Source organism: Zingiber officinale, chromosome 8B, assembly GCF_018446385.1.
Source record: "Zingiber officinale cultivar Zhangliang chromosome 8B, Zo_v1.1, whole genome shotgun sequence".
NCBI lineage: Eukaryota > Viridiplantae > Streptophyta > Magnoliopsida > Zingiberales > Zingiberaceae > Zingiber > Zingiber officinale.
The window spans coordinates 23,182,771-23,326,949 of NC_056001.1; the positions used below are offsets into that span (position 1 = coordinate 23,182,771).

A 144,179-nucleotide genomic window follows, 5' to 3' on the forward strand; every position below is an offset into this window, starting at 1 on the left:
TTTATCCGTTTACTCAATAAATCCATAGGTGTGGATTACTTTGATAAACTGGATGTTCCAAGACCTTGAAGCTTTGTATCAATCCATAGACTGATTGAGCTTGCACACAAGATGCTCTTAGCACTTTGCAATGAACCCTTCTGGTTGCTTTATATGGATGCTTTCTTCAAGACTTCTATTAAGGAATGCTGTCTTGACATCCACTCGCCAAATAGATAAAAGAATCCGGATAGACTTAAGCATGGCTACCAATGGAAAAGGTTTCCTTTTCATCAAGCCTTCTTTGAAGGTTTCTACCTTCCGTCTATCCCTCTTTTCTATTATAGACCTTTACACCCAAAGGCTTTTACACCACTTGGTGGTTCTACAAGCTTCCAGATTTTATTAGAATACATATATTCTAATTCTATTATTCATTACTCTTTGCCAAGATGCTTCATATTTATCTTGGAGTGCTTCGTCATATGTCCGGAGATCAGGTTCATGTCCTTCAGGGATCGAGTTCAAAAACTCTCCCAAAACATGAATCTTTTAAGGTTGCTTAACAACCCTCCCACTACGACAAGGCATTTTCTGCAATTGTGTATTTTTTGTGATACGTGTTGCAGTTTTCTTGTGGTATCTCATCTTGTACAGTTGGTACTAGATTAGACATGTCTTTTATTATTTTCTTAAGAACAAATTTACTTATGAGCACGCGGTTCATTATATAGTCCTTTTCTAAAAATCAGTCATTGATGTTATCAATGACCTTCTGATTTTTTAGACTATAAACCTACTTTTGTTTATCTAGGATAACTTACAAACAAGTGAACTCCTATCCAACTTATCATTATCTCTCTTTAACATATATGTTGGATTACCTGAATCCGAATATGCTTCAAAATAGGCTTACACCTATTCAGCAATTCTATATGAGTAGAGAGTTATGACTTGGAAGACACTATGTTCACTTTCATTTTCAGAGTTTATCCTTAAAACAAATTTGATAATTTTCTGAATAACTCATCATCTATCTAATTATTCCATAAGAGTTCTTTACCTTCTTTCTACTACACCATTCTGTTGGGGTGTACCAGATGCAGTTAGTTGGGATTGAAATCAACTTCTGATAAGTGACTCCTAAAATCTCTCAAGAGGTACTTGCCACTACGATCTTCCATAGTGACTTTTTACTTTATTCCTCCACATCAACCTTGTACTCTTTGAACTAATCAAAGTACTTAGTCTTGCGGTACATTAAGTAAATTTATTTGTATCTTGAATAGTTGTCTATAAATTAGACAAAATATTCAATACTACCTCTTGTCTGGATAGTCATAGGATCACACAAATCAGAATGAACCTATTTCAACATATCTTTGACTCCATACCCCTTGGACTTAAAAGCTTCTTGGTTATTTTTCTTCCAAGTAAGACTCGCAGGTTGGAAAGATTTCCACTACCAATGAACCCAAAAGTTCATCAACTACCAATGAATCCTACTCAAGTATAACCTAGCTTTATATGCCAAAGATATAATTGGTTCATTTCGAAGGTTGCTTTCTCTTAAAATTAGAAGATGTGTTACTAATTTCCATTTGTTGCATCGTGGGAGTTATTGGATTATAAATTGTCAACCATCATACCAGAATAGATAACTTTCCTATTTTTCTTGATAACAACTTTGTTATCAAAATAGACACAATATCTATAATAGTTTAGAAACTGAAATCAGGTTCTTTCTAAACTTGGTACGTAAAGACAATTACTTAAAATCCATATTTTATTCTTATCAAAGGATAAACATCTCCCATTGCAACAGCTACCACTTTTACAGTAGTGCCCATGTGGACGGTGATTTACCTTTCATTTAGTTGTCGGGTTTCCTGGAACCCTGCAATGAATTGCAGACATGATTAATGACATCTTGTATCTACACTCCAGGTTCTGGTAGATAACACCACTGGACATGTTTCAACTAATGAATTAAATACATCTAAATTGTTCTTAGTTCTAAGAAGACAGTCTACCTTAATGTCCAAGTCCTATTTCCAATCATTACAATTGGGACTAATAAGTCTTTTTCTATAGTATGACTACTAGGGATTGACAAACATCCTAAGAATCACAAAAATATTTGGTCAAGATCAACTCCTTAAAATCTCCATGAATTTTGTGTATACAAAATCGAAGAGGAGATTTTATTCATTAATTTTATTATCTCGTCAACTTTACTTTATGACGAATAAAATTAATAGTTGATCTGTCTTTGATCAAATATTTGGTCAAAACTCTTAAAATAAAATATTGATTCCTCAAACAATATTATTTAAATTCACCAACACCTCAAACACCGTGAATTTTGCATGCCACGTTAGTGTGGACGTATACAAATTCAACATTTGTAAAAGGAGGGTTTTACCCATTAACTATCTTGTCAACGTATCTTTATGACAAATAAAATTATCTCAAATACCGTTAATTTTGTATGCCACGTTAGTGTGGACGTATACAAAATCAATCATTTGTAAGAGGGGTTTTAACCCTTTAATTTTATTATCTTGTCAACCTAGTTTTATGACAAATTAGTTGGTTTCATTTGGTCACACAAATAATAGCAGTGACTCCGATGGGGAGGATACTATTAGATGTGTCTAAGTGTATACCATTACTTGACACTAAGTCCATTAATAAGATTATGCCCCTTCCGTTGGGGAAGATCACACGCTCTTAATTAACTTCCTATAGTCATCCAAAAATGGAAGTCTGTTCTAGTGATCCACAAACAAGCTCATCCGTTATGGAGGAAGGCACTCAGAGCCAACGCGCAAGCTTGTTTGCATCACTTACAAACCAGTAATGGAGACCATGGGATTTATTTAAAAATCCCTCTCCCACTTAGTTATTTATAAACGAGGAATTTTAACTATGCTAGCCTACTAGTCATGTATACTAACATGCACACACAGCACAATATAAAAGCAATAAATAGAAAATCTAATTTTCAACTATTATGGCTTTTATCTCTAGTTATCCTCGGTGTGTTGTCATCCCAAGCTGCTGCCATATTTGGCCACCGCCACCGGGTCTAGCTGTCGCATCCATCTTGCTCCTAGTTCCGCTGCGCCTCTGGTCCTTTGAAGGTTCCACGCTTTGCAAGATTCGATCCGCGACATAAATAGAATTTTACATTTTTGATCCTATATTCCATAAAAGGAATGTACATGTATCTAGATCAAAAATAAAATCCTAATAAAACTAAATACGCCTCCTGTATTTTATAATACAATCATGCACACACATATAAATGCCCTTGACATGTCCAAGGGTCCAATCACACACATAATAACTAAAAGCCATAATAGTTGGATCCTGCATCCACAAAGTTAGCACATCCTACTATTATCCTGCATAAATTATGTATGACATGTGCATAATTAAACTAATACCAAATACACAGAGGCAAAACCCTAGCTCTGATACCAATTGTTGGTTGCTACTCGGAAAGCCTATAGGTTCCACTGTACAAAAAATTTTGTACAAAGATCTGAACCTTTTCCTAGCTACCATGTGTTCTTTTAAATTAAATTTTGGATCTCCTGCGGAACTTAACACGTTTGATCCAAAACTTAATCTATTTGTTCTTTTAGGTTTTGACTTGGATCTCCTGCGGAACTTAACACGTTCGACCCAAGTCTCCTTAAGTTATTAATTTCATTAAATATTAATTTCCATAAAAGGTTCCCAGTACTGACGTGGCGAGGCACATGGCCTTCTTGGATATGGGAGCAACCACCACCGACTAGACAAAACCTTTAATAGAAAGCTAATATTTAATTTCCTAAAATAACTTTAGGTTAACCAAAGAGAACAATCAAATCACAAGGAAAAGAAAGAAACAAAAGAACACAACTTCGAAAAAACATATTCGAAATACTAGAACGTAAGCCTCTTGTATTTGGTATTATTTCCATAAATAACTAGCATGATGCGGAAATAGAAATTACTAGTTATACCTTGTAGAAAAACCTCTTGATCTTCTACCGTATTCCTCTTCTAACCTCGGACGTTGTGTGGGCAACGATCTACCAAGATGAGAAACCACCAACCACCTTCTTCTCCTCCAAGCAAGGTTCGGCCACAAAGGAAGAACTTTACCAAAGAAGAAAATCAAAATACTAACCAAGCTCCAAGAGATGCTAGCTTTCTCTCCTTCTTCTTCTTCTTCTCCGAGTAGTATCCGGCCACCACAAGAACTCCAAGGGAGAGGGAGAGGTTCGGCCACCACAAGAGGAAGAGAGGAAGAGGATGGCCGACCACACCAAGGAACAAAAGAGGGAGAGAAAACAATAGAGGTTATCTCTTGTGAAGGCACCCTCACCCTTCTTTTATATTCCTTGGCCTAGGCAAATTAGGAAATTTAATTACAATAAAATTTCCTTAATTTCCTTGACATGATTTAATTGAGAAAAATTAAATAAAATTTCCCAATTTAATCTCTAATGGCGGCCACTTCTAGAGGAAATAAATTAGACAAGTTTTAATCAACAAATTAAAACTTCCTAATTTGTTTCCGGAAATTTTAAAATAAAATTTCTCTTTAAAAATCTCTTCATGGTTGATAAAGGAAATTTCTATAATTTTAATTTTATCAACATGTGGATAATTTTAAAGAGAAAATAAAATAACTCATCAATCTACAAATAAGGAAAGAGATCTAATCTCTTTCTTTAATCTTTGTAGATCTTTTACAAGAGAGATATTTTAATTTTAATTCTCTTTAAAAATTATTTCTTCCACATAATAAAAACTAAAATTAAAATCCCTTTTTAATTTATTTTGGCAGGCCCCACTAGCTTGGGTTCAAGCCGGCCACCCAATAATATACCTAGGCCGGCCCTAGCTTAGTTCCCAAGCTAGCTTGGCCGGCCCCTTATTAGTGGGTATAGAAGGTGGGTATAGGTGGGTATAAAACTTCTACAAATAAGAGGCTACGATAGGGACCGAGAGGAGGAATTGGTTTTGGTCTCCCGATAAAATTAAGCATCCCGTGTTCGCCCCGAACACACAACTTTAATTTTATCAATGATAATTCATTCCACTAGAGAATTATCATTGAACTACCGCACCAATCCCAAATTACATTTTTGGGCTCCTTCTTATTATGAGTGTGTTAGTCTCCCTGTGTTTAAGATATCAAATGTCCACTAATTAAGTGGGTTACTGACAACTCATTTAATTAATATCTAAGACCAAGAGTAGTACCACTCAACCTTATTATCATGTCGGACTAAGTCCACCTGCAGGGTTTAACATGACAATCTTTATGAGCTCCTCTTGAGGACATTATCAACCTAGTATCTCTAGGACACAGTTTCCTTCTATAATCAACAACACACACTATAAGTGATACCATTTCCCAACTTATCGGGTTTATTGATTCAACGAACTAAATCTCACCCATTGATAAATTAAAGAAATAAATATCAAATATATGTGCTTGTTATTACATTAGGATTAAGAGCACACACTTCCATAATAACCGAGGTCTTTGTTTCTTTATAAAGTCAGTATAAAAGAAACGACCTCAAATGGTCCTACTCAATACACTCTGAGTGTACTAGTGTAATTATATAGTCAAGATAAACTAATACCTAATTACACTACGACCTTCCAATGGTTTGTTCCTTTCCATCATGGTCGTGAGCTACTGTTTATAATTTATAAGCTACTGATAACATGATCTTCTGTGTGTGACACCACACACCATGTCATCTACAATATAAATTAATTGAACAACTACATTTATCATAAATGTAGACATTCGACCAATGTGATTCTTATTTCTAGATAAATGTTTATACCAAAAGCTAGGCTTTTAGTATACACTCCAACACTAACTGGATGTTAGGCATTTGGAAAGTCCTGGTGAGGAGCCAGGCAACGGAAAAGTCCTAGTGAGGAGCTAGGCAGGAGAAAGTCCTGGTGAGGAGCCAGACAGTTGGAAAGTCCAAGTGTGATCTTGGCAAAGGAGAAAGTCCTGGTGAGGAGCCAGACAACGAGAAAGTCTTAGTGAGGAGCTAGGCAGGAGAGAAAGTCCTGGTGAGGGGCTAGGCAGTTGGAAAGTCCTGGTGAGGAGCCAGCCAATTGGAAAGTCCAAGCATGTGGTCTTGACAGGGTAAGTCCTGGTATGACTTGGCAAGGAAGGCCCAACAACTAGGATGAGGCCGAAAGAAGCTCTTGAAGGCAAGGCGTGAAGGATGGGGAGATATCCGAGGGATGCAAGGCTGATGGAGGAGGCTAGAAGGCTAGTTCGAGGTTGGTCGGGTGTGGCCAAATGCTAGGCATTGAGACCCAACAGGTCACGACTGACCGGAAGTTGGGTTTGGGACTTTGGACTTGAGTTTGAGTCAAGTTCAGAGTGTTCAATCGATCGGGCGATCGATTGAACAGGGTCCAAATCGATCAGTCGATCGATTTGGACTGTGCTGCGATTGTGGGAAGGTCCAATCGATCAGTTGATCGATTGGGATATGAAATTGCGAGCACAGAGACTTTCCCGATCAATTGGGAGCTGCCAATCGATCGGTCGATCGATTGGGCAGCAGAAGCTCTCACGCGGGCGCGAGAGCACAAAAAGATACTGAATCGATTGAGCGATCGATTCAGGCAGTCCTAATCGATCGGTCGATCGATTGGGAAGTGACCGTTGCACAGGATGCAGATGATGGATGGCTGCGATGGAGCAGTGCTGACATGACAATCGATTGAGGTTGATTTCAATCGATTGGAGGCATTATATATAGCCTGAGCGGAGCATTTTCTTCGCCAGATCTTTGCGATTTCTTCCTGCGATTTTTCAGCGATCTTCACAGCGATTTCTCCAACACTCACACCAGTTCTTGAAAGCACTTGAGGAGCATCTTCAAGGTTCAATAGGCAACAACAAGTAGCAAGAAGAAAGATGTATTCACTTGTATTCTTAGAGTTTCTTCTTGTATTTGTGTTTGTGTTGTGTGTGAGTTTGTACAAGGCTTCTCCGCCTCCGGCTGCGACCGAGAAGAAGGTTTTCACTAGTGGAGATAGCGTGTCGTGTGTGGATCCTTGGATTAGTCACCTCTTCTTGAGGTGGATACCAAGTAAATCTACTTGTTAGCGTTGTGTGAGTCTTGTATTTTATTTCCGCTGCATATCATCATCAAGATGCAACCGACGAGCGTGCGACGAGCATGCGACGAGCCGCTATTCACCCCCTCTAGCGGGCACATCGGTCCCAACACTATGCAATAGATTCTATTAGTTTTGGATGTTATATTTTTTGTGTATGGATTGTATTGTTTATGTTGATATAGATGTTTTTTAATGTGATTTTGTGTTGTGAGCTTGTTGATATTAATTGTATTGTGAGTTTGTTGTGAAAATCATTGTTTGTGATGATTATATTTGGATGTAAACATGGAAAATGGACCAAAATAGGGAGTTTTTTTTAATGAAGATTAGTGACGAATTTTAATATCCATCGCTAATATATCGACATGTTCTGTTTATCAAATTAGCGACGAATATTACATCTCCATCGCTAATTAGCGACGAATAATAACTTATCATCGCTAATTAGTGATGGATTTATATAAATTCATTGCTAATTTGTTTCCAGAATCTAAATTCCATTTAAGATATTAGCAACGAATAATAACTTATAATCGCTAATTAGCGATGGATTTATTTTAAACTGTCGCTAATTAACTTACAGAATTTAGCGACGAAATATATAAATCTATCGCTATTTTTAGCGACGACATATATATTCCGTCGCTAATCAGCGACGACATTGTATATTCTGTCATAAAAAAATGTCAGTGACAAAATATATTTCGTTATTGATCCGTCACTAATTGCATATAGTGGCAGATTAGCGACGGAATAAATCTAAATGCTAAAATTTTTTTAGCATTACCCTTAAATGATTAATTTTGAATATTGATTTTTATGGAAATTATTAGCGTGTTTAATTTATAAAAAAAATCAAAATCAAAATATAATTTTATTCATATTTCATTTAAATTTAATTTCAAATTATCTCTTTAAATAAATGATACAACTCTCGATAAAGAGATATGTTCCTGTAGATATATACTCTTTCTCTAATAGTTCGCTTTGGACATAACTTTTATTGTTAACACCGTGAGATTAGGGAGATGAGATCTTCTGTCCCGAAAATACTGTGTCCCCGTGTGTCAGCACCGATCAGACGGCTATGATATTTTCATGATGTACACTGCATCATTGAGATATGATTTAGTTCGTTCGATCGGCGCTAGGACATGGGGACACAACATTTTTGGGACAGAGGATCTCATCTTGAGATTAGGGGTGTTAAAAAAAAAGAATCTGACATGATGATCCAATTCGAGTTGACTTGAAAAAAATTAGGTTCAGATTGAGCATTTTCATATTCAGGTTAGGTTCAGGTTGGAGGATTTTTGGGTTGAAAATTTTTGGGTCGGATTCAGATTAAACTACCCGAATTTTGGGTTCAGTAGATTTTTTAGGATTAAATTAAATTTTATTTTAAAAATTAAGATATTTTATGTATATTAATATCAATGTAAGTATAATAATGATGGAATATTGAGATAAAAATGAAGAATTATAGGAAAAATAGCCAAAAAAATCATTTTGAATTAGGTTTTTAGGTTATTCGGGTTGGTCGGGTTCAGATTTAGGAGTTTTGGGTTTAATTTAAGTCCAGGTCGGATTCGGGTAGGGTTTTTTAAAAAAATGTCTAACCCGATCCGATCCACCTGAATTGATACCCTTACGTGAGATAACCCTTCTAGTCCTTTTTCCCCCTCTATTCTCTTGTATTTTTCAAGTCTATTCATTTTTTTTATATCGCATAAAAATAAAAGGTCATATGATAAACTTCCATACCAACATATTGATATCAACTATAGTCTGCAATCATACCAACATTAATGTACCGTATTCCATTAAATTTTAAAAATTAAGCTTACTTAGGCGAGAATAGTACTAGGATGGGTGACCCTGGGAAGTTCTCGTGTAACACATCTTTTTCAAGTCTCCTCCTATATAAAGGACCACTGCGTTAGGACAAATGCCCTTGTGAGTTACCCATTCCAGATTGTGTGGAGGCATCCTAGAGGGACCGCTAAGGTGACGACATCACCTTTTGTCCCAACTATAATAACCTTTACCTACCCCCGGGGCAATGGTGCAATAGTAAGATGTCTCCTCAGTTTCCAGGTATCTATGGATCGAGTCTTAACTTCGACGAATTAACAGATGAATTTCTCTTACTATGTGGTTGATCTAAGAACGCTGGGATGATATATTGCCCGCTGTGAGCACTTCCCGATTTACCCCAGTGGTCGGTGGAAAACTTCCATAGGGTCGAACTAGTCACCCCTAAGATGAGTCGGCGTAAGCTGAATACCTAGTACTAACTAAAAGAACTATAATCTTTACCTTGCCCTCTGGGCTATCGTGCAATGGTAGGACACTCATGTAGTCTTCCAAGAATCCATAATTTGATTCCCAGCTATAGTGCACTGTAGGATATTTTCCTCCTATTCTCAACTATGGTGCACTGTAGGATATTTTTCTCCAATTTGATGACAAACTTGGGATGTTGGCTGCTGGGTCATCCGTTGCGAGCACTTCTAGATTTACTATGATGGTTAGTAGAAAACTTTCTTGGGCTGGACCAGTTATTCCCAAGATTAATCGTCTCAAAGGTGGGATAATATATGCTCTCTCTCTCTCTCTCTCTCTCTATATATATATATCCCTACCGCGTACACCTTATGCAAACCTCAAATATTTTTTCGATTTGAAATTTTTTATGTGCTTAATACTATAACCCAACCTCTAAAAACTAAAGACAAAATTTGATTTGAGATTTTGTGTGTGCTTAATACTATAACTCAACCTCTAAAAACTAAAGACAAAATTTGATTGCCATCAGGGACGGATCCAGGAATTAGAGTTGGGGGGGGGGGGGGGGCTTGAACTTAATATAATAAATTATATATTATTATTAAAAATATATAATAAATTATATAGATATATAACAAAAAAAAATTATTACATTATATTGTTCAACAAAGTTGTGCCCTACGAGATTTTGAAACATAAAATTCATCTATAATAGAATCTATATCTATATCTTTAGCTAAATCTCGTTCAATATAGAGTGTCAAACAATCTTCAAGAAAATCATCCTCCATTTTATTGCGAAGTGCCGTCTTCACATGCTTCATTGCTGAAAAGGCTCGCTCAGTAGTGGCAGTAGAAACAGGTAATGTCAAAACGAGATGAATCAATCTAGTTAACATAATGTAAACCTTTGACCGCCCACTCTCAATCAATTGCTGACACAACTCAACAAGTGTAGAAGCCTTCAAATTTTGCATCACATCAAGTTTATAATGTACCAATTCATATTCCAAAGCAACGATGTCTTGATTTGTGAAATCTTCAGGATAAAACTTCTTTGCAAGTTTGCAAATATCATCACTGTTAATTGAATCAAATGAATTTTTCGGATCTAAAGCTGTACTAAGAGAAAGAAGTTCCACTGATGACTCATTGAACCGAGTATTTAACTCCATCAAAATGAAATCTATTGCTACATTAAAAACATCAAAGTGATAATGATGCTCAATTGTAGTTTGCTGACGAGAACGACCAATCTTATATAGGCAATCAAGGTCAGGCACATCAATATCATTTCTCGAACAAAAAACTTTCACTTCTTGAAGAAATTCTTCCCACCCACATTCTCTAAGTTCTTGAAGGATGGTTTTGGTAGTAGAGACAAATGTAATAGCAGTCAAAATGTCTTGAGATTTTCTTTGAAGAATTTGACAAAGAATATCTGTTGTTCTCATAATTTTATGCATCAAGTGCAAAATGAACACAAATTCAAAGCTTGCCATGTTTCTGTAAATTCCCCGAACTTCAGCCTTAGCTCTTCCATTTGGAGAATAGTCACTAAGAACTTCAAAAACTTTGCAAGTTGCAGCGTACATACCTATCAAGCTTTTTACTGAGTCATAGTGAGAACTCCAACGAGTAGCTCCTGCCCGCTGCAAATTACCAATCTGATTGGCCCCACTTCCAGAATCACGTTCTCCGATTGCCAACATATGTTCAATTTCATTTCTTTGTGCAGTATGTAACTCAGCAATGCGCTTAGTAGAAGAAGTAACAACATTGACAATATTATCCAAATGAGAAAAGAATTCCCAAATAACACTGACATCCTTAGCGGCAGAGACCAATGTTAATTGTAGTCGATGAGCAAAACAGTGAACATAGTATGCATAAGGACAATCTCTGAGAAATAATGCCTGGAGTCCATTCCACGCGCCACGCATATTGCTAGCACCATCATATCCTTGGCCTCTGAGTTTCTTAACTTGTAGATCATGATGAACAAGAACATTTGATATTTCTTTTTTCAAATTCAATGAGGTAGTATCACTAACACTTTTGCTAGCAAAAAATCTTTCTGTCAAAATCCCATGATTGTTCACAAACCTCAAGATAATGGCCATTTGCTCCCGTTTAGATATATCTCGTGTTTCATCAACAAGAATACAGAAGAATTTATCTCCAACTTCTTTACGAACCATCTGTCGTACTCTATTGGCCATAATATCTAAAATATCTTTCTGAATTTCTGGAACAATATATTGGGCATTTTTTGGAGCATTCTCAAGTACAACTTCATTAATTTCCGTACTCATTTTTGCAAAAGCCTTCACCAATTCAAGGAAATTCCCACGATTAGATGAAGATAGAGATTCATCATTACCTCTAAAGGCACAACCTTGAAGTGCTAGCCATCGAACAGTGACAATTGAGGTCTTCAAACATAAACGATTTTTCTCCTTTTCTTCTTTAGCTTGAACATACATCACATTATCAATATGCTGAGAGGGTCTCATCAAATTTTCAGCCCTTCTCTCAGACATAGTATGAGGCGAAGAAGCTACAGAACCAATATGGGCAAGAAATGCACATGTTTTTCCTTGGTTTACCCTTTTCCAATTGTCAAATCCTTCACTGACTAGTGCCGAGATATTAGATGAATTAATATCATTCAGAAAAAGAAAACAATAAAAACAATATGCCTTATTTGTTGAAGGCGAATACTTTAACCAATGAAATTTCTGAAACCATTTTTTCTGAAACCGACGATTTTGATTTCCAAATTTTGTAGCCGGATACTCCAACATATCTGGTTGATAAGGCCCCATCTTTAGATATGAACGTCTTATCTCATCTCGTGTATTAACATGATATTCACATATTGGTTTTCTTTTTCCCGGATCTCGTTCAATACAAGCAGATGATGATTGATGGTCTTTGCTAGGAGAAGAAATTGAAGAAATTTGGACACTAGGAATGAGAAGACCTTCACTAGATTGATTTTCCATTGTAGTAGGAATTGAAGTACTTTCACTAGTTTCACGATCTCTCTTTTTAAAGAAAGATGATATTAATGTCTTTCCTTTCTTTGTAGCAGATTGATGTTCCATCTTGAAATAGTTAAAATTAAATCCCTAAATAAACAAGTAATAGGTTACTAATGGCTTAAAGTATAATGAATTAGGAAGGGAAATAGTTATATAACTTGAGATAAAATATAAATTATTATCTTATTCTAAAATAAAATACTGAAAGCTAAAGTCAATTAAAAATATTGATAAAATCAATTGTTAGAAAGATGTTTAAATTTCAAGGTGATATGATAAATCATAATAGAACTCCATAAGACCATACTGATCAAAGTTTTTCAAGCTTGGATGCCCTTGCAATCCGAGCTTGAAAATCCATAAAAAAAACAAGCCACGACCATAAAAAAACAAATCACAATATCAGATTTAAATATTGGTGCCGTGTTGATTAGTTAGTCATCAAAGATTTTTGTGATGACAATCCATTAAACAGCAATCTGACTTCTAATGACTAATGATAATCCATAAAAAAACAAATTTTAAATCAACACGGCACCAATTTTAAATCAACACGACTTCTAATGACTTCTATGAAACAGAAGCGGTGAAGCGGTGAAGCCGGCTTTAGCAAAATGGCAAAACCAACACGGCAAGTCGGCAACGCGACCAACGCCATTAGAATGTGCAATGCTTTGACAGCGAAGTCGGCAGCAAGCCACAACATGCTCTCGCTGTTTAATGGTGGCCACGACAATGAAGTCGGAGGCGATTGCAAACATACAGTAGAAAGGAGGAGAAGAAAATATTAGGGATTTTGTCATTTAGGGTTACCTGTCCTCGGTCCTCCTGTGTCCAGAGTCTGGATGCTCATATGCTGCGTGCGAGGGTCGGTGTGGTAGTACCGATGCAGTGGAGTTGTTCCGATGTTAGACGGTGCCGGTGCCGTGGTGCGCCTTCACTGTGTCGCCGGTTGTCGGACGAAGCACGCCGCATGTGTTGGAGATGGGAGCGGCTGAGCAAGTCAAAATCAAATATTATATTATACCTATTTTTTTTTTTGGGCTGATAGGGCTGGGCTATAGCCCTTGAATAAATCCGTCTCTGATTGGCATAAATGGGAGCTTATAAATAATAATATTTTTTTTAAAAAAAAACACGGGCATGGATGAAGTCTGTACAGTAATGTTCGCAACACACACACACACACACACATATAACCTGCCTTTACCTGTTGTACTTTTAAACCCAACTTAGTTCTAAATAAACATGATAACCGAATGAGAAAAAATAAATTGATTGTTACCTCTAGTCATTGATATTTGAAGAACGCTTGAACACTACTTTTATTGCTTAATACTTTAGAGCCTTCTAAACACTCCAAACCTCTTTTATATATGGTGTTATTATTTTTAAAAGGTATGTATATTTAGGAACCCTAAAGGATACTATTTATAGAGACTCATTACCATTATTGAGTTAATCTTTAATATTGTGGCAAATCATGATGTGATAATTATACCATATTAAAAGATATGATACACATATTAAGATAATATTTTAATTAATTATGCACATTAAAATCTTACAATATATGACCTCTTAATTAAGATAAAAGATTGTGCATAAATAAAATCTTAACAAATCTGTGTCACTTAATAAGGAAAGATTTGTAATCAAAATAAAATATTTCCAACATCTCCCACTTGACACATATATATCTCATCTTTCTCTAAATGAGTATCCACGATACATGAATTATAATGATAGATCATCTAAACGCGAGTATTATCTTCTATGTATTACATTATATTATGTTTTTCAACCAATATATATTAATAAATAAACCTTATGTTTATTCAAGGTCCAACTTCAGTGTTGTTTCTCAAATTAATTAATATATACACAAATATGAGAAAATATCATAATTGAATTTCATTGATAACCAAATTATTCTAACAACAAAAATTACATAAGGGAACCAAGTCTCATCCTCTCTACTTGATCACTAAATTTCAATGGTAGCATGCCTTTAGTCAAGGATCAACAATCATCAATTCAATGCTAATGTGTTCAATAACTACTGTCTTATCTCTAATACATTCTTTTATGGCTAAATACTTAATATCAATATGCTTAGTTCGACTACCACTTTTATTGCTCTTATCCATCAAGATAGTAGTTGAATTGTTATAATATTTTCTTAATGGATTGGAAATAGAATCTATAATTCTAAGCCCCAAAATGAAACTCTTCATCCAAACACCATGCGAGACCGCCTTAAAACAAGATACGAACTTAGCCTCCATAGTGGAAGTGGCAATCAATGTATGCTTTGCACTTCTCCAAGCCATAGCTCCACTGGCTAGCATAAAAATATATCCAGAAGTTGATTTTCATGAATCAATATAGCCGACATAGTTTGAATCAGAGTAGTCAATTACTTCTAAATTCTCAGCTTGTCTAAATACAAGCATGTAGTTTTTAGTCCTTTGAAGGTATCTTATCACCTTCTTTGTAACTTTCCAGTGGTCTATACTCGCATTACTATGATATCTTCCCAGCATACCAACAACAAATGTAATGCCAGGTCTAGTGTAGATCTGAGCATACATCAAGGTTCTGACAGCAGAAGCATAAGAAATGTTTTTCATTTGTTCTCTTTCAAAGTTATTTTTCGGACATTGATCCATATTGAATTTGTCACCTTTCACAATGGGAGCTATATTTGGTGAACAATTTTTCATCCGAAATCTCTCTAAAATTTTGTTGATATAGGTTTCCTGAGACAAGCCTAAGATTCCTTAAAATATGTCTCTGTGTATCTTAATACCAATGACATAAGATGTATCACCCATATCTTTCATATCAAAGTTCTTAGAGAAAAATTGTTTTTACCTCATATAGTAAACTCTTATCATTGGTTGTAAGTAAAATATCATCCACATAGAGAATAAGGATATAAATCTTGCTTCCACTGACCTTCTAGTATATACATTGATCCATGACATTCTTCAAGAAATCAAATGAAGTGATGACATCATGAAATTTCAAATACATTGACAAGAAGTTTGTTTCAATCCATATATGAATTTCTTAAGCTTGCATACCAAGTGCTCACCATTACTAGAGAAAAAACCTTCTGATTATTTCATAAAAACTTCTTCCTCTAGATCTCCATTAAGAAATACAGTTTTCACATCCATTTGTTGCAATTCGAAATCAAAATATGCAACCAGTGTCATAATAATGTGAAAAGAATCTTTCTTAGAGACAAGAAACATGTCTCTTTGTAGTTGATTCCTTCCTTTTGAGTGAATCTTTAGTCACAAGTCTTGCTTTATATCTCTCAATATTGCCCAATGAGTCCTTTGTTTTGAAGACCCATTTACATCCTATGATTTTTGCATTATTGGGCAACTCGGCAAGATCCTAGATTCCATTCGATGCCATAGAATTCAATTCTTTTTTCATAGCATCATACCAAAATTTTGATTCACTACAACTTATGGCTTGTGAAAATATTTTAGGGTCATTTTCGGCTCTAACATTAAATTCCGATTCTTGTAGATACACAACATAGTCACTAGGTGTTGTTGATTTCCTTATTATAGTTGATCTTCTTAAGTTATCCTCTTAAGAAACTTGTTGTTCAATCAGTTGAATAATTCCTTGTTGTTTTCCATTAACAATTTGTTTGACTAGATTTTCATCAATATTTTGTGGAATCTTCACAATTGGTTGTCTAACATCCATTTGTACTTGAGGGGTGTAAATGATAGCCCATCCATAACTTGAATAAGGTAGTTGATCATTAATGTGATCTTTCTCAAAAGCTATGTCTTGAGAATGATCACTCTCACTGGTCCAGTCATTCTCAAGAAATTTTGCATTTCTTGATTCCACAATTCTAGTGTTATGAGATGGATAATAAAATCTATATCCTTTGGACTTTTCCGCATATCTAATGAAATACCCACTTATAGTCCTTGGGTCAAGTTTCTTTTCTTGTGGGTTATAAACTCTTACTTCAGATAAACATCCCCAAATGCATATATGTAGCAAACTTGGTTTCCAACTTTTCCACAACTCAAATGGCATTTTTAAAATAACCTTAGTTGGAACTCGGTTTAATATATACACTTCCATTTTAAGAGCTTCAGTCCACAAGGATTTAGGAAGTTTAGAGTTGTTGCACATACTCCTAACCATGCCCATCAAAGTTTGGTTTCTTCTCTCAGCCACACCATTCTGGTCTGGTGAATCAGGCATGGTGTACTAGGCAACAATCCTATTTTCTTAAAGAAACTTTGCAAATAGACCGTGTTTGTCTACTCTCTGTGTATCTACCATAGTATTTGCCACATCTATCTGCTCTCATGATCTTAATTTATTGTTCACATTGTTTTTCTGCCCCCTCCTTAAATATCTTAAAGGCGCTTAATACTTCACTCTAATTATGAAGCGGGTAGATATACATATATCGTGAGTAATCATCAATGAAAGAGATGTAGTATTTCAAATCATGCATATCCATGTCTGGACAACATATATATATATATATATATATATATATATATATATATATATATATATATATATATATATATATATATATATATATATATATATATATATATATTAATGTATGATCTCTTATATTTCAGTACTCCTCTTGGTACCCTTTTTAGATTTGTTAGTTTGCTTTTCTTTAATACAGTCCACACTAGTGTCAAAATTAGCAAAATCTAAAGTATCAAATACTCCATCATTTACTAATTTTTTTTCCCTCTGTATGGAGATATGTCTCAATCTCTGGTGCTACAAAGTAGAGGAATCCTCATTTATAACACATCCTTTAATACCAGCTTGAACATGCATAGTGATATCGCTATTATTTTGCAAAGATATAGAATAAAGGTCATCAATCATCGTACTATTTCCAACAAGATTGGATTTATAAAATAAATTCACCGAGTTATTTAAAAATTTAAAAGAGTATCCAAATGGTACAAGCTTTAAAATAGAAATTAAATTTCTTGCTAAGTTAGGAACATAAAATATTTTTTCTAACTTTAAAACAAAATCAATATCTAAAATTAAAATGCATGTTCCCATTGCCTCCACATGTGAGCACATCTTGTTTCCAAAATAGATGCTCCGCTCACTTCCTACTGACTTCCTCAGGCTTTGCATATCCTGCAAGGTATTTGTGACATGGATTGTAGAACCAAAATCAATCCACCAAGTGTTATACATGGTACTAACTATATTAGATTCATAACAAACAAATGAGATAGGAATGTCTTTCTTTCAAATCAATCCTTAAATTTGGTGCAATCCTCTTCATGTGCCCCTTCTTTTTACAGAAGAAACATTGGATTCCTTCTTGATTTCAAGTTGAGGTGGAATCTTCCCTTTCCCTTGTCCCTTGTCCCTTGACTATGACATATTTTTATGGCTTCCCTTGTGCAGTCATAAGAACATTATCACTTATTTCTATCAACAACCTTCCTTCCTCTTGTACACACATGGTCATTAACTCATTGATTGACCACTTATCCTTATGTGTATTGTAGGAGATTTTGAAAGGACCATATTGATGAGGAAGAGTGCATAAGATGTAGTGCACAAGGAAAGTTTCAGATATTTCCAACTCAAGTATCTTTAATCGAGAGTTATATCCCTTATCTTCATGATGTGCTATCGCACACCTTTCACATTGGTGAGCCTTAATGATGAGAATTCCATTATTATAGTGCTAGCAAGGCCCTTGTCTGAAGTTGTAAATTATTCACCAATTGCCTTAAGTAGGTCCTTGACTTTTCCATGCTCCTAAATCAAACCATGAATCCTAATAGAGATTTTGGTCTTTATGAACATTACACAGAGACGATTAGATTACTCTCATTTTTCATAAAGGTCAATCTCAGCAAGAATACTAATTTATTAATAGCAAGTGATTCATCTTTTCTTATGGCATAGTCAGCGTCCAACCACCCCAAATGAAGGAGAACGCTTTTCTTTCAAATTTTATAGTTATCACCCTTGAGTTCAGGTATATCACAATGTATATTAGAGAAATTTAAAGATTGTGCTACATAAATTAAATACAAGCTTATTAAAAAAAATTAAGGAAAATGTCATGTTTACCAATATAAATCATGTTTAAAGAAAAAAAAAATCTAGTGATATAAAACTTGCCTATGAGCTAAAGTTTAGTTCAATTAGATTTTACTATAATTTTATAATAAAGCTATATAATTATATTTCCTTTAACTCCTATGGGTAAATTAAGCAAATATAATTTGATATTTTATTCTAGTTAATCATATAAATATAAAAAAGATCTTGTGAGGTAAAATTTGTTATGATTATATAATTAATTACAATTTATGTTTGTTATGCGATCCTAATCCACTTAATATAAATTTTATATAATTAAGAGTGTTGTGACTAAACCTCAATAATTATTTAAAAATATACCGTTCATTGGACATTTTTTTTCTTAATCTTTATATAGCAATTATTTAGTAACACAATTAGCATTATCCAAAAGTGCTCACAGGAAAGATTGGTAGAGCAAGGTCTCTTTAATTAAAAAACTATAATACCCTGGTTCTGAGATTCTGGTTAAGTATGGCTTAAAAGGTTAGATAGTACTATCCATATCAACAAGGTGCACCTTCCTTTTCGGGAGCCCAAACTTAAGAACTCTAAAGTTAAGCGTGCTTGGCTTGGAGAAATCTGAGGATGAGTGACCTCTTGGGAAGTTTTTCAGGGTGCGTGCGAGTGAGACAAAGCACGTTGAAAGGACCTTCGGTGGTCTGTGGAGCTAGTCGTCAACCCGATGAGCAATTCTGGTGGCGTTCCCAGTTCAGTCCGGGTGGAGCCCGCCCGGGCCGAGGCGTTACAGATGGTATCAGAGCAACCTTGCGACCGTGAATGCGCCTGTGGCAGGAGCACCCAGGGCACCACCTAGCGAGGGAGATTTTGGGATTTATATGTGGTGTAATTTGTGGTTACACAACGAGGGAGTTGTGTCTTTAAGTGGGGGTGATTGTAATACCCCGGTTCTGAGATTCTGGTTAAGTATGACTTAAAAGGTTAGATGATACTATCCATATCAGCAAGCTGCACCTTCCTTTTTGGAAGCCCAAACTTAAGAACTCTAAAGTTAAACGTACTTGGCTTGGAGAAATCTGAGGATGAGTGACCTTCTGGGAAGTTTTCCAGGGTGCGTGCGAGTGAGGGCAAAGCACACTGAAAGGACCTCCAGTGGTCTATGGAGTTAGTCGTCAACCCGATGAGCAATTCTGATGACGTTCCCGGTTTAGTCCGGGTGGAGCCCGCTCGGGCCGGGGTGTTACAAAAACAGCCTCCTTAGACAAACCAACATTACCAAGCAGACTATTAGCCCAAGTGTTAGCCCAAGGTGAAAGCATCAACAAGACTAGTCTATGAATAACTCCCTTGAATCATGTTTTCTTATGTCACATTATAATTTCTATTTAAACTTAATTATTCAAATAATGAATCTTCATTAGCTAAATTTTTTTGACTTAATTTACATGTAAAATTTTCAAGTGTAACATCAAATCACATGTATAACATGAAAAATTTATAATAATTGATATATCATATGTAAATTTATTCCAAAAAAAATCAATATTTATAATTTTGGAAAGATAATTTTTCTAATTTTCAAATTTCAAATTTCATACATGCAAATCATATATGTATATCAAGAAATAATCCACAATCATTGATCCATCATATATAAATTTATTCCAAGAAAATTAATATTCATAATTTTAGAAAGATAATTTTTTTTTCAAAAATCCAAATTCTATACATGCAACTTTTTTAAATTCTAAATTTCATTTTTAATTTTTTTTTGAAAATTATAAAATTACATAAAATAAAAAAATGCTTGATTGAAAATTATATCAAGTTAAAAGTAAAAGTTGCTCTGATACCAACTATTAGACTTTTAAATCAAGCTTAATTTTAAATAAACATAATAATTGAATACGGAAAAATAAATCGATTGTTATATCCTGTCATTGATATTTGAAGAACGTTTGAACATCATTTTTGCTACTTAATATTTTAGAGCCTTCTAAACACTTCAAACATTTTCTATAAATAATATTGTTATTCTTTAAAAGTGTGTATGTTTAGGGACCCTAAAGACTACTATTTATAGGGACTCATTACTCATGAAGTCAATTATCCTTAATATTATGACAAATTATTACGAGATAATCATACCATATTAAAAGATATGATATACATATTAAGATAAGATTTCAATTAATTATGCACATTTAAATCTTACATATATGACCTTTTAATTAAGATAAAAAATTATGAATAAATAAAATCTTAACAAATATGTGTCACTTAATAAGGAAAGATTTAATCAAAATAAAATATTTCCAACATTACCTTATCTCATAATCCTTTTCTCCAACATGTTCTAAAATTTTATAGATTTTACTTGTTACTACCATTTAGTTTAATAAGAGCAGGCCAAGTGCAAATTTTGTCCTTAATTATTTAGTAGAACCAAAATATGTTATAAGCAAACAACACCATCCATAAAGATTGACTGTTAATAATTTAATTAGTAAGTCAACCATGGCCTTTGGCCAACAGTAAACGAGATTGTAATATATTTTTTTCTTAATTTAAAATGATCTACGCATGCAACTAGAATAATGACTATTAATTCAGGTTCCACCATGTATCTCTCTACTTCAAAGAAAATGATTATATTCATCCATTATTGATTCACTATTGACCGGGAATCATTTGATTCATACAAGTAAATTCCCCTGGAGCAGAAAGAGCAAGAAGGATTAGGTAGATTATGCATTAAAGACAAGGAGTTCTGCTTAAGATACTGATGAACTACCCCAAATCCACCTCCATCAGGCAACTATTGATTCATTTTAATTTTTTTTTAATGTTTTTCTGACAAGGATGGATTTCACCATGGCCATCCAATTCTGATAGGACAAGTAGCTTGCCAACCAACTTGAAAAATTTTAGTCATACTTGTTTTTTTTTTAAAAAATAATTCTTACAATTTTTTGTTTATTTGAGGGTGTGGTTGTGCCAAACAATCCTCTGCAAGGAGAGAGAGAGAGAGAGAGATGGGGACCTGCTTCTCTTCTGCTGGCTCAGAGGAGGAGGAGCAAGCAGGCGATGAAGCAGTAGTAGTTTATGTGGGGCGGGGTGATGAATTGAGCCCTGACGCGAAGGGGAGAAGGATTCTTTCTGTGTGTTCTCGGAAAGGGAAAAAGGGCCTGAACCAGGACGCTGCTATCCTCTGGGAGGTATGTGGGAATTCCTGTAAAGAAAGAGAAAAATTCTTGAATTGATAAAATTGCTGTCGATCCACTGATCTAATAATATACTTCTTCATAGAATGTTTCTTCTCATGAATTTAGACTCTTTGACAGTACTAAACTGATCTATGATATCGATTGAAGGGTTATGGAGGTGAAGAAGATGGACTGTTCTGTGGGGTCTTCGATGGCCATGGGAGAAATGGTCATATCATCAGCAAGCTCGTCCGAGACCAACTACCTCCCTTGATACTCGGCGAACGCAGAGAGTTGGGAAAACAGAAGCCGGTCTCATCGGCAGAGATACTCGATGAGTGGAACGAGACTTGCGCCAGTGCTTTCAGGGCCATGGACCAAGAGCTCATGCTCAAGCCAGATTTAGATTGCACGTACAGTGGAACTACATCGGTGTCCATCATGAAGCAGGTGTATATGCAGCAACAACAACAACAACAATTCCTTTACATTTATGAACTTCGAAACATTCTAATTCGTATATATCCAAAATATTTACAGGGGGAAGATCTAATTATCGCTAACCTTGGGGATTCGAGAGCAGTAATGGCGGCCGTATCCGAAGATGGCCGTCTCGAGGCAATCCAGTTAACTACCGACTTGAAGCCTAGCGTACCTCGTAAGACCTGAAGTCGCAAATCAAGATTCAATGAGAGCGAAAGCTTAATTAATCGCATGATCAGTTAGTTATTTCTGGATCTGCAGAAGAAGCGGAGAGAATAAGGAAGAGCAATGGGCGTGTGTTTGCGCTCAAGTGCGAACCCCACATTCAGCGTGTTTGGCTGCCCAACGAGAATTTCCCTGGGCTCGCCATGGCCAGAGCTTTCGGGGACTTCCACCTCAAGAATTACGGCGTCATCTCCATCCCTGACGTCTCGCATTACCACCTCACGGACAGAGATCTCTTCCTAGTTCTCGCAACCGACGGGGTGAGAATTGAGTGAATGTTGCTTATTTCACGAATGAATTCTCTCAATTAATTTTGCCGTTGAAGGTTTGGGACGTGCTTTCGAACGAAGAGGCTGTATCCGCCGTTTGGTCAGGCAGCAGCAGCAGCAACGAGGACCCCTCGAGAAAACTGGTGGAAGCGGCGCGGAGAGCGTGGAGATCCAAATTCCCTTCGGCAAAAGTGGACGATTGCACTGCTGCTTGCTTGTTCTTCCAAGAGAGAAGAGAGGGCATTTCACTTCCAAGAAACAACAAGAAGAGATGATCGATGTGTTTGATGATGCCGATATAATTAATTGCATATTGTACCAATAACAAAACAAGGTTTTAAACTCCTCTCAACAATGTCATTATATGGATTGTGCTTGATCAGCTTGAGCCTGCCTATGCAAGCTTTCAAGAAGATGTGAATCAGATAGCATAATGTTCATTGATAAATGATAACCATGTTGTATTTGTGCAGTATGTTACTACTTGTACAACGCAGATACTGACCGAATTCACCGTGTTTTAGATCATTCAGAATCTCTGGTTTAGCTTGGACAAGAACCAAGTGGACAGACCAGCATGTTTAATTGATAGGTTTGAAATATTCAATGAAGAACAGTTCAGCGAGATACATACAAGAGTTTTCAAATAATGGATCGGATCGCAACGGATCAAAAGTAGTTTTGTCATATTTGTTGAACACGCACGGCTGAGCTATTCTGACTCAGCAATATTCTTTCGGCTGAAATATAATAAACGGTTATGAATGAATCATATTCAATGAATGTGACTTTCGTTTCAATGAATGTGATTATTCATTTTATGATTTTCGTTCAAAATGTATTTAGCATTAATGTGTATATACCATCTTACCCTATAAACGAACAAAGGGTTGTATTGTATCTAAGATCATTCCAAAAAATGTATTTAGAATTTCCTTCTTTCTCTCTGATCCCTTCTTACTATCATATTTCATAATACGTAAATACATTATCAGCACGAAGCTCTCATTGCCCGAGGAAACTAAGTTGTTTGAGGTAGTCTATAGTAATTTCAAAACTTTCAATCATTTTAATTCCGGCACTTATCTTTTTTTTTTTTTTTATAGTTATCATGTCAAATCTCATAAGATTGGAGTTCATAGCTCTTGATATCACCGGAAAAACTATCTCTCGTGGACACTAGATGTTAAAATTCACCTTGTTGCAAATGATTTTAGAGATACCATTAAAGACAAAAACATGGCATCCGACCAAAATAAGGCAAAAGTGATGATCTTCCTTTGTCGTCATCTTTATGAGGCTTTAAAAATTTAATATCTCCCTATGAAGGATCCACTTGTTCTTTGGAACAATTTGAAAGAGAGGTATGATCATCTAAAGACAATCATCCTTCCAAAGGCTTAGCTTGATTAGTTGCACCTATGCTTGCAACATTTTAAATCTGTGAGAATATAATTCGACATTATTTCGAATAACTTCTCAATTGAAATTATGTGGAGAAATTGTTACTGACGGAGATATGCTAGAAAATATATTCTCCACTTTTCATGCATCAAATGTGCTTCTATAGCAATATCGTGTAAAGGGTTTTGAGAAGTATTCTAAACTAATTTAGTGCCTCCTATTAGCCGAACAAAACAATGAGCTTTAGATGGAAAATCATGAGGCCCGTGATCTACTCCATTCCCTAAAGTGAACGCGACAACATATAACTTTGGAAGCCACGCCCGTGGTCGTGGTTATGGTCGTGGACGAGGACGTGGTTGTGGTCGATAATATTTTCGTGATGATCGCCCTCGTCATATGGAAAAGAGAGAGAGTACTATAGTGGCACATGAAGCCAAAAAGGGTCAATACAATAAAACTGTGAAGAATCCATGTTGCCATTGTGACATAAAAGGTCATTATTGGGATCGAAGGAAGTCCACATATCTCCACAATAGTATGATATTGTCTACTTTGGGCCGAGACCCTCATGACTCTTGGGCTTTTCCCAAAAGGCCTCATGCCAATGGAGATATCATGCATCCTTTTAACCCCATGATCTTTATCAAATCTTTCCAATGTGGGACTTTAATTGAACCCTAACAATCCTTCCCTCAAACGAAGGACCACAATTACTCTCATGGTTCGGGCCTCCCCACGAGCATTTGGTCACACTGACCTGCTCTAAGCCTCCCCGCAAGCATCCGCACCTGATCATCTTTACCTACTCCTGGCCTCCCCGCGAACATTCAGTCACCTTGACCTGCTTCGGGCCTCCCTACGAGCATCCGGTCACCCTGACCTACTCACCTCCCCACGAGCATCTGGTTACCCTGACCTGCTCCAGGCCTCCCCGCAAGCATCCAGTCATCCTGACATGCTTCGGCCCTCCCCGTGAGTATCCGGTCACCCTAACATGTTTTTGGGGCTTTTCCCATAAGCATCCGGTCATCCTAACCTGGTCCGGACCTCCCCGTAAGCAGTTTGATCTGGTCAATCTTGACCTGCTTCGAGCCTATCCGTGAATATCCGGTCACCTTGACTTGCTTCGGGTCTCCCTGTGAGCATCCGATCACCCTGACCTACTCGTCTCCTGTAAGTATTGGTCACCCTGACCTGGTCCAGGTCTCTCTATAAACATCCAGTTATCCTCACCTACTCCAGGCCTCCCCATAAGTATCCTGTCACTCTTAACCTACTCCGGACCTCCCTGCCAACATCCAGTCACCCTGACCTACTTGCCTCCCCGCAAGTATCCGATCACCTTGACCTGCTCCAGGCCTCCCCTCAAGCATCTGGTCACCTTGACCTACTCCGGGCTCCCCGTGAACATCTGGTCATCCTGACCTACTTCGAGCCTCCCCACGAGCATTCAGTCACCCTGACCTGCTCCGGGCCTCCTCGCAAATATCCGGTCACCCTGACCTACTCTGGGCCCACCCTCAACTTCATTCAAGGTCACCCCACATTGCATCTGGTCTATACCATTGCTCTGATACCATTTGTTGGGATCGAAGGAAGTCCACATATCTCCACAATGACATGATATTGTCCACTTTGTGCCTAGACCCTCATGACTTTACTCTTGAGCTCTCCCCAAAAGGCCTCATGCCAATGGAGATATCATGCATCCTTTTAACCTCATGATCTTTATCAAATCTTTCCAATGTGAGACTTTGATTGAACCCTAACAGTCATTGGTCACGTACCTATCGTACGTCGAAACATCTCATTGCTCACTATCAAGAATCAGTGAAAAACAAAGGACAGAAGGTCATTGAGATAAATTTTGTCTCTAATGATGACAAAGTTGATTATGATTTTGATAATATCTCTCAATTTGATATGACAAATATTTTTGTTGAGCCTGAGAATAATGCTGATCACACTGTTCAATGATCATAAGTTAATATTTTTCTTTTTTCCCACTTAAGAATAATGTTGATCATAATATTCAGTGATCATGAATTAATATTTTTCTTTTCCACGGTAATCATGAATAATAATTTTTCATTTACTTATTTTATCGTATATCTTCTTTAAATATATTAATTCTATTATTTTTACATGAAGAAATGGAAAACTCTCAAATCGGATTCTCGATCAACGACAATGATGATTACCTTGCAGATAGCGCATCAACTCATACTGTTTTTCAAAGCAAGAAATTATCCCCAAGGCATAGTGCAGACGGTGGGTGTATGACATCTCTGGTGTAATGGCTAGAGGTTGATTCTTAGGAATTGACAACCTAAGGCTTACCCCACCATGTGCCTAACGCCTATGTACCTGTATTTACTTCCCTCCATATTTGTGGGGTCGACACTAGGGGGGCCGTTAAGATAGCGGATCTACCTTTTTTTAAAAGCAAGAAATTATTTACATCGTTGATAATGAATAATATAAATGTGAACACTACATGCAAGAGCATAGCAATAATTGAAGGCTCTGGAAGAGCTAACATCCTTTTTACCCAAAGGAATAAAAATCTTTATCAATGACTCTTTATATTCCCCTGAGTCTGAGAAATATATTAAGTTTTAAAGATATCCGCCGAAATGGATATCACATTGAGACTATGGATGAAGACAATAGAGAATATTTATACATTACAAATATTAGCTTGGGTAAGCAAATTATGTTAGAAAAACTAATCGTAGTATCATCTGAATTATATTATACAAATATTCGTATCATTGAAGTATATGTCATTGCAAACTAGAAGTTTGTTGAGCAAAATAATTTTATCACATGACATGATCGATTGGGCATCCTGACTCTATAATGATGTGGTGAATCATTAAAAATTCATGTGAACATTCATTGAAAAACCAGAAGATTTTTCTTCCTAATAAAATTCGTGCACTGCTTGCTCATAAGGGAAGTTAATAATAAGACCATCAATAACTAAGGTTAAGGCAAAACGTACTTAATGTTTTTGGAACGAATTCGAGGTGATATATGCGGGCCTATACACCCGCCTTGTGGATCATTCAAATATTTTATGGTATTAATAGATGCATCAACAAGATGGTCACAAGTGTGTTTATTATCAACTCATAATCAAGCATTTGTGAGGTTTCTTACACAAATTATTCGATTACGAGCTTATTTCCCGAATTATCCAATTAAAGTCATTCGTTTAGATAATGCCGGAGAATTTATTTCCCATCCTTTAATGATTCTTGCATGTCCATTAGAATAAATATTGAACATCCTGTAACATATGATCACATACAAAATTGACTCATAGAGTCATTGATTAAATGTCTTCAATTAATTATAAGACTTTTGCTTATGAAGGCAAAACTCTCAATTTCTACTGGGGGGGGGGGGGTGCTATTTTACATGTTATGGCACTAATTCGCATCAGACCTATGAATTATCATGAGGTTGTAAGTACCTCGGGTGAGTTTTGATGTGATCAATCAGGTTAAGTTAGACTCTACATTTTTGATGCATTGTGTCTAAGTGTGCAGGGGCTTAGGAACACAAGAAGTAGAGTGGAAGATGCAACGAATAAGAAGGATGGTACGGGAAGCGAGTCAGCCGACTCAATGCATTCGAGGGACGAGAAACTGCAAAAGAGTACACCGGTGGAGCGATAAGGACGCGCACGATGCTTCCGAGAGATGAGAAGCTAGAGCAGAAGACTATTCGATGAGAAAAGGTCAAAGTCAGGTTCGGCTAAGTTCAACTCTTGATGGTTAGAGAATCACCCAAACGACCGGAGTAGCAGGCTGACAAGTCAATTCTATGTTGACTTGTCTAGGAGCCCTAACAAGGTCTGAGCGCCCAAATTCTAAGCGCCCAGATAGGGTTCGAGTGCCCGGACCACCTTGGTACAGCAAGGGCCCCTCGGCAAGCCATTATTACAAGGATGACAGTGAAGTCCACGTCAACAACACTCTATGCGCCCGGACCGGTCTAGGTGCCTGGGCGAGGATAAAATTTTATCTTGAAGTCATTGAAGAGCCATTGTGAAGAAGATAGAATGCACTAGTGGATGCACCTGGACCCACTCCAAGCGTCCAGAGCTACCATGCCAGCTAATATATATATTTGACCAGTAGACTATAAATAGAGCTCTGATCCTCTTCATTTAAACAACATTCATTTCTATTGTTTACTGCTTTCCTAATCTTTTTTGTACTTAATTGTTGTAAGAGGCTACTCCACTAGAAGAAGATGTTTAGTGGAACTTTCAAAGTCTTGTACTAACAACTTTCTCGGTTGTAAACAAGTAAATCATTCTTTTCTCTTACTATTATTTTATGCTTTTATTTTTGATTAATTAACGCGTTTTTCTTTACTAAATTCGAAAAGAAAAAGAAAGTATTGATTTTATTTTTAGGACAATTCCCCCCCCCCCCCCCCCCCCTTACTGGCAGCACTTGGACGAACAAAGGTCTACCCTTTACAATGGGTTCATGATCAAGAATCGAATATTTTCCATCTTAAAATTTTTGGATATGCGGTATACCTGCCAATTGCTCTACCAGAACACACTAAGATGGGTCTCCAAAGAAGATTGGAATTTATATTGGATATGAATCTCCATCTATTATTAAATATCTAGAATCATTGATAGAAAATTTATTTACAACATGTTTTGCCAATCGTTAATTTGATGAAATGACATTTTCAACATTAAAAGGAGAAAATAAGCAGTTGGAAAAAGAAATTATCTAGCATGAGTTATCATTATCTCATTTTGATTCTCGAACAAAGAAAAGTGAACTGAAAGTTCAAAAGATTATTCACTTGCAAAACTTAGCCAATCAAGTACCAGATGCATTTACTGATCCAAAGAAAGTGACAAAAACATGTATTTCGACTGCTAATGCTCCAATCAGAATCAATATCCCCAAAGGGCAATCTAAGTTTGTCAATGAGCCTAAACTGCAAGTGACACGTGGTAGATCTATTGGTTCCAAAGATAAAAATCCTCAAAAAAATAAAGGAAATAAAGGCTCAAAACAAGGAAGTAATAACTCCGGAGGAGTCTCCAGCCATTAATAATTTGATTCTAGAATAATCCCAGGTACTTGAAAATCAAGAGATCTTTATAAATTATGTTATGACTAGAAAAAGATGGAACTGAAATGAAATCGACATCAGTGATATTTTTGTGTATCATATTGTATGCAATGTTATAAAAGATGACGAGGATTTTGAACCAAAGTATGTTAATGAATGCATACAAAAAAATGATTGGCCTAAGTGGAAAGATACAATTGATGCAGAATTAAAATCACTCGCAAAGCATAAAATTTTTGGACATATTGTTCCTACACCTGAGGACATAAAACTGATCAGATATAAATAGGTGTTTATCTGTAAACGAAATGAGAAAAATAAAATTGTCAAATATAAAGCACAACATGTTGCTCGGGTTTCTCTTAGAGACCAAGAATTGATTATGAGGAGACATATTCTCCTATAGTGAATGCAACGACATTTCAATATTTGTTAAGTTTGACAATTCATTAAAGATTAGATATGTCATTAATGGATGACATTACAACCTATTTGTATGACTCACTTGAAAATGACATATACATGAAATTCCTTGAATGATTCAAACTACTAGAGGCATATGATTCAGGTTACCGAGAATTATACTCGATTAAGTTATGTAGATCTTTATATGGATTGAAATAATCTGGACGCATATGGTATAAATGTCTCAGTGAATATCTGTTGGAAAGAGGATATCTAAATGATCTCATATGTTCATGTACATTAATTAATAGATCTAGATCCAAATTTGTTATAATCGCAGTTGTCACACCCCAGGGGTATAGTTCCCGGTACCCCACTCGGTGACGATAAAATATAAGAAACCCTAGGAACTGTCAAAACAGAATAACCAAGAAATATATCAAATATATATATATATATATATATATATATATATATATATATATATATATATATATATATATATATATATATATATATATATATATATATATATATCATAGTTTTCGTAGACTATAATTACTATACAGATAAATGACATCTGAAATAAAATTACAAAATGTAAATACAACGAAAAAAAAAGTAAAACAAACCAGAAAATCAACACGTCGAGATCTCTGAGCAACTCTATGGAAGTCCAAAATCAACTACAATATCAAAAGGATCTCTGTGTCTGCAAAACTAAAAGCCAAGGAATTTAGAAAGTTAGCCAAATGGCTAAGTGGGTAATCATGAAAGATGTGCATGAATCTAATCTTGTTTAAGAAATCAAAGAGATATCATTTATTATTTCAACTTTTATTTCTTCTTTGAGTTCTCAGATAATATACATAATTGTATATTTATGATCATCTAACATTTATTTGTTAGAATTAAAATTCGTCTTCATATATTATCATCAATTAAGATTAATTCTCAAATCTTATTTATTTAATCAACAGTCGCACATGTCATCTATGGTATAATATCAACATGGGTAAATCTGATAGATCAACTAAAAAGTGAATCATTGGAGCCAATATCATCAGAGTGTAATGTCATATGTATAGGTTAAAAGCCTCTTCAGAGTATAAGACTGTCGCACACGTCATCTGACGTATGGGCTATCAGCCCTCACCAGTGGAAGACATAATAAACACTGACCGAGGGCTACATCACGCCACCACGCCTCGGGTCTACGGTCAGGTACTCTGGACTGCGGCCGCCGCGCTACCACAATAACATGTGGGTGGTCCAGTACTCTAATATAAAGCTCTGGTATAAAACTAGGCTCATAGTCTTCACTTTTTAATTCTTCATTACCATCTTTATTATTTCACTTTAAGGATTCCATTTTATCCATTTATCATAATTATTCTCTTTTCACAATAAATGGTCAATCAAGTTAACATTTTTTTATATCAAGTCTGTTAATTTATCATCCTAGGGTTCACAAATAAAAACTATAAGTATCAATAGGTAGATCATTAAAAGCATAGAGCATGAAAGGTCAAGCAAGTTAAAAAGACAGGTATCAACAGAAGAGTAATTCAGAATATTTATTTAATTTTTAAAACAACCATTTCCATATTAATCCCAGTATGTGTTGGAATGTCTACTGAAAGCCTAAGCTTTGTAAACATTCATTATGAATAAAGAATCACATTTGGTCTAATTATCTATATTTGTTTGTAGTTGTTCATTTAATTTATATTGTAGATAACATAGTATGTGGTGTCACATACAGAAGATGATGTTATCAGTACCTTATAAATTATAAACAGTAGCTCACGACCAGAATGGAAAGGAACAAACCATTAGAAGGTCGTAGTGTGATTAGGTATTAGTTTATCTTGACTATATAATTACACTAGTACACTCAGAGTGTATTGAGTAGGACCATTTGAGGTCGTTCCTTTTATACTGACTTTATAAAGGAACAAAGACCTCAGTTATTATGGAAGTGTGTGTTCTTAATCCTAATATAATAACAAACACATATGTTTGATATTTATTTCTTTAATTTATCAATGGGTGAGATTTAGTTCGATGAATCAATAAACCCGATAAATTGGGAAATGGTATCACTCATAGTGTGTGTTGTTGATTATAGAAGGAAACTGTGTCCTAGTGATACTAGGTTGATAATGTCCTCAAGAGGAGCTCATAAAGATTGTCATGTTAAACCCTGTAGGTGGACTTAGTCCGACATGATAATAAGGTTGAGTGGTACTACTCTTGGACTTAGATATTAATTAAATGAGTTGTCAGTAACTCACTTAATTAGTGGACATTCGATATCTTAAACACAGGGAGACTAACACACTCATAATAAGAAGGAGCCCAAAAATGTAATTTGGGATTGGTGCGGTAGTTCAATGATAGTTCTCTAGTGGAATGAATTATCATTGATAAAATTAAGTTGTGTGTTGGCGAACATGGGATGCTTAATTTTATCGGAGACCAAAACCAATTCCTCCTCTCGGTCCCTATCGTAGCCTTTTATTTATAGAGTACTATACCCACATATACCCACCTAAAGGGGGCCGGCCAAGCTAGCTTGGGAACCAAGCTAGGGTTTAAGGTGGCCGGCCCTAGCTTGAACCCAAGCTAGTAGGGCCGGCCATAATTAATTAAAAAGAAAATTTAATTTTAATGTTTATTATTATGTGGAAGATTTAATTTAAAAGAGAATTAAAATTAAAATATCTCTCTTGTAAAAATTTACAAAAGATTAAAGAAAGAGATTAGATTTCTTTCCTTATTTGTAGATTGGAGAGTTGTTTTATTTTCTCTTTAAAATTATTCACATGTTAATAAAATTAAAATTATAGATATTTCCTTTTATTAACCATGAAGAGATTTTAAAGAGAAATTTTATTTTTTAAAATTTCCGGAAACAAATAAGGAAAGTTTTAATTGTTGATTGAAACTTGTCCAATTTGCTTCCTATTGTTTTGGCCGGCCATCATTGTTTAATTGGGGAAATATTATTTTATTTTTCTCAATTAAATCATGTCAAGGAAATTAAGGAAAATTTATTGTAATTAAATTTCCTAATTTACCTAGGCCAAGGAATATAAAAGAAGGGGTGAGGGTGCCTTCATTAGACACAACATCTATTATTCCTCTCCCACTTTTGTTTCTTGGTGTGGCCGGCCATCATCTCCTTCTCTTCCTCTTGTGGTGGCCGAACCTCTCCCTCTCCCTTGGAGTTCTTGTGGTGGCCGGATACTACTCGGAGAAGAAGAAGAAGAAGGAGAGAAAGCTAGCATCTCTTGGAGCTTGGTTAGTATTTTGATTTTCTTCTTTGGTAAAGTTCTTCCTTTGTGGCCGAACCTTGCTTGGAGAAGAAGAAGGTGGTTGGTGGTTTCTCATCTTGGTAGATCGTTGTCCACACAACGTCCGAGGTTAGAAGAGGAATACGATAGAAGATCAAGAGGTTTTTCTACAAGGTATAACTAGTAATTTCTATTTCCGCATCATGCTAGTTATTTATGGAAATAATACCAAATACAAGAGGCTTACGTTCTAGTATTTCGAATATATTTTTTTTAGAAGTTGTGTTCTTTTGTTTCTTTCTTTTCCTTGTGATTTGATTGTTCTCTTTGGTTAACCTAAAGTTATTTTAGGAAATTAAATATTAGCTTTCTATTAAAGGTTTTGTCTAGTCGGTGGTGGTTGCTCCCATATCCAAGAAGGCCATGTGCCTCGCCACGTCAGTACTGGGTGTTAGGACCAAAAGTAGCTAGAGGGGGGGGTGAATAGCTCGTCGCGTTCGCTCGGTGCGCTTCGTTGCTTGGCGTTGCTTGTTGCTTCTTGGATGTGCAGCGGAAAATAAAGAAACAAATACAACCACGCTAACACTAGGATTTTACTTGGTATCCACCTCCAAAGGAGGTGACTAGTCCAAGGATCCACACCACGCACGCACCCTCCACTATGAAACACTCCTTTTCGGTAACTACCGAGGGCGGAGAAGCCCTACAAGACTCTCAGTACAAGAAGAAGAAAGGGTAGTAAAGATTAAGTACAAGCTTACAAGAAATGCAGTGAAAACCCTAACCCTAACTTCTTCCTCTTGCAATGGATCCGCCTCTTGACTTGGAAAGCCTCCAAGAACCTTCAAGAATTGGCGATCACGTGCTTGTAGAGAGCTGTGGAGGAGCTGGAATGAATCTGAGAAGAGCTTGTGAAGTGATGCCGAAGACCACGCTCGCCTGCGGCTTCAACGCCGACGGTCGGATCCCGATCGATTCGAATGTTCGAATCGATCGGGAGGCTTGGATCGATCCACGGATCGATCCAGCGCCTAGCTCCAAACCTGCTGGATCGATCTACGGATCGATCCGGCCATTCCCAAGCAGCATCGTCCCGATCGATCGGCCGATCGATCGGGACCTCGATCGATCCACGGATCGATCCGTGGATCGCTGGGAAGAATTTGGATCGATCCACCGATCGATCACATCTGAATCGATCCACGGATCGATCCGACTTGGTTTTTGCCCAAAACCAAGTCCCAAACCTCCTAACCAACATCCGGTCAACCTCGACTGTTGGTACATCATGCCTCGCATCCGGTCACTCGACTGCTAGGACTCCCCACCAAGTGTCCGGCCAATCCTTTGACCCACTTGGACTTTTACTCGTCGTGCAGTATCCGGTCACTCGTTTGACCTACTTGGACTTCCACTAGATGTCTAGTCAACCTCGACCCATCTGGACTTCCTTCCTCGCCAAGTATCCATCAATCCTTGACCTACTTGACTTCCCAACACCGGATGTCCGACCATCCTCGATCCATCCGGATTTCCTTGCCTGGCTTCACTCACCGGGACTTTCACCTAGCTTCACTCACTAGGTTTTTCCATCCGCCTAGCTTCACTCACTAGGACTTTCACCGGCTTCACTCACCAGATTTTCTTCCGCCTAGCTTCACTCACTAGGACTTTCACCGGCTTCACTCACCAGATTTCCTTACGCCTAGCTTCACTCACTGGGACTTCCATCCGCCTAACTTTCCATTAGGACTTCCCGATCAAGTATCCGAACAACCTCGACCTACTTGACTCTTCTTCAATCAATATCTTATCAAACATCTAAACCCCAACCAAGACTCGACTTGGTTAACTGTGTCACCTTGACCAAGGATATGCACCAACAATCTCCCTTGATGTTCGACAATACCACAACACTTACAATCCCACATGTAAGTTAGGCTAATTCTATAGCCTCCTTCTTCATGCCACTAGGTAATGAACCCATAAATTAAGCTTTTCATTCTCCCCCTAAGAGGGCAAACTCCCTCTAGGTAATGAAAACCTAACTTACTTCCTTTCATTCTCCCCCTATTGGCACACATCAACCCACCAAAAAAAACACATCAACCCGTCTTTGGACACACATCAACCTATGCTCCAATTTGGGCACACTTCAACAACTCCATTTGTTGAAGACTCTCCCCCTGAAGAGTTGCTCATCGTGATCACAATTTCACTCATTGTGATCAACTCAATATTGAAGGTCCCATACCCTTCATTATCTTTAACTTCTCCCTCAATGTTGACAAATACCCAACCTTGAGCATTTTCAACCACTTGAGTTGCCACTTGAAATGATGAGGATATCCACTCCCCATTTATCCCCATTTCAAGTTTAAATGCTCAACCTTGAGCAAGTTCACAACAGAAGGTTAACCACCTTCCAAGGTTCATGAAAAATAATTTTCATGTCTTTAAAGAGTCCCTCCCCCTAAAGACATGGTGGTAACTTCTGTCATTGCACCAACAATGACTTGGAATCCCTAAACCTTTAGGAAACCCAGATTTAGAAGTTTTGAGGTTCAAATGTTCAAAATTTGAAACAAACCTCAACCTAAACTTCAACTTAGCCTTCCTTTACCATTCCATCCTTGTTTTCAACACGAAAACACCCTTTTTATGGAAATTAATATTTAATGGAATTAATAACTTAAGGAGACTTGGGTCGAACGTGTTAAGTTCCGCAGGAGATCCAAGTCAAAACCTAAAAGAACAAATAGATTAAGTTTTGGATCAAACGCGTTAAGTTCCGCAGGAGATCCAAAATTTAATTTAAAAGAACACATGGTAGCTAGGAAAAGGTTCAGATCTTTGTACAAAATTTTTGTACAGTGGAACCTATAGGCTTTCCGAGTAGCAACCAACAGTATGAACCCATATGTGAGAAAGAAATAATATCAATTATTTGTCCTCCATGATTTTTATTATTTTAACTCATTCCGCTAATTGTAATATCATTCTAATTCCCTTTGAAAACAATTAGACAAATATATATAATTTTATTATTTATTTATTCATGCACAAGGATAAATATATGAGTTAAGAGAGATGTACCCACTTTATGTACAGCAAAATCTTCGAGTGTCGGCAGGTCACCGTGCTCCACTCGAGCTCGTGTCTACAAATATAATACAACATAATTCAAATAGTCAAAATACTATCTAATAAGAACCATGGCATGAACATCTAAATTTATATCTATAACTCGAAGTCGAAGGATCATTTTTTGATCTCGCTTTCTCGTACCACTTCACATTCCTAAAAGACACCTCCATTATTATCTAATTATTTACCCATCTTAACCACAATTCGATTAGCATAAAATATATAAAATATACCTTCTATGGATTACTGTAGTTGCTGGAAAAAGAGGGCAACAACTAGGGTTGTTTTCCCTTTGTCGTTGGCCGCCTCAGCTAGCTTCGGCGAGCTCCGGCGATGCTGCCAAGAAAAGGACAGCAGTTAGGGCTGCTGTCGGAGAAAACGAAAGGTAACTATGATAGTTAGGGAAGGTTGAAAACAAAGAAGGTTGCTAGGATAGTGAAGGGGCAAGGAAAATTTGCTCCCATTTTTATTCTGGCACTGCAATCTTCTGAAGTAACACGAATGGTCTCTGGTGTTCTGCCTTAATTTGCTAGCAAACTAGACACCGAGCTACAAAATCTGCAATATCTCTTTTCATACCTTTCCACCAATATAATCGCTTCAAGTCTCGATACATCCGTGTACTACCAAGATGTAAATCTCGATCAGTGGGCCTCTCGAAGGAGATCCTCCTTAACAGGATGTACCTCAGGAACACACAATCTGCCTCGGAACCGAAGAGATCCATCCATATCACGTGAGAATTCTGACTTGAGGACGAACTCCAACTCACTAGCTATCGATTTGAGATATTGATCTTCCATTTGGCTTTCTTTGATCCGCTCAACCAATGGGGATTGTGCGATCAAGGAGACCATTATACCACACTGTGTTTGCCCTATTTCAATTAAATCTAATTCTGAAAACTGTCTGACTAGATCAGTAACTGCCACCCTGTGAATTACCAATACTCCTCTAGACTTCCTACTCAATGCATCAGCTACTATATTAGCCTTTCCAGGGTGGTAGTTGATAGTGCAGTTATAGTCTTTTAGGAACTCCATCCACCTTATCTGTCAAAGGTTTAACTCTTTCTGCGTGAAAAGATATTTCAGACTCTTGTGATCGGTGAATATCTCAAAGGTAATACCGTAGAGATAATGTCTCCAAATCTTAAGGGCAAAAATAATGGTTGCTAATTCTAAATCATGTACGGGATAATTCTTCTCATGATCTTTCAGCTGACGAGAAGCATAAGCTACTACTCTATAATGTTGCATCAAAATTGCCCCTAATCCTTGAATAGAAACATCCGTGTAAAGAATGAATCCATCATCTCCAGAGGGAATAACTAACACTGGAGCACTCACCAATCTCTTCTTGAGCTCTTAGAAGCTTGCTTCACAAGCCTTGGACCAAGTAAACTTGACCCCTTTTCTAGTCAACTGGGTCAAAGGTGCAACAATACCAGAAAAACCCTCAACAAATCTCCGATAGCCTGGCTAATCCAAGGAAGCTGCAAATATCTTTGTACTAACTTTGGTTGTTCCCATCGGTCAACTGCTTCAATCTTCTGGGGGTCTACTAAAATCCCTTTGCTAGAGATTATATGCCCTAGAAATCCCACAGAACTAAGCCAAAAAGCACATTTACTGAACTTCGCATATAAGCGTTCCTTCCGTAAAGTTTCTAGAACCATTTTGAGATATTGTTCATGCTCCTCCTCTGACCGGGAATATTCCGGAATGTCATCAATAGAGACAATAACAAATCGGTCTAAATATTCCAAGAATACCATGTTCATCAGATCCATAAAAGTTGTAGGAGCATTGGTAAGCCCAAATGGCATTACCAAGAACTCATAATGTCCATACTGACTACAGAATGCAGTCTTCTGAATATTTGTATATCTAACTCGTACCTGGTAATAGCCTGATCTTAAATCAATCCTGGAGTACACACATGTACCTTTAAGCTGATCAAACAAATCATCTATTCTAGGTAGAGGATACTTGTTCTTGATAGTTACAGAGTTTAACTGCCTATAATCAATGCAGAGCCTTAAGGATCCATCTTTCTTCTTAACAAAGAGCATCGGAGCACCCCAAGGAGAAACACTAGGATGGATTAAACCCTTGTCTAGTAACTCCTAAAGCTGGATCTTTAGTTCCTCCAGTTCTCTTGGTGTCATCCGATATGGAGCTTTCGATATTGAAGCTGTGCTAGGAAGCAACTCAATGGCAAACTCTACCTGTCGCCGAGGTGGCAAGCCAGGAAGTTCTTTAGGAAATACGTCAGGATATTCATGAATTATGTGGACATCAGAAAATCGAACAGAACTATCCACATTGGAACTCACTAAAGACAAGAGATATCCCTTGCATCCCCGAGCCAACAACTGCTAAGCCTGGAGAGCTAAGATAATAGATACCCCTCGATCATTGATCCCAATAAATTCCCATGATGATTGATCCAAGGATTGAAAAGTTACCACTTTGGCTACATAATCGACAGTGACATGATGCTCTGACAGCCAATCCATACCCAAAATAATATCGAATTCAGTCATCTCTATCACTTGTAAATCTATTGTAAGGATATGACTATTGAAATTTAAAGGACAACTCTTGACCTCCTGATCTGACATCAATACTCCACCTGATGGTGTCAATACTGATAATCCATAAGGTCGAAGAGTTGGGACCCTCCCAATCTTGCATACGAACTCAGGAGAAATAAAGGAATGCGAGCTACCCGTATCTATCAATATATCCGCAGGAATACTATAAACTGAAATAATACCTCGGATGACAAATCCTTCAGTTCGCTGTGCCTCCTCACGAGTCAAAGCATATACGTGTCCCGGCTCAAGACCCGATGGTTGACCCCTCTGGATAGAAGAAGATGGTTGACTCTGATCCTGCGAAGGCTGGTATGACTAGGTCGAAGGCTGATAAGATAATGGTGGCTAACATTGCTGGGGTGGAGGTAGCAGATACTGCTGGGGTGGAGCTACCAAATACTGCTGAGATGGAGCTGGCAAATACTACTGAGTTGGAGCTGACAAATACTGTTGAAGTGGAGGTACTGAATGATACTCATTCTCCACTTGGGACTACAAATGGTAAAGTTGTGGCCGTTGAGCAGACTGTGCAGGTGGGTGACTTCGTTGCTGAGGCTGCTGAGATCTCTGTGGGCCTTTTTGCTGCCGAGACTATGGAGGTCGTGGGGTAGGTCGAGCCTGCTGAGACTGTGATCCTCTTGCTTGATGTTGTGCCTTCAAAGTGCAATCTTTCTGCATATGTCCTGGCAGTTTACAATAGAAACATATACTCTTATCTAGTGGACATTCTGATGCTAGGTGATTTGGTGCACCACATTGAAAATACTTCACAGATATCTGGCCCCGCTGTGATGGGACTGGGCGACTAGATCCCTGCGATACTTTGGCAACCTTTTGTGATCGTGAAGACTCTCTAGTCGTATCTTGGCCACGGGGTCGACGACCTCGACTTTGCTGTCTAGAGTGTGAGCTCTGCAAGGTCTGTCGGTTGACTTCTCTTTCTTGGGAGACTTGCTGCTGAGTCATCTCAATAAATATGGCTCGATCAAGTGCCTTCCGATAAGTAGTAACAGGAAATCTAGACATCCTGATTTGAATATATGTTGTCAGTCCCTATGTAAAGTGAAACATACGATCTGAGTCCTGAGCTACCATATATGGGCAAAACTCAGCAAGTCTGTTAAATTCTGCACTATAATCTAGCATACTTCGATCACCTTGCTTGAGACTCATGAATTCTTGGCGTCGAGCAATACAAAAGACTGCAAGAAAATACTATCTCTCGAACGCCTCTTGAAAAGACTGCTAAGAGATAAATTGACCCCAAAGACTATCTTTTGCATCTTCCACCATGTGGATGCTTGCCCTCGAAATTGATAAGCGGCAAGCTCTATCTTCTCTGTGTCTGAACAAGACATGCACCCAAAAGTGCCCTCAATATCCTTCAACCATACACGTGCCACCCAAGGATCAGTGCCTCCATGGAATAGCGCAAAACGATCCTTTGCTGAACTAGCAAGCAAAGGAATACGAGCCTTTTCCATGATAATGGATGCTGTAGGAATGACTGGTACGACTACATGATCCTGCAACAAGATGTGTCCCTCAGTCTAACCACCGACTCTAATACTAGGATCAACCTGAGCTCCCGGTATCAACTCATATGGGGAGATAGGGGCCTCATCCAAATTATGATCGATCCTCTGAGTAGTAGTGGCACGCCGACATGCACTACCGCGACCTCAGCCACTACCACTATCGCAACCACAGCTGCGACTACGAGCACGGCTACTGCCCCAACCGCGACCACGGGCTCATGGCATTGCCTATAAAATCAAATAAAAATTTCCATAATCAAGATAATAATTAAAACAATGAAGGACCCTTAAATCCTATAGCTCAGAGATACAACTTGACGTGCATAAAATTCCTTTGCTCGGGAATTACATAAACTAAAAACAAAAATCCTGAAATAAAGCCAAAACTCATGAACAAAAAACGCAAACTGAGCTCTGATGCCAATAAAATTGTCATGCCTTGGGGGTATAGTTCCCGGTACTCCACTCGGTGACAATATAATATAAGAAATCCTAGGAACCGTCAAAATAAAATAACCAAGAAATATAACACACACACACACACACACACACACACACACACACACACACACACACACACACATATATATATATATATATTCGTAGACTACAATTACTATACAGATAAACGACATCTGAAATAAAATTACAAAATGTAAATACAACGAAACAAAAGTAAAACACACCAGAAAATCAGCACGTCGAGATCTCTGAGTAACTCTATAGAAGTCCAAAATCAACTACAATATCAAAAGGATCCCTATGTCTGCAAAACTAAAGGCCAAGGAATGTAGAAAGTTAGTCAAATGGCTAAGTGGGTAATCATGAAAGATGTGCATGAATTTAATCTTGTTTAAGAAATCAAAGAGGTATCATTTATTATTTCACTTTTATTTCTTCTTTGAGTTCTCAGATAATATACATAATTGTATATTTATGATCATCTAACATTTATTTGTTAGAATTAAAATTCGTCTTCATATATTATCATCAATTAAGATCAATTCTCAAATTTTATTTATTTAATCAACAGTCGCACATGTTATCTATGGTATAATATCAACATGGGTAAATCTAATAGATCAACTAAAAAGTGAATCACTGGAGCCAATATCATCAGAGTGTAATGTCATATGTATAGGCTAAAAGCCTCCTCAGAGTATAAGACTATTGCACACGTCATCTGACGTATGAGCTATCAGCCCTCACCAGTGGAAGACATAATAAACACTGACCGAGGGCTACATCACGCCACCACGCCTCGGGTCTACGGTCAGGTACTCTGGACTGCGGCCGCCGCGCTACCACAATAACATGTGGGTGGTCCAGTACTCTAATATAAAGCTCTGGTATAAAACTAGGCTCATAGTCTTCACTTTTTAATTCTTCATTACCATCTTTATTATTTCACTTTAAGGATTTCATTTTATCCATTTATCATAATTATTTTCTTTTCATAACAAATGGTCAATCAAGTTAATATTTTTTTATATCAAGTCTATTAATTTATCATCCTAGGGTTCATAGATAAAAACTACAAGTATCAATAGGTAGATCATTAAAAGTATGGAGTATGAAAGGTCAAGCAAGTTAAAAAGACAAGTATCGAGTAATTCAGAACATTTATTTAATTTTTAAAACAACCCTTTCCATATTAATCCCAGTATGAACCCATATGTGAACAAGAAATAATATCAATTATTTGTCCTCCATGATTTTTATTATTTTAACTCATTTCGCTAATTGTAATATCATTCTAATTCCCTTTGAAAACAATTAGACAAATATATATAATTTCATTATTTATTTATTCATGCACAAGGATAAATATATGAGTCAAGAGAGATGTACCCACTTTATGTACAATAAAATCTTTGAGTGTCGGCAGGTCACCGTGCTCCACTCGAGCTCGTGTCTACAAATATAATACAACATAATTCAAATAGTGAAAATACTATCTAATAAGAACCATGACATGAACATCTAAATTTTTATCTACAACTCGAAGTCAAAGGATCATTTTTTGATCTCGCTTTCTCGTACTACTTCACATTCCTAAAAGACACCTCCATTATTATCTAATTATTTACCCATCTTAACCACAATTCGATTAGCATAAAATATATAAAATATACCTTCTATGGATTACTGTAGTTGCTGGAAAAAGAGGGCAACAACTAGGGTTGTTTTCCCTTTGTCACTGATTGTCTCAGCTAGTTTCGACGAGCTCAGGCGAACTCCGGCGGTGCTGCCAAGAAAAGGACAACAATTAGGGTTGCTGTTGGAGAAAACGAAAGGTAACTATGGCAGTTAGGGAAGGTTGAAAACAAAGAAGGCTGCTAGGATAGTGAAGGGGCAAGGAAAACCTTTTCCCTTTTTCACCGGTTGTCTTGGCGAGCTCCGGCGAAGGCCACAGCTAGCTCCGGTGGCTACTGTGCTTGGCTAGAAAAGAGGGCAGCAACTAGGGCTTTGTTTTCCCCTCTTTTCTGGTGGTCCGGCGAGCTCTAGCACACTTCGAGGAGCTCCGACGATGCTGCCGAGAAGCAGGACAGCAAGGAAGGGGAAGCTTGTTGCCGTTGCAAAAGAGAAAAGAAGAAGAGAAGGGGGTTGCAAGATTGGAGAAGAAGAACAGGAGAGCTCTGTCGTTCGTCGCCGCTGGAGAAGAGAAAGAGGAGGAGAAGAAAAAGGAAGAATGGGGAGAAGAAGAAAAGGGGGAAAAGAAAAGGAATGGGTGCACGTGGATGGGTATGGGGTGGCAGTGAGACCTTTTGCATTTTTTTTATTTTTTTAATACTTAACAGCAGTATATATCAATGACCTAAACACTATTAGTACTATTAATGCACTTTTCGAAATGGTAGATTACCTAAAGAAAGAGTTTGAGATGAAAGATCTCAGAAAAATAAAACTCTGACTTGAATTGTAGATTGAGCACCTTGAAAATAGAATATTTATTCATCAAAATGCTTATACATCAAGGGTGCTACAGAGATTTTATATAGATAAAATATATCCATTAAGTAACCCAATGGTCGTAAGATCACTTGATATTAATAAAGATTCATTTCGACCTCGAATGAATGACAAAGACCTTATTGGTCCTGAAGTATCATATTTTAGCACTATTGGAGCACTAATATATTTTGTCAGTCATACAAGACCCGGTATAACATTTGCTGTAAATTTATTATCAAGATATAGTTCTTCTCCAACAAGAAGACACTAGAATTGAATTAAACATATATTTCGATATTTTCGGGGTATTCTAGATATGAGATTATATTATCCTCATACTGAAACGAAATTGATTGGGTATGCTGATGTAGGTTATTTATCTAACCCTTATAATAGTAGATCTCAAACAAATTATGTATTTACATGTAGTGACATAGTCATATCTTGGAGATATATGAAGCAAACGATTACTGCTATATCTTATAATCATTCTGAGATCGTAACAATTCATAAGTCAAGTCGGGAATGTGTATGGTTGAGATATGTAATACATCACATTCGAGAGACATCTGATTTATCCCTAAATAAGAATGTCCCGATTACATTATATGAGAATAATGTTGCATGTATTGCTCAACTAAAGCGAGGCTACATTAAAAGGAATCGAACAAAATATATATCATCAAAATTATTCTTTACGCATAATCTTCATAAGAAAGGTGATATCGATATTTAATAAATTCATTCATCAGATAATTTAGTAGATCTATTTACAAAGACACTGTCTACCATCACTTTTGAAAGGTTGGTATATAAGATTGGTATACATAATTGAAAGTTGGTATATAAGATTGGTATACATAATTGAGAGATTTAAAGAGATGCAATTCAGAGGTGGGAGAAAAAGTATTTTACTCTTTTCCTTCACCATGATTTTTGTCCCATTGGATTTTTTCTTATAAGATTTTTAATGGGGCAATATCATAATAGGTATCTATGAATATATCTTATGGATGTCTATGAATCCTTCGATCTGTAATATTCTGAATGTGAGTCTTCGTTTAAATGAATGTGACTCTTCGTTTTATGAATGTAACTCCTCATTTTCGTTCAAAATGTATTTACTATTAATGAGTAAGTATTATCCTATCCTATAAATAGAGGGTTGTATTATATTCTAAGATGATTAAAAAAAAGAATTTTTTATTCCCTCTCTCGCATGCTCTCTTCTTACTATCATATTTCATAATATAAACTTAATTAATTATCTGAAAAAATAGCAAATCCAAATCGATTCAGGCTGGATCCGATACGGTACGGCCTGCACATTAGTGGATTATGTCAATGGATTCAGGCCGGATCCGACTCGGTACAGCTTGCACACTAGTGAATTATTGGTCTGATCGGATTTGGAAAGTGCCGAACATCTCTTTAAATTTTCATCCAAATTGCGAAGAGGAATTTAATGTACATCAAATTATTAATAAGCATCTAAAATTCTTTTTTTTAAAAAAAAAAATCTACGATCAATTCTGAAATTTCTCTAATACTGAATTTAATTCATTATAAATCTAATATATATATATATATATATATATATTACTAAAAAGTATGTATAAATTTTCGTCAAAATTAATCTAAGTTAATAATAATTATGAACTTTAAAATTTATTCAACATTTTTAATAGATTTATCTGGATAAATATATTTATGTGTTACTGAAATTAGATTAATATGAGCTTCTGAATATATATAATTTATGTAATATTTCCATATTTTCTAAGAGAAAAAAACTTTAAAAGGAAATTATGAATTGGAAAAAAGTAAAAAAAAAATAGAGTTTTTTCGTAAAAAAATTAGTGTTTTTTCGTAAAAATATTAAATAGAAATGAAAATTTATATAAAAATTATTTTTCTTCGAATATCTATCCGAATGAATTTAAAATATTTTTTCTTAATAATAATTTCACTGATAGCCTCCCTAAACCCTAAATCAATATTATAATATTATAAATAATATGTTAGGACACGTAGAGAGTTAGAGGGGTAAATAACTTTGATCGCTTCTTTAAACTTGATTTACAGTGAAAAACTTGAAGCAATACTAATACTTCCAATTTGTATTCATCTTCTTGATATGACTAATATAAGAGTTAACTCCTCATTCTTACAAATGCACTATGAAAATCTCTTTCTCAGAGATAGAGAAATCTCGTACAAGTATAAGCACGAGAATATAACAAGAAGACAAGATCATAAACACAAAATACAATTGAGAACAATTTTTAGAGTTTATAATGAGGAACCTTTCATTACTTGCTCTTTTTCTTGCTTTGGATTGTCTCTTGGTTGTGGAAAATATAGTAACACTTCTTCAAATCTTCCCTAACCTAGCATTTTCTCCACATGGACTTTTCCCTTGCCTAGCCCCACGAAGACTTTCCATTGCCTAACCTTCAATTAGGTCTTCTACTGCCTAGCTGCACTAAGACTTCCATTACCTAGTTCCCAATTAGGTCTTCCACTCCTAGTTCCCAACTAGGTCTTTACTGTCTAACTCTGCTAGGACTTCCATTGTTTAGTTCCCAACTAAATTTTCACTGCCTAGCCCTGCTAGGATTTCCACTGCTTAGTTTCCAACTAATTCTTCACCGTCTAGCCCTGCTAGGACTTTCTATTACCTAATCTTCAGTTAGGACTTTCCCAGTCAAGTGTCCAATCCTCTCTTGATCTACCTGACTTTTCTCTCATATATTGTTAAATATCGAAACTCAATCTCAAGCCAACTTGAGCTTAGTTAAACTAGTTAACCTTGACCTAAGAATAATTGTATCAACAATCTCTCCTTTTTAATGTTTGACAATATGCTTAAGTTAAACTAACCCATATTAGCTCAGCTCTCTCTTTTATCTCATGTCAAAGCATAAATGAGAGTTTTCTAACTTATACCCTACATTTTTCTCCCCTTTTAACACACATAAAAAATCTTCTTCCTAAGATTTATCCTTTTATCATTTAAACTTCACAATGAAAGTCTTATACTCTTTCATTGTCTCCAATGCTCAACATTACCTTAAAGAGAATCTCCCCTCAGAGCATGCTCCAACTTCTATCATTACACTAACAATGATTTGAAGTTCCTAAGTATTTAGGAAGTTCCAAAATTTGAAGTCAAGAGGTTAAAAATTCACCCTTGAATCTAAACCTCCTCAACTTCATATTAGTCCCCTTTAATCATTCCTTTCTCATTTTTATTAAGAAAATTATCCTTAAATGCTTACCTAAGTACTTCCGAGGGTTAGGGATAGTTAAATTGATTAAATGTGGTTTAATGGACTGAAATCAAACCTTTTTTATCAAACACAATCGCTCCTAATCGATTGGTTTTAGTTACCAATCGATTATGACATGTGCTAATTGATTGGCTTGAGCTGTCAATCAATTATGCATGTACCAATCAATTGGAAATAGTTCTCAATTGATTAACATATTTGATTTCTCTGATTCAATTTTAGATCAAAATTTTAAAATCCATAAATAATTTTATGATATTCGAAAACTTATGAAATTTCACGTAGACATTATTTATGTCATATACTATCAGGAAAAAAAATTCTATAAAAATATATACCATTTTTAAAAATGATATAAAATTGAAAATTATTGAAAACTTCAATGTTTCACCCTAACTTTATATCTAACTAGTCAATGATAATTCCTATTAACAAATATACTTTACCAAGATTTTTCAAAATAATTTTGAAATGATTTTTAAAAATAATTTTCAACCACGATAGATCCTGTCTAAAGGTGATGAGACGACACGTGGCTCCGGTAGGTGATGGTTCAACGAACAAGAAACTCCTCAACGATCCTATGTATAATTAGACTAGCCAACAAAGCATTAGTGACCTAAGTTCAGGATGAGAATCCTTGGCTAGGCCCTCCAACACTCAAGTCAGTCTCCTCTCTTCAAAAGTGGAAGAAGAATAGTAACAGAAAATGCCAGAAAGTAGGGTTTCAGATGTAAATGCTTGTGTCTGCGTACCTTACCAGCAGAGAGGATTCCCTTTTTTATACCACCTTACATAACCTCCGCGATTGTGAGGTGGTCCTCAGTTTGTTAGAGTTTGTTAGAAGAAGAGAAAAGTACAATCTAAACGTCATGCAATAATCCTCTGAGGAATCTTTTTTCTACCCCAGATGTACCTTCTTTGTCATCTATGACTTGAACCCTTGATGACATATGCGAAGGAGTGTTTGCTGTAATTGATTAATGAAGAAGCTTCGAAAGAATATTTTTCGACAAGTTTGCTAGGTTGTCATTAGGTTGTCAACTACTTGTCTGCTAAATATATTTCGACTGATAATTAAGCCGATCATATATTGAGAATACCCTCTATTAAATATATCTCGACTGGTCATTAAACCGATCATATATTGAACATATGCTCTATTGAACATATCCCAGTCGATCATTAAACTGGTAGTATATTGAGAATACTTTATGTTAAATTTATCCTGATCGGTCATTAAGTCGGTCGTACATTAACAATACCTTCTATTGAATATATCTGGCCGGTTGTTAAGCCGGTCGTACATTAAGAATACATTATAATCCTTTACACTTTAATCCTTCTTGCAAATTAATCAAGAAAGAAATAATTTAGTGAAAATAATCAACTACTTTCTCTTTATGATCGATCAAACTCGTTTTACTATGAAAAATGAAATTTTGAACAGTTTTAAAAATAAAATAAAAACATTTAGGGTGTGTTTGGTACGCGCATTTTCCATTTTCATTTTCTAGAAAACACGCGTTTTTTGAAAAATGGTATTTGGTTTGTGTTTTTCGTGCTTGTTTTCTAAAAAAATAGCTAGTGTTTTCTAGAAAAACAGAAAATGACAAAAAGTCATTTTCTGTTTTCTAGAAAACGCGCGTTTTCCAGAAAATGGAAATGGAAAACGTGCGTACCAAACATACCCTTAGTTTTTTATTCAATCTAGAGAGGTTACAATGTGCAAATGATGAAACCTTTGTTGCGCTAACCCATATGAATTGTTATGATATTAAAGAGGATGATTTATTTTCCAAATTGATATTTTTGAAGTGTTCATTACTAAGAGAAGCAAAATCAACAATTGATATAGTGAACTACTCGAAGAAAAGTTGATAGATATTTTCTAAATGTTCACGTTGTTTATAAAATCTTATTAACTATGCCGATTATAATAACAAATGTAAAATGAAGTTTCTCAAAGTTAAAGCTCATCAAAAAAATTTCTCCGATTAACCATGTCATAATAAAAGATTGAATGGGTTTGTTATGTTATCAATTGAAAAAAAAAATTACCAAACAACTTGATTATACATAATTGATTAGTATTTTTAACTATAAAATTGTAAGGCGGAATATTTTTAGTAATCATTTTATTATTTAATTATAATAGAAATATTTTGATTATATATATATATATATATATTTTCTGATTTTATTTAAAAAATTATTATGAAACTAAAAGAATATTAATCTACATTATAATTTAAGTGACTCAGACCCAAAAATTATTAGGATCGGCCTGGTGGGATGCTTTTAGTCGGACTATGGCATTCAATTGCGCCATGGTTATTGCAAATTGTGCTCTTAAATCTCAAGAGTGATATTCACTTAAGAACTAACTCTCCTTAGTTAAAGCAAGCCAAGATCATGTCCGTTGGTTGGAATTGGACCAAGCTTTTTTTTTTTTTTAATATCGACAACCAACCGTTCCCCATAATTTTACATTATATCAAATTAAAAATTGTTCTTTCCGGTAAATTTCGGAGTATGCAAACTGATCGTCGAGGCTAGTGTTCGACACTATCTCCGTAAACGATATTGCTCCGCTACGGTGCTTAACGGATTGTTGCAATTCGTTCCCAAGATACAACGACGACAATCGTCTCGGAATCGTAGCACTCCGACTTCCGAGACCAGCGAACCTTCTCGTAGGCTTCTTGGACTCTTGAATGCACAAGATGAGTGAGTGAATACTTGAGGAAGAGAAGATTAAGTTGAGTGATTTGATTCCAATCTGGAGGGTTCTATTTATACAGAAGGAAGAGGCTTTAGGGAGGGGTGTGACCTTTGGGTGGATTAATCTGGGCCGTCCGGACTGAAGAGTTATAACCCTTCACATAGCCCCTTTAATCTCATCCATCAGATCTAAGAGTTGTGACCCTCAGATCTATCAGCCATCGGATCTGGATCCATTGATCCGATGCTTCAGATCATGTCTCATCCCAAGCCGTCAGATCGTGACTCATTGTGATCCAACGCTCTAGATCGCATCACAAGCGATCCACCATACTTCTTTGATCAACGTTGATCAACCCATCCGTTCGCCCAACCAACTGTCCAGTCATCTCCCTTTGCCCACGAGGATGCCACATAGGCACTGCCATGTCAGGTACTAGCCTGACACGTCACCCGAGTGTCATGTAGGCACTGCAATGTCACCTGGAGGACGATGCGAAGTGCAAAGTGCGCCTACAAAGCGCCCATTGCGCACGTGCGCCTGCTCGCCCCTGAGCAGAGAGTACCTGGTACTTTTCTGAGTTAACTCCAATAACTCAACATCATTAATAAGTAAGGAATGCACATCGGAAATTTCCGATGTGGGACTATTCTCCCTTGCATTTCCTTAATGAATAACCAACGTTATTTTGGGCCGACTTTGAACATTAATTTCTCATTCACCCTTAATCGGTTTTGAGCAAATTAATAGTCTAAATCTATCTACGTGAAACGTAGATTTCAATTTTGAAGTCAATTACGACTTTCAACAATTGATGGCTTCCGATTTTTCCTCCTCAAAATCGTATTGGTCCATTTAGGCCCCAATATCCAACAAAAATAAAATAAAATGCTAAGCTAGTAGTAACATTTAACAATCAATCTATGAAAAATTTCCCCCTCGTTTATTATTGGATCAATTCTGAGTACATTTTATATATATTTGATGCGGTTGGAATGTCAGGTGCCAAATGGCAGGTTTAGGAGTCAGTCAACGCAAATCCTAATCAGTTCAGTTCAAGACAGAGCTCAGGTTAAGTCGCCCTAGCTCACGGTGAGTTCAAGTCAAGTTGGATTAGTTTTTTCGAGTTCAACTCAAATTAGCCCCGCACCAATCCAACTCAAGTCAACGCTCAAGGCGAGTTAGTCTGAGTTAAATTTGAATAGCTGAACTTACTACTGGGCTCCATCCAAACTTCGGCCGAACTCAAGCCCGACAAGGTAATTACAGAGACGACATCAATTACCAAGAAGCGTCTATTACCGAAAAGGTGCACGTTATATATAAGTGCTAACAATTATAATGGTGCCAATTAAAGAAGGGGCGTGCTAGTTACGGTGGTACTTTCCTTAAAGCCTTGCCTATCCTTTCGCCCCTATATACGGGAGGATGATAGTGAAAAGAGAGATTATGATACCAATTTTTATTTCACTATATCGTTCTTTTATCTTCCCTATTTTTTCTATAAATTTCACTTGAACATTAGATTTGGAGCGATCACACTAAGCACGGTTTGGCTCCCTCTAACCTCTCCTTAGTCTTTTCAACTGTTGGTATTGGAGGTCTTTGCCAGTCTCCTTGTATCGCCTTAGTTCCCATTTAGCTCGATGCTGATATTCATGCCAGAAGATAAAAAAAAATAAACTATTCAATTTGACGCTGTTCAAACTGCAACCCACTTGAAAAAAGAAAACACACATAAAAAAAATAAGAAAAAGAAGAAGCAGTGTCAGTGTCAGTACTTGAGATTGGTCAGCAGCAGCACCAAACACGAGAGAATGAGTGACACAAAAGCATTCAAAAGAAAGAATCCAAGGCCACTCCTTCTGCGTCCTGATGCCTCCAAATGCTACAACCCAACAAGCAGATCGCTGCCATGCATGAAAGCTTCACCCTAACCCTAGCTAGCTAGCTAGGAACGCACAAGTACACGGTCAATTTCCCTACTCCCTAAAGTGCCCTACACTAGTTCATAAATCACCAGCCATTGCCTGCTCCATCTTGGACTCTCTGACCAATGGCTGCTCCCCATGACTCAAATGCTTGCTATCTTTGACTTCAGTACAAGTGTGCAGCCTACAGACCTCAGTCCTGAGCCTCAGGCAGGCAAACTGCCGAACATTTGTCAGGCAGTGTGTGGCAGGCTTCTGATTGAGTTGTAGTGGCACTGCATCGATCCAAAGAAAATATGTAGTGTCCAGATTGATTCGATTGAACACTGTTTTGGAAGTGGAATTTCGGCGAGTACGCTCGTTCCATCCGTCAGTCCGTTTCAAGAAAAGTAAATTATGATAATTGAGAGGTAAGATGAATGGAAAGGCGAATTATCTCTGGTGCAGAGATTTACATTCAGTCAATCTCAGGATTCAATCCTCCGTGAACTGGATAAATTTGTTATCTATTTACCATCTTAGTAATTTAGGAAGTGGAACTGCAATTCACAAGAGAAAGAGAGGGGCAGGAAGTTTAGAATCATTACTGAACATGATAATTGCTTGGTTGACAGCATGATGAAGATGATGAAGCAAAAACAAGCATGCTCGAGATTGGTAGATGAGAGGACTAAGAAACCATGATGAGTATTTGAGATCAGCCAACGAGCCAATTTATTGTGTATCAAAAGATAAACAATAAATCTGATAGATTTGGCCATTTACTAAGTAGCTCTTCAAAATGCCTTTTTACTGACTATAAATAATAAAAAACTGTATAGTTCTTTTTCCAGAAAGGACACTTATTAAAATTTTACCCTATAAATTTATATGAAAACATTTTAATTAATAAATAATAAATCGACGGTTGTGAAAGAACGTTGCGACTCGACCGCCCACGTCGCCGGAGGTTCGCAACAAGAGTCATAAAACACGGCAGGTTCGGTGCAACCTCCACATGCAAAGATAACGCCACATTAATATTTAACCCCCCAATAAATTCCCAATTTATTAAATACCCACTGCGTTGCCCCGCACCAACTTCGAAGCTAAAGCGGACGCATATACAAATACGTACCTACCTCCGAGGGGCCGCAGGCACCATACATTTGGATACGCCGTACGCCATCTCTCTCTCTCTCTCTCTCTCTCTAACTCCTCGACTTTACTCTCTCCATGACTCCATCTTCTTCCCTTTTTTTTCCCCGTTTTTGGAACCGAATTGAATGAGTCAGTTTCAGTTTGAAACGAAAAAGCTTTCCGAGTTCGAAGTCAGAATGTGACGGCGAGATAAGAGTCTCCAGAGACAAGGTATGAACTATGCGAGAAAAAAACAAAGTATCCGCAGGCAACGTAATAAATTGCTCTTAACTTCGAAGTTAGCCGCATGTTCCCACTCTATGCGAGCGACAAATTTCTCATCAAAGAGGAAATTAAGCTTCTGTTTTCTGGAGATCAAACCACGAAGTGATCCGGTCCGTCCGTTTCACATGCACGAATCACGACCTGGTTCCGCGATTTTGGAGGTCCACCCCTGTGTCGTCTATTCGACGAATTACCGACGTGTATTTCTGCGGGCCCCACTGAATCAACAAATAGGAATACGGGTGATGAAATAACAAGCGGTGGAGGATCGAACGATGAATAGCACGCAAATGGACGGGAGCCGTTAAGCGGCGGGTGGCACGTAGAGGATCAGCGAAACGAATCGTGGCCGTTGGTCGACCATCGGACGGGCAGGGATTCGCGATTGGCGCGAGCACTTTCCTCCAACTATACGCCATCCTGCGTACTCGCGCGGTGCCTTTTTATTTAATTACGCCAACTGCCACTGTTTGGCATTATCTCGCTCGCGCTCACGCTTCCCGTACCCCTCGTGCCCATAAATAGCTCTGCTTTCCACCTCTTCTCCACCACCAGCTGCAAACCCTAGAGTGTGATCGGGCGAGCGAGTCGGCGATGGCATTGCTCTCCTTCCTCGCTCTCCTCGGCCTTCTGGCGCCGGCGTCAGCCCGCATTCCTGGCATCTACACTGGCGGCCAGTGGCAGGACGCCCACGCCACCTTCTATGGCGGCAGCGACGCCTCCGGCACTATGGGTAAGCCACATTGCTCTATGCTCGTGTTCTTCTGACGGTTCTAGTGGGGATTGCTTAGATTTGACTTGATTTGGGTGGTGGCGGTGGCGTAGGAGGGGCGTGCGGGTACGGGAATCTCTACAGCCAGGGTTATGGGGTGGAGAACGCTGCGCTCAGCACGGCGCTGTTCGACCAGGGGCAGAGCTGCGGGGCGTGCTTCGAGATCAAGTGCGCGGACGACCCGCAGTGGTGCCACTCTGGGAGCCCCTCCATCTTCATCACCGCCACCAACTTTTGCCCGCCAAATTACGCGCTACCCTCGGACAACGGCGGGTGGTGCAACCCGCCCCGCCCACATTTTGATCTCGCCATGCCCATGTTCCTCAAGATCGCCGAATACCGCGCCGGGATCGTTCCTGTTTCGTATAGAAGGTATTTCCCTTGATCCTTTCTCTTTCGTATAGTCCCCTTCCCTGACTATGTGATTCTGTCACGAAGCAAGGAACAGAAGATGAATAAATTAAAAAAAAAACACACACACACACACACACAATGTTGTGCACTCAAAGCTCCCACCTTTGATCAATGGCAGAGCACAATCAAATCTCTATAGAGAATATCCACCCTTTTGCTCTATTCCTGAATCACGGTGTTTCATGATTTTGCTTGGGACCATTTTGTGTTCGCAGGATTCCCTGCAAGAAGTCCGGAGGGATTCGTTTCACCATCAACGGCCACATGTACTTCAACCTGGTGCTCATCACCAACGTGGCCGGCGCAGGCGACATCGTCCGCGCCAGCGTGAAGGGCTCCAGGACGGAGTGGATGCCCATGTCCCGCAACTGGGGCCAGAACTGGCAGTCCAACGCCGTCCTCGTCGGCCAGTCCCTGTCCTTCCGCGTCACTGGCAGCGACCACCGCACCTCCACCTCCTGGAACATCGTCCCCTCCAACTGGCAGTTCGGCCAGACCTTCGCGGGCAAGAACTTCCGCGTATGAGCTCGCCTTTCCTGCCCTTCTCTTCTGCTCCAAAAGAGTGTGTGATTGACGCCAACTAGTTTTTTCCCCTGAAATTGGTGTTGGTGCTTGTGTTGTGTCCCTATTTTGCTATGCATTTGGAATTACAGGAATATATAGAATGGTAGATATGGTAGAAGTGGTGGCTGAAGTGGCCGCAGAGCAAATTGAAGTCTTGTAGCCCGCAGTTGCCGATTAATGTATCTGAGTTGTCCTTCACAAAGTGTGACAGTGTTGGATTGTTGTGTTCCTGCATCCATTAGTGGAGAACATTCTCATGTGATGGATGGACCTTAGCAGTTTCTTCATCCTCACAAATAGTATAAAAGAAATGTGCCTTGTCTAGCTGCCACTCTTGAAATGGACAAGCACTGGCCCTTCAGTTTGCTTAAAGATTGCACTGGAAGGCATCAGTGTCCTAATGATCATGTTCTGGACATGACTGTTTGGGGCAATGGTCCTATTGCATTTAAGATTACATTGAAAGGCATCACTGATGTCAATGATCATGTTGAAGGGCCTTGCCCAGTTAATCAATACTGTTTCCTACGTAGGCAGAAGGAAAGATGGGCATCAGTTTTTGTCGGGCTCTAGATTGCTCTAGCTCACTTATTGACGCTGACATTTAGCACTGAATAATTATTAATAGATAATATCACTTAAATAGATGCTTGAATCTGCTGCATTATACAAGTCTCATAAGAAGTAAGATTCTTCTAATATTATGCTTCTAATCGTTTATATAAAATGATGGTACATGATACATACACTCCCTTAAGTCTATACGCCATATACAAAAATCAGTTGAAGTGGAAGACGATTCTAAAGACTAACCAAACATCGACGATCCATGTCATGGCACGCCAAAGATGTGACTATTGTTTACAGTAAGCTAACAAATGGTTTAGCTACTTGAATTTTCAAAGTTGACACTAATTATTTTTTAATGTATATTATTGCACTCCCTCAGTTTACCATGTGGCAATTAACTCAAGAATAAGACGACAGAAAAAGAGTAACGCATCAATTGACAAGAAATAATAAGAGAATTAATGACTTCGAGTTGCTCTTCCTCAATAAATACTACCATATTGTTGAATGATTCAAATGAGACAAAATTGAAAAGAAAACTAGACATAAGAACTAATTTGAAACAAAAGACAGGATTGAGACTTCAAGTGAGACTTAATGAGAGTTTAAAAACCATGTTTATCCAACTTCAATTTAAATGGATATCATTTCTAGATGGTGTGCAACGTACACTGTCAAATATTACTTACCTGAGTTTAGTTTGATGCACATGCTGGAATGGCTTGAAATAATAATAAGGAAGCGTTATTATGATACAAACCCCTGGTCTGAGTTCTTCAACCCTTTGGAGTCTCAAACAAATTGAATGCTTACTCTTGTGTAACCACTTCATAGAATTAAGGTTATCAAGCAGGATCATTTTCTCACCTCACAAATCTAAATATTGATGGAATGACAAGGGTTTTTTATGTACAGATAAGTAATTTCAATGGCTGAACGTCTTTTTGATATTCAACTGAGAGAATTTTCTGTACATATGCACATTCAGACGAACAAATCCTTGTAGAATATCATTGTTTCTTCCAATCAATGCATATTAAGAGAGACCAGCAAGCAATAGAATGTTTATTCAGGTTCAATTTGAAATTACAGGGAGAGACGGATCATATCTTTAAGACTTGAGCCATTCAGGTCCATGAAAACCTCGAACCTAATAAGACAAAAGAAACTGAATAGTAGCATAATCACTTGAATGAGAAGGCAGGCAGGGAACTTGCTTTGAGTTTTGTATAACACGAAGTCAATAAATAAATGGTAATAAAAAACTATCATGTGTGAAATCTCCATCGAGCTGTATATATAGTCTCAAAAACTTTGAAGCAATTGAAGTAAACTAAAGTTCCCAAGATACTCACAAGTTGTAGAGCAGGTCATAACCAATTTGATATTATAGATTTACAAAGGCTCAGAGTCTACCATCCTGTTTGCTTGTAAATATGGTAACTGAATTAGGTAGAGTTTAAGTGTCCACGTCCAATATAAGGGGGTTTGTTTTCCCATTAGAATCATTTTCTGAAAAATCAAGCTGCTTCTCCACAGATTTGATAGTTGCAGTTCTTTTGAATCTAAACCTGTATGGGGGAGAAACATCAAAGTTCTTCCTGTTGTATGATAAGTCTCCTTTGTCACAAGGATTTGATCTTAACTTGGAATTGTCAATTGTCTCCAAATTATGTATATTTTTTCCTTCTCCAGTAGAAGCACAATTGTCCATAAGTTTTGCAGACTTTACCCCTGAAGTACTAGCATCAGAATCAAGAGTTGTTTCTGCCATCTTTTTTCCTCTGCAGAATATGGACGGAGTGCTTGGGAAACTTCTAGCTGCGTTTTTTAAGATGGAATGAACATCTTGAATAGGACCTTTTGCCGTTACTGAGGAAGGAGTGAGGTAACCTTCAGGTGATATCACAACGCATGACCCACATGATTGCTGCATATTTGTAGATGTGGTTATGACTCTATAATTTTCAGAAAGACAAATATCTTCTACCTGAGGTGGCTTATAATAGAGAGAACCAAGAGGAGTTTCCTGGTGCATCGGCTCAGATTCACAATTCAGTCGACTATCCTCATCAGTGTTTCTACAATCTGTGACTTCATTTTCTGGAGATCTAGTTGAGACATCAAAGGTTGGCATATCTTTAATGCAATGTACAGAGGGACTGTGAATTCCTCTTACATTTGGATTAGCTAAAGCTTCCAACTTTGATTCAACATTTTGATCCTTGTCAATGGTGTTACGACATTCTGCCAACTCTGTCCCAGGATCAGATCTAGTGCAGATATCAGGTGTGAGAGTATGAGTGCTGGACTCTACAGCAGGATCATGAATTATTCTCACAATTAAGTTGTTAACAGCTTCCTTCTTAGGCTCAATTGTTGATGATTCTATATGAGTGCTGAACTCAACAATGGGATCATGAATTCTTCTCACAATCAAGTTGTTTATAGCTTCCATCTTAGACTCAACTGTTGATGATTCTAACCTGTGTTTTTGGTCATCCAACCCTTGTCTAGCAGGGAGATCAATGTCCATGGAACTGGCTGATTCAGAAAACGCTCTGGCATTTATGTCCGACCCATCACTTGAACAATGAAGTGATTGTCTACTGTCAAGGCTTCTCATATCCTTTGAACCATCCACAGGAACAGGTGGAAGCTTGCCAGTAGCCAAAAAGAAATCTAACTTTTTCTTTAACGAACTATGCCAGTGATTCTTTATTGAGTTATCAGTCCTAGCCACAAAGAAAACGGTAAAAAATTATAAGCATTAAAAGTCAACAACAACAACAACAACAACAACAACAATAATAACAACAACAATAACAGTAACCACCAAGCCTAATTCCACTCGGTGGGGTCGGTTATATGGATCTTTTTACACTATTGAGCTCTATCTCCTACTATATTATCATCTATACTTAAATAAATTTTATCTTATTTTATTGTTGCTAACCAAGTTTTTTTTTACTTTTCTCTTCATCGTTTGATGTGTGCTTGTCATAATTTCATATCGTCTAATTGGAATATCTATTGATCGTCTAAGTACATGTCCATACTATTTTAAACGTGTCTTTCGGAGTTTTCTCTCAATAAATGTAGCTCCAACTTTATCTCTAATGCTCTCATTTCTTATTCTATCCATCCTCGTATGTCTACACATCCACCTTAATATTCTCATCTCTGCAACTCTCATCTTCTACATATGTGCTGAAGTCATAGCTCAATATTCAGCTTCATATAACATAGCAAGTCTAACTGTGATTTTGTGGAACTTTCCTTTAAGTTTTAGAGGTACTTTACGGTCACAAAAAAACACCCAATGCTCTCCATTTCAACCATCCTACTTGTATTTCATGTAAGACATCTCTCTCAATCCCTCCATCGTTTTGCAAAAATAGTCCTAAATATTCAAAACCCTCGGTTCCGGACAACTTATCATCTCCTATCTTAACAATTATCTCATTACTTCTAATATTGCTAAAATTAAATTCTATGTATTTTGTCTTTATTATACTAAGTCTAAAACCTTTCTCTTCTAGTATTTCCCGCCAAGATTCTAATTTAGCATTTACTCCATGTGTTTCATCTACCAAAATAATATCATCTACAAACAACATACACCACGATACTGCGTCTTGAATGTGTGTAGTGAGTTCGTCTATAATTAGTGTAAAAAGATAGATTTAGAACTGATCCATGATGTAACCCTATCTTTATTGGAAATGCTTCAGTTACTCCACTTGAAGTCTTTTCTGGTCGTTACATCCTCGTATATATCCTTAATTAATTTAATATATATTACGCTAACATCTCTCTTTTCTAGAATTCTCCATATAACTTCTCTTGGAACTCTATCTTAAGTTTGTTCTAAGACAATAAATACCATGTATAAATCTTATTTTTACTCCCGATATTTTTCAATTAGTTGTCTAATATGTATAGCTTCTATTATCGATCTTCCAGGCATAAACCTAAATTGATTTTCAATCATCTCCTTCCTTAATTTTTTTTCTATTATTTATTTTCCAAAGTTTCATGATATGACTCATTAGTTTAATACCCCTATAGTTTGCATAACTTTGCACGCCTCCCTTATTCTTATATAAGGAAACTAGAGTACTTACCCTCCATTGATATGATCTTTTTTTTTTTACTTTCAATATCATGTTAAATATTTTTATAAGTCATTTAATACTTTGTTTCCCGCGGCACTTCCATACCTTTATCAGAATATCATCTGGTCCAATAACTTTTTCATTGTACATCCCATTTAAAGTTTATTCTACTTTTGAAGTTTGAATTCTACGATAAAAATTTAAATTTCTATATTCATTTGACCTACTTAAATTACCTAAGTTAAGTTGGTCACCTAAACCTTCATTAAAAAGTTAATGAAAATACCTATTATACAGCTCTTTTATTTCTCCATTGTTTACTAATACCACATTATATTCATCTTTAATATATTTTATTTGGATAAGATCTTCCTTTCTCTCCCTTTAGCTATTCTATAAATGTCTCTTTCCCCTTTCTTTAGTATCCAATTTTTTATATAATCGTTCAAAAGTTTCATGGTTAGTTTTATTCACTACTTTCTTAGCCGCATTTTTGGCTATTGTATATTTTTTAAAATTTTCTTATTCTGACAAATATATAATTCTTTATAAGTTATTAATTTTTTCTTCCGTTTCTCTTATACTTTCTCATTCCACCACCAAAATTTCTTATTTAGTGGTGCATATCCCTTTGACTCACCGAATACACTCTTAGTTACTATCTTATCTCATGTCGTATTAGAGTCACCATGTATTTCACCTAATATTTGTACTTCTACCTTCTCCTTAAATATATTTTGCTTCCTATCCTTTAACTTCCACCATTTAATTCTAGGAGTCATATATATTTTCTTTCTATTGATATTATGCTTGGCATATATCCAACACTATTAACCTATATTAGGCACTTAAGCTTTCTCCAAGGATGACCTTGCAATCTTTACAAATCTTTTTATCCTTCTTCTTAACTATAAGAAAGTCAATTTACGATTTATTATTCTCACTTTTGAACATGACTAAGTATTCTTCTTTTTTCTTAAAAAATATATTAGCTAATATAAGGTCATATGCTATCATAAAATCTAATATAGTTTTCTCTTCTTCATTTCTCGTTCCAAACCCATAACCCTGATGTACCCTCTCATATTACTTTTTTTTCACACTGATATGTTCATTTAGATCATCCCATATTAAAATCATTTCATTTGGCAGAATATTTTGTAATATTTCATCTAAGTCGTCATAAAATCTTAATTTGGTAGATTCATCTAAGGGTAGCCCGGTGCACGAAGCTCCCGTCATACGAGATCTCGGGGAAGGATCCATTGTAGGACGTCTTACCCTGCTTTTTGCAAAAGGGCTATTTCCAGGATTCGAACTCGTGACCTTTTGGTCACATGGCAACAACTTAACTGTTGCGCCAAGACTCCCCTTCTTGGTAGATTCATCTAATCCTTTAAAATTCTAACAAGTGAAGAGCATAAATTAATAAGGGTCTCTTGAACATCTTAGAAACTGTAATAGCAGTCACAAAAAACAGACTACCAGTTTCATTTACAAAATACAAATAAAAAAAATGATTATCTAGAGAATTGAACGATGATTATAATAATCATCCTCTTATCGTTTTAACAGATAATATTTTGAAATAACAACCAATAATTTTGCATATAAGACCTCATACAAGGATGAAATTATATATATACATTCATTCAGCTTCCATTATAGATTTGGATTTAAGCAAATTTCAAAGGCATGGTTGACACCCAACCCAACATAGCCAACCTGAACCTGATTAATACAAGATCAAAATCACACTGAAGTTCGGACCCCCTTCAGTAGGACAAACACATTTCATCTCATAATGTTATCAAATGTATTGACCTTAGACCAATGATATAAAATGTCTTACTAAAAAAGGATATAATCACATAAGGGTCTGAAACTTTATATACTGGTATGTAAATATGCCCAGTTCAGTTACTTGTCAGACCAATCTGCTTGATTCATTAATGAGACCATTGCTCTGCCTTTAGCCAGCTCTTTTTCTCTATTTCGAAGTGCATGTGCTACCAACACATGATAACATGGGGTTGAGCCCTGGAAAGTCTATCACACCTTTTAAGTGCAAATAATGGACTTTTTTCTGACTAAGAGGTGCTTTACACAACAGACAAGCTAGCATATGAGAATGCCAAACCACATGAAATGGATTGCAAAATTGAAAAAGAACTTGGATTATGGCACTCACAAACTTGACAGACAGTAATACTACGTCGCATATGGGAGATGCAACTTGTCATGCTGTACACAGATATGAGACATGCAATTTATTATGCGGTATACTACACAGATACGAGACATGTAAAATGTTGCATAAACATGGATTAACTAATATCCATGACTGTCTACTTGCACTAATTGACACAAACTGGATATAAACTTGTAAGGGAATTACACTACCTTCTTTGGACCCTAGTATAGGTTTTGATATGATATGTTAGGATTGTGGTACTTTTCAATACCGATTTCTAATAGATGAAATATTACCTGTCACTCGTTGATAGTAACACAAAAACCACTTAATAGACAAAAATCACAAGGAACACAAAGAAGAGAATGGTACAAAAGAAAAACAAGATCAAGCAAAACACTCAGAATTGTACATGATCCAGAAAGCTTGCCTGTGCCCAGGTCAGAGAAAGAGAATTAAGTTACATTGCCCTCAAACATATCCATCACTAGTGATCTCTTGCCTCCACTATTTGTTATGATACACATATATGTGAAAGTTTACCCCTCCTATTATAGAGAGTAGAACACGCATATGAAACATATGTTAGAGTGTATACTAAAAGCCTAGCTTTTGGTATAAACATTTATCTAGAAATAAGAATCACATTGGTCAAATATCTACATTTATGATAAATGTAGTTGTTCAATTAATTTATATTGTAGATAACATGGTGTGTGGTGTCACACACAGAGGATCATGTTATCAGTACCTTATAAATTATAAACAGTAGCTCACGACCATAATGGAAAGGAACAAACCATTGGAAGGTCGTAGTGTAATTAGGTATTAGTTTATCTTAACTATATAATTACACTAGTACACTTAGAGTGTATTGAGTAGGACCATTAGAGGTCGTTTCTTTTATACTGACTTTATAAAGAAACAAAGACCTCAGTTATTATGGAAGTGTGTGCTCTTAATCCTAATATAATAACAAGCACATATGTTTGATATTTATTTCTTTAATTTATCAATGGGTGAGATTTAGTTCGATGAATCAATAAACCCGATAAGTTGGGAAATGGTATCACTTATAGTGTGTGTTGTTGATTATAGAAGGAAACCGTGTCCTAGAGATACTAGGTTGATAATGTCCCCAAGAGGAGCTCATAAGGATTGTCATGTTAAACCTGCAGGTGGACTTAGTCCGACATGACGATAAGGTTGAGTGGTACTACTCTTGGACTCAGATATTAATTAAATGAGTTGTCGAGAACTCACTTAATTAGTGGACATTCGATATCTTAAACATGGGGAGACTAACACTCGTAATAAGAAGGAGCCCAAATGTAATTTGGGATTGGTGCGGTAGTTCATAATAGTTCTTTAGTGGAATGAATTATTATTGATGAAATTAAGTTGTGTGTTAGGCGAACACGGATGCTTAATTTTACCGGAGACCAAAACCAATTCCTCCTCTCATTCCTATCGTAGCCTCAGTATATAGATTTATACCCACCGATACCACCTTCTTACCCATCCAACGGGCCAAGACCAAGTGGATGAGTCGTAGGTGGTCGCCAAAGCTTGGGTCCCAAGCTTGGGTGGCACCACTAGAATATTAAAAGGATTTTTATTAAAATTATTTCTTATGTGGATATCATGATTTTAAAAGAGAGTTTAAAAATTAAAAATTTCCTTTTATAACTTTCTACAAAAGATTAAAAGAAGAGATTAATCTCTTTCCTTATTTGTAGATTAAAAGGATGGTTTTAATTTTTGGTAAAAACTTTCCTTATTTGTAAATCATCTACATGTTTAAAAGAGAGTTTAAAATTTGAAATCTTTCCTTATTTGTAAATCATCTACATGTTTAAAAGAGAGTTTAAAATTTGAAATCTTTCCTTATTTGTTGATTAAAGGAGGATTTTAAATTTTAAGAAAACTTTCCTTTTTAACCATGTTCATGATTTAAAAAAAAGTTTAAAAATTAATAATTCTCTTTTATTAGTTTCTACAAAAGATTGAGAAAAGATTTGATATCTTTCCTTATTTGTAGATTAAAAGAGATTTTAATTTTTAGAGATAACTTTCTTTTTATCCACATGTTTAAAAGAAAGATTTTAATTTATTAAATTTCCTTTTTATAAACCAATCATGAAGGGATTAAATTATTGGAGAAATTTTATAAATTTCTGAGACAAATTAGGAAGTTTTAATTAATTAAAACTCTCCTTGTTTATAACTTGATGGTGGTACCATGTAAATCGAGAAAAGGAAAATTGTTTTAATTAAATAAATTTTTCCTTTTCACGGCAAAAGAATTAAGAAAGTTTTTAATTAAATTTCCTTATTCGCAAGACCAAGGATTATAAAAGAGGGGTAGAGAAGGCTTGGTGAACTACCTCTATTATTTCTCTCCTCTTTTCCTTGGTGTTGTGGTCCAACCTCTCTTCCTTTCTTCCTCTTGGTGGTGGCCGAACCTTCTCTATGGCTTGGAGCTCTTGTGGTGGCGGATACTACTTGGAGAAGAAGAAAAAGGAGAGAAAACTTGTATCCCTTGGAGCTTGGTTGGTGGAAAAGATCTTCATCTTTTGGAAGCTTTGTGTGCCGAAACTTCAAGAAAGGAGAAGAAGGTGCTTTGGTGGATTCTCATCTCGGAAGATCGTTGCCCACACAACGTCCGAGGTTAGAAGAGGAATACGGTAGAAGATCAAGAGGTCTTTCTAAAAGGTATAACTAGTAATTTTTCTTTCCGCATCATGCTAGTTATTTATGAAAATAATACCAAATACAAGAGGCTTACGATTCTAGTATTTCGAATATGTTTTTCGAAGTTGTGTTCTTTTGTTTTATTTTTCCTTGTGATTTGATTGTTCTTTTCGGTTAACCTAAAGTTATTTTAGGAAATTAAATATTAGATTTCTATAAAAGGTTTTGTCTAGTCGGTGGTGGTTGCTCCCATATCCAAGAAGGTCAAGTGCCTCGCCACGTCAGTACTGGGAACCAATTATGGAAATTAATATTTAATGGAATTAATAACTTAAGGTGATTTGGGTCGAACGTGTTAAGTTCCGCAGGAGATCCAAGTCAAAACCTAAAAGAACAAATAGATTAAGTTTTGGATCAAACGTGTTAAGTTCCGCAGGCGATCCAAAATTTAATTTAAAAGAACACATGGTAGCTAGGAAAAGGTTCAGATCTTTGTACAAAATTTTTGTATAGTGGAACCTCTAGGCTTTCCGAGTAGCAACCAACAACATATGCAGTATTTTCCGAGTTAACATAAGGCCAGTTAGCAAGTCCTAAATTCCAAAGTTGAGAATCGTTCAGCCAGTTCGGTCCCTCAAATTGGAAAAACAAAGGCAATTACTTGTCTGAATTGCTATCTAAAACTGCATCAATAGAAATCAAGAAATTGCCAGGTTTAACAGGCTAATGATAGCACCAAGTCGAGAATGCTTGGTCAGATTGGCAAGTCTAGAAGTCACTGACTTGCTCCAAGGTTATAGAAATAGCCTCAAGCTAAGGGCACGGCTCCCACACAATCCTAGTAGGGTTACACTGCCATAGCACCCTAGGTAAGCTCATCAGGGATCTCCCATGAACCCTATGTAGTTCATCTTATTGCATAGTACGTTGATCAGATTCCACGCCTCCAACATAGCTGAACATATAACTCCCTAAAACTCCAACTGTACAGTTCACAACATCCAAATAAGATAACCTCTATATAAAATTGAGAGACGTAACAAGGCTCAATCAAGAACAACTTGACTAGACACAACACAATGCATTACAGAAACAAACTGACCGAGCAGAAACAGGGCGGAGCTTGGTCATGCACACATAATTATAGGAACATCTAATCAGTTACTATCCGGTAGCAATTAGGTGCAGCTCCAAATAGTTTAAAACAGTATGAACATCTTCAAAGGTGGCTCACAGATTTTAGATGAGTTGAAACAACCTGAGTTGATGGTTCAGGCAATAGAAGAATATCCAAGAAAACTTTAGGTAATGTAATAAAAGTGATTTAGTTGACTTTCATTGATAATGACATACTCTTGCATATAATTCAGTGGAGAGAGAAATCCATGTGGCTGATCTTAAATAGTTCAAACTTCCAATGGCAATGATAATGACCTGGTCAGTTACAACTAGTCTACTACACCTTATTCTCATGACACTACCTAAGAAAGCATTGCCCATCCTTTGATGGTATCTCATTAAGAAGAACCACAAACCGTAAGTTGGACACTAAAACTTTGAGATTCTATTAAAGTTGCATGTTATGGGGAAGTGAAATACAAAAGCCTAGTTGAATACTTCCTGATCCGGTGATAAGGAGGGGTCTCGGTCAGCAGGGTGGTCAACGACATGGTGAAGGTCAAAGTCCGATCGGGCAACCCCCTCTCCCGCTCGGGAGGAAGAGGGTCCGGGCGGATACCGGTACAGCTCAGTTCCATACCGAGCTTCCGATGCTCAGAACAGACGAAGAAGGCGCCGAGCGGCCAAACCGCTCGGACGCACATCGGCGAAACATTGACGACCGCGCAAGCTACATTCGGACACAGCTCCGGCCTACATAACGTGGAACCAAGACAGTGGGATGTTGGCCGAGCGGCCATTCTGCTCGGCCCGAGGACAAGGCCCGCCGAACGACTAAGGGTTGGCTGAGCGTCCAGCCCACTCAGCCCACTAACAGACAAAAGGAGAATCAGCCAATATCCTCATAGAGACTCGCACCACCAACAGACGACATGATTGGCGGCATGGACAGGCAGAGGATCGTACGGTGGAAGTTTCCATTGTCTTGTCAGGGATATGCTCGGGTCGTTAAGGTATGGTGTCAGAGGCACTTTTCTGACACGTCTCTTCAGAGTATGCTTTGAGGAGCGTGCACGCGCTCCCAGGGAGTCATATATAAAGACTCTCAAGCTTCGACGGAGGTACGTATAATCTCTACTGTAGCCATAGTTACTCTGTCATTTTGCTTCCTTGTTTCTTCTATATCGCCGGTGTTTGACTTGGGCGTCGGAGGGCCATCGCCGGGAACCCCTTCCTGGCTTGGCACTGACGTTGCTATGGTTGCAGGCTTCATTGACGAGGAGTCCACCACCAGTCATCAGGAGCGCTACGTCCCAACATCCATTGCCTTGACTCTCGGACAAGATCAAATTTGACGTCGTATGTGGGAACGCACCTACATCCGAATCGGGAAAATGGAAGAAGTTGGACGACTTCACACCGTGACGCTCACTCAAGAAGAGCTCGACGCGCTAATACAAACGCGAGCGGTAAAGATCGTCGAGCAACAGCAGCAAAAGACGCTAGCCGACCGACTAGGGCAACAGGCAACGTCAGCCTCTGGAGGCCGAGCGGCTCACGACAATCGACCGGAGCAATATTCTATTTGGGGGCAAAATAGATTGTCGACCGGCACGCATGGAGAAGCTCCACCTGCGCCTATTCCATTCTATCGAGCTCTTTTTCAAACACCCTCAGAGATTACGCAAGCAAATTAGGAGAAGGGACCTTCTACAGACGAAGCGCCCGTTCGAGACGCAAGGAAAGGCAAGGCGCCCCAAGCCGACGCATCTCTCGAGCGGATCAACCGCTAGTTCTCCGAAGCAATACTGCAAGACCCATTGTCGAGGCACTACGCTCCATTAGAAATCAGAGAATACAACGAATCGACTGATCCAGATGATCATTTGGGAAAATTCGACAACGCTGCTACACTTCACCAATACACAGATGGAGTGAAGTGTCGAGTCTTTCTCACAACGCTGTCCGGCTTGGCCAAACGATGGTTCAGGAGGCTGCCGGACGGATCAATACAAAGCTTCAAGGATTTCCGAACGGCATTCCTCCACCATTTTGCAAGCAACAGGCGCTACCAAAAGACAAGCGTCAGTCTATTCTCTTTGAAACAAGAGCCGAGAGAAACCCTTCGAGCATACATCCAGCGCTTCAACCAAATAGCTATGGATATCCCCTCGGTCTCATTTGAGACCATGATGAATGCCTTCACCCAGGGGCTTGTGGAAGGAGACTTCTTCCGATCGCTCATCAGGAAGCCGCCTCGCGATTACGATCATATACTAAAAAAGGCTAATGAATACATAAACGTGGAGAAGGCCCAGGCAGCCAGAAGAAAGGAGGCGCCATCCGAGCCCACGATGTCAACTGAACGGCGACCGCCTAGTAGCCACCAACCACCAAGGGGGCCGAGAGCTGAAGGTCGACCGCACTAAGAAGCAAGGGCCCAGGTCGTGTAGCATGTGGCTTTCGATCGGCCAAAAACAGCGAGGGGCAAGGTATGGATGCCTATGTTTTGTTCCTTCCACCAATCAACGTCACACAACACCCGGGACTGTCGAAGGTTTACACCAATCGCCCGATCAGCGCCAAGGGGCTATCACCGCTGATCGCCTTCACCCGACCGGCGACGCGGGCCTCAAACTGACGGGCGATGAGAAGATGTCGGGTGGTCACCCGAGCGGCCGCATCACCATCAACAGAGGAACAATGACCATCCCCGAGCCTCACACGAGCGACACAGGCCTAGCGCTTGGGAGGAGGAAAACTGAAGCAATGTCGCTCGGGGAGAGATAAACATCATCGTCGGTGGACCGACCAGCGGAGACTCCAATCGAGCGAGAAAATCATATGCTCGGCGTTTGGAAATTCACGCTGTGGGTTGTAGTCAGGAGAGGGTGAGCGGGCCTGAGATCAGCTTCGGACCCCGGGACCTCGAAGGAGTGGAAGTCCCTCACGACAACGCCCTCATCATCGAGCGGTAATCGCCAATTATACAATTCACCGGATTTTTGTTGACACAGGGAGTTCGGTGAATATAATTTTCAAGAAGGTTTTCGATCAGCTCCAGATCGACCGGGGCAAGCTGCTGCCGATGACGACCCCACTATATGGATTCACCGGCAATGAGGTTCTGCTGATCGACCAAGCCAAGTTGGCCATATCACTCGGGGAGGAGCCGCTTAGAAGGATCAGAACCACGAACTTCATTTTGGTGGATGCCCCCTCAGCCTGCAACGTCATTCTGGGTTGGCCGGCTCTCAACGAATTCCGAGCGGTAGTCTCAACATACTGTCAGAAGATCAAGTTCTTGGTAGAAGACTGGGTAGGAAAGGTTAAAGGCAATCAATTGGCCGCTCGGCGCTGTTATGTCAAAATGGTCAAAATCGAAGCCAGAACCGCTCGGAAGACACCCCGACTAGAGGTAAATGTCATCACTGAAAAGCCCCCTACTCTAGTCTTATGAAGAAAAGGAAGAAGTGCAGATCCACCCCTGCCAAGCGGAGGCAATGACTTTCATCACGTCCGATCTGGGAGCTGAGCAGAAGGCGGAGCTGTTCGCTTGCCTCCAGCAAAACCACGATGTATTTGCGTGGTCGACGCACAAGCTTCCCGGGATCTCGCCGAGCGTCGCGCAGCACGAGCTTCACGTCCGACTAGACACTCGACCGGTGAAGGAAAGAAAGAGGGACTTTAGCGCCGAACAAAATCTGATCATCCGAGCGGAGATAAAGAAGCTCTTGAAGCCGACCACATACGTGAGGTTCAATTCCCGAGCTGGCTCGCAAATGTAGTGCTGGTCTCAAAGCCGGGCAACAAGCGGCGCGTCTGCATCGACTTCAGGGACCTCAACAAGGCGTGCCCGAAGGACTTCTATATGCTGTCTCGGATTGATCAGATGGTAGACTCCACTGCGTGGTGAGAAATAATGTGCATGCTAGATGCGTATCAAGGGTACCACTAAGTGCCGCTCGCCCAAGAAGATCAAGAAAAGGTTAGCTTCATCACGGCCGATGGAACCTACTGCTACAATGTCATGTCGTTCGGGCTAAAGAACGCTGGCGCTACTTATCAAAGGTTGATGAATAAGGTGTTTTGACGGCAGATCGACCGTAACATGGAGGTATATGTCGACGACATACTAATTAAATCCGTCCGAGCAGCTGACCTATGTGCAGATATCAAGGAGACCTGCCAGATGCTTAGGACGTACGGAATCAAGCTAAACCCAAGCAAGTGTCTGTTTGGCGCAAAGAGCGGGCGATTCCTGGGTTACATCGTCACCGAGCGGGGTATCGAGGCGAATCCCAGCAAAATGAAAGCACTACAAGATATGCCGCCGCCAAAGAATCTCAAGGAAGCCCAACGTTTCACCGGGCGGATAACAGTACTATCCCGGTTCATCTCCAAGTCAACCGACCGGAGCTTGCCGTTCTTCAAGATATTACGCCGAGCCACCAAATTTCAATGGGACGAAGAGTGCGATCGGGCGTTTGAAGAGTTGAAGGAATACCTCAATTCATTGCCTGTATTGGCTAAGCCAACTGTCAGCGAGCCACTCAGAATTTATTTATCCTCAACCGAGCATGCGGTCGACTCGGCGCTAGTTAGGCCAAACGGTGAGGAACAACCGGTGTACTTCCTGAGTCATATATTGAAAGATGCTAAATCCCGCTACACCGATCTCGAGAAATTGACTTTTGCGTTGGTGCTCGCCGCTCGGAGGCTTCACCCATACTTCCTAGCGCATTCCATCATCGTGATGACCAACAGTCCTTTGGGGAGGGTCCTGCTCAATCCAGAAGCGTCCAGACGGCTAATCAAATGAAGCCGAGTATGAAACACTTATAGCTGGCCTATAAGCTGCCCGGTACGTCGGAACCATCAAGGTCCTCATCCACTCGGACTCACAGTTGGTTGCGCAGCAACTAGCCGGAACGTTCGAGATAAGCAACACGCGGCTCAAGCTCTACGCGGAGGCTTTTGAAAAACTTAAGGCCAACTTTCGGAAGGTCATAATACAGAAGGTCCCCCGAGCGGAGAACCAAGCTGCAGACGAATTGGCCAAACTAGCTAGCTCGTTATCGCCAATCGTCATATCGCAGCCGATCGAGCAGATGACTTTAGTGGCCCACATTGACCGGATGGAAGGACTTACCTTCCCAGACGATTGGAGGACGGCACTGACAGAGTTTCTGCGATCGGGAGCTACACCGTCCGATCGGGAGGAGGCCTGCATATTGAGAAAGAGGGTTGATCGGTTTACCCTCATCGGAGATCAGCTCTACAAAAAGGCTTTCTCAAGGCCCTACTTAAGTGCGCCGAGTCGGAGGATGCCGACTACATACTGTAGGAGGTGCACCAAGGGTCCTGTGGAGGACATCCGGGTGGCCGCTCATTGGCAAGGAAGATTTTACTTGCCAAATACTTTTGGCCGACCCTCCAGGAGGACGCCGCTCGGACGGTTGCCACCTGCTTGTCCTGCCAGAAGTACCACAACCTCTCACACCGGCCAACCGAGGAGATGAAGGCGTCCACAGTGGCCTGTCCGTTCGACCAATAGGGCATGGACATCGTGGGGCTCTTCCCCATGGCAACGGGTCAGAGGAAGTTCCTGCTCGTCGTAGTGGACTATTTCTCCAAATGGGTCGAAGCCGAGCCGCTGGCAAGGATAACTGAGCAGATGATCATAAAGTTCATTTGGCAGCACATCATTTGCCGGTTAGGGATCCCGCGTCGGCTCGTCTCCGATAATGGAAGACAATTTGTGGGAAAGAGGCTCAAGGAGTGGTGCGAAGGATACGACATTCAGCAAGCCTTCACTTCGGTTGCCTACCCTCATAGCAATGGACAGGCGGAGGTCACCAACCGAGAAATACTTCGGATCCTGCGCGTTCGGCTCGACCACATCGGAGGAAGGTGGGTAGATGAACTCCTCAGCATGCTATAGGCGATCCGCACGACTCCCAAGGAAGGGACTGGGGCTATGCCCTTCCACTTGGTATATGGTGGTGAAGCGGTCGTCCCTGTCGAAGTCGGGGTTGAATCCGACCGGATATAGAATTGTAACGAAGACAACGCCGAGCGAAGGCTTCTGGAGCTAGACTTGGTGGACGAAGTGTACGCTAAAGTGGTCGTTCGGCTAATGGCATACCGGCAGAGGATGAAGTAGAGTTACAATCGGAGGGTGATTCCAAGATCGTTTCAGATCGGCGACTTGGTATGGAAGAAAGTAAGGTCGGCGACGTCACTAAGCTGGAAGCTCCCTGGGCCGGACCCTTCAAGGTTGTGGAGAAGCTCTGCTCAGGCACCTACTACTTGGAGGACGAGGACGGGCTGCAACTTGAACGTCTATGGAGCGCGAACCATCTCCAGCCTTATCGAGCCGGATGAGAGATGCGCCAATGTGATCAATGTACCTTTATGCCCCTATGTTCCTTGAATGCAGGACAGGAAATAAAAAATTAAGCCTCAAGCTTTGTGCCGAACGGCATGGCCAACCGTCGAGCGGCAACGTTAAACCCCTGGCTTCACCGAACCGTCGAGCGGCGACATTAAACCCTTGTCTTCACCAAACCGTCAAGCGGCGACGTTAAACCCCTGTTTTCACCGAATCGTCGAACGGCGACGTTAAACCCCTGTCTTCATCGACGGTCGAGCGGCGACCTTAAGCTCCGGTCTCCAACAACGGTCAAGCGGCGATCTTAAACCCAGGAGAAAGTATGAACCTTGTTTGAGTTCAGCAAATGGCCGATCGACGACCTGCAAGTCGCTGGGATGGCCATGATTATAGCCGAGCGGAAACACTTGGTACCAAGCATGGAAACAAATAAGTCGTGAAGAAAAGCTCCGCAAAGCGGGCAAAACGTTCATTTTGCAAAAAGATACTGCCGAGCGGCAGGATTACATTTAAGACTTAAAAAACTTTTACAGGACTCTAGCTCACTCTATATAGTCGAATACATCATCAGGCATGGAGTCGTTCAGCTGACTGCGGCTGATAACGCCGTCTTCCAGGGCCTCGGGGAGGTGACCGCCTGCCTTGAGCTGCTGGAGGGTCCCATCAACGGCTAACTCGAACGCTCGGACGATCCGCTAGACAACTTTTTCAGTAAACTAGTCCGAGCGGAGGTACTCTTATTTTATCACTACAAATCGGCTCGACTCTTCGTCAGGGCAGAGCGGGAGGCCTCCAGGGCATCCTCGGCCTCCTTGAGCTTCTTATTCAGAGACTCCTCTTCAGCCGCTCGGCAGGCTCGCTCGGCGATCAGATAGTCCTCGGCCTTTTTGAGCTTTTGGGCGAGCCGTCGAGCCTCCTAGTTCTTCAGTTCCAGGTCGGCAATGGCTCGCTGCTTCCTCGTGGAGGCCAACTAGAGCTTTCTATCGTAGGTCTTCAATTGGGTCTCGATCTGGCCCAGCCTACTGGCTTGATCGACTGACTTCTGCCGCTCTGCCACAAGGAGTTGTTGGGCCTTTTCTAGGTCGGCCTGCTATTGGGCGACTAATGGTCCCTGGGAGGAAGAAGCCTCGCTCGAAAGCTTGAGCTTCTTTAGCTCTTCCTCCACGAAGGCGAGTCGTTGGCACATGGTCACACTCTCCATCCAGTACTGCAAATAAAAAGATAAAGGTCAAGCGTCGATCGGAGGTAATCGAAGGTAAGGTGTGAACTGAAACTGAAAAACGTACCCCCGTGGACATTCGCACATGGTTGTTGCCGAGCTGCCTGGGAGACATCGTGGCCGCTCGGGCCCTAACCTCCTCCTAAACACCGACGAGCGGCCTGCGAATTAGGATCTTGTGTTCGGGGACGGTCGGACGGGCGCACTGCTCAAGATAGTCCTCCGTCGGCAGGTTGATAGTCGCCGTCACAGATCATCGGCCGCTCGGGTCGGACGAGGAGGAGACCGCCGGACCCGAAGGAGCGGCGACAGACGCCGGATCGAAATTGGACACCTGAGGTCTTCGTAGGGTTCGGGGCGGCGACAAGAAGGAGACCGGGGGAGCAGCAATATCTTCAGACGACAGCTCGGGTAAGGATGGTGTCCGATCGAACGAAGTGGCTTCCACTGTTGGGACAGCCACAAGAGATGAAGTGCCCTCGGCGGTGCCCACAGCCGAGGTGGCGGATCGAGAGGTGTCTTCCGTACGGCGCCTCTTACGCCTGATGAGTGGCAATCCCTCATCAGAAGACTCGATACCCTCTGTCTGAGCGGCGGGGTGTGCTTCAAGAGTTGGGAGTGACGTAGCAACTTCTTCGATGTTAGATGTCTGAACGGCGGTGGGGGTCGCCCCACTCTCGGCTTGTGTGCCTTCGTTGGAGTCGACTGGTGCCAGGCCAAGGCTCGTCATTTCCTTGGCAGCAGCCGCTTTGATCTCGGCATCCTTCAGCTTCGTCAGGCCGACCACGCGTGCTCGCATCATGGTTTTGGATGCAAGAGAGAAAAAATAAATCAGTTAGACTCAAAGGAGAAGTGCCAAGAAATTTCATACCTAAGCCGTTCGACAGCCTCGTGCGAATCGGACTCAGCCCGAAGATATACATGACACCCTCATGCAGCAGCTTATGGATATCGTACTTCTGACCGACCAGCATGTTTGCGGCGTGAAGGTAATCCGGTCGGCTCTTATACTTCTTCAGGTCAGGCGGAGGTGGTAGTCCGACCTGCCATTGGGTCCGGAAGCTTAGCCGTTCGAGAAGCCGCATGAAAAAGAAATACTCGTTCTAGTGTTTATTCGAAGTAGACATCTTATCAAAAAATACTAGACCGATTCGAGATTGAAAGAGATAGGTCCCAGCTCGGACTGCTTAGGGTAGTAAAAATAATGAAAAACTTGAGGGGTTAAAGGGATGTCGTGCAGTCGAAACAGGACGACCACGCCGCATAGCAGACGAAAGGAATTAGGTACTAGTTGGGGGAGAGGAACACGAAAGTAATTATAAACTTCAAGGATGAAAGGATGGATCGGGAAGCGAAGACTGACCACAAACTGGTCTCGGAACAAGCAAATGGTGCCGGTCGGCGGGTAATGTGGCCGATCGGACGAAGAAGCCAGAATGACCTCATGGTCATAAGGGATGCCGAAGGCGTTTCTAAGGCTTTCAGCGTCGCCCGCATCGAACCTGGTCTCCATGGTAGAGTACCAGAGCACAGGCGAGGGGTCCGACGGCTGTGAAGAACTGGCTATTACCGGAAAACAAGAAGACAGGTTCGACGGAAAGAGAGGCAGACACAGAACACAACGGACAACGTAAAACAACTAAGTAGCGAAAAGATTGAAGAACAGAAAGGAACGGGAGAGCTTACAAGAGAAGAAAAGGTCGCCGGAGACAGGAGCGGAGATCGCCGGAGCACTGGTCATGCAAAGGAATGCCGACAGCCTTCGCAAAAAACGCAAGAGAAAGACGCTGACATCGCGGCTTTATAAAGCTTGAGCTCAGCCGATCGGGGTCATTCGATCCAGGGCATGGAAGTCGGAGCACAGATCCAGCCATTGAATTCAAACCATCAAACGTCACATCAACGTCTGTCGCTTCGAGCGTGCGACGACGACAACAGTGATACATGGCACACGCCTATAGGGCAGCATTTAATGAACGTCATTAACAGGTGTGGGCGCGTGCTTGGCTTTAATGGAGATGATTTGCACGAATTCCAAAGGGATTTGGATGATGTTAGCGTTGACCGCTCTCAACCAAGGATTGAAACTGCAAACTTCTCCAAGGGCGAGTGGCGAAGTACCGATCGACCTCGAGGAGCAACTGCAGGGTCGTTTGACACCCTCGGGCAGATCGGTCGGAGTTCCAACCAGTATCATGGCCAATCGGCATCTCCAAACTAGCTCATCCAGTCAGTCGGACTTGTAGCCTCCTTCGACGAGACTTGAAGGGGAGGCATGTGATCCGATGATAAGGAGGGGCCCCGGTCAGAGGGTGGTTAACGACATGGTGAAGGTCAAAGTCCGATCGGGCAACCCCCTCTCCCGCTCGGGAGGAAGAGGGTCCGAGCGGATACCAATACAGCTCGGCTCCATATCGAGCTTCCGACGCTTTGACGACCGAGCAAGCTACATTCGGACACAGCTCCGGCCTACCTAACGTGGAACCAAGACAATGGGATATTGGCCGAGCGGTCATTCTGCTCGGCCAGAGGATAAGGCCTGTCGAACGGCCAAGGGTTGGCCGAGCGTCCAGCCCGCTCGACCCACTAACAGACAAAAAGAGAATCTGTCGATATCCTCATAGGGACTCGCACCACCAACAAACGGCATGGTTGGCGGCATGGATAGGCAGAGGATCGTACGGTGGAAGTTTCCATTGTCTTGTCAGGGATATGCTCAGGTCGTTAAGGTATGGTGTCAGGGACACTTTTTCTGACACGTCTCTTCAGGGTATGCTTTGAAGAGCGTGCATGCATCGAGGAGCATGCACACGCACCCAGGGAGTCCTATATAAAGACCCCCAAGCTTTGACGGAGGTATGCATAATCTCTACTGTACCCACAATTACTCTTCCATTTTGCTTTCTCGTTTCTTCTACATCGCCGGTGTTTGACTTGGGCGTCGAAGAACCATCACCGGGGAACCCCTCCCTGGCTCGGCACTGACGTTGATGTGGTTGCAGGCTTCATTGACGAGGAGTCCACCATCAGTCATCAAGAGCGCCACATCCCAGCATCCATTGTCTCGACTCTTGGACAGGATCACTTCCAAAAGATTCCCTTAATTGTAGGGATTATGATTGATTTAAATTAGCTTGATTATTGGGATTGAGATTGATTGTAATTAATGATTGATAGGCATACAATAATTATAGGATCCTCTCCCTCTTTATGTATATAAATACCTACATAAGCAAATTAGGTTATTAGAAATATATTATCTTTTTCTCTTTTACATGGTATTAGAGTGAATTCTCCTTCTCTGACCTATTTTTTCTGCTGCCACTACTATTTTTGTGCCTCCTACTACCAACGCCCCTTGCTGCCGATTTTGACGCTGATGTCCTTTGCTGCCGATTTTGATGCCGACGTCCCTTACTGTCGATTTTAGCGTCAATGTCCCTTGCTGCGGCTACCTGCTGGATCAACCAGCACTGCCCTAATCTGCTACTACTCAAGTTCTGCCTATGATTTCCTCTTATGATTAAGTCTTCAGATTCTAAACCTAATTGGCTACTACTAAAAAATTGAATGGAACTAACTATCTCTTGTGGTCATGTTTGTTTGAATTATTCCTGGGATCTCACAAGAAGAAGGAACATATTATGTTCATCCCTCCTGACCCTAAAGATCAAAAATATTTAGATTGAGTTTTATTCTATTATGGCTGAAGAATTTGCTTGAAGAATTAGCATTCACCTACAATGAACCACTGTCAATGTAATGTGATAATCAAGCAGTTATTCACATTGCAAGTAACTCAGTTTTTCATGAGGACTAAGCACTTTATTTATGAGTGTGTAATGAGTCAAAAAATTGTCACTTCATTCACATCATCATCCAACTAAGTTGCAGATGTCTTGACTAAAACATTAGGAGGAAAACGATTCTCAAAATTGTGACAAGCTGCATATTATTGGCATATATGCTCCAACTCGAGAGAGAGTGTTGAATACTTCCAAAAGATTCCCTTAATTGTAGGGATTATGATTGATTTAGATTAGTTTTATTATAGGGATTAAGATTGATTGTAATTAATGATTGATAGGCATACCATAATTATAGGATCCTCTTTCCCTCCTTATATATATAAATACCTACAAGCAGATTAGGTTATTGGAAATATATTATCTCTTTCTCTTTTACAAGCCTAAATTATATAGATATCAATGGAAATGCAGTTAAATGAAACTAACTTGTTAATATAACCATTAGCATTATATGTGACGGTCAAATACCTTCCAGGTAAGACTTTGGCAATTTCTGCCCATTTATTTCCATATTCATGATGGGCATTCATGAGAACAAGCTCCTCCTCTTCAGTCCAAGCATCTTTTTTTATCACAGGATTTAGATGATTATGCCACCTAAAAGAAATAAAGGGTTTTTTCAGAAGAAATTGTCAAACTATAACTTCCTTTAGTAAAAATGTTACTGCATTTTATTTTCAAAAAAAATGCAGTAATAGATTGTCAAAAATGCTGTTTTTCTTTTAAATATCCTAAAGAACACACAGGCATCAGATAAGGTGAAGCAAAGTCATATAATGAAGTGATAATTAAACTTTAACCATTTATGAACAGAAAGAATAGTTTGCAAAAAATACACACCAAAATGAAATAACATATGTTGGGCTTCAGTCATCCTACAGCATTATCATAACCTAGCGGAAAGAAGAAAGCCAAAGCCTCAAGTAAATTATATGTTCAATTTGATCAGACTATAATCTGTTAGATCTTTGATGCCATGTGTAGAAGGAATACGCCACTACAGCTTTGTGAAGCCGGTTTCTGAAAATGTATTCAAACCAACGATAAAAAGCACTTACAAGATAGGAGTGTGAAACCATAGGAGAAACTTAAATGATATTTGTACTCAGTATCAAGCAGCAGTAATTTTTAATCTTGTAGCAATAAATGAAGAAGCCACGACTGATATTAGTAAAAGACTTCAAAATTCACTAAAATGTGCATTAATTGGTTTTTGTTTTTTTTTCAGCTTTATCTCATTTCCTACTGGTGTAGTAGATATTTACAAGTAATTAACTCGTTAAGAGGATACTTGCTAAGTTACAATTCATCCAACACCAGGTGCATGTCACAGTGTTTAGGTTGGTGTTATAGGTCACATGGTTTCAAGTCATAATAAATGTTAAATATTGTTTGTTGCAATGCAAATTAGGCAAGAATTCATAGGGTAATTTGAGGAATATCTAGTTTAGTTAGGAACACTAAGAAAAAAAGTATATCCGCTATCTTAGCGGCTCTCCTAGTACCGGCCCCACGGATATGGAGGGAGGTACATGCAGGTACACAGACGTGCATGGTAGGGTAAACCTCAGGTCGTTAATTCCTGATAATAGACCCCTGGCCATTACGCCAGAGATGTCATGCGTCCACCGTCTGCGCTACGCCCTGGGGGCAGTTAGGAACACTAAGAAGGTCAGAGACAGGATGATCAGCCTTAGGCCTCCAACAAATACCACAGGTAAGAGATATTTGTTATCCTTTATATGCATGAAATGTTTGACTCAATGATAAGGCCAAGAATTTAGTGTGAGAGAGAATTGACCATATTATTACTAGAACAAATTCCTATGAATTCATTTTCTAAAGCTGATGATGTTCAACTACCTCTCTCGACACTGTTTACCAATACGACCAGGAAGAGATTTTGCAATCATGGACCATTTTGTAGGTCCATATTTCGCTACAAGACTGGTGATTTTCTCATCTTCCTGAAATCACAAGAAAGGAAAAAATAGTCTCTCAAAACATTAAATTTCTAAAGCTTTATCAAATTAACAAAAAAAAGGTAAAATCAAACCTCTAGGGTCCATGGACCTTTAATGAGTTCGGGATTGAGAACCTTTTGCCACCGATGAAGGCATTGGACCTCAGTTCTATCAGGAAAAAATTCAGCTGGAAAGGAAAAGTTTGAAGCATAAACTCATATATCACAAACATAAACTATTGTATTGCGCGTAAATGCTTTAATTTCTGTAGCTTATTCTAATGGATACCAAAACTTGATGGTCAAAGCTTTTGAAAAAAAAAACTTAAATTATGATGGCAACCTACATATGTCTGGCAAAGAACATTGTCAACTTAATAAAAGGGCCAAAGATACATATCATATTAATTTTCTGAATCCTTTTAACCAACTAAAAACCAAAGGCTTATAGTTGGTTTTCATCTTTAGATCCCACCATATGTGATTCGTTAAAAAAAATACTAATTTCTAATTTTCTATTGGCAATTGACCACCACCACCAAACAATCCAACAATCATGAACCCATCAGGCACAAACCCAATGCAAAATATCCAACTCTAAAAAATACTATGCTATGCATGCAATACTCACCAAAACAAGAAATATATTTAGAATCTTACAATACCCCCTAGACCAAACTCCACTACATATCTGAGCCTTCACCAATAAAAACTCATTGTTGCTCTTTCCCTAAAAAAAGTTAATGGTTGCTGTCACCCACCAACTCTTTGGTCTTATATGGGTTTTTGAACTTTATCATTGGCCTACTTCACCATAGTGCCCATACCACCACATGGCTACCCATGATGCTTTATCTCATGTTTTGAACAAATTATATGTGCTGAATTCCTATGCAAGTGGATTTGGCCTTCCTTACTCGTCTGCTAACCCAAACTAATTAGTGCCCAGGCTTACTGAGCCATGCCCCTTAAGAAAACAGACACCATGCATCCACCATGATATAAAATTCACCTATGGTCATCTGCACAATGTTCAACACCTTAAGGCTTGCTAACATGAATAATGCACCACCAATGTTCTGAATCCAGTACATGGCTCCATACCCACCACCAATGTTACTATACATGGAGAGATACTCTGATGGAATTCACACAAAGACACTGCTAAGGGCATCAAATTTACTAAAAAGGATAACCTGGAGGGCATTATCAAACTTGTGAATGTGGTTAAATCTACCTACAATGCTGACATCACAAGTCACATACATTATAATATCATGAAGTTAACCAATCTATTCTCCCCTTTGTCTGAATGTTTGAGGCACTTCCAATCAAAGTCAATGGTTTAAAAGTTTGGTCCCTACTGACACTCACCTCTAAAATATCATACCAACCTCATCTTAATCTCCCCCTGTTATATGCTTTTCACTCAATCAAACACAACGCCGACTTGGACTTTATGTGCCAAGGCTAATCTAAAGTATTCAAGATGCAAAGGATCAACTGCAGATGAGGGATTGGGAAAGAATCACCGTTGATCCTGGGGGCATGGCAGGAAAAGTGGGTTTTATGGATTGAAAATTTCTCTGCATGACAAACAAAACCACAAAAGCTTGTAGTCCCTCTTAGCATGTCTAAGAACTTTCAACACCCTCTGTTGTTCAAAAATAAGCAAATCGAGCAACTCTTTGCTGCTCTCAAAAAATCAAGAAGACCATGATCAATGTCAAAACAATTGGAAGTCATCAACTTTCAAGTCATCCACACAAAAGATTTAGATGAAGTGGTGCCAATTGCAATTAGCTCATCATTATAAAGAAAAAAATGAGGCTTCCATAAACAAATGACAGACTTCCTCATGGCACAGGACAAAACTTCTGAGCTAAACTGTCTATCCAATGTATGCCTATATATGGACGGGTTAGTACGCATTTATCAATTCATAATGTGACAGTTGATATGCTTATATGGAACTTTCTATTTCTAAATTAAGCCTACTCAAGCATTGCACTGGCTTGAACACCGAAGGAAGTTTCCAAGCAAAACACCCTTTATAACCAAATCTGTAAGATACCGTTACTAGTTGAAACCTATCTTGGTTCAGATGAGCTAACAATAAAGGCAAAATTGGTTACTGAATCCCAGTCTGTAACATGAACAAATTCCAAATAATACAATTATGATCCCACCTAAAAATTTTGCATCCTTACATACAACCAACAAGTATGCTTCCTTCCTTACCTTGAGCTTCTTTCTGATTTAGTTGTCCTTCATAAAATGTAATTTTTTGCAATTTTTTTTAATAATTATTGAGCTTTCACTCATAAACATGGTCAAGTTATTAAGTTACAATATACTAAATCATTAGGTGCAGTCATGGGCACACAATGCAACGAAATTTTCAAAGTGATGACTATATTAGTGTGGGACTCAACATAAACAATTAGCAAGTGACCAGTATACCTATTTTCTTCCAACATCTTCCTTTGTAAGCTTCAACAGCTTTCCTCAGCGTCTCATCCTATAAACAAAAATAAATATTACCGAAACTAGAAAGAAGAAATTATGAGAATGCATTGTTTCACATGTCTCTTAAATTAGTTGTAACTAGAAAACATATGCTTCAAATTAAAATATGTACTCTAGCAACATGGAGATGCAAAATCAAGCACCAAAATTCTGTGCATTTCTCACAGTTTGGGAAACACTTTGCTTATGATATGTAAGGAGTTTTATGGCCTCCTCTAAGTCCAAGCATTGTTATTACAAAGAGTCTTAAATTAGTCTAATTAAAACTATATTGACAGTTTCGAACACACGTGTCTTGGACCTAAACTCAGCAATAGTGAATGAGACACTTGCCTCTTGTAATGTCCAGCCACCCTTTGCTCGCCTTATAGGACCACTAGTCCTCCTGAATGAAGGAATTCAAGAATATAAGATGAAGAAATCAGTAAAGAATTTTTTTTAATATGATCAAGTGCAATTAATATGATAAAAACACAATCTACTTGCAACTGGATGAGTGGCTATCATCTATGAAATCTTCATTTGCTGCACCTCTTGACACAATTTATACCTTAGATTGAAATTCAAAGAATATTTGTGGTTCTTCTACAATCAGTGTTCCATTCATAGACTGTGCACAATGCAACTAGAATAGACAATAAACCTAATAGAAGATGCAACTATCTAGAATGGTTGACTTTTCCTTTAGGAGTATTATAACCTCCATCAATCTTAGATTGAAATTCAAAGAAAATTTGTGGTTCTTCTACAATCAGAGTTCCATTCATAGACTGTGCACAATGAGACTATAATAGACAATGAACCTAATAGAAGATGCAATTATCTAGAATAGTTGACTTTTCCATTAGGCGTATTATAACCTCCATAAATCTCTATGAACCCCAAGTCCGAGCATGCAATGGATTATGAATCAATGAATTGTCATACATAGAATGACAATGTAGAGAAAACCTAGCGTGAGGTAATCTGGATGGTATTATGTTCAAGAAACAGGTAAGGATCAATATCTGAAGAAATTCACATCAATAAAAAGTTTATATTACATGGACTAATTTTATTAGATAACTGGATAAAAACTGTAATTTTATATTCAACTCTGCAGGTCCAGTTAAAATAAATATTTGAATGTTATTTTAAAAATAAGTGAAAAACAATTTCGATAATGATCAATTGACATAACGTCACTTGTCTAGATTCTAAAATGTGCATGACAATACTTCCATAAAAACGGACCCTACAATTCTCTTTAGTTTGCTTTCCATTTTTTTTAATAAAAAGAAGACCTTCCGTTCTCGTAGTTTAACCAGCAACCAATAGCCGTAGAAAATCAGTACAAAGTTTCCAATGCATAAAATTGAACAGCATTACGCTAAGCACTCAAATCCCAAATAAGCAAAAAAGCAGTACCTCCGTGACGAAGAAGACTTCAGTGGGCTAGAAATAGCTGTCGAAACCCTCGACAGACCGTAACTTCCATCAGAGAGGGACGAGCTCGAGGCTCCTGCCAATTGCCTGTTCTCCACACAACTCTGTTCCACTTTCATCGAGGCAACCAAAACCAAAAAAATTCCACTAAAACCCTAACAAAATCAATCAACACAAAGACGGCGGTCCTGGCAACCGAAGCCCCAACCAGAAGCAGCAAGTAGATTCCTTAATCCAATTCCATTAGGAATTCATATAAATTCGAAAAGAACAAGACCGAGAAGGGTAATCAGACTGGAGGGAAAAGATCAAACCATGGCGGTTGGCATCGAAATCCCCACGGATCTCTCTGAATCAAAAAAAAAAAAAACGAAGAGATCGGGAAGGATATAGGAATTGAGGCACTCCCCGAAGAGAATCAGCGGAAGGGGGAGGCAGAGGAACCCCGAGAGGCGATTGATTCGGAGGACGAACGGAGGAAGCTCGCGGGGTCTTTCCGTAGCCGCGAAGGATTTCGAAAGAAGACTTCGCCCGTCGAAGCAAAAGGGCAGAACAATACGCGAGAAAGAGAGAGACGAGGAAGAGTTAAATAAATATATAATAATAATTGCAATAACAGAAGGGCGAATGAGTCAATGGCTAGTTGAGGTCACGGAGCCGTTAAATTTCGGCGTTGGGGTCGTTGCCGTTGGCTCCCCTAACTTTTGAACCTCAAACGGCATTCTTCCTTCTGGAATTTATGGTCCATCGTGGACCGTCGGATCATCCGCAAGGATTTAGGGCTGCCATTGTCTCAGCGCGACAAGCGTCGTCACGCCGCCCATTCGGGTTTATTAAATATGAAATTAGTGCTGACGTGGCATATTAATAGATTAAGTGCGTACTAACATGGAAAGCTAAAAACGTACTGAATATTGTTTTTGAGTGCATGATCAAAGATACTGAATAAAGTCGCCCCGGCGCTCTACGGTGCTGATGCAGTGATTAGACACTCAGAAATGTCAGAATCGAAATTAAGCTGCGATAAATTACAGCGAATTTTTCCGAACCGGAGAAAGTGGACCGTCGCCATCCGAGTGCGTCTCAATTTTACTTTTGATTTTCAGAAGACCGGACAATCAATCTTCTAAATTAATCGATTTAAAAAATTAAATATCTCATGTTAACTGAAAAATAAAAATAAAAAATACCGAATAAAATAAAATGGACGAAGTAGTAATTATACAAACAGCTACAGCGGCACTCAAACTTTTTCGTTTATTGGAGGGGATTTTCTACCAGTAAAATATGAGTCTAAGAATGTTGATGTGATATCTACGAGCGATCTTTAATTTATCATAATGATGGATGAAAATTTTTTATAAAGTTAAATTGAAAAAAAAAAACTTTACCTTCTTAAGCCGTCGGTGCTTTGCAAACGCCCAGTTCGTCATAATCACTAATCAAAGTAGCCACTGAAAGGAACACGTAGCCTGGGCATTGTTTGGGTGGCAATATTTTGGAAACCAAGACATTGATATATCTGTGTCGCGTGACGTGTGTAGTGTGTTACGTACAGGTCACTACGTTGATAGACAGAATCCACTAATCTATAAATTACAAATGGATTCATTGATTATAATTGATAGATTATAATGGACCTTATCTATTTAAATGATAGGATCCATTAAAATAAATTAATTTATAAAATAGAACATTCCCTGATCAGTAAAAATCCATGCTCCTATATTGAACAAAAACCCACGGGAAATCTGATAACCGTCATTAATGTTGCCACCTAGGCTTAGCTTGCTCCTAAGATTCCTTAATACTGTCCTCGGAACATAGCTTAGTAGTTAATACATGAAAATTTATATGATAGAGCCGGGGTTGATCCTGGGTAAAATGCTGAAATTCTGAGGATTAACTCATAGATTTGCTATCTACAATTTTTTGATTTATTTTCTCCATTTAACCGTGGGATCTGGCGGAAACGCTGGGATGAGTATTTACCTTTTTTTGCACAATAAGGTTCCTTAATACTGCTACAATAAGCTTCCTTATTACGATTGAGACGGCATTAAAGTTTGAGAGTTGGCAAATCAATCCAAATGCAAAGCCAATCTAGATGCCTTTAATTTTGCAGGCGAATCGCTTCTAGATGAATCAGTACCAATTTCAATAGCTACTTTTTTTAGTTTATTTTATTTATTATATGTGTTCATAACCACTAATTAACTGCGTGTTAATTCTTTAAAAAAAATTATTTCTTCTAGTTTATCTGCATGCTCTGATTTGACAATGATAATAATATAGAATAATTTTAAATTAATTTTAATCAATTAAAATTTATTATATTTAATATCACAATTAAGATCGATATTAATTAAATATAATTAATAAAAAAATATTTCTAAATTTATTATATTTATTACTATATTTATAATTATGTCATATTTAATCTTTCCATTATTATTTAGATAATTTTTAATATTTCTATTATTATTTGTATAACGGGTATAAATAAGGTTATTTGATTTAGTAATAACATGATAAAAGAATTATTTTTTATTCTATATATTTGTTCTATCTATTAGTTTCTACATGGTATTAGAGTCTAGATGTCCAATTGCAGCTAAATTATGGCAATAGTCTTGACTAATTGCATATAGTTGTTGATAGAGTCATCTCCTCATTACACATACTATAATTTAGACGAAGTTGAAGAACTCATGTTTGAGAGTGGGATGGGGATGCAAAAGAATGATCAAGAACTTCCCAAACTTGACGATGAGTGTTGAGCCCAATGAGCATGGAAAGTATAGACTCAGTAATTGATGAAATTAACCAAGTTAACACTAATTGATCATTCTTAAACCAAATAGCATAGAAAATATCATATTTTCAAGGTAGGGATGAAGTACCATTAACATAACCAAGTAAGTCATGAATATAAAGTAAAGGAAGAAATTATAATTTTCATAGTAAATAGTTATCATGGTCAAGTTTAACGGAAAATGAAGAAACTATATGAATAGGAAAAGAGGTATTTTGTGATGATGAAGGGATCTCGGTAGAATTAAAAGAAGACATTTTTCCATTCTTTTAGCGAGAAAAAAAAACAAAAAAAACAGAAAAAAAAATGGGAAAAAAACAGAGAGACTTCAATGATCTTTTAGTCTGGTTGTTAAAATTATAACTATCAGATTGCTACTATCTATAGCTGTTAGCTTCAATTAGTCAATATGATAATTAGATGTTTCCAATGCTTTCCTTCATGAACACCTTGAAAAAACTATTTTTATGGAGCAACTACTTGGATTTATCCATCTGCAACTTTTAACACATGTGTGCCAACTTCATATATCTATATATGGTCTTCGGCAAGCACCTCATGTATAGTTTCATCGTCTATCTATCTGGCTTCATATTCAGGGATTTTCTGACTAAAAAACTGACTCTTCTCTATTCTGCAAATGTAATGAGGAATTTTTAATATTTGTTTTGATTTATGTAGATGATATTTTTAATAACTAGTAGTGATCAAAACGATATTACTACTTTACTCCATCTTCTTTATCAAGAGTTTCCTATTAGAAATCTTGGCAACGCTTGTTTTTTCCTTGTCATAGAGTTTCTCTCATATTTTGAAGGTTGTCTTCTCTCTCAGAGCAAATATATTACTGGACTTCTACAATGAGCTAAAATGGATGGTGCGCATCCTATCTCCACACCAATCATTGAAGGTGGTTTCACTGCACCTTCATCCTCCTCTTCAATGGCTGACCCTAAATATACTGAAGTATTGTTGGTGTCTTACAATATGTCACCATTACACGACCTGATATTACTTTCGCTATCAATCATGCCTATTAATCTATGCATGCTCTTACTGAACACCATTGGGAAAGTGTTAAGATAATTTTTCGATATCTCAAAAGTACTATTTTATATGGTCTTCTTTTATATCATAAGTCCTCACCAGAGTTAATTGTCTACAATGATGCAGATTGGGTTGGATCTCCTGAAGATAAACATTCTACTAGTAGATATACCATATTTCTTGGGTGAAATTTTGTTTCCTGGCTTTCAAAGAAGCAACTTACAGTCTCTCACTCAAGTACTAAAGCCGAATATAAAGCTATAGCTAATGCGACATCATAAATTATTTGGCTACAATATCTTCTTTTGGAATTACACTTTTCCCCAACTGCTATGCCCAAAATCTGGTGTAGTAATATTGGAGCAACTTATCTTGCAATAAATCCTATTTTTCATGCTCGTACAAAGCATGTAGAGATTGATTTTAATTTTGTTCACGAGTGTGCGGCGACTCGACAACTTTCAGTTTCTTACATCTTTATTGAAGATCAAATTATTAACATATTTATTAAGTCATTATCTAGACAACGTTTCACCAAGTTAGCACTTAAATTCAACGTTCAAGCACTCCCGTTAAGTTTGTAGGGGGTAATGATAATAATGGAAAATAATCTTGAATTGATTTCAATCAATTGAGATTTATTATATTTAACATCACAATCAAGATCGATATGAATCAAATAGCAAAAATAATATTTCTAAATCTATTATATTCATTACTATGCTTATAATTATATGTCATATTTAATCTTTACATTATTATTTGGATAACTTGTATAAATAAACCTATTTTAGCTTCAGTAATAATATGATAAAAGAATTATTCTCTATTATATTTCTTTTCTATATCTATTAGTTTCTACAACAGATAATGCGAAAAGTTAATCTCTCATTGCTTCGTTGTTGTTGCTTGCGGATACTTAATTAATCAGCACATACAACAAGCTAGGCCATGAAAGGTGTCGCCAAGGCCACGAGGAATATGGAAATGGTTAGTGAGGTAATTGAAGACGTTGGGTGTAACCCCGTTACAATCTTTGTGATCATCTCAAAAGCTCTGTTTTATGCTTCTGAATTTGTGTCAGATGCACAGAGGGACTTATAATTACGGTGGCTTGAGCATATGATCTCAAGTTGTCGGTTGTTACAAGTCGATCGCCAACTTTGTCTGAGCTCTTTCAGGATGCTATTAGTGGTTGAATGAGCTGAGCATATTGTCGAGCCATCAAGTGCTCCGTCGAGAGTTAGCGAGGAGCCAAGGGGCTTCCTCGACCCGAATGGAAGCAGAGTCGGTGCCAATCCAAGGGGCTAACTTTATGACAAATAAAATTACCTCAAACACCGTGAATTTTGTATGCCACATTAGTGTGGACGTATACAAATTCAAACATTTGTAAGAAGGGGTTTTACCCATTAATTTTATTATCTTGTCAACCTAACTTTATGACAAATTAATAGTTAGTTTTTTTTCGATCACACAAATAATAGCAGTGACTCCAATGGAGAGGATACTATTAAATGTGTCTAAGTGTATATCATTACTTGATACTTAGTCCATTAAATGGGATTGTGCCCCTTCAGTTGGAGAAGATCACACGGTCCTAAATAATTTCCTATAACCATCCAGTAAGGAAGTTTGATCTAGTGATCCGCAAACAAACTCATTCATTGTGGAGGAAGGCACTGAGAGCCAACACGCAAGTTTAAATGCATCACTTACAAACCAGTAATGGAAACCATGGAATTTAAATAAAATTCCTCTCCCACTTAGTTATTTAGAGACGAGGAATTTTAATATGCACACAAGCACACAAACACAAGCACACACAGCATAAAAGGCAATAAATAAGAAAAATAATTTTCCAACTATTATGGCCTCATCCAATGCTATCCTCCGTGTGCCACCAACCCTAGCCGCTGCCAAAAGGTTTACGTCGTCGTGTCCATCATGCTTCCTTTGTCGCTACACCTCTGGTGCTCAATTAGTACCATGCCTCGCAAGGATACGATTCGTGACAAAAATAAAATTTTATATTTATCGATCTTATATTTCACGAAGGAATGTACATGTAATCTAGATCAAACAGAATGTAAAATCCTAATAACTAATACAACTCTTGCTGTATTTAATAATTATAATCATGCATACACATAAAATGCCCTCGACATGTCCGAGGGTTCAATCACACACAAACACAATATGGTCATAATAGTTGGAACTAGGATGTCTGCAACCACAGAGTTAATCTTTTTACACATCCTACTATTATCCCGCCTAAATATGTGTATGAAAAGTGCATAATTTAATTGAAAACCAGACACATAGAGGCATAAACCTAGCTCTGATACCAATTATTGGTTGCTACTCGGAACACCGTTCTGTTTCCTCTGTACAAAAATTTGTACAAGCACAGAACTTAACCTAGCTACCTATGTGCTCTACTGAAGTTAGACTTGGATTGCAAACAATGCTTAATATTATTAATCCAAGTTGCTCTTCAAAAGTTAAACTTGGATTGGAAACGATACTTAACATTTTTACTCCAAGTTTAACCTATGCGTTCTTCATAAGTTAAACCATATTACAAAAGTTAATTAAATATTTATTTCAAATATTGGCTTCTAGGTTAAACATGGCGAGACACTAGGCCATCTTGGTTATAGGATCATCCACCACTTCCTAGACAAAGCCTTTCAAAGAAATTGGATATTTAACTTCTTACAGTAACCCTAGGTTTAACTAAAGAGACCTCAATAGAAACACAAGATCGTAACATGAAATCGAAACACAAAATCGAAAACCTAAAAATGATAGCCTCTTGTGTTGGTATTTCAGGATTCACACAAATAAAATAAACTAGTACGCAGCGGGATAATAGACTAGTTGTATCTTTCTTTGTAGACAAAAGACCTCTTGATCTTCTATTGTATTCCTCTCCTCCTCTTGGACGTCGTGTGGGCGACGATCTACCAAGATGAAATCCACCCGAACCACTTCTTCTCTTCCAAGACTCTCGAGCCACCAAGGGATGCCAAAATAGGAAATTTCCTTCTTCTTCTTCTCCTCCAAGAAACTGACCACCAAGTGCTTCTCCTCTTCTTCTTCTTCCTCTCCAAGCAACCGGCCATAAGGATTTACCAATCCTCGATGTCGCTGGCTCTAAGGAAGCAAAAGAGGAGACAAGAAGAAAGGTGTCGCCGACCCTTATGGGAAAGAAAACAAAGAAAGAAGATGAAGGGAGAGGGTCGACCACAAGGAAGAGAGGAGAGGGGGCAAGGCTTAGGTTGTATGTCTCATGAGGCACCCTCTCATTCTCTTTTATAATCTTTGGTCATAGCAAAAAAGGAAAGTTTTAAACATAATTAAAACTTCCTTATTTGTGGCCTCCCCTTAAAAAAGGAAATTTTAACAATAATTAAAATCTCTATTTTCTAAATTTCCTATTTGTACATGGCAATAAAGGAAAATTTTAAAATTAATCTCTCTCTTTTAAAACATGTAGACAACTACAAAAAAAAGAAAAGATTAATTAAAACTTCTCTTTTTAAATCATGGTTACAAAAAAGGAAAGTTTTATCAAAAATTAAAATATCTCTTTTAAACATTATAGATAACTACTAAGGAAGGATTTTAACAAAATTAAAATATCTCTTTAATCTTTTGTAGATAGCTATAAAAGGAAAAAATTTAAAATTTTAAAACTCTCTTTTAAAATCATGAGGATGGCTATAAAAGAAAATTTTAAAATTAAAATTTCTCTTTTAAATCCCTTCATGAATGGCTACAAAAGGAAATATTTTAATCAAAAAATAAAATCTCCCTTTAGTTCTAATGGTGTGGCCGACCCCATGCTTGGACACCAAACATGACTTTGCCGACCACCTCTTGGGCTCCAAGCTAATGCTTGGTCGGCCCCCTTTGCTCCAAGCAAGGATGTGTCCGGCCCATTACTTTGGGTAAGAAGTGGACTTTATGGATACAAGGATTTATAGAGGCTACAACAGGGACCGAGTGGAGGAATTAGTTTTGTTCTCCCGATGAGCTTGAGTTTCCTGTGTTCGCCCCGAACACCAAACTCAAGTTCATCGATAATAACTCATACCACTAAAGAGTTATTATTGAACTACCACATCAATCCCAAATTACATTATGGGCTCCTTCTTATCATGAGTGCATTAATCTCTCTGTGTTTAAGATATCGAATGCCTATTAATTAAATGAGTTACTGACAACTCACTTAATTAATATCTAGCTGCAAGAGTAGTACCACTCAACTTCATTGTCATGCGAAACTAAGTCCACCTGCAGGGTTTACATGACAATCCTTTTGAGCTCCTCAATGGGACATCATCAACCTAGATTACTAGGAAACAGTTTCCTTCTATAATCAATAACACACTATATAAATAATATTATTTCTCAACTTATCGGGCATATTGATCCAACTGAATAAATCTCACCTATTGATAAATTAAAGAAATAAATACTAAGTATATGTGCTTGTTATTATATCGGGATTAAGAACATACACTTCCATAATAACAGAGGTTATGTTCTTTTATGCGGTCAGTATAAAAAGAAACAACCTCAAATGGTCTTATTCAATACACACATAGTGTACTAGTGTAATTTTATAGTTAAGATAAACTAATACCAAATTACACTACAACCATTCCAATGGTTTGTCCCATTCCATCTTAGTTGTGAGCTACTATTTATAATTTATAAGGAACTGATAACATGATCTTATATGTGACACCACACACCATGTTATTTACAATATAAATTAAATGGACAACTACATTTAACATAAATGTAGACATTTGACCAATGTGATTCTTATTTCAAAATAAATGCTTACAAAAAACTAGGCTTTTAGTATACATCCTAACACTAAAAGTCACCGACTGGATGCCGAGAGCTACATCACAACACCGAGTGGATGTTGAGTCCTGCAGAACGTAGTTTCCTTAAAATATATTCATCCCCTCCCACGATGCTCGGAGGTTTTGCGGGTGTCTATTTACAAAGATAAAACGACAAGATGACGAGCTTAACCAAGCACTAGTTGTCGTGGCGATCTGAATTGATACCTGACAGCTATCACTATTTTTCCAAGTAAAGAAGTGCATGATAGCAAGAGAGAACATGTCAATCGGACAAGTGTTCGACAGCAAGGATAGGAGGGATTGCTTATGATCCTGTCCGAATGCTGAACCAACGGACGCTGGGCACGTGGCGCTCCCCGGCTGCTGGTGTGGATCTTCGACTGGCTGCACGAAGCTCCGGTGAACCTGCACAGAAGTCGGGCCGGGAAGGGGTTCCCGGCGGCGACCCTCCGACGCTCAAGTCAGGCAAGCAAGCAGTGAAAAGTGGCTCGCGAAAAATTAGAACGCGTACCTCCGGCGAAGGATGAGGGCCTTTATATAGGGCAGCGGAGAAGCGAGTGCACACATATCGAGGTGTACACGTGTTCGTGGCTCATACCCCAGTAAGGGCTTGTCAGTGAGCTTACATGACCCATACTGCTACAGTCCAAGCATGTCCTCGATCGGACAGCGGAACCCCACGTCGCGTGATTTGGAGTATGACCATATCACGAAGCATGCCAGCTGTCAGAAGATGTCCCTTGTCTTTTTCCCCGAACTCCTGCCATGCGTCCGACCGGCCCACGTCCGCCTTCCGTCCGACCGGTCATGTATGATGGTACACTTCGAAAATTATCGGTAATGTGTTTTGTGGCGACTGTTAGCAGTATGCTTCATGTCTTCGGCCGAGCGTGCTGTCCGCTCGGCCCTACGATCTTGCCCAATGAGCGTCGGAACCCCGACTTCCATAGGGGTGCCTTTTGCCCTCGGCTAAACACCGGGCGGCCGCCCGGTCGGTCAGCCCCCTTTCTCCGGTCGGCCTAGCTGGTCCGACCTTCTTCGATGGACCGCCCGGCTCTTTGACTTCCACGTGGCGTTGACCCCTTACAACGAGGGTCCCCTGTTCTTATCGCCGGATCAGCTTGAAGACTCACTCATATATTGCCGAGTGAGAGAGAGCTAAGTGCTTCTTTTTTACTCTGTTTGAGCTCAACCTCAACTAGTTTATCTTGTTCTTCATCCCCTTGTGTTTCTTCTGTCCTTTAAGGAGAACTCGCTTCCTCTCGGGTCTTATATGGAAAAATATGCTCAAAGAATGAGATATTTCTCGATTCAATAATTGAGTTTTGGTGTATATCCGATATTTGTGATTTGTACACACAAAATCGATACACACTACTATTATGTGCATATCTGATAAATATGTCATCAACAGTCTTTAGTCCTATCTTGATCCTCTTCAGATCAGGTATCAATACTTTGGCAAGACACCCCCATACTCGTAAGTATTTGTAGGATTGTTGTCTTCTAGTCCACAACTTGTAAGGACTCTTTTCTATTTCTTACAGGGCACCTTATTGAAAAGATAATTTACTGTGAGCACAGCTTCCCCCCACATTTGCTCTAGTAACTCGGAACTTAATTTATAGAAGACATTCGTAATCTCTTTTAGAGTACAATTCTTTCGCTCTGCAATTTCATTTTTCTATGGTGAATAGGGAGTCGTTGTTTCATATTTAATCTCATATTCAGCACAAAACTCAACAAATGGTGATACATATTCACCGTCTCGATCGCTTCGAACGACCTTAATTTTCTTATTTAAGTTGGTTTTCAGTCTTAGTCTTATAGAGAACAAATTTATTTATACCTTTATCCTTACTTTTTAGTAGATACACCAAAATAATATTTTGAGTTATTATCTATAAAAGTGAAAAAGTATGATACGGTGGTTAAGGTGGACCCCCTCCCCCACGCGAGTCAAAGTTTAGGAGGTCGACTGACATAACAGTCAAAGTCAAGAGGTGATCAATATTCTAAGCCAAGGTGCACTACAACAAAAACTGCAAACAACAACGGATATTATCCGTTGTCGTAGGGTAAAAAAACCGTTGTAACTGAGGGTGTTGTAGAATGTATTGCCCTACGACAACGGTTTTGAATCCGTTGTCTTTGTAGATATTTGACAACGGTTTTTATCCGTTGTTGTTTATATGCCCAAAATTTGGCTGCGAATGATACGACAACGTTTTAAAACCGTTGTGGTAGATAATTTTAACAACAGAAATAAACCGTTGTGGTAGACATTTTTTACAACAGATATAAACTGTTGTGGTAGATAATATTTGACACGTTTTGTTTTTTTTAACAACAGTTTTAATATATTTTACAACGGATAAAATCGTTGTCTTTTATCACTTTTTACAAAAAAAATTCGTTGTGGTTTACCTAGTTTTTACAACATTTTTAACTGTTGTCTTTAATGCTCATTAATACCAAACAACCAATCTTATTTTACTATAAGCAAACCACCAATGCAAAACTAAATATTTACTACATTAAATCCAAAATAAACATCCATATATAATTCATCTTGTAGCCACATATACAAAAATATACAAAATGAGTTGTTACTCATCAAAATACACATGTTTTCCATTACTCTCCATATACATTAAATCACATGCATGTTTTCCATTTGCTGTTCTCCATATAGATTTTAACTTACAAATTAGCAAGGCAAGCTACATCCTAACAAAGCTCACTTCTTGCATCAAAAAAACTCAAGGCTCACGAATTGCCCGACCTGCAAGAGAAAATTTAACAAAACTTATCAAATTCCAGAATTCCAAAAGGAGAATGTAATTAACCAATCTGTAGTGCATAGAAGGCAAAAACAAACCAAATGAAGGAAACAAAAAGAGATGTTTATTAGAGAATAACAGTACATGGAATCTACTAGGAGCAATGATACCTAGCTTAACATAGTTTATTAAATAATTAGCACTACATGCAGCTAACATTATTTAAGTGAACTATCATCCAAGATCAATAGAATCCATGCAAAGCGCATTACATCCATTAACATCTTGAAACAAAATATTCATGCAATTTTCTGTGCCATTTTCCAGACTGCATTACCTTTGAGACCTGGTAGGCATAATATGCTTTTCCATTTTGCAAGTAACAAGTTGCCAGGAGCTGCAAATTGACATGAGGAGAGGAGTACAAACAAGAAAAAATAATAAATTATAGGAGGAAAAACAAGATTAAGTCATGGCATATAGACGAAAACCATAAGGAGAGTACAAACAAGAAATTTGTAGAGCAACTCATAAGATACAAAAAGGTCATCATCTAACAATTCACAAAGAGATAATTTCCACATTGTCAGTCCTTGCATAATTCGGAAACAACTAAATAAGCTACTCACACAACCCAGCCATTATTAATTTTGGACCACAAAGAGAGGCAATAAATAAGGAAAATGTCAGCTAATTCTGCTCATGGTAGAAATGCAAGAATGAAGTATTGAGCAAAGGAGATAGCTAGCTGTGAACAAACAAATTATTAGCACTAAGGAATCAAAATCAATAAGTCATGGAGTCATAAACAAAGTGTTCAACCATCTTTTGAAGTCTAGTAATTTATACCTAGTAATGAATATAGTATAGTACGCAATCCGCCCATTCGGATCGCACTTTGTCAATTTCTTCGTTGGAGTAAATTGTTTTCATGAACTGTTAACAAACCAGATTATATTAGTAAAAAAAATCAGTAATGAAGAAGCAAAGTTAAATAAAAGAAATTATTTGAGAAAATTGAGAATATGTCAAATATTACCATTGAGCTAAGTGAATCCTTCTCACCGGTAGCATTTCCTTCAATAACTTCTCTCATAAATTTCATCACAGAAAACCCACATTGTTTAGCATCAGGTTGTCAAGGACCCTATGTTAACAAAAAAATATCAACGAATAATGCACAGTTAAATATTTTTAAATTAATCACAAGTAAACATATGTGTGTATATATAATATACAAACTTTTACGACTTCCCACATAGGCTTCTTTTTCCCTTTCCTTTGCTCATTCGAATTGAACAATTTCAAGCTCCTTTGTACAACAAGAGTTGACGTATGATTAATAAATTAAATTAAATGCTTAATTAAAAAATAAATATGTACTCACATATCCACTATATATTTTAAGTGCTCATAACGATTGTGATGATTAAATGAATCGAACATTAGGAATATACTCAATTGGATATGAAGCTCGAGTGTTCTCTGCAACATCAACAATTCCATTGAACCAGATTCCCTTTCACACAATACCAATTCACTCAAGAAGTTTGTTTCATCTTGTTAATCACCTGTAATAGAGTTATCAGAGTAGTCTACTTCCCTAGTGTGTTCATCGAAAACGACATTTTCCAACACTGCAAGAAATTTGCAAACATTAGGACAAAAAAATATGAATGGTTCCAGTTCAAAGTGCATGTCGAGTTTGATAGGGCACTTGCCAGTTCCAAATTTAAACACTTGATGTGCCTCCCAATTCAGAAATATGAGTTAAGCATACTCTGAAAAGCCTCCCAATTCAGAAAGTAATGCAACAAGGAGAAAGTCAAATAAATTGGTTGTCAGAATAAGCAAAAATCCATCACTGATCCCATTTGACTGGGTGATATGTGCAATTCGTCCTTCCAATTCAGCCAAACCAAACATGAATTAATCAAAAAGCCGGGAGTGCCCAACTCAACACGATTCAACATGGAATATCAAGAATAAAAACAAAAAGTTGAGATGAATTCTAGGCTTATTCCATGGCATGTACAGTAGAAGTTGCGCAACAGCAGGAGAGGCACATTACCAGTTTAGCCCAGTCTTCTTCAAGATCAATTGCATCATTGTCTTCATCACCTTGCAAGAGTTGAGGTGAGAATGAACCTGCTTCTTCCGTTCTTCGGGTTCATCAGCTTCCTCAATTACATTCTCACGAGAATAATGCTTGTAATCTAGAAAAAAAAAAAATATTAATAATAATAATAAACTTACAGCATAAGTATAGGACTCAAATAAGTTCAGATAACTAAGTTAATTAAATTCCCAAGTTATTTACCCTCTGGATCCTGCAACTCTTCCTTTTCTGCTTTTGCATCTTCATGTTCATGTAGATGCTTTTGGAGAAGAGAGGCATGTATTTCTCTAAGAGTAGCCTGCATATAGTGTTTGAGCAATAATACCAAGAAATTAAATGAGCTAATTTCATCTTAATAGAAACAATAGATCGAGAGAAACACTTAAAATGCATAGTATAGGTTTAGATTACATAAATCCTAAAATTTTAATTTTAAATAATATAAAATTAAAATACCAGTTGAGGAATTGGTAATTCACAAATACCTTGTAATCCTTATATTAGGATCTATGAGGAATTACATCAAACACTTGATCTGCATGTGTACCTTATCCAAAGAGTTGAGGTAATCGACAGCCCTCTCCCTGTTCACTAGGAAGGTGTGCTCATCCATCTCTATGTTCGGTGAGCCTCTGCGTGAATAGTGCACATACATTTTGAGAAGGAATCATCAATGGAAGGATCATGAATTAGTTGTGTGGACTTACTTTCCCCACCAAAGCTCATTGGCAGTGGTTTCATCCTTGACGACGCACTTGTCCCTCGGCGAACGGCCAGTCTTCGCGCCGGACAAGGTAGCCAAGGCTCCTGTCGATGTTATGAATGATCCATGTTCATGTTTTATGGCTTGCTCGTAGAGTTCTACAAGGAATTCGTGATTCTTTCAATGAGAATGAAATGTGATGATTTGAGTGATGAAGAGGAGATGAGAGCAGATACCGGCAAGGGAGAGGTTGTAGAGGACATGGGTAAACTTGAGGGCACTGTCGCTGATGCTGATGGTCGGCGTCAAGTGGTGGTGGTGCTCGGCGCCGACCTCTTCTTCTGCAGGGAGTGCAGTTCGTCGATGGTCTTCGCCTTCACCGGCGGTGCGCTATCGTCATGGCAGATCCCGTTCTTCGGTTTCTCCCTCCCGTGCGTCTGGATCTTCGGCAGCCCATTGAAGAACACCTCCGCTCACTAGGAAACTAGAAGGAGCGCAACGTCGTATGAGGAGAGGGAGCAACGTCGTATGAGGAGAGGGAAAGATAAATGGCTTAGGTTTGGGAACGCGAAAACACGGCGCCGAAACGAAAACAGCGAGGGAAAGGAAAATAGCGAAGGGGGAAAATGACCAAATTCAATTACAACGATTTTTTCAAAACTGTTGTCGTAGCCACTAAAAACGCGGATAAAGACAACGGTTTATAAAACCGTTGTAAAAAGTGTTGTCGTTTTAAAAAAAAGTCACTCAATGACAACAGTTTTGCCAAAACCGTTGTCTTTTATATTTAATGGGGAGTTCAAAGACAACGGTTTTGGCAAAAACCGTTGTCTTTGAGCAAATACGCAACGCTTTCTCTTAAAACCGTTGTCGTAGGGGTGTTGTCGTTTGCAGTTTTTGTTGTAGTGGTGTATCCTCATTTAGATCGAGAGCTTGCCCCGTCGGGCCTCAAGCCCCGATCTCCTAAGCATTGAGGAAGCTCAAAGTCAAGTATTAACTAGCTCGACCGTGTGTTCCAGCCGATCAGACATACTGGACGCTTGGTACATGAAGCTAACTATTAACTAGCTCGACCGAGTGCTTCAGTCGATTAGACATATGGCTTGATCTGACATATTAGACGTTTGGTCCACCCGAGCGGAGGCCAAGTCATTGACTGCATTCACCAAAGCCAACCTAGTGGCTCTTACAAGCGATGACCGGTCGAACTATATTAAGAGCTCAATTGGCTTGCCCAAGTGAGCCTATTGTGGGTTTCACAGTCCAACGAACTCATATTCTATCATTTTACGCCACGAAGGACAAAGAATGTTCTGTATGCAAACTACACATTTGAAGCTTCCATCCTGTCAATCACAGAGATTACATGTCCATTTTGGGAAATGTGTTAGAGTATCTTTATGGTATGCCCTTTTTTAGAAATGCTTTGATATCCATACACAAACACAACATAACACTATAAAAAGGGGTCTCCTTCTATAGGTGCAAGTATACGATGCTACATAATTTTACACACCCAATGCTGCTATTCTTTCCACTATTTATTTTCTAAAACTGATCACTGACTTGAGCATCGGAGGGCTAACGTCAAGGACCCCCTCCCTGGCCCGGTCGCTAACACTCTTCTTGCACATAAGAGTGTTTGGGAGTCACTTGGATATAGTGAGGAGTCTTTATTTAGTCCACACCAGAGTCACGCGTCCCGTATTTCATCTCCATCGATTTCAGATATAATCATATTTGGCATCGTCTGTGGAAACTTCATCTACATCTGAAATGTGAGGATACACGAGATTGGACGACTCACCACCGTGACACTATCGGAAGAAGATTTGGAACTGGTGATAGCCGCTCGAGTGGATGAATGGTACAATAGCAGCAAGCAGCCACCGAGTGCCATCTGCCAAATGAGCTCACTCCACGACTGGCCATCAGGTTAAGCATGGTACTTGAGTGGAAGATCCAACCGGGTTCCAACCGAGCCAGCCTCCCCCGAATGCCTTCCAGCAAGCACTTGTGCATCCGACCAAACTTCTGCTCATGCCCTCATCGCCAATAGCATACCATCGGGTGTTGTTCCACACGACTCTGGAGGATATGGGCTGAGCGGAGAGGCTCCAAGGATCATCCTTTGAGAATGCACCTACCCGTGATCTTCAAAAAGGCAAAGCACCAATGACTAGTAGCTCCCCCGAGCGAGCAAGCATGTCGTTCTCCCAAGAAATTTTGGAAGATAAATTGTTGACTCATTTCTAACCTTTATCAATTGAAGAATATGGAGGAGCGACTGACCCAAAGGATCACTTGCTCAAATTTGAAAACGCAGCTATCCTCTATCAATACACTGATGGAGTCAAATGCCGAGTGTTCCTCACTATCCTATTTGGCTCAGTACAGAGATGGTTCAATCGACTCCCGATCGAGTCCATATGCCACTTCAAAGACTTTCGCAAAGTTTTTTTGCATCACTTTTCCCGCAATCATCGTTACCACAAGACGACACTGAGCCTATTCTCTCTCATGCAAGGGCCCAAAGAGACGGTGAGGGCTTATATCAAGAAATTTAATCAAGTGGTCATGGATGCCCCCTCGACCACTCCGGAGATTCTGGTGAGTGTCTTCTCCCAAGAGCTCAAGGTTGGTGAGTTATTCTGATCCCTTGTTAAGAAGTCACCGAGGAACTTGTTGATGCGGTTCGCACTAACGATCTAACCTGGGTTATGATGAATAACAAGTAAGTTAAGTTAGGTTATGTCATAATCTAACCACTTGATTGAGTGTGCAGGAAATCCAGCTAGGTCGACGGGTCAACCGGATAGCTGGTACGAAATCCAGCTAGGTCGACGGGCCGACTGTATAACTGGTACGAAATCCAGCTAGGTCGACGGACCGACCAAATAGCTGGTAAGAAGTCCAGCTAGGTCGACAGGACGACCGAATATTTTATTTTCAAAACCATAATTTTTTTTGTGATCATAAGTTATATTTTCTGTTAGAATAAAAAATTTCAAAATTTTTCAATAATTATCTCATTTTTATGAATTTATTAAACAAAATATGTAATTTAAATTTATTTTAGGAGATTAATTTTGAAAAATCTGATTTTTTAGGAAGTTGGCATTGTATTTTAGATGGTAAGAAAAATCATCAAGATTTTTAGATGACAATTTCTATTTTTTAAAATAACTCTATTTGTTTAAAATATTTTCTACAATTAAATAAAAAGATTCTATGTAAAAAATTTTTTATCATACTTAAAATTAATTATTATTAAAATGGATAAAAATATTCAAGATTTTTATAAACTTAAAAATTATTTTAAAATTATTTTTTCAAAACAGATAATTAATTGATAAAAAATTATTTTTTTGAAAATAAATTTCAATAAAAAGACATATCTCAGAAAAACCTATTTTGTATCCCTAGAAATATTTTCAATATTTTTTTATTACTTTTTTCTATTTTTTTATTTTTTATATGATCAAAGGGAGAGAATTAGAGATTAAGTTTAGGGGAGGTATAGATTTTAAAATGCTTTACTTATAATTGCAAAATTATTGTATTAACTTACGATAACTACTTATTTTATTGTATTCTTAACTTGGATTGATACATATAAAAAAAAAGAGTGATTATAAGTACCTCGAGTAAATTTTGATGTGATCAACCAGATTAAGTTAGACTTTGCGTATTTGATGTCTTATGTATAAGTGTACAGGGACTTAGGAACACAGAAAGTTGAGCGAAAGATGCAGCTAGCGAGAGGGATGGTACGGGAAACGAGTTGACGTACTCAATGCATCCGAGGGACAAGGTGCTGTGGAAGAGTACACCGGCAGACGAGAAGGATACGCGCAGCTCTTCGGAGGGACGAGAAGCCAGAGCGAAAGACTGCTCGAAGAGAAGACCAGAGTTGGATTCAGGTGAACTCAACTTTCGATGATCGGAAAATCACCCAAGCGACTATAGCAGTAACCAGACAAGTCAACTTTGTGTTGACTTTTCCAGGCGCTTGGACCAAGTCCAAGCCCCCATACTAGGTCCAGGTGCCCGACCAGCCTAGTACCGAATAGGCGTCTCTTCAAGACATTGCTGTGAACGACGATTCAGAGTCTACGTCAGCAACACTCCAGGCACCCGGACCAGTCCAAGAGCCCAGGTGCCGATAAAGTGTTATTATCAAGTCATTGCAAACAGATAAGGTGCACCGCTGGGACACCCAGACCCGCTCCTGGTGTCCGGAGTTACCACATTAGTCAACGATCAAATATGACGACCAAAGGGCTATAAAAGGAGAGCTTGTTCTCTTTTTTCGTACAACACACCTTCTTTAATCTCATTTCCAATTCTATGCTTTTAATTTACACTTTAAATGTTTGTATGAGGTTTCTCCGCTTCCGAGGATTCACTTGTAGAAGATCTTACTGAGCTTTCATTGTTTTGGATTAACAATCCTTTTATTGTAAATCAAATAAATATGATTATCTCATATTTTCTTCTTATGCATTTCATTTTACTTTAATTAAGTGTATATTTGCTAAAACTCAAATTAAAGATCGAGAAAGATTACCTTTTATTTTAGGTAATTCACTCCTCTTATCAGCTGCATTGGGACCTACAATAAACCATTATGGCTCTACTCGAACCAGGAGCCCAGTAGTATGACTCCCTGCTGGGTGGTGCCCCACCTGCCTAGCCTGAATCTCTTGTCGAATATGGGTCAGTCGCTAATGAGCAATGAGTCTGATGCCTTTGCTTGCCACACCTACAAATCTGTGTCGAAGGAGCTGGTGGCGCACCTAGCACACCCATAGCAAATCTTTCTTGCTTTGTATATATGCTCCACAACGCCTTAGACAGTATGGCAGAGTTTAGGTGAGGATTTGTGCACGAGGAGTTTGTCGAATATTATATATGAAATTCTTGAGTTGACAAACATAATGCGCGCCTTGTTGAGCATGTTGTCCCTTGCGAACTTGGTGCAGCATATGTCAAACAATGTCGCTGCTAAGTCAAACGGATGATCGATGCATAACCAGTACTTGACCTTCATCCAAAGAGGTATAGTGATGCTGCAGCCGAAGAAGAGATGCTTAGAGGTCTCATCCATCCGTTGGCAAAGTGGGCAGGTCTTGAAAGCTACTTAGGGCAGTTTGTCCTTCGTGCAAACCCTACTGTTAGCGAGTAGCCAAAGCACAAAGCGATGCTTTGGCATGATGAACAGCTTCCACACCATTAATGTACCACTCTTTCTTGTTGCTTCGAGGCTTAAAAATGTTGTAACCCAGCAGTGCGACACCTTGCTGGGCGATGGCACTACTGCCTGAATCTCCTGTCAAATCTGGGTCAGTCGCTTGATGAGTGATGAGTCTGTCGCCTTTGCTTGCCACACCTAGTTATCTGTGTACAGAAGGTACATATATGCTCCACAACACCTTAGATAGTTTATGTAATCCATATAAGGCATGGGTGAATGTTTGGTCGATCATACAAATGTCAAGCACATGGCATGGATCTGGTCAATGATATGGCACGGTTAATATAGATAGCCAAAAACACTTGATGCCTTTAAGCATCATGTTCACCAATTCGAGCTTATTGTCGACATACGAGAGGGTGTGCTTCAGCCACGATGCAAGCTTTCGAATGATTGTCTCCATCAAAGCCCCATAGTTGCTAGTGTAGAGCTTCTCCGACAGAGGGGGATGCCAAGACAGCGGAATGGAAAGGTTCCGCGTTGAAAAGTAGTGAGCTGCGGCAATCTGTCTGCAGCTTGCTTGGTGATACTGGCTAGGTACATGCTGGATTTTGTAAGGTTCGGATGCAGCCCTACCTTGCCCCTAAAATCCTTTAAGCAACCAGCAATAGTGGTGATCGTGGGCTCATTTGCACGCGCAAATAGTAGCAAAATCATTTGCATAAGCTAAGTGTGTCATCTTTGCTCTTGCACACATCGAGTCATAGTGAAACCATCTTGCATCGCTGTCGTCGTGAGTGCCCTTGAGAAATCATAGCCTTTTTTAATTACAACAAAGTGTTAGCTAGAAAATTGAGACAGACAACTTTTTCGTTTTTTTTTTTCGAATGAATAAAAAATTATTTTCAAATTGTTTGAATAACAAGAGATTTTATGAGAGACAAAAGTATTAACTCTCACATAAATTGAAGTTATACACGTGAATAGAATGAATAGGGTTGTAAATGAATAAATTTGGTATTCAATTTTGTAAAAATTTACTTATACTCATTTAATATATATAAGATCAATTAAATAAATAAATTTGAACTAATTATTAAATTAAACAAATAAATCTGAACATATATGTATTCAGGTTCTTAATATTCATGAATTATGTTCATCAATAAAACTCTTATCACAATGTTAAATAAATAAAAAAAAATTAAAATAAACAAACAAGTTCATATTACTAACTCAATAAATAATCAAATAAATTTAAAATATAAAAATTTCAAACAATCAAATAAATTTAATTGAGAATTTAAAAATATCTAAATAAATCAAGTTCAAGCTGAACTATGATCAAGCTAAATTTAACAATGATTTAACATCTTCATTCACTTTAGGCTTGAATTAATTTGAGTTAATTACTTTATCAGATAAATTTAAGCATCATAAAATTTGACACCCCTTACATGGGAATCCATGAACATCATGAGTATTAATTTGAGTAGGACAATTAAAAAACGAGAAATTAAAATCAAATAAATTAACCAGAATTAAATAAGTTGTGAAATTTTTATTAAGTTTTCTCTCCTCAAGCATTTAAAAATTTTCATTCTATTTCAGTGTTGATCCAGGAAGATGAGAGAAAAACGAGTAAAAAGATTAGGTCATTGTCGCCGTGGCTGTGCTCATCATCCTCCACACGACACGTCAACTATCGATCACCTCCACGGGTTCGCTGTTGTGGTAAGGTAGGCTTGATCCTAACAATAAGGATAGTATTTGAACTCACTCATTAGTACTCATCGTGTGTATATCAATTAACAATTGATATGACTTTTTTTAAAACAAATTGATAGTTGCTATAGACGACTAATAAGTAGAGTTCAGACACTAAATTTAGGAAATGTTTGATTGGAAATTATTATTGATAATTTTAATTATCTATTTAAGATTATACTATTTAAGTATGTATTGATGTTTGATTGATGTTGAGTGATTCTCACGTCATCATATATAGAGGATATAATTGAGAATGTGATTACTTTGGACGTGAGGTTTTATGTGATTATGAGATTAACAAAAAAACATTTATAAAGAAAATTTTCTAATTCGTTTTTTCTGAAATGAATATTTTAAGGGTTAAACCAAATAGATTATATTTTATAACCAAACCATATTAGATTATCTAGTAATTGCATATCAAAATTATATATATGATAATTACATACCAAACCACATTTACGGGTAGAATGGAACTAATCCGCTGTTGCCCGCCCAACATCCATTGTACTCGGCTACTCGCCATATCACCCGCCATGGGTCTGCCGTCATTGCCGCGCGCGAGCCACCCACCGCACCCAAAGCTTGGGCAAGAGACTTTATGAATGATTGACCGGCACATGCAATACGACAATCTGCTCGTCCCTCCTCACTTCCCATCGGTACGAATGGCCCGTGAAGAACTAAGAGGAGGACAATTTTTCCTACTACAGATTAAACGAGGAGTGTAAATGAATTAAGTCATTCGTGAGTGACTTGGTCAAAGTTTAATTTAAGCTCAAAGTTAATTGAACTTGAGTTGAGTTTGAGTTGACTCATTTAATATTTGAATCGATCTCGAATCCATTTAATACTGGTTCGAAGGTTCGTCGAGCCTCGACTAATTTAATATTTTAATATTTAAAATAATTATTATTTTAAAATTAAGGAATAAATTAAAGGGGTGTTTATGATTATAATGTTTTATAAAATTGTCAGAAGTTGAAGGTTGGAATCCTAGTTTGTACGTATTTATTTTACATTTAAATTTATTATTTTCGAGTTGAGCTCGAGTCCATGATTAAATAATCGAGCTCAAGCTCAAATTCAGAAACTCGCTCGAGTCAAGTCTCTTTAATTTTCTCGAATTCAAGCCGACCCAAATTTAAGCTCGACTCATTTGCAGCCCTAAATCAAATCTATCGAGGCTACCTGTCATTAATAAAAAAAAAATAAAAAACAAAAAAAATAAAAGTCCACTCAAAAGATTAATTTATAATCTCCTTCGTGTATTTTCTTTCCATAAAAAAAATTAGGGATATAAATTTTCAAATAAAAAATATAAATTATTGCTAATTAACAGTGATACGGTGCATGATAGAGGGGTTAGATAGCTAACGTGGCAGGAAGTCAAACTCACGTGGAGGTCAGAAGTCAAGTCCACGGGGCGGTCAGAAGTCAAGCCTACGTAGAGGTCAGAAGTCAAGCCCACGTGGATGTCAGAAGTCAAGCCTGCGTGGCGGTTAGAGGTCTAGCCTACGTGGTGACCAAAGGTCAAGATTACAGAGCGGTCAGGGGTTGAGCCTACATGGCATATGGCGAGTAGGTACTTGGAAGGATATGCGGACCAAAGCGTACAGGTCAGGATAAGCGGGCTAAGATTTACAGGTCGAGATTTACAGAAGGAGGCATACGGAACAGGATACGCGGACCAAGACGTACAAGTCGGGATATGCGGACTAAGGTTTACAGGTCGGGATTTACAAAGCGAGACATGCAGAACAGGAGACACGGACCAAGACGTACAGGTTAGGATGGGCGGACTAAGGTTTACAGGTCGGGATTTACAGAGCGAGACATGCAGAACAGGAGACACGGACCAAGATGTACAGGTTATGATAGGCGGACTAAGGCGGACAGGTCAGGACTTACGAGATAAGACTTGCAAAACAAGATATGCCGATCAAGACGTACAGGGTCGTGCATACAGAATGAGACTTAAGGAACGATAAGCAAAGGCCTCGACTGGCAGGACGATAAGCGTAGGTCTGGATTTACCGGGATCTACCGAATGGCAAATGGAGGGATGGACGTACAGATCTGGATTTACGGGCGACAAATGCAAGCCAAGGAATGTGCCGAGTGTTAGAGTGTATACTAAAAGCCTAGCTTTTGTAAACATTTATTTTTGAAATAAAAGAATCACATTGGTCAATATCTACATTTATTTGTTAAATGTAATTGTTCAATTAATTTATATAGTACACAAGATGGTGTGTGGTGTCACACACAGAAGATCATGTTGTCGGTTCTTTATAAATTATAAACAGTTGCTCACGACTAAGATGGAAAAGAACAAACTATCGGAATAGTCGTAGTGAAATTAAGTATTAGCTTATTTTGATTAATAAATTACACTGGTACACTCTAAGTGTATTGAGTAGGATCATTTTAGGTAAGTTCTTTTTGTACTGACTTAATAAAAGAACTAGACCTTAGTTATTATGAAAGTGTGTGCTCTTAATCCTAATATAATAACTGTTGGTGCGGGTAGCACTAACGGTCTAACCCAGGTTTTGATGAATGACAAATAGGTTAAGTTAGTTTTGTTGTTGTCTGACACTTTGATCGAGTGTGCAGGAGAAGTCTAGACAGGTCGACGGGCTGACCGGATGTCTGGCACGAAGTCCAGCTAGGTCGACGGGCTGACCGGATAGCTGGCGAGAAGTCCAAGTGGGTCGACGGGCTGACCGGACGCTTGGCGTGAAGTCCAGCTAGGTCGACGGGCTGACCGGATAGCTGGCGAGAAGTCCAAGCGGGTCGACGGGCTGACCGAACGCTTGGCGAGAAGTCCAGACGGGTCGACGGGCTGACCGGACGTCCCGCGTAGTGAGGTAAGTCACCGAGAGGAGTGATCGAGGACGTGTTCCGGAAGGAACATTAGGCGTCGATCCGACTTAGATCCATTTTGGATGCCTAAGTCGAGATCGTGACTAGATTCCGGTCTCGGAAAGACGGAATCTAAGTCATACTCTTTTCTATTACTTTGTTGAACTTTAATTGTGCTAACAATCTGTTTTACAGGATATATATTTGCCTCCGAACTAACGCTTTGTCAGTGACGGATTCTCGCTGAAAAGGTCCGGCGCCGGAGGAATCCAGCGCCCGGAAGGGATCCGCACCCGGAGGCAAACTTTATCCCGATTGCGACGCCACGTGGAGCATCTCGGTTTGATCAGCTACGTCACGGGATCCAGGCGCCCGAACAACATATAAAAGAAGCCCCGGGCAGGCTTCTGAATCAATCATCAACTGAGAACTCTTCTCACTGGTCTTGCGCCGACGCTCGCACGCCAACAACGCTCCGACAAACTGCTCATTCGGTTTTTATTTAATTTCCTTGTCGGTATTGCGTTATTTTCACTAGCATTTCCTGTATTCATTCTGTAATCATATTTCGACTTGTTAGTGATTGCCCAACGAAAGTGGTCAAGGACCACGGGCCTTCGAGTAGGAGTCGTCACAGGCTCCGAACGAAGTAAAAAATATTTGTGTCTATTTTACTTTTCCGCTGCGTTTATACTCTGAGTTTTCGAATCGATATTCACCCTCCCCCCTCTATCGAATCTAACGGTCCTACAAGTGGTATCAGAGCAGGTACCGCTATGATTTGGTGCAACCACCAGTCAGGCAAAGAGGGGTGTTTTTTAAAGAAAAATTAGATATCGTTCGTCTTTAAAATAAAACCTTACGCCTTTCGTTTTTTCCCTCCAAAACTGTTTTTGAAAAACACATCATCATCTTTTCACCGTTGCTTAGTATTGATAAAATATTACATTTTCAAAATTTTGGAATAATATTTTTTATTAATATTTTATTATTTTTTTCGAAAATAGTGAAATATTATTTTTTCAGCACTGCTAATCCAAGACCAAGTCTTGGGATTTTTTTTCTGTTTCTCTGTGTGCAAGAATAATGACTCTTCAAGAAGGACGAAACCCCCATGAACCACCACCATACGATCAAGATTTCAACTATTGGAAGCGATTAATGGAATGCTTCTTAGGAAGCGTAAACTTTGATTATTGGCTGATATTGAGAAAACATTCTCAGAACTCAGAACTAAATACAAATGTAAGTAAAATCATTTGTAATGTTTTACCTAACAATGTTTTATGCAGAGTAAAAAAGTACAAAGATGCACATGAGCTTTGGTACCAATTGATCAAACTTCACGAGGAGCCGATGGAGCTTGAGGATCAAGTAAAAATCGAATCTGAACTCAGGTTAGATCCAATCGAAAAGCCTACTGAATTAGGGGTTGCGCTCAAGGTTAGTGATATTTACCAAAATACCCCTGCTAATAGTAGTTTAGAAAATATGAGCATTGATCTGGTTATTTCTGAAAATATATGTGAAAACAATGTAGTTGACAATAATTACAAAAATACCCCTAAGATATTATCTGATAAAACAAATCCAATTAATTTAAAAAATTCAAACTTGAACCTAAACAAATATGAAAACTCAAATGATAGAGAGGACAAGGTGAATATTGATCTAGATAAAATTAATAAATTATTTAATAATCTAGACAATATTAATCTAGAAAATCCTATCCAAACCCAAGATAATTTAATTAATAAAAAATTAAATTTTAACAATAAGAATAATCTAATAAATTCCACTAATTATATCAACTTAAAAAATAAAGAAAATATAAGAATAAAATCAAACACTTTGATAAAATCAAAACTAAATTTAACAAAATTAAAATTAAATGTTAAGAATAACATATTAAATAAAGATAATCTGAAAAATTTAAAATTAACAATTAATAAAAGGTTAAAAGATAAATCTTTAAGGAAATATAATTCAAACAATTTAATTAATTCAAATTTAAAAATGAATAAAAACTTAAACTTTAAAAATAAGCTATTAAAAAAAAATAATTCAATTAACCTAATAAAAGTGGAAATGAAAGAAAATTTTAAATACATTCTCTTAAAGAAAGATAATTTGACTAATTTAATTAATTCAAAATTAAAAACTTGAATCTAAATTACAAATTAAATATTAAATTTTAACCAAAACTTAACTATAATAAAACCAGAACTAAAAACTAAATTTATGGTCAATAATTCAGGGGGAGGCTCCAGAATAGCTGGCACCTCCAAAACTAACCTACCTGACAGGGTAACCCTAACCAAGATACCCGAAAAGGGTAACCCTAACCAACCAACCCGACAGGGTAATTAGGACTAGTTAAAGAGGGTTCAAGTTTAACTTGAATAATGGTACTGGTGAAGTTTTTTGATGATAGTACGTTGGGGAAGCTTGAGCATCGCATGTCTAGAAAGATATGACTTCAATCTGATGCATTTGGCCAAGTGGAACCGACCGAAGCTACATTTAAATGGATCCTAACTAGTTAGACCAAGGTTTAGTACTAAGCTCTGTGGATAGGACTATTCGGAAAACCTCGAAAGGTTGGTTACTTCTAATGACGTCCAAGTGACTCACCAAGCTTAGAAGTTTATCCGAAGAATGGCTATTTGTTGAGATCAAAGCTAAACCTGAATCTAACACAAGTTAAACCAAACTCTGTAATAAAATCTAATTCATCTCACAAAATTATAGTATTCCCTGATTGATAATCTAGATCGGGTGAGATGAATAAGGATTAAATTAATTTTCAAACTAAATTAAAATTAATTAAAATTAAAATTTGAATTTCAAATTACTTAAAATTAAAATTTGAATTTCAAATTACTTAAAATTAAATTGTGAATTTCAAATTAAAATTAAGTTTCAAATTTCAAATTAAATTAAAATTAATTAAAATTATAATTTGAATTTCAAATTAAAATTAAATTTCAAATTAAATTTCGAATTTAAAATTAAATTAAATTAAATTAAATTAAAATTAAATTTTTTTTCTTAAAAATTCATTTTAAAAATTAAACTTAAATTTTTTAAATTTAAAAATTATTTTAAAAATTCTTTAAAAAATATTTGAAAAATTCTTTAAAAATTATTTTAAAATTCTTTAAAAATTATTTTAAAAATTCTTTAAAAACTATTTTTTAAAATTCTTTAAAAATGATTTTTAAAATTCTTTAAAGATTATTTTAAAAATTCTTTAAAAACTATTTTAAAAATTCTTTAAAAATTATTTTAAAATTCTTTAAAAATTATTTTAAAAATTCTTTAAAAACTGTTTTTTAAAATTCTTTAAAAACGATTTTTAAAATTCTTTAAAGATTATTTTAAAAATTCTTTAAAAATTATTTTAAAATTCTTTAAAAATTATTTTAAAAATTCTTTAAAAACTATTTTTTAAAATTCTTTAAAAACTATTTTAAAAATTCCTTAAAAATTATTTGAAAAATTCTTTAAAAACAAATTTAAAAAATTCTTTAAAAAACTATTTTAAAGAATTCTTTAAAATCTATTTTAAAAACTCTTTAAAAACAATTTTAAAAAATTCTTTAAAAACTATTTTAAAAATTCTTTTAAAAACTATTTTTAAAATTCTTTTAAAACCATTTTAAAAATGCTTTAAAAACTATTTTAAAAAAAAATTCTTTAAAAACTATTTTAAAAATTCTTTAAAAACTATTTTTAAAATTCTTTAAAAAATTATTTTAAAATTCTTTAAAAAACTATTTTTAAAATTCTTCTAAAAATTCTTTTTTTATAAAAAAAAACTATTTTTAAAATTCTTTAAAAATTATTTTAAAAATTCTTTAAAAACTATTTTTAAAATTCTTTAAAAACTTATTTTAAAAATTATTTAAAAAACTATTTTTAAAATTCTTTTAAAAATTCTTTAAAAACTACTTTAAAAAATTCTTTTATAAATTATTTTAAAACATTTTAAAAAATATTTTAAAAACTCTTTTAAAAATCATTTAAAAAACTTTAAAAAATTCTTTTATAAATTATTTTAAAACATTTTAAAAATTATTTTTTAAAAAAATTCTTTAAAAACTATTTTTAAAATTCTTTAAAAATTATTTTAAAAATTCTTTAAAAAACTATTTTAAAAATTCTTCTAAAAATTCTTTAAAAAACTATTTTTAAAATTATTTTAAAAATTCTTTAAAAAACTATTTTTAAAATTCTTCTAAAAATTCTTTAAAAAACTATTTTTAAAATTATTTTAAAAATTCTTTAAAAACTATTTTTTCTTTAAAAAAACTATTTTTAAAATTCTTTAAAAATTATTTTAAAAATTCTTTAAAAATTATTTTAAAAACTATTTTTAAAACTATTTTTAAAATTATTCTAAAAATTCTTTAAAAAACTATTTTTAAAATTATTTTAAAAATTCTTTAAAAACTATTTTAAAAATTCTTTAAAAACCTATTTTTAAAATTCTTTAAAAATTATTTTAAAAATTCTTTAAAAAACTATTTTTAAAATTCTTTAAAAATTATTTTAAAAATTCTTTAAAAACTATTTTTAAAATTCTTTAAAAAATTATTTTAAAAATTCTTTAAAAAACTATTTTTAAAATTCTTTTAAAAATTCTTTAAAAACTACTTTCAAAAATTCTTTTATAAATTATTTTAAAACATTTTAAAAATTATTTTAAAAACTCTTTTAAAAATCATTTTAAAAACTTTAAAAAATTCTTTTATAAATTATTTTAAAACATTTTGAAAATTATTTTTTTTAAAAAAACTCTTTTAAAAATCATTTTAAAAACTTTAAAAATTCTTTTGAAACCTTTTAAAAATTATTATTATTTTAAAAATTATTTTAACTTAAAAATTATTTTAACTTAAAAATTATTTCAAAAATTATTTTAAAAAACTTTTAAAATTCATTTCAAAACTATTTTAAAAATCATTTTAAAACTATTTTAAAAATTATGTATCATTTTGAAAAATTCTTCTTATTTTTTCACTATAATAAAATTCTTTTAACATAAAAAAATAGTAATAATAATAAATTATTTCTATAGACTATTTTCACTTTAAAAATTATTATTTTGACTTTAAACTCATTTTTAATCTTAAATATCATTTTAACCTTAAAATTATTTTTTAATTTAACTTAACTGAAAATTAGATCTCAAATTAAAACTCATTAAAACTTAATTTAAACATTACTTTTCAACTTAATTTAACCTAACTGGAAATTAAAACTTAAATTAAAACTTAAAAATTTAACTTAAACTTAAAACTTAAACCTAAATTAATCACTGATATTAATCTTAATCTAAAATCAAAACTGAATTAAACGTATATTAATTGTCATTAAATAATTATAAAAATCATTTTAAAATCATGTTAGAAATCCCTTAAAAAGAATAATAATTATAATTCTTTTAAATTCATTTAAAACTTAGACACCTAACTTAAAAACTTAAATTCCGTTAACTTTAACTTTAAACTTAATTATGTAATTAATAAGTAGAACTTAACTATTTAAGTTTTACTTTATTTGAGAACTAAGCTTGATTTGATTAGAACTTAGGTTTAACCTTAGTAAAAATATTAAAATTACTCTAAGTCATTTTTTTATCAACCTTTATTAATTATTTTTATTAAAACATAATTAGAGTTTGACTTAAATTGAACCTTACTTAACCTTGTTTAATAACGAGTTTAACTTCAAACTACTACCAACTTTAAACTAAGTTAATCCAACTTAAAAGGAAGTAAATGAAAAGTTAAATTATAACTAACACCTTCATCAATTAATACAAAATTTAGATTATATTAAATTATTGAATCAAGCAAAATTTAATCAATAAATTATTAATATTGATTAATTATTGAATTAATAACAACTTATCTTATTTAACATTACACTAAAGGTTAACTCATTTCAACTGAATCTAACGTTAATTACGTTTAGTCAAATTTAAATGAACAATTTTACAAAGATAATTATACAATCGCCTAAAACACTTAGGTACGAAAATATGTTACGGTTGTAAAATTTTATATTAAGGGGGAGTAATAAATAAGGAGGATTAATAAATTAAAGGAGTATCAAATTCAGGGGGAGGTTTTTAATTATCTCCTTAAGTGTTATTTTTAATCTTCTCTTTAAAATCTCTCTATAAAATTCTACCTCAATTTTTTTTCTACTTTGAATATATTTAGCAAATATTTTTAAAATTTTATGTCAGGTTCAGGGGGAGAAATAAAACTAATTCAGTTTTTCAAATCGAATTTTAAACTTAATTTTGAAAATCAAAGTTTAAAAATCAATTTTCAAACCTTTTAAATCAACTCACAATTGTTTGTTTTAAATCACAAACCTTTTATCCTTTTTACTTAGTCCTTGAAAACTGAACGTTTCTAGTATTTTAAACCATGGTTTTGAAACTAGTACTTTTCTAGTATTCTAGAAAACTGAACTTTTCTAGTGTTTTTCAATCAGTTTTGAAAAATAAAATTTTCAAACTCAGTCTTGGAATTTTTGAAAACTTATTTGAAAAGCATTTCAAAATTGAAACTTGAAATTTTAAAATTTGATCTTGAAATTTAGAACTCCCCCAGATTGTCTTAAACATTTTTTTACTAAAGTCTATGCTTACTTAATCCATGCTTATTTTTGATGAATGCCAAAGGGGGAGGGTTAGGTGGTTAAGTTAGATAAACCAAATTGAAAACACTGAAACTAACTATAAAACCAATGTACCTGGCTTTTTCGTTCTTTCACTAACTTAACCAAGTTGTCATTCCATCAAAAAGGGGGAGATTGTTGGTGCGGGTAGCACCATATCAACCAGTGTTTGATGAATGACAAATAGGTTAAGTTAGTTTTGTTGTTGTCGACACTTTGATCGAGTGTGCAGGAGAAGTCCGAATAGACGGGCTGACCGGATGTCCGGCACGAAGTCCAGCTAGGTCGACCCCGGATGTCTGGGAGAAGTCCAAGCGGTCGACGGGTTGACCGGACGCTGGGTGAAGTCCAAATAGGTCGACGGGTCGACCGGATAGTCGGCGAGAAGTCCAAGCGTCGACGGGCTGACCGGGCGCTGGCGAAGTCCAGACGGGTCGACGGGCTGACCGGACGTCTGGCAGGTAAGTGAGGTAAGTCACTGGAGGGGAGTGACTGCGACGATGCGTTCCCGGGAAGGGAACATTAGGCGTCGATCCGGCTTAGATCCATTTCGGATGCCTAAGTCGAGATCGTGACTAGATTCCGGTCTCGGAAAGATGGAATCTAAGTCATACTCTTTTCTATTACTTTGTTGAACTTTAATTGTGTTAACAATATGTTTTACAGGATATATATTTGCCTCCGGACTAACGTTTGTCGTGCAGGACGGATTCTGCGGGAAAACAGGGTCCGGGCGCCCGGGAGGCAAACTTTATCCTGATTGCGCATCGCCACGTGGAGCATCTCGGTTTGAGCAGCTACGTCACATTCCAGGCGCCCGGAAGGGATCCAGGCGCCCGGAACAGCATATAAAAGAAGCCCCAGACAGGAGCTTCAGAATCAATCATCAATCTGAGAACTCTTCTACTGCTGGTCTTGCTGCTCGACGTTCAGTGCGACGCCAACAACGCTCCGACAAACTGCTCATTCGGTTTTTATTTAATTTCCTTATCGGTATTGCGTTATTTTCACTAGCATTTCCTGTATTCATTCTGTAATCATATTTCGACTTGTTAGTGATTGCCCAACGAAAGTGGTCAAGGACCACGGGCCTTCGAGTAGGAGTCGTCACAGGCTCCGAACGAAGTAAAAAATATTTGTGTCTATTTTACTTTTCCGCTGCGTTTATACTCTGAGTTTTCGAATCGATATTCACCCCCCCTCTATCGAATCTAACGGTCCTACAATAACAAGCACATATATTTAATATTTATTTCTTTGACTTATCAAAGGGTGAGGTTTAGCTCGATAAATCAATATGCCCGATAAGTTGGGAAATGATATTACTTATAGTGTGTGTTGTTGATTATAGAAGGAAACTGTGTCCTAGTTATCTATGTTGAGAATGTCCCCAAGAGGAGCTCATAAGGATTGTTATGTTAAACCCTGCAGTTGGACTTAGTCCGACATGACAATGAAGTTGAGTGGTACTACTCTTGGAGCTAGATATTAATTAAGTGAGTTGTCAGTAACTTACTTAATTAGTGGACATTCGTTATCTTAAACACAGGGAGACTAACACACTCATGATAAGAAGGAGCCTATAATGTAATTTGGGATTGGTTCGGTAGTGCGATAATAACTCTCTAGTGGAATGAGTTATTATCGATGAACTTGAGTTGTGTGTTCGGGGCGAACACGGGATACTCAAGCTCATCGGAAGGTCAAAACCAATTTCTCCTCTAGGTCCCTGTCGTAACCTCATTAAAGCCTCAAGCCCATCCAAATATAAGCTCATCTTGGTGTCCAAGAAGGGGGCCGGTCCAATGCTTGGTGACCAAGCAAGGGCCGGCCACATCCTCTTCTATGGGGGTCGACCCTATTGTTTGGTGACCAAACAAGTAGGGGCCGGCCACATTAACCAAACAAGGAGGGTTGTTTTGAATTTTTAAAATCTTCTCTTTGTAGAAAACTATAAGTTTTAAAAGAGATATTTTAATTTTAAAAACTTTCCTTATTTGAATTAGGCCACATGGTTTAATAGAGAGTTTTAAAAGTTTTAAAACTTTCCTTTTTTAACCATCCTCATGGTTTTAGAAAAAAGGAAGAGAAGTTTTAAAAATTTAAAATTTTCTATTCATGTTAAAAAAGGAAACTTTTGAAGAGGAGTTTTAAATTTTAAAACATGGTTTTAATTTTTAAAATTTTTCTTTTTTAACATCCACTTTAGGAAAGAGAGCTTGTAAAATTTTATAAGAGGATTTTTTCTTGTAAAATTTTATAAAAAAAAAATTATTTCTTCCTATAAGTGGTCGGCCACCTTTGCTTGATACCCAAGCAAGGGGCCGGCCAAGATTAAATCAGTCCAACCATTGATTTGGTGATTGATTTAATCAAGAGAAAATAAAAGGGAAAAGGAAAAACTAGAGGAAGGTTTTAATTTTTTGTAAAAATTCTTCCCTTATTTGCCTTGGACAAGTAATATAAAAGAAGTGGTGAGGAGGCTTCATGAGACACAACTCTTATTCTTTTGCTTGGAGATTTTCTTGGTGTGGCCGGCCCTCTCTCTTCTCCCTTTCCCTTTGCTCTCTTCTCCTTGGTGGTGGTGGTGCCCGGATTTTAGAGGAAGAGGAAGAAAGCTTTTGGGTGGTGTTCATCTTGGAGGATCGTCGCCCACACGATATCCAAGGCGAGGCGAGGAATACAGCAGAAGATCTCGAGGTCATTAGCATACAAAGAGAAGGTATAATTAGCAATTATTTTCTGCATCATGCTAGTTATTTTTCTTTGTATGAATTCCAAACACAAGAGGCATTAGATCTAGTATTTCGAATTTGGTTTTCTTTATTTTTGAATTTGTGATTCGATTGTTCTTTTTGGTTAACCTAGAGTTATTTAAGGAAATTAAATATTAGCTTTCCTTAAAAGGCTTTATCTAGGCGGTGGTGGTTGCTCCCATATCCAAAAGGTCATGTGCCTGGCCATGCAGTCTTGGAAGCCAATTTTGGAAATTAATATTTAATGAAATTAATAACATAGGTGGATTTGAATCAATAGTGTTAAGTTCCGCTTGCGATTCAAATATAAACCATTAAGAACAGATAAGTTAAATTTGGAATCAATGATATTAAGTTCCATCTACGATTCCTAATTTAACTTCTAAAGAACGGAATAGGTTATTTAAGGAAAGGTTCGACACTTGTATAAAAAATTTTGTACAGTGGAATCGGTATGTTTTCCTAGGACTAACCAACAGAGAAATGCGCAAGGGAATGCAGGTTTGTGCCTACAGGTCAAGATTTACAGGTACGAGGACCCAGTACAGGGTTAACAGACCGGGGCAGGCACACACTATACGACAATCAAGGCAGGGAATTGTAACAACCTGTTAGAGAATAATCACCGCATGTCAGGGAATATGTTAACGGTCTAGGGCTCATTGCACACCGATCCCCCCTCAGACCTATAGGAAGATGCTATGTGTCATTCACCGCCAGACAAATTCTGACACTCGACATTTCCTGACACTCATCAGACTCCAGAAGTACCCACTACCATATAAAAAGGGAGGCTTTTTCCCTTATGCTGTTACGCTCAACTCATCTTTTCACATTCATCTTTACTTTTCGTCCTTTCACTGTGCTTCTGGGGAAAATGTACCTGACTTGAGCGTCGGAGGGCCTGACCCAGAGACTTTTTCTCTGGTTCTTGGTCTTTAACGTGAGGGCGGCTTGTCTGAGTGTGTGCAGAACCCTCGCCTCATCGCCTCCGTCATCACTGATAGGACCTTGATGTCCGCTAGAGGGGGGTGAATAGCGTTTCGTCGCGCTTGTCGGTTGCTTCATCTTGATAATGTGCAGCGGAAATAAACACAAGACACACACAACGCTAACACTACGGATTTACTTGGTATCCACCTCAAGAAGAGGTAACTAATCCAAGGATCCACACGACACGCTCACTCTACTAATAAAAACCTCCTTCTCAGTCGCAGCCGAAGGCGAAGAAGCCTCGTACAATACTCACACACAAACACAAACACGAACACGAACACAAGGAGAAGAAACAAAAATACAATGTAATACACCCTTCTTCTTGTTTACTTGTGCTTGTCGTCGCCTCTTGAACCTTGGAGAAACTCCCTAAGTGCCTTCAAGAACTGGCGTGAGTAGATCGGAGAAAGCTCGTGAAAAATCACTGAAGAATGGCTCAAAAGATCGCAAGAAATCTACTGAGAAAAAGCTCCGCCTGGGCTTTATACAGTGGCTCCAATTAATTGAATTCATCCCCAATCGATTACCACGTCACATCCGGACAATCCCAGCTGTCCATCACCTGCATCCTGCGCAACGGTCACTTCCCAATCGATCGACCGATCGATTGGGACTGGCTGAATTGATCGGTCGATCGATTCAGCACCTCTCAGTGCTCTCGCGTCCACGCGAGGCTACAGTACCCCAATCGATCACCTGATCGATTGGCAACCTTCAATCGATCGACCGATCGATTGAAAAGTACTCTGTGCTCGCGATTTCCTGACCCCAATCGATCGGTCGATCGATTGTCCCATCCCAACAATCGCAGCACACTCCAATTGATTGGCTGACCGATTGGAGCCTGTTCAATCGATCGCCCGATCGATTGAACACCCTGGACTTGACTCAAACTCAAGTCCAGCTCCCCAAACCCAGCTCTCGTTCAACCGTGACCTGTTAGGTTTGCACGCCTAACATTTGGCTACTCCCGACCAACCTCGAACTAGCCTTTTAGCCTCCTCCATCAGCCTTGCGTCCCTTGGATATCTCCCCATCCTTCACGCCTTGCCTGCTGGAGCTTCCATCGGCCTCATCCTAGTTGTCGGGTTCTCCTAGCCAAATCACCCTAGGACTTGTTTACCAAGATCACACTTGGACTTTCCAATTGCCTGGCTCCTCACCAGGACTTTCCCTTTGCCAAGATCACACTTGGACTTTCTAATTGCCTGATCTCACTTATCAGGACTTTCACCACCAAGTCTGGTCAACACTGACCTACTTGGATTTTCACTCTTGCCAACCTTCCTATTGGACTTACCTTTGCCTAATCTCCAATTAGGACTTTCCAGTCAAGTCTCCTGTCAACCTTGACCTACTTGACTTCTCTCTTGCCTAACCTCCAGTTAGGGTTTTCCCAGATGCCTAAACTCCAATTAGGACTTTCTCATTGCCTAAACTCCAGTTAGGACTTACCCGGTCAAGTCTCCGGTCAACACGGACCCACTTGACTTGTCTTCTCATCAACCTGGTCAATCCCTTGACCATCTCCACAATCGGACGATTACTCCAGCAATCTCCATATATTATCAAATGGACGATTGCCCTAGCAATCTCCATATATTGTCAAACATCAAAACTCAAATCCCGATTCAAGCTTGACCCAACTCAAGCTTAGTCAAACTGGTCAAACTTGACCTAGGGAAATTGCCCCAACAATCACCCCTCGTCACTCACCTGTGGGAATCTTTCTGGTAGGTGCCAGGTCAACCAGGCGTCTCCACGACTTTCCGTCAACACCAAGGACAACACAGTCAGCCTCTGTTCGACTCAGTTTCCAGACAGGATCAAATTTGGTGTCGTCTGTGGGAATCTTCTCCACATGTTCCGGAACATGAAGATGGAGGACTCTGGCAGAATCAATGTAACCATGACAGCGGGAGAGTACAAACTGTTTAAAGAAGCCAAGAAGCGGGCGGCTTCTGAAAAGCAATAAACTACCGCCTCCAGACCGCGAAAGTTGGCGGAAGTTTCCAAGGAGCCGGCCCATGCCTCGGATCGAGGTTCCAAGAGAAAATAGCCTGTAGAATTTCCCCCAGCCTTCTACAGGGAGCCTGATCAGGGTTTTTATTAGCCAGATCCTGGATGTTATAGCCACAAAGAGCAGCCACAAGTTTCTGTGGCAGAAAGTTCTCTGCCCAAGGACTCGAAAAGAGGAAAGGCTACCGTCCTCCGTGAAGAACGTCGGATGGAGCCAAAAGAGAAGGTGCCCTTCTCCTCCAAGATATTGGAAGAAAGGCTACCCAAAGGATATAGGCCCCCTGCTATTGGGGAATATGATGGCAGCAAGGATCCTGAGGATCATCTTCGCAAGTTCAGAAACGCGGCCCTGCTACACCAATATAGCGATGTCGTTAAGTGCCGAGTATTCTTGAATACTCTATCGGGCTCTGCCCAAAAGTGGTTCGATGGACTGCCACATGGGTCCATCACCTGTTTCTTAGATTTCAAGACCGCATTCCTGCACCACTTCGCTAGCAGTAGGAAATATCAAAAGACTGACCACTGCCTCTTTGCTCTCAAGCAAGGACCCTCTGAGTCGCTAAGAAGCTATATCAAACGTTTCAATCAAGTGACTCAGGATGTCCCCGCAGCCACATCAGAAATACACATGAGCGCCTTCTCTCATGGATTGACAGAGAGAGAATTCTTTAGGGACCTCATCAAAAATTCCGTAAGGAATTTTGATGAGATGATAGAGAAAGCCGCCAGCTACATCAATGTGGAGGAAGCGCAGGTGGCTCGAAGGAAGGCAGACAAACCGCCTTCCTCTACCAATAAGCTGGAGAGAAGAGTACCCCAACCGCCTGCTCAACCTCTCCTGCGCGCTCGGGAAGCCCAACCTACCTTCCACCCCGGTCAGGACGTTCGACCGATCCTGCTTGTAGCTGTAGTCCATGTCCCCCGACCTGGGCCTTGGAGGTCGCGTTATTGTACTTATCATAGGTCCCACATGCATGCCACCAGTGAGTGTTTTTAATTCACCCGTGATTCTCGTCGCGCTGCTGAGCTGGGCATGCCACCCCTCGAGCTGACTCCTCAGGTCCAAAGAATGATGGAGGAGCGACGCGATGCAGTAGGACAGACGAGTAGACCCCGGGCAGATCAGGGTGGGCCGGGCATGTAGCAATAAGGACGCACTCGGGAGCAAGGAGAAGCTCGCGAAGCGGAGAATAAGGGGCAATGCGACCATCCGGGACATAGGCATGATTTCGGAAGGGCCTACTGATGGAGATTCAGGAAGGGCACGCAAGTCCCACGAACGCCGACTGGAGATCCACGTTGTTGGATGTAGCCAGGAGCAGGCCGCTGGTCCTGTCATTAGCTTTGGTCCACAAGATTTTGAAGGATTGGAGCTGCCTCATGATGACACCCTCATCATTAAGGCTATCATATCAAATAGCCGCGTGGCCAGGGTCTTCGTTGACACCGGGAGCTCTGTCAACGTGTTGTTTAATACTGCTTTCGAAGAAATGCAGATCGACGCCAGCGAGCTTCAACCAGTGGCTACTTCTTTATATGGTTTCATTGGTAACGAGGTAAGGCCCATGGGGCAGATCAAGTTGGCCATATATTTGGAAAGCGAACCATTAGTAAAAAATAGGAGGAGCACTTTCATTGTGGTAGATTCGCCTTCTTCTTACAACGTCATTTTGGGCCGACCAACTCTGCATGAATTCCGAGCTGCTGTCTCTACCTTCCATCAGAAAATCAAGTTCCCCGTGGGAGAGCAGGTCGGGGAAGTTAAAGGAGAGCAACGGGTTTCTCGTAAATGTTATATCGATATGGTCAAAGTGGAGGCTCGTAAAGCACAGAGGACTCAAGATGGGGTCGTTCATGCCATCCAAGAAGAACCTATACCTATAGCGGAAGAACTCATTCCCTGGGAGGAAGTCCAATTATATCTTGAACACCCAGAGAGCCTCACTCATATAGTTGGTGATTTATCTCCCGAGCTTAAAGAAGAATTGATCCAATGCTTGATTCACAACCGAGATGTCTTTGCCTGGTCTACTGAAGAATTACCAGGGGTTAAGCCTGAGGTAGCAGAACACAAGTTACATCTCTTGCCTGATGCCCCGCCTGTCAAGCAGAAGAAGAGAAATTTCTCGGCCGATCAAAATAAGATTATCCGAGTGAAGTGGACCAACTCCGGAAAGCAGGTTACTTTAGGGAGGTACAATTCCCGTCCTGACTTTCTAATGTGGTCCTTGTGGTGAAGTCCAATAATAAATGGAGAGTTTGCATAGACTTCCGGGATCTCAACCGCGCCGGCCCTAAAGATTGTTATCCTCTTCCCAGAATTGACCAGCTAGTAGATTCAACCGGCGACTGTGAGAGGATTTGCATGATGGATGCTTATCAGTGGTACCACCAAATCCCCCTGGCCTTAGAGGATCAGGAGAATGTCAGTTTTATTATGACGGATGGTACTTTCTATTACACTGTCATGCCTTTTGGACTCAGGAATGCTGGAGCTATTTACCAAAGGATGATGGATAAAATATTCTGGGAGAAAGCCGGGCGTAATGTGGAAGTCTATGTAAATGATATACTAATCAAATCCCCTTTAGCCGCAAACCTGATAGCTGATGTGGAGGAGACCTGCGACACCCTCCGATAGTACGGGCTAAAATTGAAAACCTTGAAGTGTTTGTTCGGAGCCAATGGAGGAAAGTTCTTAGGATACCTAGTGACTGAGTGCGGAATCGAAGCCAATCTTGAGAAGGTCCAAGCACTCCGAGACATGAAGACCCCCCAAAATCTAAAGGAGGCTCAGAAGTTGGTGTTGGTTGCTACTCGGAAAACCTATAGGTTCCACTGTACAAAAATTTTGTACAAAGGTCTGAACCTTTTCCTAGCTACCATGTGTTCTTTTAAATTAAATTTTGGATCGCCTGCGGAACTTTACACGTTTGATCCAAAACTTAATCTATTTGTTCTTTTAGGTTTTGACTTGGATCTCCTGCGGAACTTAACACGTTTGACCCAAGTCTCCTTAAGTTATTAATTCCATTAAATATTAATTTCCATAAAAGGTTCCCAGTACTGACGTGGCGAGGCACATGGCCTTCTTGGATATGGGAGCAACTACCACCGACTAGACAAAACCTTTAATAGAAAACTAATATTTAATTTCCTAAAATAACTTTAGGTTAACCAAAGAGAACAATCAAATCACAAGGAAAAGAAAGAAACAAAAGAACACAACTTCGAAAAACCATATTCGAAACACTAGAACGTAAGCATCTTGTATTTGGTATTATTTCCATAAATAACTAGCATGATGCGGAAATAGAAATTACTAGTTATACCTTGTAGAAAAACCTCTTGATCTTCTACCGTATTCCTCTTCTTATCCCGGACGTCGTGTGGGCGACGATCTTCCAAGACGAGAACCACCACGCACCTTCTTCTTCTCCAAGCAAGGTTCGGCCACAAGAAGAACCACCTCCAAGGAAGAAGAACTTGATCACCACCAATGCTCCAAAGGATCTTCAAGATGAGGCTTCCTCCTCTTTCTTCTTCTCCTTCCTAGGTCCGGCCACCAACAAGAGCTCCAAGAGATGTATGGTTCGGCCACCAAAAGAGAAGAAAGGAGAAAGGCTAGGGCCGGCCACAAGAAGAAGAAAAGAGGGAGAGAAAAATAAAATATTGTCTCTCTTCAAGGCACCTTAACCCCCTCTTTTATAATCCTTGGCCTTGACAATTAAGGAAACTTATTAAAAATAATATCAATAGCTTTCCTTAATATAAAATAAAAACTCCCCATTAAATTCATATGGCCGGCCACAATTTAAAGAGAAGAAAAAATTTCCAATCAACAAAAATTTCCTTATTTGTTCTTGTAAATTTAATTTCTCTTCAAAATCCCTTCATGGTTGATAAAAAGGAAATTTCTATAATTTTAATTTTATCAACATGTGGATAATATTTAAAGAGAAAATAAAACATCTCTCCAATCTACAAATAAGGAAAGAGATCTAATCTTTTTCTTTAATCTTTTGTAGATCTATTACAAGAGAGATATTTTAATTTTAATTCTCTTTAAATTATATCTTCCACATAAAAATTAAAATTAAATTTCTTTTTTAATTTAGTTTGGCCGGCCCTACTAGCTTGGGTTCAAGCTAGGGCCGACCACCCAATTTTATACCTAGGCCGGCCCTAGCTTGTTCCCAAGCTAGCTTGGCCGACCCCTATTGGGTAGGTTTAGAAGGTGGGTATAGGTGGGTATAGAACTCTATAAATAAGATGCTACGATAGGGACCGAGAGGAGGAATTGGTTTTGGTCTCCCGATAAAATTAAGCATCCCGTGTTCGCCCCGAACACACAACTTAATTTTATCAATGATAATTCATTCCACTAGAGAACTATCATTGAACTACCGCACCAATCCCAAATTACATTTTTGGGCTCCTTCTTATTATGAGTGTGTTAGTCTCCCTGTGTTTAAGATATCGAATGTCCACTAATTAAGTGAGTTACTGACAACTCATTTAATTAATATCTAAGTCCAAGAGTAGTACCACTCAACCTTATCGTCATGTTGGACTAAGTCCACCTGCAGGGTTTAACATGACAATCCTTATGAGCTCCTCTTGGGGACATTATCAACCTAGTATCTCTAGGACACAGTTTCCTTCTAAAATCAGCAACACACACTATAAGTGATACCATTTCCCAACTTATCGGGTTTATTGATTCATCGAACTAAATCTCACCCATTGATAAATTAAATAAATAAATATCAAATATATGTGCTTGTTATTATATTAGGATTAAGAGCACACACTTCCATAATAACTGAGGTCTTTGTTTCTTTATAAAGTCAGTATAAAAGAAACGACCTCTAATGGTCCTACTCAATACACTCTAAGTGTACTAGTGTAATTATATAGTTAAGATAAACTAATACATAATTACACTACGACCTTCCAATGGTTTGTTCCTTTCCATTTTAGTCGTGAGCTACTGTTTATAATTTATAAGGAAACCGATAACATGATCTTCTGTGTGTGACACCACACACCATGTTATCTACAATATAAATTAATTGAACAACTACATTTATCATAAATGTAGACATTTGACCAATGTGATTCTTATTTCTAAATAAATGTTTATACCAAAAGCTAGGCTTTTAGTATACACTCTAACAGTTGGTAGGCAGGATAACTGCCCTGCCCAAATTTATTTCGAGATCAGTAGATAAAGCAGTGCCCTTCTTTAAAGTGCTCAGGAAAGCTTCCAAATTCCAGTGGGACGAGGAATGCACGCGGGCTTTTGAAGAGCTAAAAAAGTATCTGGAAACCTTACCTTCCTTATTCAAGCCTATTACGGGAGAGCCGCTCTGGGTCTACCTGTCAGCCACCCCTGAGGTCGTGGGGGCAGTGTTGGTAAAAGAACAAGACAATGTACAGTGGCCAATGTACTTTTTCAGTCATCTACTAAAAGGAGCTGAGTCTAGATACACAGCTCTGGAAAAGTTAGTATACGGACTAGTCCTCATGGCCCGACGCTTGAGACCCTATTTACTAGCACATCTTATCACGGTCTTGACGAATAGCACCATGGGTAAGACCCTTACCAACGCAGAGGTTGTTGGCCGGCTTATCAAGTGGGCGACAGAATTGGGAGAATATAATATAGTCTATCAACCTCGTACGACGATTAAAGCGCAGGCCTTGGCCGATTTCTTGACAAAAATTCATCAAGCTGATTCTGAAGAGACTTGGAAGGTGTATGTGGATAGATTGGCTACATAGCAAGGAAGCGACGTCGGAATTCTTTTGATATCCCCTCAAGAAGACAGCCTACAGATAGTCGTCCGGTTAAACTTCCGAGCCACTAACAACGAGGCAGAGTATGAGGTTTTGTTGGCAGGTCTGCAGGCAACCCATCATGTGGGAGCTGCCCGAGTAATCATCTACTCGGATTCCCAATTGGTGACCCAACAAATAGCGGGCAACTTTGAGGTCAATAGTGATAAGTTACAAGTATACCGGGAGACTTACGAAAAAATGAAAGAGGAATTCAAGGAGGTGACAGTAAGCAAGATTCCCAGAACAGAGAATGGCCGAGCTGATGAGTTAGCCAAAATGGCCATCTCTCTGACCACATGGGTACTAGATAAGTCAATAGCACAGACCTTCCTCATAGCCCCGATAGACCTTCAGAATAACATGGGCGAGCTTTTTGATTGGAGAGCACCAATTATTAGTTATCTTCAACAAGGTATCCTGCCAACCGACCTTGAGGAAGCACGACTGGTCAGGAAAAAGGCTCACGCCTACACTATGATAGGAGATCAATTATATAAGCGGGCATTTTCCAGACCTTTATGATAGAACCTTGAGTATGGCTAGAGGGGGGGTGAATAGCCTTTCTTGATTTTTCACCTACAATTTGTTAGCGGAAGCACAAAACGAACATGCAAATGAAAAACAATAAGAGAACACGGCTAACTCTTCGATTTACTTGGTCTCCACCTCCTTGAGGTGACTAATCCAAGGCACACACACACCCAAGCAAGCTCCACTAAGATCTTCTCCTTTTCAATCCAAGAGTGATGGTGGAGAAACCTTTACAAGATGATCTCCTCCTTTTACAAGGTTTTTGATGAGCTTAGGGAGGAGAGAATAAGAGTAGTAAGACTGAGAGAGCACTTGGAAAACTTAAACAGTAATTTCAATCAGTTGAGTTTTTCTTTCTAAGCTCTCAACTTTATATACAGTGTGCTGAAATTCGCGACATCAGTCGACTGATGAAACATGCAGTCGACTAGTATCACACAACGGCTACTGTTTCAATCAAATATGCGGAGATCCTGTGCGTCACCATCCCAACGGCATTCTACAAGTCGACTGCTGAAACATGCAGTCGACTGCATGTTTCATCAGTCGACTGGTGACTGTGGACCGAGCGAACAGAATGTCTCTGTTCGCTCACAATCGACTGCATCAGTCGACTGGTGTTCGGAGTTGCTCTTGAAGTCTTTCTCCTCAGCCTTTGCCCCTCAGATGCACTCAAGCCTGCAGCTAATCTTTGTGCCATCCTTCACATTACCTTGAGATTTACTTCCCTTCACTCCGTTTGCTTTTTGTCCGTAGTCCATCGGATGCACCATCCTTCACCAATCTTTAAGAACATGAGCCATGAAACTCTCCAAGCTTGTGCAGTCTACCAAGTCCTGCACAATCTTAAGTACATATTAGAACCAATGCAAAGTCTAACTTAAATCCTTTGACACACACATCAAAAACAAAGATCACCTATTTAATTCCTAGGTCGATTGTATCAACACTTTACTCAAGTGTTTAAGCATGGAAGAGACGAAGCATGCCTTACAAGAAATACATCGAGGGTGTTGCGACAGTCACGCTGGACGAAGAACATTGGACCGCAGGGTGCTGTTGGCCGGCTATTTCTGGCCTACCTTACAGAAGGATGCTCAGCGGTTGGTAAACATTTGTTTATCTTGCCAGAAACATCAGAATTTGACGTATACGCCCACCTCGATGCTAACAACGTCTATAGTTTCTTGCCCCTTCGATCAATGGAGTATGGATATTGTAGGACCATTCCCTATGGCACCCGGTCAAATTTCTTGCCCCTTCGATCAGTGGGGTATGGATATTGATACGGTTAGTGATGGAGGGGCCCAAGAGGAAAGGATTAGAAAAGTCCAGGCTATGTGGCGGTCAAAAGTCACGAGGAGGTGGCGATCAATAGTCATGGCGACTTGGCGGTCAAAAAGGCAGGCTGACAGGGCAGTCAGGGCTCAGCATAGGCAGTGCGGGTTGGGATCGGCAGAGCTGAGCGGAGTCAGCTCGATCCACAGGCCTGCAGTAGAGGGCCCGGAAATACAGAGCACAGAGGCCGGTCAGGATCGGCAGAGCTGAGAGGAGTCAGATCAATCCACAGACCTGCGGTTGAGGGCCAGGAAGTACAAAGCGCAGGATGCAAGTCGGGATCGGTAGAGCTAAGTAGAGGCCAAGAACTGGAAGTATAGGCCAATAGGTCGGAAGCGGCAGAGCTGATCAGAAGCAGCCCGAGCTACAGACCTGCAGTGGAGGGCCAGGAAGTACAAAGCGCAGGATGCAAGTCGGTATCAGCAGAGCTAAGCAGAGGCCAAGAACTGGAAGTATAGGCCAATGGGTCGGAAGCGGCAGAGCTGATCAGAAGTAGCCCGAGCTACAGACCTGCGGTTGAGGGCCAGGAAGTACAAAGCGCAGGATGCAGGTTGAAGATCAGCGTAGCTATGTCTAGACAGTTAGGGCTGCAGGTCTGCGAGTTGGAGGCCTGGAAATGCGAACCACAGGTGCAGGCTGGTGCGGGGACACAATGAATCGGAGGAGCTAAGTAATACGGGAGCGGAGAATCTCAACGGTCCGTCAGGGGTAATCATTACATACCAACGATGCGGGCGAAGGCGAAGGTTCCTAAAACGAAAAGATGCCCTCATAGCCAGTAGTAGCCTGCCAGCTGTCCCTCATTACAGAAAAAAACCCAAGTGCGAAGGCGGAGGTTCCTAACAGAAAGATGCTTTTGTTGGTTGCTACTCGGAAAACCTAGAGGTTCCACTGTACAAAATTTTGTACAAAGGTCTGAACTTTTTCCTAGCTACCATGTGTTCTTTTAAATTAAATTTTGGATCGCCTGCGGAACTTAACACGTTTGATCCAAAACTTAATCTATTTGTTCTTTTAGGTTTTGACTTGGGTCTCCTGCGGAACTTAACACGTTCGACCCAAATCACCTTAAGTTATTAATTCCATTAAATATTAATTTCCATAATTGGTTCCCAGTACTGACGTGGCGAGGCACATGGCCTTCTTGGATATGGGAGCAACCACCACCGACTAGACAAAACCTTTTATGGAAAGCTAATATTTAATTTCCTAAAATAACTTTAGGTTAACCGAAAAGAACAATCAAATCACAAGGAAAAAAACAAAAGAACACAACATCGAAAAACATATTCGAAATACTTGAATGCCTCTTGTATTTGGTATTATTTCCAAAATAACTAGTATGATGCGGAAAGAAAATTACTAGTTATACCTTTTAGAAAGACCTCTTGATCTTCTTACCGTATTCCTCTTCTAACCTCGGACGTTGTGTGGGCAACGATCTTCCGAGATGAGAAACCACCAAAGCACCTTCTTCTCCTTTCTTCAAGTTTCGCCAAGCACTATGCTTCCAAGAGATGAAGATCTTTTTCCACCAATCAAGCTCCAAGGGATGTAAGCTTTCTCTCCTTCTTCTCCAAGCTAAAATCCGCCACCACTTGATCTTCAAGGAGGAAGAGAGGTCCCCACAAGATGGAGAGAAGAGAAAGAAGGAGGCCGGCCACACCAAGGAAGAAAAGAGGGAGAAAATAATAGAGGTTGTTCACCCATGAAGGCTCCTCTACCTCCTCTTTTATAATCCTTGGTCTTGGCAAATAAGGAAATTTTAATAAAAATTTCCTTAATTCTTTTGCCATGAAAAGGAAAATTTTATTTTAATTAAAATAATTTTTCTTCTCATTGAAACATGGCCGACCACTTTATTTCTAAATCAAGGAGAGTTTTAATTAAACAAGAATTAAAACTTCCTAATTTGTTTCCAAAATTTATAAAAATTTCTCCAATAATTTTATCCTTCATGATTGGTTTATAAAAAGGAAATTTAATAAATTAAAATCTTTCTTTAAACATGTGGATAAAAGAAAGCTATCTCTATAAATTAAAATCTCTTTAATCTACAAATAAGGAAAGATATCAAATCTTTCTTAATCTTTGTAGAAACTTATAAAGAGAATATTTAATTTTAAACTCTTTAAATCATGAACATAATTAAAAGGAAAGTTTTTAAAATTTAAAATCCTCCTTTAATCAACAAATAAGGAAAGATTTCAAATTTTAAACTCTTTTAAACATGTAGATGATTTACAAATAAGAAAGTTTACCAAAATTAAAACCATCCTTTAAACTACAAATAAGGAAAGAGATTAATCTTCTCTTAATCTTTGTAGAAAGCTATAAAAGGAAATTTTAATTTTTAAACTCTTTGAAATCATGATATCCACATAAGAAATAATTTTAATAAAATCCTTTAATATTCTAGTGACGGCCACCCAAGCTTGGGACCCAAGCTTTGGCGGCCACCTACATGACTCATCCACTTGATCTTGGCCGCCTTAGCTTGGGTTCCAAGCTAGCTTACGGCCCCATTGGATGGGTAAGAAGGTGGGTATGTGAGTATAAATCTCTATATACTAGAGGCTACGATAGGGACCGAGAGGAGGAATTGGTTTTGGTCTCCCGATGAAATTAAGCATCCCGTGTTCGCCCCGAACACACAACTAAATTTCATCAATAATAATTCATTCCACTAAAGAACTATTATTGAACTATCGCACCAATCCCAAATTACATTTGGGCTCCTTCTTATTATGAGTGTGTTAGTCTCCTCACGTTTAAGATAACCAATGTCCACTAATTAAGTAAGTTACTAACAACTCACTTAATTAATATCTAGCCCCAAGAGTAGTACCACTCAACTTCATCGTCATGTCGGACTAAGTCCACCTGCAGGGTTTAACATGACAATCCTTATGAGCTCCTCTTGGGGACATTCTCAACCTAGATCACTAGGACACAGTTTCCTTCTATAGTCAACAACACACACTATAAGTGATATCATTTCCCAACTTATCGGGCTTATTGATTCATCGAACTAAATCTCACCCATTGATAAATTAAATAAATAAATATCAAATATATGTGCTTGTTATTATATTAGGATTAAGAGCACACACTTCCATAATAACTGAGGTCTTTGTTTCTTTATAAAGTCAGTATAAAAGAAACGACCTCTAATGGTCCTACTCAATACACTCTAAGTGTACTAGTGTAATTATATAGTTAAGATAAACTAATACCTAATTACACTACGACCTTCCAATGGTTTGTTCCTTTCCATTATGGTCGTGAGCTACTGTTTATAATTTATAAGGTACTGATAACATGATCCTCTGTGTGTGACACCACACACCATGTTATCTACAATATAAATTAATTGAACAACTACATTTATCATAAATGTAGATATTTGACCAATGTGATTCTTATTTCTAGATAAATGTTTCTACCAACAGCTAGGCTTTTAGTATCCACTTTAACCATCACCCACTTATACAAATAGCGGTAGCGGGTGTCGGAGTAGAGAATGGCGGGCGTGCGTTTTCGGCGAGGCGGCGGGTTCGCGAGGAGGGCGTAAAGGGAGAAATCCACAAATGCAGTGCAGCGCACACACTCCCTCGTCACTTTTTTCTATTTATTTTCCTTTTCTCCTTACATGCACTTTTTTGGGGAAAATGACGACAGCGTCGGAGGGCGATCGAGGACTTTCCACAGGTTTGGTCTCTAGCGTGAGAGGGGGATAAATGCGAGTGTCCGCATGGCGGGGTCCTGATATCGGCCACAGTGAGGCACCCGTGGGAACCTTTCCGGTAGGTACCAGGTCAACAAGGCGTCTCCATGACTTTCCGTCAACAGCGAGGACAGTGCGACCAACCTCTGTCCAATTCAGCTTCCGGACGGAATCAATTTGGCGTCGTCTGTGAGAACTCATCTACCCGTTTCAGAACGTGAAGATGGAGGACTCTGGTTGAATCAGCGTGACCATGATAGCTGGAGAGTACGAACTATTCAAGGAAGCCAAGAAACAGGCGGCCTTCAAGAAGCAAACTACCGCCTCCCAACCGCGAAAGTTGCCTGAAGTTTCCAAAGAGCCATCCCACACCTCGGATCGAGGCTCCAAGAGAAAGCATCCCATAGAATTTCCCCTTGCCTTCTACAGAGAGCTCGACCTGGGTTATTATCAGGCAAATCCTGGATGCTACAGCCACAAGGAGCAACCACAACTTTCTGTGGCGGAAAGTTCTCTGCCTAAGGACTCGAGAAGAGGAAAGGCTACCGTCCTCCGAGAAGAACGTCGGGTGGAGCCAGATGAGAAAGTGTCCTTCTCCTCCACGATATTGGAAGAAAAGCTGCCCAAAGGGTATAGGCCCCCCTGCTATTGGAGAATATGATGGTAGCAAAGATCCCGAAGATCATCTTCGCAATTTCAGAAACGCGACCCTGCTACACCAGTATAACGACGCCGTTAAGTACCGGGTATTCTTGAATACTCTATCGGGCTCTGCCCAGAAGTGGTTCAATGGACTACCGCACGGGTTCATCACCTGCTTCTTAGATTTCAAGACTGTATTCCTGCGCCACTTCACCAGCAGCAGGAAATACCAAAAGACTGACCATTGCCTTTTTGCTCTCAAGCAGAGGTCCTCTGAACCGTTGAGAAGTTATATCAAACGATTCAACCAAGTGGCCTAGAATGCCCCTACAGCCACTTCAGAAATACTCATGAGTACCTTCTCCCATGGATTGGTGGAAGGAGAATTCTTCAGGGATCTCATCAGAAGTCCCGTAAAGAATTTTGATGAGATGTTAGAAAAAGCCGCCAATTATATTAATGTGGAAGAAGCACAGGCGGCACGAAAGAAATGTAAACGTGCTCTTTAGGACTGCCTTCAAAGAAATGCAGATCGACGCCAACGAGTTCCAGCTAGTGGTCACTTCTTTATATGGATTCACCGGGAATGAGGTGAAGCCCATGGGCCAAATCAAGTTGGCTACACCCTTAGGCAACGAGCCCTTGGTAAGAACCAGGAGAAGTACTTTCATCGTAGTAGATTCACCTTCTTCTTACAATGTCATTCTGGGTAGACCAGCCTTGCATGAGTTCCGAGCTGCTGTTTCTACTTTCCACCAAAAAAATTAAGTTCCACGTGGGAGATCTCAAGTGGGGGAAGTAAAGGGGGAGCAACGGGTCTCTCGTCGATGTTATATTGACGTGATTCGAGTAGAGGCTCGCAAGGCCCAGAGGACCCAGGATGGGGGCGTTCATACCATCCAGGAGGAGCCTCTACCCATGGCAGAAGAGCTCATTCCCTGGGAGGACGTTCAGTTACATCCCAAGCCTCCAAAAAGTCTCACTCGCGTGGCAAGTGATTTACCTGCCGAGCTCAAAGAGGAATTAATCCAGTGCTTGACTCGCAATAGAGACGTCTTCGCCTGGTCTCTGGAAGAGTTGGCCGAAGTCAAGTTAGAAGTAGCAGAGCATAAATTACATCTCTTGTCCGACTCCTGATCGATCAAGCGCACGCGGAGGAGCACTTTCATTGTGGTGGATTCGCCTTCCTCCTACAACGTTATCCTGGGAAGGCCAGCCCTGCATGAGTTCCGGGCTGCCGTCTCCACCTTTCACCAGAAGATTAAGTTTCCGGTCGGCGAGCAGGTCGGAGAGGTCAAGGGGGAGCAGAAAGCGTCTCGTAGCTGCTACATAGACATGGTCCGAGTAGAGGCGCGCAAAAGCCGGAGGACGCAAGATGGGGGAGTACACGCTATCCAAGAGGAACCGCTATCTATTACTGAAGAATCGATCTCTTGGGAGGAGGTCCAGCTACACCCCGAAAGATCAGAAAGCATCACTCGCATCACCAGTGACTTACCTCCGGAGCTTAAAGCGGAGCTGATACAGTGTCTGAGCCGCAACCGAGACGTCTTTGCTTGGTCGCCAGAGGAGTTGCCCGGGGTTAGACCAGAAGTAGCCGAACACAAATTGCATATTATACCCGAGGCTAAGCCAGTCAAGCAGAAGAAGAGAAACTTCCCTGCCGAGCAGAATAAAATTATCCGAGCTGAAGTAGAACAGCTCCTGAAGGACACGTCCGGGAGGTGCAATTCCCGTCTTGGCTCTCTAACGTCGTGTTGGTAAAGAAGCCAAACAACAAGTGGAGGGTGTGCATAGACTTTCGCGACCTCAACAAAGCCACTCCCAAAGACTGTTATCCTCTCCCAAGGATCAACCAGATGATGAATTTTACTTCGGGATGTGAACGGATATGCATGTTAGGCACTTACCAGGGATACTATCAAATCCCTCTGGTCCATGACAATCAGGAAAAGGTCAGTTTTATCATATCCGACAACACTTTCTATTACACAGTCATGCCGTTTGGATTAAGGAACGCAGGTGTCACCTATCATAAGATGATGGGCAAGATCTTCCAAAAATAGATGGGGAGGAACATCGAGGTCTATATAGATGAAATCCTCATCAAGTTCGCCCTAGCCACAAATCTTATTGTGAATGTGGAAGAAACTTATGGCACTCTGCTACAATACGGGTTAAAACTAAACCCCCTGAAGTGTTTGTTTGGAGCTATAGGAGGAAAGTTTTTGGGATACCTGATCAATGAGCAAGGGATTGAGGTCAACCCAGAAAAAGTACTAGCACTCTGAGATAAGCAAACACCACGAAATCTCAAGGAGACCCAAAATCTGGTAGGGTGAATCACGACACTCTCAAGATTTATATCCCGATTAGCAGATCGGGCCCTCCCATTCTTTAAGGTACTTCGTCGAGCGGTTAAGTTACGGTGTGATGAGAAGTGCAACAAGGCCTTTGAGGAGCTAAAGCAATACTTGTAGGCCTTGCCTTCCCTCTTTAAACCTATAATGGGAGAGCCGCTCTGGCTATACTTGTCAACGTCACAAGAAGTCGTGGGAGCAGTTTTGGTCAAAGAACATGAGCATTCATATCTATGGGTCGAGTCTCGATACACGACCCTGGAAAAGTTGGTCTACGGACTTGTTCTCATGGCTCAGATCTCCGATCAGATTTGGCGCACCCCATTACCGCCTTGACGAACAAGCATAATGGGCCGAGCTCACCAAGGTGGAAGTGGCGGTCGGCTTATCAAGGGCAATCGAGCTAGGAGTAAGACATACAATATCGCCCTCGAACCGCAATCAGCACAAAGCTCGCGTATTTCCTACGTAAGTATACCTGCGGACTCAAGAGGTCCGAAAATCTACGTGACGGGCCGGCTACCCATCGGGAGTGGCGAGAGCATCGCCATATCCCTGGCCAGAGATATCATGCATTGGTCGTGCGGTTAAATTTCAGAGCCACCAACAACGAGGCAGAATATGAAGCTTTGTAAATAGAATGTCATAATTAGAGGAATGAGTCATCATATATTCGACTCATTTGGTTCATCTAACTCTTCGAATCAATATGCGAGAGGATGCAAGTTTATAAGGAGGCTTATGAAAAGGTGAAAGGGGAATTCAAGGAGGTCACAGTCACGAAGATTCCTAGAGCTGAAAATGAAAGAGCGGATGAGTTGGCTAAAATGGCTAGTTCCCTGAGTACATGGACGCTCGACCGATCTATAGCGCAGACCTTCCTTGTAGCCCAGATAGATTTACAGAATAACGCGGGAGAAGTAATTGATTGGAGAGCGCCCATAATGAGATTTCTTCAGCAAGGAGCCATACCCACCAACCCCGAGGGGAGCGCGGTATGATGAGGAGGCAAGCCCACTCTTATGCAATGATTGGGGATCACTGCATAAAAAGGTCTTTTCCGCACTCTACCAAGTGCCCGAATACGGAGGAAGTGTGCCCTCATAGAGATATATCTCGGGTGCCGCAATCATCAAAGAACGCGGAAGGTATTGGTCGGCCGGTTATTTCGCCCACCTATGCGTATGACCATGCAGGTTGGTGAATACTTGTTTCATCATGCCGGCATCGAGCCCCACGCATGCACTCCACAGTAGTCCGCCGAGAACTTCTACAGATCCCCGCCTTTCACCAATCGGGTATGGATATGGGGCCTTCCCGATGGCTACCGGCAGGCGCTTGTTCAGAAGTGAGACTACTTCCAAGTGGGTAGAAGCAAGCCCCAGCCGTAATCATCAAGATGCGTGATCCAGCCTTATGGAAAATATCTTTGCGACAAGCTTACCCATGTTGCGTCGACAAACGATAGACAATTTCAGGGCACAGATATGCACTGTGCAAGGGTTCAGATAACCTGTGCCTTCACCTGGCTCATCCTCAAAGTAATGGTCAGACCGAGGTAGTCAATCGGGAGATAGTACGCGGGCTTAAAGTCAAGTCGATCACATGGGGGGCACCGGGTGGACGAGCCCTGCATTTTGGCTTACCACGACGCCCGAGAGAGCACAAAGTCCGACAATCCCTTCCATCCGGTCTAGGTAATGAAGCGGTGGTTCCTCCGAGGTCGGATACCTTCCAGAAGAAGGATGATGTACGAGAGAACAATGAAGCCAAAGCGGCTACCGGGCCGAACCGGATTTCATCAACAAATTGTGAGCAAACAATGCCCAAGTCGGAAGCCCATGTATGAGGATATTAACTATAATAGGAAGGTGATCCTCTTCTTCTGGAGAAGGTGACCGGTTCCGAAGCGAGAAAGCCCTTAGGGAAGTGACGGTTGGCCTCAATGGACGGACCGTATAAGGTTACAAGAGATCGCATCGGAGTCTATTATTTACAAGACACTCAAGGAAGGAAGTTGGATCGACCTTGGAGTGTCAATTACCTGCGGCCCTATCGAGATCAGACGAGGGGCGTGGAAACAGTAGGATAGTCAAGTGAAAACTTGAAAAGACATATGTACATGTAACGATTTCCCAGTTTAAGGAATAAGCATCATTTGAAAGGAGCAAAAATCTCATCCGGAAGCCTTGAATGATTAGGTTGTGATTCAAGAAGTCGCGGGGATGGAGCTCAAGAAGCCTCGCTGCTCGGCTGCTCGATAACTCCAGCGATACGGTACTGGCACTCATAGAAAGCGTGCCTCACTGATAGAAATTCGGAGAAGTCGATATGATATCTCGCTTCGCAGCGACGAGCTTTTCTCCTCTTGATAGGTCGATAAGGCAGTAGATACCCCGCCGAGCCGCCCGAGACCGAGACAGCCTCCCTCAAGGCCTGCATCGCTCTGGCCGCCAACTTAGCCTCGAACCTCCAGCTTATGACCGACTCTCTCGTGAGTGTGGTATCTCCCTAGACCGAGTCTCCCCAACCTCGGGCGAGGCCGTTGATGTCCCGCCCCAGCTTTCTTCACGCACACTCGAGCTCGCCTCCCACCCGCCGAGACCTTTTGCCGCCACCGTGGTTGAGCTCAATCTCGGCTCGCAAGGCGTACGGCTTGACGGGATCATTCTGCCAGAGCCTAGTTCGCAGACTTTGTCCCGCAGGTCTTTGCTCTCATGATGGAGGGTGTGGAAGGATTGGTTCAACACCAGGGACTCTGCGTGAGTCTGGACCACGAATAATAACCCTCAGTTAAAGCAAACTCGCGTTCAGGAAAAGGAACAAGGTACTTACTTTAGCCCAAGACTTCGAGAACCTATCCATTTGAGCTAAGGGCGATAAGCTACCCATTTGATTCATGCTCTCTGACCACAAGCTGCCAAGGCAGCCTTTCATCGCCAAGACGCTAGTAGAGACATCATGTCGTCGAGCCTGAGCTGCTTCAGAGGGGATAGTGGTCCTATAACAATGGCGGGCAGGTTGAGAAGGGCCGGCGGGTTGAAAAGGGCCCCAGGCCTGGAAGAAGTACTGGAAGGCGACCCGGATCTCGCCCTCGATGCCGCCAATCGCCTGCTCACCGGGCCGTCCTCCTCCGAGGAAAAGCAACGCAGAGGGTCTTCCCTCAGGGGTTGGGGAGGCCGCCAGGAAATAACGCGAATAACAAGAGGAATGATGATGTTAGAGTCACCATGATGATCGTAGGAATATCAATGTGCTAAGGGAACAGATCGAGTCCATGAGAAGTCGACCGGCCTTCGGCACGCTTCAGTTGGGGCCACCATCGAGCGAATCGCCGACTAGGTAGACCCCGAGGGGCCGAGCATCGCCCAGCCTTGACCCGACAAGCTCACCTGACGAAGAGCTGCTACACTCCGGAGGCCCGGGGCTCTCAAGACTCGCCAGCTCGATGGTTGCTCGAGCGTGACCCCGATTCACCGGGGCGACTCGTGGAGAAGGAGTTTCGGCGCGCAGTGGGCCTGAACGTTGACCCCCGCCTGAAACGGGTTCGATAAGGAGAGCCTCCTCCAAGATTACTTCTACCACGCCGCATTATTTCCGCATCGCCTAGGGCAAGGCGTAACCTCCGAGGCACGATGCAAGGCCCGCTATAGGCCGATGCAGGGGTTATCCCAGAGAAAACAAGAAGGTGAGAGAGAGCCAAGCGGATTTACCTAATGAGCGCGGCGCCCCGGAGAAGGAGGGATTCAGCCGGAAAAAAGAAAGCATGTCTTTAGATAGCAGTCTCGTCAGATCCAGGCGCCAAAGCTCCATTCTTGTCGCCGCTACAGCATAGGAGAGGTCCATGTGAAACTCTTCCAACGCCGGGGGCGGAGGAAGTTCAGGTTGCCAGCGCATATGCCAGCCTGTCTCTTCGGGAAACCGGAGAAAAAAGAATTTTTTCCTCCAGTTGCATGGTAGAGATTCAGGTGTAATGTCAACAAAGAAGCAAAGAAAGAGGGAGTGTATCGAAACTCAGGAAACCTCACAGAGTATCACGAAGCCACATAAAATCTTTATGGAGTCGGGAGTTAACTGACCTAAGGGGATGTTGAAGTAGCGGCACACTCCAGATAGGAATGGATGTGGAGGTAGACGAAGGCTCAAACCCGGCGGAGGATCGAAGTAAAGGTTTGCTACAAGAGGGATGATAGGGCTATTACCGTGATTTCATAAGTGTACCCAGTCATCCCACCTAACTCCTACGGTTCGAATGTCTGAAAATGCTCCGCCAACAGAGAGACCTGTGGCTGAGAGAGGCCATGGCGTAAGATAGCTACTAGAGGGTGGAGGACAACCGCAGTTAAAGCGTCAAGGGGAAGGGACGGATCGCCGCAGGTTTCCGTGAGGAAATTAGCCTACGGCAAATGACGCTGAGTGCTCTGTACCGTGATGGTGAAAGAAAGAGCCGGGATGATACTTATAGGTATGGTGGGTGAGATTGTGTTAACAATGGACGAGATGCCGGTCTGAGTAGACGAGGAACGCCTGTGACGAGTTTCGAGAAGATAGCTGTGGCATTAAGGAAAGACAAGTGGGCTCGAGATAATGAAGCACCCCCTAGGAAAATTGTTTCAACAGACAAAAGTGTACTGAGGGGTCACCGCATATGGATAGTCAAATCAACCAGCCGCACCTGGACACGCTGAGGTAGCCTTCGCCTGTGCCTACCGCAGAAGGGCAACATGGGGAGAAGCCACGAGCGGCGAAAGTGACAAGGGAAATCTGATCATCGAGCTCGGGCCGAACCAACGAACAACCGCCTAAAGAAACAAGCTACAAGTACGTGGGGACGTACGCTTGCTCTGACGTTAGGAAAATCGAGGCAAGCTGGGTGACAACAGGTTCTACTCACACTACATTCTGAGAAGGAGGAGACAGGTTATCGTGAGCCGAATGAGGGAAGCCACGGCTGTCTACAGAGGAGGGGCAAGGGCTTGCAAGCTTGGGATGGCGGCGGTGAAGATCCCGGGGAGACACTCTCCCACGGGCCGTGGAGCGGGCAGCAGGAGGAGGAGTACCGAAGAAGAGCCCACATCCACCTCGGCGAGGGGAAGGTGTCTTCGCGGCACCCCTGCCAAAGCGAAAGCAAAGATTCAAGAAAGTGGCGGGGCTGCATCGCAACAACCTTGCTCAAGGCTTGTCTCACCTCGCCGTTGTTTCAGAATCTCCGCCAGAAGATGCACCATCCACTTACCAAGGAAAAGGAAGAACAATACAGGCTGTAGGCCTCACCGCCCGAGCTCTCCCATGTGTACTCGCCACGGCGCCCTTGTCCTGGTAGCCTCAAGGCGAAGGCGCTTAGTCACTCGCCCCGAGACATTGCCTCGGGCTCATGAAAGCTCCGCCCCCAAAGATTGAAGCCGGGCTCGGGCAAGCTTCTGAATGAGCTCGCAGGGTTTCCTCAACCCATGCAAAGATTGCTGACGGCTGGCTTCAGCCACTTCATTTGTAGGAGCTTCCCGACCTGCTTCACAGGGCCACCCTGACCTGCAAGCAACTCGCCTGACGCTACCGCAGGTCGCCGCTGACGGCTCCATTCCGAGGCCGTAGAGACCCACCCGCCTTAAGGCTTCTCCAACGCCTCCAGCTTGAATGCGTGTCGTAGCGTCTTAAGTGCACAACATTCCCCACATGCATGTGAGTCTGTGCCTTCCGTGTGAGGCCTGTGGCGAGTCAGGAAGATGAAGAGGGTTCCAGCTCGAGACGCCTTGAGTGCCACATTCTCGCTTCAGTTTCCTGCCGCTGCTGGACTACGCCGACTCGGGCCGAGCAGGTTCGCAAGTGCCCATAGGAGGGGAAAGAGGTTATGGAAACACACACGCATTTTAGGAAGGAAAGAAGGGAAGAAGGACCACTGCTACCGAGAACAAGCAACTCGGGACGAGTTTTCCAGGGTATTCGCTTTCCCGAACCGCCGGATGAAATATTGTCGATACAAGGTTCTGCGGAAGTCGCACTCGCCAGTGGGATGAGGTAAAGGCCGGCACGCCTGGGCCGGGTCAGTCACAAGGAAGCCTCCAGAGGGCTCCCCAAAGGCCCAAATTCGGGAGGGTGGTTCAGGAAATAGGCACGCCCACCGAGTCATGGTATCGTAGGGAGGAGGCCGAGGAGGCCACCATCTGTGGGTTGCATAATTTAAGGTGAAGGCGAAAGTGTAGCACGCTCGGAGTGGCGCTGTAGTAAGCCTGGCTCACGGGCGGGCTCGCCACCTTCCAAAGTCATATAGGCCTGCCTCGGCCCAGCAACTTGTTCTCGAGCCAGCCAGACCAAGACTTAAGAGGAAGAGAGAAACCACTCACGCTGGCGCCTGTGGAAGGTGGAGGTGAGAAGTGGCGGTGACCGGGCCGTCTGCTTTGCTATTTCGCCACGCAAATGTTATATAGGACGGAGGAGGAGCCTGCCCAGTGGGCTGCAGCAATGCGTGTTGATCTAGAGGTGTGGGACAATGTCGTCTGGGCAATACCGAGAAGTAGCACGCGAGCGGGCGGGCAATCACAACATCGCAGGTCGGGGGGAAGTTGGAAGTTGAGATCAAGGCAAAGCAATGACCGTATAGTAGGCTCCTCGGGTGTCGCCCCGGCTGCGGTGGCTCGCGACAACAACCGCCTCAAGGTGCTAAGGAACGAGGACAAAACGCTACAAGAATAAAAAGAAAAGGCACCTCGCTTAGCGTAAGAGCGGCAAGAACAGACAACTTACCAAAGGGAGTCTATCATAGGACGGGACTAAGACCAAAGGTGTATAAATGCCCAAGATTGGAATACGCATAAGCCGTAACAAGAACACCCATTAACTTGGTTCGCACCGCAGCGTGCGCATTCGCTTAACACGGGGGAGCGGGCCGAGGGGGCGCCATCAGAAGACCCGCTAAGGGGAAGGCGTTTAAGAAAGAAAAGCGGGACCTCCATTTTATCGAAGAAGGTAGTCACAAAGAACTTAAAGCCGCTTGGCTCGAACGCTGAATATCCCCGCCCGGCTCACGGAAGAGAGAAGTACGAATAGTGGTTTTTCTTCCGTGAGGTGCTGTGAGTGAGAATTCGGATAGCAGAATCTCTGTTCTACCTTGAGACGCCGATGCCGCAATATTGGCACAAGTCTGAAATAAAGGGGTGCAAAGGAAAGCGAAGACCGCCCATAATCTGATCTCTAAAGACAGTGATACAGCCTTCAGGAGGAGACGAAGGATGTTCATTGGGTGATGGGAGTCGAAGCTCATATGAGGAATCCAATTGCAGAAGGGATTGTAATATCGACAGGTCACGGTGGTCCAAATCCGAAAGATAGCATGAATACCAGGGGAGGTCCTTACCATCCATCGTCGCGAGGAAGAAGCAAGCAAGAAGGTTGGAGGCGAGAAGGATCACAAGCCAGGAACGATCAGAAGGGCAGAGGGGTCGCGAGCTCAGGCCGTAAGATGGCAAGTTGCACTAACAAGGACGAGCACGGGGGAGGAGAGGAGGAGAACGAAGCGTTGGAAAGAAAGCGGCAGATGACCTTTAGGGTTTATAAAGCCCATTCATGCCTGAGAAGCATCGAGAATCGGGCCGAGTATCTTTTTGGGTAACCCGCCCCACGCCGTCTAAAGGGAAGTAAGCACGGAGGCGTACGAAAAAGGTATGGAAACTGACGTCAGGAAGCGTGGACCATAAATGCAACGGACAGGTGTCAGCATAAGAATGAACCTATTAAAGATAGGCGCGGCGGAGTAATCATGACAAGGTGTGGCTCTAAAAAAGAGGCATCCCTCGGTAAGGTCGAGTGGGAGATTTTACAGAGCTGCAAGGGCCAGGCAATCCAGTAGGGGGCGCGCAGGGAACAGGGCTGATCAGCGGAGGTTAGGAAGGCACGGGTTGGCAGCCGGGGGAGCTGCTTACTCGGAGTAGCTAGGCAAGCATCTCGATAGAGACATCCCCCAGGCCGGTTCGTTAACCACACCAGCATGCAAAGGCACGCGAAGCTCCCACAAGCTAGAGAGAGCGTTGCATGCCCAGGTGCCCGCTGGGGCAATTGAATTGCTTGAAGTTGCCGCTGCCCTCCGGCGTCGGGCACACTACCTCCGCCGAGCCGTCGCAGGGCGTGCACGGCGCCAAGAACGGCAGGCCGTAGAGGCAGATGGAGGTGAAGAGCGAGACGCTGAGACTCAGCACCAGCTTCGCCATTCTCCCTCTCCTGTTATCCACCCACCATTAATGGCGTCACAGTGGAATTCAATACTGCTGATCTCAAATCCAAAACAGATCGATGAATCTCGTCAACATTATCGCCACCGGGTCCTGACCGAGTATCATTACCGGTCTCTCGACCACCATCGCCACCGGGTCTGACCGAGACACACGTCTGACCAGCGCCATCGCCACCTGGTCTCGGACCGAGTATCCAACTCGCCCAAGATGAAAATAAGTGAGCTCGCTCACGCCCAACCACCTTCTTAGGTCAGCTCCCATGCGAATTAAAAGTGAGCCCTGCGGCTCACGCCCCAACGACCTTTTTAGGCTCAGAGTCCTGCACGCCCAAGCAAGGCTATAAGTGAGCTCGCTCACGCCCAACCCACCTTTTTAGGCCGGCCCCAGCGAGAATTAAAAGCGAGCCCCTGTGCTCACGCCCAACCACCTTAACGGTAGTCCTGCACTCTCGCCTCAAAGGTAGCATAAGTGAGCTCGCCTCACGCCCAACCACCTCTTAGGTCGGCTCCCATGCGAGAATTAAAAGTGAGCCCCTGTCACGCCCAATCCACCTTTTAGGCCGGTAGCCTGCACTCGCCCAAAGGCGTAGTTATAAGTGAGCTCGCTCACGCCCAACGACCTTCTTAGGCCGGCTCCCATGAGAATTAAAAGGGAGCCCCGTGCTCACGCCCAACCACCTTTTAGGTCGGTAGTATTGACCAAATGAAACATGAAGTTATAAGTGAGTTCTCACGCCCAACGACCTTTTAGTCGGTAATCCCAGACTCTCGCCTCAGCGCGTGCAAGTTCACGCCCAACGACCTTTAGGTCGGTAGTCCCAGACGCCCAACGGCAAGTTATAAGTGAGCTCGCTCGCGCCCAACCACCTTTTGTGGCCTGGCCCCGCGAGAATTGGGGTGAGCCCTGCCACACGCCCAACGACCTTTAGGTCGGTAGTCCCAGACTGCACCAGGCTAAGTTATAAGTGAGCAGCTCTCATGCCCAACGACCTTTAAAACCCGGTCGGTCGGAATCAAAAGTGAGCTCTGGCCTCACGCCCAACGACCTTTAGGTTGCTCCCATGTGAGAATCAAAAGTGAGCCTTCTTCACGCCCAACGACCTTTTTAGGTCGGGCCCCATGCGAGAATCAAAAGTGAGCTCTGTCCGACGACCAACGACCTTCAGTCATTCTATGCGGAATCAAAATCAACCTCTTCGAAAATCATGTTTAATGGCTCATGCCTAACTACCTTCCGAGATGCCTCACCTTAGCCGCTTCCATAATCGCCGCCCACATCCCGTTTTACTTCACGAAATTTCAAACATGCAACCAATACGCAGGGCAGGGATGCGAGCACCATCTACCCTACTCCTACAATGCCAATATTAACTACAATTTTACACGCTCATCACAGTTGCAATTTTTAAGCACTACATTGACTTTATTATCCAAAATACATGTATGAAAAGAAATCATGAAGCGACTCTAGGCTCTTACACAAGGGCCTATTTCTAAAAACGTGTTTGCTAGATGAAAATCGAGCAGAGAAACCGCCAAAAGGGGACTGGATCTACGGCAACAAGTTAGCCAGTCAAATAAGGGAGGGATACAAGGCTACAGTAAACGCCTCGGCTAAAGGAGCCATCATGATAACTATTCTTAGGCCGCTGACTCGGGAAAGATGGCCCGGGAATGAGTACTTCCGCTGAAGACCGGGGAGATTCAGCGCGCCATGGCCCGTGCCACCGCGTGAAGGGAGTCACGATCGCTTTGTTGCCGCCAGCGTGTCTTGTTTGTCCTCAAGAACCGCATTTGTAGAGATAACTCTGTTTCTGCTCCCGCTGTAAACGGGTTTGGCGGCTAATGGTGTTGTAGATCAAACCGGTATTCATCTTTCATCGCTTTTCTCGCATGCACGATTGGTAAGACGATATGGCGCGCCCATGTCATGCGGCAGCCCGCCAGATTGTGCTCGATCTCGACAAAGCGCCCAGCTAGCGTTTTTCTCAAGTTGCGAGGTGAGCCATCTATCCGCATTTGGGAAGGTAGTTGATTAACTTGCCAAAGGAAGGAGAATGTACTGGGAAAAGGCGCAGCCGGTGAGAGCAGAGATAGTAGGGGTATGAAAGAAGGATAGAGCTAAGAAGGACCGTGAGGCTCTTTTTAAAGAAGGCGGGTGTACAAGCGTGCAAAGGCATGAGCGCGACACCCCAAGCGACTGGTGACGTAATGAAGAAGGCATGGTATCCTGCGACGCGACACGAAGTCGACGCTGACGCAGTAGCAGGGGCGCAGATATGCAGATCATAGAGATACGCCGAGGCGTATACACGTAGATCTGAAATCACAAAGATAGGCCAAGTCACGTAGTCAGTGAGTCTAGTCACCGACTGCCGCCCTCCTTCGACTAGACTCTGTGGGGAGGCTTGTGATACTAGTGCACGGAGGGGCCCAAGAGGAAAGGATTAGAAAGTCCAAAGCTA

General features: G+C 39.5%; 4 protein-coding genes and 1 long non-coding RNA gene across 12 annotated transcripts; 2 read left to right on the forward strand and 3 right to left on the reverse strand.

Moving 5' to 3' along the window:
• Positions 1–10,103: 10,103 nt before the first annotated feature.
• On the reverse strand, positions 10,104–12,551 carry LOC122013596 (zinc finger MYM-type protein 1-like). The gene has a single exon (XM_042569853.1). The coding sequence runs from the start codon at positions 12,549–12,551 to the stop codon at positions 10,104–10,106; it is 2,448 nt and encodes an 815-aa protein (XP_042425787.1).
• A 9,075-nt stretch (positions 12,552–21,626) lies between these two features.
• LOC122015242 lies at positions 21,627–43,019 on the reverse strand. 6 transcript variants are annotated; one of them, XR_006120853.1, is made up of 7 exons: positions 42,659–43,019; positions 42,428–42,540; positions 42,148–42,207; positions 40,979–41,066; positions 36,386–40,520; positions 36,106–36,165; positions 30,211–30,426 (listed from the first exon to the last, which is right to left on the reverse strand). It is a non-coding gene; the product is annotated as an uncharacterized LOC122015242 (long non-coding RNA). The 6 variants fall into 6 exon arrangements; XR_006120858.1 differs by lacking the exon at positions 40,979–41,066; XR_006120856.1 differs by lacking the exons at positions 36,386–40,520; positions 40,979–41,066.
• LOC122015241 (probable protein phosphatase 2C 72) lies at positions 21,629–23,251 on the forward strand. Of its 2 annotated transcripts, none has more exons than XM_042572022.1 (5): positions 21,629–21,811; positions 21,968–22,249; positions 22,340–22,457; positions 22,526–22,767; positions 22,833–23,251. In XM_042572022.1, the coding sequence occupies exons 1-5, from the start codon at positions 21,629–21,631 to the stop codon at positions 23,049–23,051; spliced, it is 1,044 nt and encodes a 347-aa protein (XP_042427956.1). In that variant the 3' UTR covers positions 23,052–23,251. The 2 variants fall into 2 exon arrangements, with proteins under 2 accessions (XP_042427956.1, XP_042427957.1); XM_042572023.1 differs by having other exon boundaries at positions 22,544–22,767.
• Positions 43,020–53,128: 10,109 nt separating the features above from the next.
• LOC122017595 (expansin-A4-like) lies at positions 53,129–54,580 on the forward strand. The gene is made up of 3 exons (XM_042575241.1): positions 53,129–53,333; positions 53,426–53,744; positions 54,002–54,580. The coding sequence occupies exons 1-3, from the start codon at positions 53,195–53,197 to the stop codon at positions 54,309–54,311; spliced, it is 768 nt and encodes a 255-aa protein (XP_042431175.1). The 5' UTR covers positions 53,129–53,194; the 3' UTR covers positions 54,312–54,580.
• A 1,062-nt stretch (positions 54,581–55,642) lies between these two features.
• Positions 55,643–82,969, reverse strand: LOC122014892 (transcription factor MYB3R-5-like). Of its 2 annotated transcripts, XR_006120789.1 has the most exons (8): positions 82,367–82,969; positions 81,293–81,344; positions 80,894–80,951; positions 78,524–78,618; positions 78,331–78,434; positions 76,936–77,064; positions 56,276–57,655; positions 55,643–56,070 (listed from the first exon to the last, which is right to left on the reverse strand). XR_006120789.1 is itself a non-coding variant. In XM_042571395.1 (7 exons), exons 1-7 carry the CDS (start codon positions 82,501–82,503, stop codon positions 56,380–56,382), a joined length of 1,851 nt encoding a protein of 616 aa, XP_042427329.1. In that variant the 5' UTR covers positions 82,504–82,969; the 3' UTR covers positions 55,643–56,379. The 2 variants fall into 2 exon arrangements, 1 of the variants encoding a protein (XP_042427329.1); XM_042571395.1 differs by having other exon boundaries at positions 55,643–57,655.
• Between the last annotated feature and the right edge of the window lie 61,210 nt (positions 82,970–144,179).

What these genes read in the sequence shown, in the direction of transcription:
- LOC122015241 (XM_042572022.1), top strand. Translation starts at nt 21,629, where the DNA reads ATGGGGACCTGCTTCTCTTCTGCTGGCTCAGAGGAGGAGGAGCAAGCA. An exon ending in ACGCTGCTATCCTCTGGGAG is followed by an intron (nt 21,812 to 21,967) that starts GTATGTGGGAAT and finishes TATCGATTGAAG; the next exon opens with GGTTATGGAGGTGAAGAAGA. An exon ending in CTTGAAGCCTAGCGTACCTC is followed by an intron (nt 22,458 to 22,525) that starts GTAAGACCTGAA and finishes ATGATCAGTTAG; the next exon opens with TTATTTCTGGATCTGCAGAA.
- LOC122017595 (XM_042575241.1), top strand. Translation starts at nt 53,195, where the DNA reads ATGGCATTGCTCTCCTTCCTCGCTCTCCTCGGCCTTCTGGCGCCGGCG. An exon ending in CGACGCCTCCGGCACTATGG is followed by an intron (nt 53,334 to 53,425) that starts GTAAGCCACATT and finishes GCGGTGGCGTAG; the next exon opens with GAGGGGCGTGCGGGTACGGG. An exon ending in GTTCCTGTTTCGTATAGAAG is followed by an intron (nt 53,745 to 54,001) that starts GTATTTCCCTTG and finishes TTGTGTTCGCAG; the next exon opens with GATTCCCTGCAAGAAGTCCG.
- LOC122013596 (XM_042569853.1), bottom strand. Translation starts at nt 12,551, where the DNA reads ATGGAACATCAATCTGCTACAAAGAAAGGAAAGACATTAATATCATCT.
- LOC122014892 (XM_042571395.1), bottom strand. Translation starts at nt 82,503, where the DNA reads ATGAAAGTGGAACAGAGTTGTGTGGAGAACAGGCAATTGGCAGGAGCC. An exon ending in GTGGCTGGACATTACAAGAG is followed by an intron (nt 80,952 to 81,292) that starts GCAAGTGTCTCA and finishes TTTTGTTTATAG; the next exon opens with GATGAGACGCTGAGGAAAGC. An exon ending in AAGGTCCATGGACCCTAGAG is followed by an intron (nt 78,435 to 78,523) that starts GTTTGATTTTAC and finishes TTGTGATTTCAG; the next exon opens with GAAGATGAGAAAATCACCAG.